Below are 141,420 nucleotides of genomic sequence, written 5' to 3'. Positions count from 1 at the left end.
CTGATTAGGGAGATGGGGATCACAAGAATGGCATAAACGTTTATTTGACTTCCAAGATCTTCCTGGAATGACCTTCCTGACTGCCGACATGCCTGACTGCAGTACTCCCCTCTTCTTCTGGCTGACCTGAGTCTTAGTCACCATGCGCAGGATCTTAGCGGTGGCATGCAGAATCTAGCTTCCTGACCAGGAATCGAACCCAGGGCCCTGCATTGGGAGTGCAGAGGCTTAACCCCTGGACCACCAGGAAAACCTCATACCTGATTGCAGATGCTCTGGATCTGCAAAGTTCATCCCACCCAAAGGCACTCAGGCAGAGTCTAGGTTTGCCCCCACGGAAATGGAACCTAGCGAAGCAGCACTTCAGGGGTATGTGATGGTTTTGTTTCCCTCACCTTCACTCCTCCCATCAACCAAGACCTGAGTCATTTTATCTGTAATGCAGTGTGGAGTGTGAAAAGCAGGTTCCAGAAGAGTATGTGGGGATATTCTCATTAGAGAAGGATGGGTGGGTGGGTGGATGGATTGGGGGGGGTGGGTGAATGGATGGATGGGGGGGTGGGTGGGGGGGTGGATGGATGGGGGGGGGGTGGGTGAGTGGGTGGGTGGGTGGGTGGGTGGATGGGTGGGTGGATGGGTGGGTGGGTGGGTGGATGGGTGGGTGGATGGTTGGGTGGGTGGGTGGGTGGATGGATGGGTGGATGGGTGGGTGGATGGGTGGGTGGATGGATGGGTGGGTGGGTGGATGGATGGGTGGGTGGGTGGGTGGGTGGATGGGTGGGTGGGTGGGTGGATGGATGGGTGGGTGGATGGGTGGGTGGGTGGGTGGGTGGATGGATGGATGGGTGGGTGGGTGGATGGGTGGGTGGGTGGGTGGATGGATGGGTGGGTGGGTGGGTGGGTGGGTGGATGGGTGGGTGGGTGGGTGGGTGGGTGGGTGGGGGGATGGGTGGGTGGGTGGGTGGGTGGATGGATGGATGGGTGGGTGGACAGAGGGGTGAGAAGGAGGAAGACAAGTTGGTGCATACGGAGCTACCTGCAAAGATGATGATAACAGGGGTGCTGATGGCAGTGACGACAATGGGGTGGTGGCAACGCTGATGATGTCAGACGACAGCAAGATGCTAGCCAGTGCATCCACAGCCCTCACCATGTGCCGGGCACTGTTCTAGGCCCTTCCATGGATCCACTTATCTAATCCTCACAACAATGCTAGGTGACAGGTTCTGATTAAGCCTGGATCCCAAGTTTAGACTACAGCCTGGGTGTGCAGGATGTGACTTTTACGGGTGGTGGGCAGGGCAGGGGCCAGTCAGGTCATGGTGTCCTAAACAGACATGTTCTCGGAGCTGGAGGAAAGAGAGGATAGTAGAAAGTGGGCCGAGAGGCTGAGATGAACACGAATATCCCCATTTTATGGGTGAATAAATCGAGGCACTGAGAAGTTAGGTCCCCCTCAAGATCTGCAGCTGGAAAGTGGTCAGTCTAGGAGCAGAGCCCAGGCCTTCTGACCCCAGGTGGACTCGTCCTGTAGACCAGGTCCTTGGGAGGTAGAATGCGTGTCCTTTTGACCTTCTTTCTCACGCTTCTGCACTGTGTTTGCACAGATTTTGTGAGCAAATATTTTTACTTTTGAAAAAAATAAATAAAGTCTCTTTTGGCAGAAAAATAAGGAGCGTTTCCTGCTCTCGGCCTCCCTGCCCACCCCCTTTCTTCTGGTTCTGAGAACACAAGATACCAAGACCCACCCGGGCCCCTGCCCTGCCCACAGCCCACAAAAGGCGCCTGGTGCACACCCAGGCTGTGGTCTGTTTGAGCTTGGGATTTCAGGCGTGACTGGTCAGATTTCAGAGGAGGGGTGTTGGGCGAGCCAAAGGGCACCAGGGCCCCCCACCCTCTGGCCGGCAGGACACAGCTGGGTTCGCCTCACACACAGCGCCCGGCAGGGGCGGAGGCCTGGGGACCGCTGGGTGACCCTGGGACAACAGCACGGCTCCAGGATGTCCCCGGAACAGCCCAGGGGAACTGAGGCAGGGAAGAGGTCTGGGGGTGGTGCTACCACGCCCAACAATTTTTTTTGGGGGGGACACTTAACATGTGCCCGGTATTACTCATCAGTGAATAAGACCAACCAAGTCCCTGTCCTCATGGGGCACAGACAGCAGCAAGAGGAATAAACCGGGGGGCTGGAGGCTGGGGTGTCAGGAGGAGCTGAGGACGAATAGAACAGGGTACCAGGCAGAGTGGACGGGGTGCTGCTTTGAGTAGTCTGATCAGGGAAGTCCTCTCGAAGAAATGACACTGGAGCAGAAATCTGAAAATGAGACCTTTGGGACCTCAAGGACTCTTCCAACCTGAGATCATCCAGGATTCCATTCTACCTGCACAGTCTCCCTGCTTACAAAGTGGGGTGGTTGAGCTCTGGGTTCCCAAACTCAAAAGCCTTCAGGCGTCAGGTAGATAACATGTGTGGAGCTATCAAGTGTGAAACGATAGGGGTGAGTGGCAACTGTGGAAGAGGGAAGAAAGCCTGCTTTGACCAGTGTATTGAAATTCAATATTTTCCAGAAACAGAACGCTTAGGTTCAAGCAAAATTACTAACTCACTGGCAAGTCAGAGCTGAGCCTTGGGTCTTTAGCTAGAGACCCACCATCGAGTGTTCATGAATTGGTAGGTGCTACGTGCTCAGTCACTTCAGCCGTCATTCTTTGTGACCCTATGGACTTCGGCCCACCAGGCTCCTCTGTCCTTGGGATTCTCCAGGAAAGAACACTGGAGTGGGTGGCAGTGCCCTCACCCCAGGGGGCCTTCCCCACCCTGGCATTGAACCCTCGTCTCCCGCACTGCAAGCGAATTCTTTACCCACTGAGCCACCTGGGAAGCTGATTGGGGGAAGTCATATGATGCCTGTGGGGATAAACTACCTGGGCCCAGGTGAGCCTTGGCACCTTCAGGGCGTGGAACCCGCCATTCTCAGCCCTTGTGACCAGTCAGCGTGGGCTCTGGACGGTTGCCATGGTTGCTGACACCAGCTGTGGGCTCTCCCCCTCTGGCGGGGTGCCCCTCAACACGCACACACACAGAGTCTGTGCCCGAGCTTACAGGGACAGCCTGAGAGGGCAGGAGGGCTGAGGAACGTGCAGAGCTTAGCTCCTATAGACCCCCACCATGCAGACCCCCACCCTGTGGCCTCTCTCCAAAGCCTGCTCTCCTGAGCCCCAAGGGGACAACCCCTCTGCTCTCCAGAATCCTCGCTGTCAAGCTGGAAAGGCTCCTGGAGACCATCAGAGCAGCCCCCTCCATTTTCCAGTTGGGTGAGCCACGATCCCAGGTTTTCTTCCCTATTCGTTCCTTCACTGGAAAACAAACAAACAAACAAACATCTAGTGGGTGCTTTTTGTACACAGGTGCTGTTCTAGAAATCAGAGCTCTCGCCACCCGTTGAGTCCTCCCAGGTCCTTGTACATGGATCACCCCTCTGGGTCTCCCAGGCCACCCCCAATCCCTCTCTGTGCCCGTGACACCCAGGCCAGGATCCTGGACCCCCAGGTGGGTGGGGGAGGCGCCCCAGGGACTCTGACTCAGCCAGTGAGAAGGCGGGAGACCCACCAATTCCCGCAGGGCCAGAGGGCTGGGAGCTAGTGGCTCTAATGGCAGGAAGTCGTGAGGGCCATGAGTCACCCAGTCCAGTCCACTCTGTCCGCTCAGAGCCCGAAACCCCAGCCCAGGTGCCAGGGACCTTCAGGAATCACCTGCTCTCTCCTGGGCTCTGGGACATCCATGGCTCCACATCGCAACATCAGCAGAGCTAATGACGCCACGTGGGCGGTTGGGCTGGTCAGGGTCCAGGCCTGGTGAGGGGTGCCTGTGGTTAGGCCAAATCAGCCCCGCCTCCATAGGTGGCTGCTCAAGCACTCAGCAGCCTCCCGAGCACTGGCTTTTTCACCGTCTCAGCAGACGGCCCTGTCTCCACCCCAGGTGAGCAAGACAGAGACCCAGGCAACTGCTTTGGCCTCCCTTCCCCACCTGGACAGCTGTAATTGTGGCCAAGAAAACAAGGATAGTACTTCACTTGCTCCTTTTTATGTTAAATGAAGATTATTTCTAAATATGTAATGATCATGTATAAATATTGTAGCGTTTAGAATTTTAAAAAGAAAAGTCACCCCACCTGACCTCTCAGCTCCGCTTCCCAAGTCTCTCTAGGCCCCACCCTCCCCTGTCCCCCACTTCACCCACGACCGCCCTGGTCCCAGCCTCCGTCGTCTCTCTGCAGAGACCTGAGCGCGCTCCTGGTCCCCCGGCTCCAGACTGACTGCACCCCACGCGGTGGGCAGCAACGACCCGTCTGAAACACGCACCTGACAACGTCATTCCCTGAAAGGCTTCCACAGCTCCCTGTGGGCCCAGGATAAGGGAAGGTGGGCAAAGCCTAGATTTGGGGCCCTATGGTTTGGGGTTCCAGTCTGGGCTCTGTCATTTCTTAGATTTCAGGAGCTTAGGCAAATGATTTAACTTTTCTGAGGCTCCATCTCCTAAGCTGTAAAACCTGGAATAATGCAGACGTTATCAATGGCATCTGTAAAGTGCCTGGGGTACAGCTGATCCACAAAACCCAGAGATTTTGCCTGGCATTCAAGACCCCTGAACCTGGCCCCTGATGACCCCTCCCTCACTCAAACCCAACCCCCGTCTGGATCATTTTCCCCTGGGCCACCCTCCCTCCCTCCCGGGGCCCTGTTCCCAAGAACCTCCCATCTGCAGCCTTCCTGGTCTCCCTCCCCCCGCCAACTTCCACTGCTATTTCTCCAGCGTCCACTCCACACAAAGACTCAGCACATCTAATTCTTTCATGGACTCATGGCCCACATCCTGATAAGATGGATCTGAGACAGCTTACAAAATACACCCTGGATATGACATATCTTTTAAGTGACAAAATGAAGTCAAAGTGTGTAGAAAGAAAGAGAAAGACAGAAAGAGGCATCCCATCTGGTGGGTAGATTTAGCTGTGAGCTTCCTGGTGGCCCAGGAAAAAAGGGAAATATAATCAATTCTGTGAATCATGGTGCTCAGAAGGTAAACCTAAAGCCATTGACGATGAGAGGGCTGGTTCTTCCAGGCCCTGAGAACCGAGGGAAATACCCCCACCTGGGGTGGAGTTTAATATTAACAAGTGGGGCAAGGGTGGGATATTAAACTAAGTGATTCACAGCATCCTTATGGTTGATTCACAGATGGACTGGGGCGGGGACTGTCTGCAGAAGTATACGCTTTGTGTTTTTCTGACTCTTCTCCATGAGCATGTTTATTTTCTCCAAACTTCTAATCAAACAGGAAGAGGCAGAGAGTTGAGGGCTATCGTCTTTGATACTGGATCTTCCTTGAGCTAAGAAAGCAGAGACCCAATATCTTTCAGGGCCAGCCAAGCTGGTTACTGCTGACACCCCACTGTAACACTAAGCCTGGGTCTGCGCTTTCTGCCGGCTTCCCCTAGGCTGGGGAATCATTCCTGGAGAGGGGGTTCGGGGCAGGAATGCCTGAGGGTGCACCCCTAGTGCAGAGCTCCACATTTCAGTGGGCTCTTCCAGAAAACTTGGTCCACCAGCCTCACAGAACACAGAGAGACAGAAAGCCCCAGGGAAGGTGAGTGGTTACCCCAAAGACACAGCCAGGGGGTGGCAACGTGGGTAAGGGACAGCGAATCATCCTCAGGACCAGAGACGCGATTCTCCGGTCATCCGACACGCCGTCTGCATCTGACCTGTCCAACTGCGGTTCTTTTTTACTGTAGTGTTTATTTATCTGTTTGTCATTTCTGTGCTTGGCCGTGTTGGGTCGTGATGCGGCTGCAGGATTTTAGCTGTGACATGTGGGCGCTAGGTCCCTCAGCCTCTTCCGTTGCTTCGCATGCACCCCCAGCTCTTGCTCTGGGAAAGGCGACACTGACCTGTGTCTGGCCTCCTGGACCCAGAGCAGCCCTGATGCGCACGCAGAGGCCTGACGGCAGGAGGACCCAAGAGACACCAGGTCCCAGCAGCTCACACTTAAGGTCCTTTGCACGCCAGCCACCCAGCTCCAGCTCCCTTCAAGCCCTGCAGCCTCCCAGGACGGGGGCCTGAGCCGTCCAGCCCCTGCTGGCTTTGGCGCAGCCATAGTCTTGGGGCTGGGGGCTGGCCTGGGGGCAGAGGGGGCCCTGATGGCTAGGCTGGGGGAGTGGGGGCACATACACTTCTAGAAATTCAGGAGAAGAGGGGCTGGAGCGGTAACCTGGAAACCCAGGAGGTCACGTTTAAAAGAGATTAAGACGCTGGTGACTGAGCAGGGCGGGGCTCAAAAGCCTGCCTGCTGCCCCCTCCCTGCTCCGACTGTGGGAGCCGGTGCTCCTCATCCTCTCAGAAAGCTGCCGGCTGGTTTGTCACGGATGACATGCCCAGAGAGGGCCAGCAACTGCTCCAAGGCCACCCAGCCCAGTCTTACCCCACATGCAGGAAGGAAAGAAGGGGCAATGGCAGTCCAGGGGGCGGGGGCAGCCGTTGCGAAGGCCCTACCAGCACTACAGAGAGCGCAGGTCCAGCCTTGGCTGCAGGGCCGAGGGCAGTCCCTCGACTGCTCTGGGGCCGCTTTGCTTCCTCTGCAGAAAGGGACTTAGGTGCACATCTGGCCGGGGTGCTGGGTTTTGTAACACATCCCCACTGACATCCTCCAGCTGGTGGCCGTGCTTGTCCCCACTCTGCAGAGGAAGAAACCGGTGAGATTTCTAAAGCGCCTGGCGCTAGCCAGCTTCCTGGGCTTCTGAGGCTCCCTCCTGGCCCCTCGTAGACGACCGCCTCCAGGAAGCCCTTCCACGTGGTTCTGGCTCCCAGAAGTGTTCTCTTCTCTAAGTAGCCCCTACAGGCTCTGCCCTGGGAAAGCACCTGCTTCAACCTCATTCTCCTCCTCACTCTGGCCTTTCAGAGGGACGGGGAGCTGCCGGGCCTTTGGCTCTGGGGAACAGGACGCTGGCTTAAACTCAAACGTCTAGACCCTCAGTGACATGAGAGTCCACGGTCCCCTGCCTCATAGCCGGTCAGCAGGCCCTGGGCTCCCCAGGCAGAGGTTCCAGGCATCCCTTGAAGAGCCCTGGGGCTTCTTGGCCCTGACAATGAACTGAGCGCCCCCAGGGGCCCCACTGCCCCTGTGGGCAGAGCTCCGACCTCTCCCCACCGCAGCCTGGCACCCCCGAGAGGAAAGAGACAGGGAAGGGGGCAGAGAAACAGCAGGAGGAGAGAGTTCCGGGGGCTCCAGGGCTCCTTCTGCTCTCTCCCCACTGTCTCTGTGCCTTTTTTTTTTTTTAATATAAATGAGATTTTATTGGTTGTTTTGAGGATCAGTACAGAGACATTTCAATTTGTACCCAATTCTTAATTCATGTACCAAAAAAATCTAAAGAAATCATGTAGCTGTGATTCTTCTCTGAACAATTATGCCAGTGACTTTCCAGCTTAAAATGTAGAGGCAAGTTTTCCTTAACAAGATATTAAGTACCAATATCTTCCAATATTGATACGCTGTTACATCAGAAGTCCCACGATTCACAATTTAAAATCATATACACTACACACCCAGACTGTCAACCGTTGACAGCACAGTGGGCTTTCCAGGTGGTGCGAATGGTAATGAAGCTGTCTACCAATGCAGGAGACGTAAGAGACGCAGGTTCGATCCCTGGGTCAGGAAAATGCCCTGGAGGAGGGCATGGCAACCCACTCCAGTATTCTTGCCTGGAGAATCCCAAGGACAGAGGAGCCTGGTGGGCTTCAGTCCAGAGGGTCGCAAAGGGTCAGACACAGCTGAAATGACTGAGAACGTACACATGCACACCACACCACATTAACAGAATTACTTAGGAAAACCGGACTACCAAGACCAAAGATGTTGCAGAGTGCACAGAATCTTGACCGGGAGAGCCAAGATCGAGTGAGCGATTCGCTATAGGAAACAATCGTACCAAACCCAGCATGGCTAGTGTTTAAGGTATTCCAGACATTAAACGCACAGCTGACTCCAACGGCCACTTAGTACGCTTTGTATTACAGTATCTAAAAGCTACCCCTTCATCTATGGGAATCTTAAGCTGATGCCAAAGACAATCAAAGCCTCCCATATTCAATATACCACTATTTTCTGGTTGTACCAAGAAGTAAACAATCGGCAAATGATTTCACTTCTAAACAAAATGCATTTACATTTTTAAAACGAGATGAGACGGGTTTACTTCCTTTTTAAAAAGGGATGTTTCTAGAGCTACCAAAAAAAAACCTGAGTTTACAAAAGAGTTGATAAAAGTATTCCTCCGGCTTGTACAGGAAGGCAACGGGGCCCGCGATGGGAGTTGGTGTGTGATATTAATCAGAATTAATCTCTCTCTCCCGCTTCATCGGAGGCGGGGCTGCTCTCTCTTTTGGGCTCTTCACTTGGGCACGTCGCCTCCTTCCATCTCCTGACAGCCACTTCCGCCTGTCTTCCCTTTGTTCCCCTTTCCCCTTTTGTTTGGACATTTTTGTCTGAAGATTTATCCTTTCCTGCTGCCCTTTTCGGTTCGTTTCCGCTTCTGTAGGAGCCGGTTTAGCTGCCGGCATCTCTGATCGCCTCTTGGGCCCCTCCCCTCACTGCAGCCCACCTTTTTCTTGGGCGTCCGGGCCGTGGGGGTGGGGGCGTGCTGAGGCCCAAGAAGCTGGGACCCTCGGCGGGGGTGGTGGGAGAAGCCCCCTGTGCCTACAGGGCCCCTGGGGACACCATGACCTCCCCGACACCTCCCAGGGGTCGCTGTGTTTATTCCCACTGTGCAGATGAGGAAATTGAGGCTGGGAGCCATCAGGTGACTCAGCCACATAAACTGGGTCCGCCAGTGCTGGGGTGCAGGCGGGAGGATCAGGGCCGGGGAGACTGAGGCCCAGAGATCACACAGCAGTGAGCCTCCAGCCGCAGTGAGGGGCCAGCTCGCCCGGCACCCTGCCTGGCTCCAGAGAAACCAGGTAAATCTAAAGAAGTCTTTGGCAAGGAGGCTGCAGGGCTTACCAGAGGGGCTGTGGCCAATGCCCCTGCCTCATCCTGCCTGTCCACTGGCCACCCACAGTGTTTTCTGGGGCTGACAGCCGGAACTCACCCTCTCTCCTCCAGAGACAGCCTGGGAGCTGGGAGCCGTTGCTGCATGCTTGCACCCGGAAAAACACCTCCTCATCTCCTGGAGCGACAACATACAAAAACGCCATAAGGGGCTTCCCTGGTGGCTCAGATGGTAAAAGCGTCTGCCTGCAATGCGGGAGACCCAGGTTCGATCCCTGCGTCAGGAAAATCCCCTGGAGAAAGAAATGGCAACCCACTCCAGTACTCTTGCCTGGAAAATTCCATGGATAGAAGAGCCCGGTGGGCTACAGTCCCTGGGGTCGAAAAGAGTTGGACACGACTGAGAGACTTCACTTTCATTTGCAGTTCAGTTCAGCTCAGTCGCTCAGTCATGTCCGACTCTTTGCGACCCCATGAATTGCAGCATGCCAGGCCTCCCTGTCCATCACCAACTCCCGGAGTTTACTCAAACTCATGTCCATCGAGTCAGTGATGCCATCCAGCCATCTCATCCTCTGTTGTCCCCTCCTCCTCCTGCCCCCAACCCCTCCCAGCATCAGGGTCTTTTCAAATGAGTCAACTCTTCGCATGATGGGGCCAAAGTATTGGAGTTTCAGCTTCAGCATCAGTCCCTCCAATGAACACCCAGGACTGATATCCTTTAGGATGGACTGGTTGGATCTCCTTGAAGTCCAAGGGACTCTCAAGAGTCTTCAACACCACAGTTGAAAAGCATCGATTTTTCGGCATTCAGCTTTCTTCACAGTCCAACTCTCACATCCATACATGACCACTGGAAAAGCCATAGCCTTGACCAGACGGACCTTTGTTGGCCAAGTAATGTCTCTGCTTTTTAATATGCTGTCTAGGTTGGTCATAACTTTCCTTCCAAGGAGTAAGCATCTTTTAATTTCATGGCTGCAATCACCATCTGCAGTAATTTTGGAGCCCCCCAAAATAAAGTCTGACACCGTTTCCACTGTTTCCCCGTCTATTTGCCATGAACTGATGGGACCAGATGCCATGATCTTAGTTTTCTGAATGTTGAGCTTTAAGCCAACTTTTTCACTCTCCTCTTTCACTTTCATCAAGAGGCTCTTTAGTTCTTCTTCACTTTCTGCCATAAGGGTGGTGTCATCTGCATATCTGAGGTTATTGATATTTCTTCTGGCAATCTTGATTCCAGCCTGTGCTTCTTCCAGCCCAGTGTTTCTCATGATGTACTCTGCATAGAAGTTAAATAAGGAGGGTGATGATATACAGCCTTGACATACTCCTTTTCCTATTTGGAACCAGTCTGTTGTTCCATGTCCAGTTCTAACTGTTGCTTCCTGACCTGCATACAGGTTTCTCAAGAGGCAGGTCAGGTGGTCTGGTATTCCCATCTCCTTCAGAATTTTCCACAGTTTATTGTGATCCACACAGTCGAAGGCTTTGGCATAGTCAATAAAGCAGAAATAGATGTTTTTCTGGAACTCTCTTGCTTTTTCAATGATCCAGCGGATATTGGCAATTTGATCTCTGGTTCCTCTGCCTTTTCTAAAACCAGCTTGGACATCTGGAAGTTCTCGGTTCACGTATTGCTGAAGCCTGGCTTGGAGAATTTTGACCATTACTTTACTAGCATGTGAGATGAGTGCAATTGTGCGATAGTTTGAGCATTCTTTGGGATTGCCTTTCTTAGGGATTGGAATGAAAACAGACCTTTTCAATCCTGTGGCCACTGCTGAGTTTTCCAGATTTGCTGGCATATTGAGTGCAGCACTTTCACAGCATCATCATTCAGGATTTGAAATAGCTCAACTGGAATGCCATCACCTCCACTAGCTTTGTTCGTAGTGATGCTTCCTAAGGCCCACTTGACTTCACATTCCAGGATGTCTGTCTCTAGGTGAGTGATCACACCATCATGATTATCTGGCTCGTGAAGATCTTTTTTGTTCAGTTCTGAGAATTCTTGTCACCTTTTCTTAATATCTTCTGCTTCTGTTAGGTCTGTACCATTTCTGTCCTTTATCGAGCCCATCTTTGCATGAAATGTTCCCTTGGTGTCTGTAATTTTCTTGAAGAGATCTCTAGTCTTTCCTATTCTATTGTTTTATTCTATTTCTTTGCATTGATCGCTGAGGAAGACCTTCTTATCTCTCCTTGCTATTCTTTGGAACTCTGCATTCAAATGGGAATATCTTTCCTTTTCTCCTTTGCTTTTTGCTTCTCTTCTTTTCACAGCTATTTGTAAGGCCTCCTCAGACAGCCATTTTGCTTTTTTGCATTTCTTTTCCATGGGGATGGTCTTAATCCCTGTCTCCTGTCCAATGTCACGAACCTCCATCCATAGTTCATCAGGCACTCTGTCTATCAGATCTAGTCCCTTAAATGTATTTCTCACTTCCGCTATATATTCATAAGGGATTTGATTTAGGTCACACCTGAATGGTCTAGTGGTTTTCCCCACTTTCTTCAATTTAAGCCTGAATTTGGCAATAAGGAATTCATGATCTGAGCCACAGTCAGCTCCTGGTCTTGTTTCTCTGACTGTATAGAGCTTCTCCATCTTTGGCTGCAAAGAATATAATCAATCTGTTTTCAGTGTTGACCATCTGGTGATGTCCACGTGTAGAGTCTTCTCTTGTGTTGTTGGAAGAGAGTGTTTGCTACGACCAGTGTGTTCTCTTGGCAGAACTCTGTTAGCCTTTGCCCTGCTTCATTCTGTACTGCAAGGCCAAATTTGCCTGTTACTCCAGGTGCTTCTTGGCTTCCTACCTTTGCATTCTAGTCCCCTATTAAGAAAAGGACATCTGTTTTGGGTGATAGTTCTAGAAGGTCTTATAGGTCTTCATAGAACCGTTCAGCTTCAGCTTCTTCAGCATTACTAGTTGGGGCATAGGCTTGGATTACCGTGATATTGAATGGTTTGCCTTGGAAATGAACAGAGATCATCCTGTCGTTTTTGAGATTGCATCCAAGTACTGCATTTTGGACACTTTTGTTGACCATGATGGCTATTCCATTTCCTCTAAGGGATTCCTGCCCACAGTAGTAGATACAATGGTCATCTGAGTTAAATTCACCCCTTCCAGTCCATTTTAGTTCGCTGATTCCAAGAATGTCGACGTTCACTCTTGCCATCTCCTGTTTGATCATTTCCAATTTGCCTTGATTCATGGACCTAACATTCCAGGTTCCTATGCTATATTGCTCATACAGCATCGGACCTTACTTCTATCACCAGTCACATCCACAACTGGGTGTTGTTTTTGCTTTGGCTCTGTCTCTTCATTCTTTCTGGAGTTATTTCTCCACCGATCTCCAGTAGCATATTGGGCACCTACCAACCTGGGGAGTTCCTCTTTCAGTATCCTATCATTTTGCCTTTTCGTACTGTTCATGGGGTTCTCAAGGCAAGAATACTGAAGTGGTTTGCCATTCCCTTCTCTAGTGGACAACATTCTGTCAGTCACTTTCACTTTATAAGGGACTAAAATTAACTTCATGTGCAGTTGGGGCAAGTTATGGACAAGATACAAAAAGACCTAAAAAAAACCCACTGCCACTTCTGAAGCACAAGCAGGTACTGTGCATGCCCTCCGCGCTCAGCACCACTGCAGGGGTGGGCAGACCAGCTAAGCCGCGCCTCCAGCCTGACCCCGGGACGCAGTCCTAGCCTCGCCCCATGTAAGGAACCAGACTGAGCAAGGGAACCTGTTCCTTCTTCTCAGGCCCCGCTGCGGCAGTGCGAGCCCGGGTAAAGCCTCGCCGGCATTTCTGGTCTGGCCTCACTGACCTCTTTTGATCGGGGAAGGCCAGGAGCCCTGGTGGGTGACGCCAGGGAGCAGCCCCAGCTCCCACCTCTGCCCTCCCTCCTGGCCTCACACACAGAACTGACGAGAGGCGGCGGTGGCTGTCCCTACAGCCCTCACTTGTGTGAAAATCGGCCGAGTGTGTCCCCAGGCTCCCCCAGTGTCCGGGCCCCCGGCGAGGGAGGGGAGGACGCACGCGGAGTCTCTGCTCTGAGCCCTCTCGCCGCTGCTCACCGGGTCCCTCAGACCCAGCAGGGCAAGCATGGGCGAAGAGAGCCTGGCCCAGAGAAGGGCAGAGGCCCAGGGTCACACAGCGTGGTCAGGACGGGCCCGTCTGCCATCCGCCCCCCACCTGGGGTCACAGCGCAGTCAGGATGGGCCCATCCGCCCCCCACCTGGGGTCACAGCGCAGTCAGGACGGGCCCATCCGCCCCCCACCTGGGGTCACACAGCGCGGTCAGGACGGGCCCGTCTGCCAGCCGCCCCCAACCTGGGGTCACACAGAGCGGTCAGGATGGGTCCATGCAGCCCCCCGGCCCCTCTGCTCTGAAGGTTGGCATCTATCCCTCATCGGCTCATAGCCTCCCGAGTCCCCGTCAGGGCTGTCCCTGAAGTCCCCGAGGGTGGCGGAGGATCTGGTTCTGCCTGACGTGGTGCACAGTGACCCCGGGACAGGTGAGGAGTTCTAAACCGACCCAACTTCACAGGACATTCATCAGGCCTGACCTCACCCCTAACCCCACCCTCCCAGGCCATGTGACTCACCTCCACCGAGCACCAAGAACCGGGTTACAGGGCTGAGAATCGGGCTATGTCCTGGTGAAGCCACCCAAAACCAGGGCAGAAGCCAGGGGGAGGTCAGGAGCTGAGCGCACACTCAGCCAACAGGGCTTGTAGCCAAGGAAGCATCTAGAAGCCATGCTCACTGTGAAGGATCACAGACCCAGCCCAGAAAGCAAACATGGGGAAACTTCTCATCCTGCCTGGGCTCTGAAGAAAGTTCTGATAAAGCTTTTGTAAAGAAAATCATGTTAGCTTGGTGAGAGAAACTAGCCTTTCTTCCCTCCTCATTCTGAACGTCTGTCCCCTCTTCCAGAGGGGCGCTCCCGTTGAGGCCACATCACAGGCATTGTGGAACCCCAGCACTCAGCACAAACAGGGCCCAGCGTCCTCATTCAGTTCAGTTCAGTTCAGTTCAGTTGCTCAGTCGTGTCTGACTCTGCGACCCCATGAACCGCAGCACGCCAGGCCTCCCTGTCCGTCTCCCCGTCCTTATGTTTCCTTACTTGTTGGTTTACAATGTTGTGCAGATTACTGTTGTACGGCTAAGTGATTCAGTAGCCCACCAGGCTCCTCGGTCCGTGGGACTGTCCAGGCAAGAACACCGGCATGGGTTGGCATGCCCTCCTCCAGGGATCTTCTCAACCTAAGGACCAAGCCCAGGTCTCCTGCATTGCAGGTGGACTCTTTACCGCTGAGTGACCGGGTCCCTCAGACCCAGCAGGGCAAGCGTGGGCGAACAGAGCCTGGCCCATACTCTTTTCCATCACGGTTTATCATCCAACACTGAGTATAGTCCCCTGGGCTACACAGAAGGATCTTGCTATCTCTCCGTTCTACATGTGAAAGCTTTCATCTGCCAACTTCAACCTCCCAGTCCATCCCTCCCCCAGCCTGCTCCCGCTGGGCAATCTCGTCTGTTCTCTGTCTGTGATCCTGTTGTTTCATAGGTAGGTTCATTAGTGTCATAATTTAGGTTTCATACATAAGTGACACCACACAGCATTTGTCTTCCTCTTTCTGACTTACTCCACTTACTATGATAATCTTTAGTTGCATCCATGTTACTGCAAACGGCATTACTTTGTTCTTTTTCATCGCTGAGTAGTAGTCCTTTGTATGAGCTTCCCAGGGGGCTCAGATGGTAAAGAATCTGCCTGCAATGCAGGAGATGTGGGTTTGATCCCTGGGTCGGGAAGGAGGAAATGGCAACCCACTCCAGTAATCTTGCCTGGAAAATCCCATGGACAGAGGAGATTGGCAGGCAACAGTCCATGGATCTCAAAGTCAGACACGACTGAGCGACTGAGCATGCAGTCCATTGGCTGCAGGGACCACATCTCTATCCACGCATCTGTCGGTGGACATTTGTTTTCATGTCCTGCTGGTCCGTCCATTATGATGCTCCAGGAATTAGCTGATGATTTAATTTTCCATGTAGAAGAGATAATCCATATCTCTGCCAAAGGACTCATGTCCAGAATGCATCAGGAATGTCTACAGATCGATGAAAAAAATAAAGCACCGGCCCTGCATGGTGGAGCCAGGCTCAGAACCCACGTGCCACGATGTCAAGGAGGAAACTTCCAGGAGCTTCTCAGCTCGCAGCGAGCTTCCCCACTGCGGCCCCAGAGCCCCCCTGCCGCCACCCCCCGCCAAGGCACGCATGCGGCTCCTCAGGGTAGACTTGGGGAAGTGTCAGGGGAGGTGTCCTTGGTAACAGAAGCCTTCCGGGCAGCGCCAGACTTGCCGCCAGGCGTCCGGGCTCAGTGATAACAGTGAGGAGGCCGCGGGGCTGCCGTCTGCCCTCAGGTGGGAGGAGAGGCCCTAAGAGCGTGAGCTGAGTCTCCCTGAGAAGCGCTGGCAGAGTGGAGGGGGCGCCGGGAAGGAGTCAGCGCCTTCGGCTCCAGGCTTCATGCCCTGCAGACCGGCTGGGTGACCTGGGCGCCCTCTCTACGACCTTGATCTTTATGTCTGTCCTAGGATAGGACGGAGTAGCTCCGGTGTGCAGAGCGCTGTCCAGCGCTGACCCTGTGAGGTGAGGCCAGGCCCACCCCTCCTGCTGCCCCGGCAACAGCACCCCAGCGCCCCCAGCCTCGGGGGCTCCCCGACTCCAAACAGCCCCACAGCTGGGGTGGGGCCGGGTCTGAGAGCCAGCCAGCCCCAGCCCAGGCCTGAATCACGCAGCCGACTCTGGCCCTCCGCCCTGAGCTGCGTGCCAGCTCCTCCTGGCAGGGCGGGCCGCTCGTTCCAAGCCACTGCTCCACTCGAGTGCCTGCTTCCTGCCCCATGTCCGCTGAGCCCACGCGTGGCCCCCTTCCTCCCGACGTTCACAGGGCTGGCCCCCAAAGCTGGCCCTACCCCCAGTGGCTGCCCGCAGCACAAGCCCCTGGGTGCTGGCTGGGAGGAGAGAGACGGGGGGGCACTGGGGACCCAGTCTGAAATGGGGGACAGCCCACCCTCGGAGGGACCCCGAGAACGAGAGGGGCGGCAAACTGCTCCCTCTCTGATGACGAGGCATGGCCCTGCCCTCTGGAAACTTCCCTGCTGATGGTAGGAGCAGCCCTGACTACACAGGCCCCCTCGTCCGATGGGGGAAACGCCGCTCCTGCCTACAGGAGGTGAGGGTTAGGCAATGCGCAACCCCCTCTGTTTCAAAGCTTCTGATTTCACAGGCAGGAGAGGGACAGCTCCTGTCCTGGGGGAATCTCCCGTCTGATGACGGAGGCGCCCTCAGGAAACGGTCTTCCCGCCTGGCCTGTCTGCAGGACCTGCTCTGCTATTAGGGTCACACACGCGCTCGGCCTGGCAGGGGGTTTTCACACACTCTTCCCTCGAGTCTCCTCAGTGTCCAGGAGCAAGGCCAGCCAAGGACTGACCCCCTCATTTGACGAATGGGGAAACTGAGGCCCAGAAGGGGAGGGAGCAGGGCCAAGGCCACACAGGAAGGCAGGGCTGGAGCCGAGTTCGCCCCCGGAGGCAAGGAGGCGGCAGGGACAGGACGGATGACTCAGCGAGCTGGTTCCTGTGCCCTCGGCCTGGGAGGCCGGGCCGCTGGACGCCCTCTGCCCCACCGGCCCTGCCACGGCCGGACTCGGGGCAGCCCAGAGCCAGCCTTTCTCAGCCCTGTTCGGAAAACACGTTTTATCTCAGGGAGGCCTGCTGCCTGCCAGGCCTTTACGAGCCCGGTTCTCGGGTCTGGTGCTGGGAGCCTGGGGTGCACGTTTTGTGTGAGCCAAGGACAAGGCCCTGTGGGGCCCAGCCCCAGCCCAGGCCACTTTTCTGAAAGTCACAGCTGGTGGAGGCTGGAAATCTCCAACAATCAGACCAGAGGGACCCCAGGGCTGAGCTGACCCAACCGCTGCCTGTTTCAGAAGGGAACAGTGAGGACCAGAGAAGGGCGGTGACTTTCCTCGGGTCACACAGCACACCCGGAGGAGAGCTTGGGCCTGCCGCTGACCCCTTGCCCTTGGCCATGCCCTTGCCTTGGGGCCGCTGGGGGGGCTCTTTGTCTCAAGCTGTCCTCGTGCAGACAACTCAGGGGCCAGAAAGAGGGTCGATACTGAGGGTTTTCAGGGATCACCTTGGGGCTGGACCCCCACTCCTGGCTTAGCCTCCGAGCCTCCCCTGAGGAGGCTGACCCAGGTCCTGGCCACGTAGGAATTCACCAAAGTGGGGGTCTCGGGGCTTGGGGGGTCACCTCACTCCTCCACCCACCCTGCGTGGTCAGCCGGCAGGAAGCCCTGAGCAGGGGAAAGGCTCGGCCGAGAGGACTGGGGGAGGAGAGAGACTTGCTGCTTATTGAGTGCCTCTTGTATGCCCAACCAGAGAAAAACACCTGAGCATGACGTCCTTCAAGCCTCCTGCCGTTGTGAGGTGGGCATCTTTATGAGAGGAAACGGGGGTTCGAGGATGTTGAGACACTTTGCCCAGGGGAGCTGGATTGCCAGCCTGGCTCCGTCTGCTTCTGAAGCCCGTGCTTTATTTCTCCATTGTACCGACGCCTCCGGAAGGGCCTCAGGGGACGCCTGCCTCCTCTGGTGAGTGTCCAGAGCCTCCCGAAAACCTCGTCTGCTCACTTGGTCCTGCGGGGGCTGGGCTCTCCCCGGGGCCCAGAGCTGGCCTTGCTGACCCCCACCCCCAGACTTAGCCTTGCCCATGGGGTTCCCCGGGCTTCCGGGGAAGGAACAGTGAGAGCAGCCAGACCTGGCCTTGGTGTGTGCGTGTCCCACTGGCATCACGGGCCAGCGCAGGCCAGCGTGAGATGCCCAGGGACCTGGCTGAAGAGGGTTCACGGACCAGACTCAAATTTGCACAGCTCCAAGGCTGAGAGGGGAGGCTTGGGTTCCAGCTGAACTCTGCCACAGGCGGCTGTGTGACCTTGGACGTGTTGCTGGCCCTCTCTGAGCAACTGCCGGGAGCTGGTCACTGACGTTCTGTGATGCAGGAGTCTAGTTACTTTCAAAGGTTCAGACCACTGGTCAGAAGGAGAGCCAGGCCAGGAGTGGGTCTGAGCTTCTGGGCTGTCCCTCTCTGCCAGCCCTCTGCCAAGGTCATTTCTCACTAGCAGCAACATCACTGCTTCCAGAGTGGAGGCGGGCTCAATGAGGCCTCATTTGCAGAATGACATGGCATGCTTCCATTTCTTGTGTTAGAAGAAGTGGTGTGATGGAGGCCGTCTCTGCACTCAGCGATCCATATGAGTTACTTGAATATGGCGTTACTTGAATATGGCAAATATGGCCGTAGTGGGAATATTTACACCATGGAAACTGGTAGTCTACAAATGAGTGGCTTTTGTTTGTTTGTATGTGTGTTTGGTTGTTTTTGAAAACCAACGGTTAAGCATTTGCTAGCATACCACAGGTTGTATGGATAAGTCACATTTTTCTAGAAATGTGTCCATTTCATCTTAGCTTTCACATTTGTAAGCATATTTTTCTTTTCATTTAAATTTATTAACTAAAGAAAAAATCAAGCAGACTTCATTTAAATTTTAAACTTTTGTGATTCAAAAGACAATATCAAGAGTGTGAAAAGACAATACTCAGAATGGGAGGAAATATTTGCAAATCATATTTCTAATAAAGGTCTGATAGGCAAACTATATGAAGAGTTTGCACAACTCAACATTAAAAAGAAACTCCAATTACAAGATGGACAAAGGATTTGAGTAGACAATTCTCCAAAGAAGAGACACAAATGGTCAACAGCACACAAAAGGATGCTCAACATCATTGGTCGTGTGTGTGTGTGTGTGCACGCACGCGAGCGTAGTCACTCAGTCGTGTCCAACTCATTGTGACCCCGTGGACTGCAGCCCACCAGGCTCCTCTGTCCCTGGGATTCTCCAGGCAAGAACACTGGAGCGGTTCTCCTGGAACCATGCCCTCCTCCAGGGGATCTTCCCAACCCAGAGATTGAATCCAGGTCTCCTGCATTGCAGGTGGCTTCTTTACCACCTAGCCCCCAGAGCAGCCCAAGAATACTAGTGTGGGGTGCCTATCCCTCCTCCAGGGAAACTTCCCGACCCAGGAATCAAACCGGGGTCTCCTGCATTGCAGCGGATCCCTTACCAGCTGAGCTACCTGGCAAGCCCCATTGGTTGTAGGGAAACAAATTAAAACCACAAGGAAATGTTACCCCACACCCATTAGGATGGCTACTATCAAACAACAGATGATGACAAGTGTTGGCGGGGATGTGGAGGGACTGGAACCCTTGGACATAGCTGGTGGGGTATGCCATAGCTGGTGGGCTGTGCCATAGCTGGTGGGGTGTGTACCATATACAATGGTGTAGCTGCTCGGAGATGCAGTCTGGGGCAGCCCTGTGACAGTCTGAGAGCTCCTTCACCTCTCAGGAAGAGGAGACTGAGGGAGGAGGTGTGAGCGGAGGGGACTGTGACCCTGGGGACTTTCACTGAAAAGGTGGCAGGTGCTTCTCTGGAGAACGGGGCTCTAGTGTGCTTGCGTGTAGGAGTGTGAAGGTCGGCTTCACAGGCGTGGCTCCCAGAAGCCCCGTAAGACACACATGCCCCCTCCAGGGGTGAGTCAAAGGCCGGCAGGTCTAAGAGGGTGGCCGTGTCCCTGCCCCAGGAACCAGGGTGCCTTCCTCGGGTTTCCTGGGCACATCTTCGTTCTCTCCTGGGCCTGCTCATTAGGTCCCTCTGTTTATGCCTTTCTCTTTTGTTCCGTGAGTCTTTTTAAATTATTTTTAATTTTTAAATTTTTTATTGGGTTTAGTTGCTTTACACTGTTGCGTTAGTCTCTGCTCTATGGCTAAGGGAATCAGCAATACACACACATGTATCCTCTCTGTCATCACAGAACATAAAGTTCCGTGTGCTATACAGTAAGATCTCATGAGTTATCTATTTTATACAGAGTGCAGTAAGTCAGAAAGAGAAAAATAAGTGCTATATATTAACTCATATATGTGGAATCTAGAAAAATGCCCCAATGAACCTTAACTGAAATTATCAATTAATTTTTTTCACACAGAGACTTTTTAAATTTTTTTAAGAATCCCGTTATGTGTTATTTTGTTTTTGTTTTTAACAATTCTCATTTTTACATTGATTTCTCTTTCCTTTGGGTCATTCTTATTTTTCTAATTTCTCAAACTGAGTTCTTAATTCACTGATTTCTTATCTTTCTGATTTTCTTCCACAAACATTTAAGACTACGTATTTTGTTCTAAGAACCATTTTTAGCTGAGTCCTGAGATTTTCATATGTTGTCTTTGTATTATTGCTCAGTTCATAATTTCCATCCAAGTCTCATTTGATCAATGAGTTCTTTAAAAGACTTTTAAAATTTTCAGACAAATGGAATTTTTTTATTGTCCTGACTGAATTCTAAGTTCATTGCATCAGAGTCAGACGACGTGGTCAGGATGATATAATTTATTTCAATTTTGTTGAGACTTGCTTCATGGCCAATATTCGTCATCAGTTTTCACAGATGTTCCCTGTGCTTGAGAAGAATGTGTTTCCGTAGCTGATGCGCAGTTGCATGTACGTTGATTCCATAGAGTTTGTTATATGTGCTTGTCAAATCTATTGGCTACTGACTTTTTTGTCTGCTTTATCAGTTAGTGAGACGTGTCAAAGTTTCCCACTCTAGAGGACATGTCCAGTTGTCGAAGTTCAATACACTTTGTGCATGCTAAGTCGCTTCAGTAGTGTTCAACTCTTTGTGACCCCATGGACTGTAGCCCACCAGGCTCTTCTGTCCTGGGATTCTCCAGGCAAGAATACTGGAGTGGGTTGCCATTCCCTTCTCCAGAGGAATTTCCCAACCCAGGGATCAAACCCGAGTCTCCTGCATTGCAGGCAGATTCTTTACCAACAGAGCTACCAGGGAAGCCCTGCTGCATTTATACATTAATGTATAATTATGTATTATTATGTACAATAGTACATATCTTGTAGCTCAGGTGGTAAAGAATCTGCCCACGATGCAGGAGACCCGGGTTTGATCCCTGGGTCAGGAAGATCCCCTGGAGAAGGAAATGGCAACCCGCTCCAGGATTCTTGCCTGGAGAATCCTGTGGATGAAGGAGCCTGGCGGGTTACAGTCCACCGGGTCACAAGAGTCGGACACAATTGAGCGACTAAACCACCACCCAAAGTATACATACATTATATATAACATTTGGATGAAATAAAAATTCATATTCTAAGGCAAGTCAAGGAAATATTAAACATAAACTCTTCTCTGCCCTCAGCCTCCTCTCTGCCCTCTGCTGCTCTTTGTATATCTGCATTATGCCTTGACCAAACCTCCTCACCAGCAGAAAGACCTGCTCAACCATGAAGAACAACATTCTCCCAGCACTAGCAAGCCTCCTTAAAAGACAGCATTCTTTCCTATTCTTGTGAGGGGTCATGATGACCCACCACATCTTACTTGTAGATCTGGGCTGTGTGAATTATCTACATCACTGAACAGTCCTCTGTCTCAAAAGCAAATGTAACAGAGCTCTGACCTCTCAGGGCAGACTAGCCCTTCAAAGTTTCCAGGCTGTAATCCTCGATTTGGCTTGAATAAAATTTTCCATTTCTCTCTTAGATGGATTGATTTTTTTACATTTGTTGATGGACAGCGTCCTGCTCACTTCTGCCGCACTGCAGAGGTGTTCAGCTGTGAGTGGGTCTGTGCCTGCTCGTTCATATTCTCTCCTGCTCTGGTCTAACACAGACCATTGAGTATCACTCCCTGTGCTACATGGACTGGTTTTTTCCTTTGATAGTATACATCCATGTATCATTTATAAACATAATTACATTTTTGTTTCCTAATAATGTTTTATCCACAATTAACAACACTACACCAGTTTCCTTTGGGTTGGCTTTCCTTCAGGTATGTCTTTTTCTAATTTACTTTTCAAACTTCCTGTGATTTAGTATCTTGGGAGTGTCTTTAATGCAAAGGTGTGGTCTTTTTTTACCCATTCTGACAGTGCATGTCTGTAAACTAGATAATGCAGTTCATTTCTAATTATTGTCATTGCTGACTCATTATTTTGTTCCTCAAATATTCAGGTACCTACAATGTGCCTAGGTGTTAGGTTCTAGGTGCTAGACTTTGACAGTGAACCAGCAAGCTGAAATTCATGGCCTCCAAAGTTAGAGTCTGATAGGGGGAAACAGACAATAAACAAATGACTAACACATGCATTGTCCATGGATGAGAAGTCCACGTAGTTTATACAGATACTCTCCCCTTGAGGAGGTGAGCTTCCTAGCTGGCTCAGTGGTAAAGAATCTACCTGCCAATGAAGGAGACGCAGGAAACATGGGTTCGATCCCTGGGTCAGGAAGATCCCCTGGAGTAGGAAATGGCAACCCCCTCCAGTATTCTTGCCTGGAAAATTCCATGGACAGAGGAGCCTGGCAGGTTACAGTCCATGGGGCCATAGAGAGTCAGACAGGACTGAGCGACCGCGCACACTCACGCAAGGAGGTGGAGCTTAAGCGTGAGCAGCACATAACGACTTCCTTCCGAGGTGCAGAAGATGGAAACGGGGAAAAGAGTGATTTCAGAGCAGTGTGTTGATTTCCTAGGGCCACCCTAACAAAATACCGCAAACCGAGTGGCTTGAACAGCAGAGATGTATTGTCTCAAGTTTGGGAAGCTGGAAGTCCACAGCTAAGATATCAGCAGCGTTGGTTGCTGCTGAGGGTTGTGAGAAAAAGATCTTTTCCAGGCTCTTCTGTGTGGCTTGCAAATGGCCTTCCTCACACTCAAGTGGTGGTCTTCCGGTGTAGATGTCTGTCTCCAAACTGCCCCTTTTATCATTAGGTCACTGTCATGTTGGATTAGGGCTCACCCTACTGAACACATTCTAACCAGACTGCCTCTGTAAAGACCCTATCTCTAGACAAGGTTGTTACTGAAAGGAATGAATGGGGGTGGGGTGGGGGGGGGTTGGCTCCTGGCCACTCAAAAGCCAGTAAACAGGTCAGGTTGGTGGAAAGGAAAGTTTGCTTTATTTCAGATGCCGGCAAAGGTGGGGGGAGGGTGGCGGACCTCTGTCCCAGGGCCGACTCCACGCGCTCCCCACCCCCGAGCAAGCGGGGGGTGAGAACTTTTACAAAGTGTTGGGGGGGTACCTGCAGAAACAGCACAGCCGTCTCTAACAGTCATCTTCAGATTGGTCCTCGGTGGTCTGACTGGCGTCACCTCGGTTGTTTGAGGCACAGTTAATCTTCAGTTTGGAGTGCGCTCGTTCCCACTTCTCTGCAGTCAGTTCTCAGAATCGTGGCAGCTCAGGTCCTGGGAACAGTCTGGTCATCTCGTAGTTTCCTTCTGCACCTGCTGTTTCAGTATCTATACGCCAGCTCACAGGATGTGGCTCAGAATACTACCTATAGCCCTTGACGAAGAACTAAAGGTCCTTGACTATGCTTAATGACTATGCTATTATTATTTAGCCTGTTTAGACTGTTTTCCTTTGTTTCAGCATTTCTCACTGCTCTGATTAAACATACTCTTTGACTAAAGTTTCCCACAGGCTAAAGGCAGGCAGGAGATGTGGCGGGGTCGGGGGCAAGGACCGTGGGGTCCTGCTCCGTCTGAAGACCACAGTATTAGGTCCCAAGGGCTGGGACTTCAACACGAGAATTTGGGTGGGGGAACAATTCAACCCATAACGGGGGTAGAAAGGAACCCACAGACAGAGGTCAGCCAGCTGATCAGGACGAGCATCAACAGTGATGAGACGTGCTGATCGATGCCGTAGAGCAGGGTGAGGCTCCTGCGTTATACAAGGGCCAGGAAGCCCCTCTAGCAGGGTGATACTCGAGCCAGGAACCAAAAGAAGTGAGTGAACAAGCACGGGGTGTACTGGGGCATCCAAGCGCCGGGAAGGGCGAGAGGATGTGCAGATCCCGAGACAGGGGCTTGGTCAGCACGTTCAAGGACCTGCCGGGAGACCCGCATGACGGGGAAGGAGGGGAAGGACGAGGAACTCGGAGACGAGGGCAGAAAGGTATACGGTAGAACTGTGTTGACCTTGAGGCCAAAGGAATGGTCTCAGATGAGGAATCACTGGAAGAATTTAAACAGAACCCCTCTGGAGGCTTTCCTGACCGAGGGGGAAAGCAGAGAGACCAGTCGGAGACGGTGTGAATAATCCCAGCCAGAAGCAAGCAGCGGAGCAGGGAGAAAGTGGGCAGATTGAAACCATGTTTTTGCAGGCAGATCAGACAGGGTTCGCTGATGAATCAAATGTAGGGTGTGAGAGAAAGAAGGAGCCAGAAACGACTCCCAGTCTGGGGTGTAAGTAACTGGAAGCATGGGTCTGGGGGAGGCGCAAATTTGCAGGGCTACAAAGCGGGAGGCTGGTCTTGCAGGTGTTAATACTGAGGCGCCTATTAGACCCTCAAGAGGTGATGCGTGGGAGGGGACGGGCCACCCCACTGCAGTTCAAAGGGGAGGGCTGCGTTGGAGATTTGAATATGAGAGTTGGTGGGCAGTTCTGAAGCCCAAAGACTGCGTGAGAGCTCCTAGGGAGTGTTGGGAAGAGACGGACAAGGCGCGGCTCAGAGAGTAAAGAGCCTGCCTGCCATGCAGGAGATGCTGGAGACGCGCATTTGATCCGCGGGTCAGGAAGATCCCCTGGAGGACGGCATGGCAACCCACTCTGGTATTCTTGCCTAGAGAATCCCATGGACAGAGGAGCCTGGCGGGCTGCCGTTCATGGGGTCGCACAAGGTCGGACACGACTGAAGTGACAGAGCAGGAGGCCCAAGGACCACATCCTGGAGCCCGTCGATGGTGAGAGGCCGTGGAGAGGAAGGGTTAGCCCTGAGACGGTGAGAGGCCGGGGAGAGGAAGGGTTAGCCCTGCGACAGTGAGAGGCCGTGCAGACGAAGGGTTAGCTCTGCGACGGTGAGAGGCCATGGAGACGAAGGGTTAGCCCTGCGACGGTGAGAGGCCGTGGAGAGGAAGGGTTAGCCCTGCGACAGTGAGAGGCCGTGAAGAGGAAGGGTTAGCCCTGCGACAGTGAGAGGCCGTGAAGAGGAAGGGTTAGCCCTGCGACGGTGAGAGGCCGTGAAGAGGAAGGGTTAGCTCTGCGACGGTGAGAGGCCATGGAGACGAAGGGTTAGCCCTGCGACGGTGAGAGGCCGTGGAGAGGAAGGGTTAGCCCTGCGACAGTGAGAGGCCGTGGAGAGGAAGGGTTAGCCCTGCGACGGTGAGAGGCCGTGGAGAGGAAGGGTTAGCCCTGAGACAGTGAGAGGCCGGGGAGAGGAAGGGTTAGCCCTGCGACAGTGAGAGGCCGTGAAGAGGAAGGGTTAGCCCTGCGACAGTGAGAGGCCGTGGAGAGGAAGGGTTAGCCCTGCGACAGTGAGAGGCCGTGGAGAGGAAGGGTTAGCCCTGCGACAGTGAGAGGCCGTGGAGAGGAAGGGTTAGCCCTGAGACGGCGAGAGGCCGGGGAGAGGAAGGGTTAGCCCTGTGACGGCGAGAGGCCAGGGAGAGGAAGGGGCTGAGAACCAGCAGCCAGGGAGGCGGCAGGAAAACCGAGGACGAGTGGGCACGTCTCAGAGGAGAAACGCCCTCCCGAGGGGCTCGGTCCGCTGTGGAGCGCGGCGGAGGAATCTCAGAGAGGGAGGAAAGGTGGACGCTGAGCAAGCCTCCCATCCTCTCTCAGGCCACGGCACACACAGAGAGCACCAATGCTTGTGCGACCCGCAGGGACACAGACACGCTTGTCACGGATGCAGGTGGTCAGCGTGGGTCCTCTGGCCGCCCAAGGGCCTACCCAGCGCCTCACGAGTGGAGAGGACCCGCATCTGCGCATCTGGGACCTTTCCACGCTCGGGACTCCAGTTGGAAAACTGGACAGCTGGGCTCAGCAATAGGGAAGTCGGGGGTACACTTGACCCCAGCTGGGATGGTGGGTCATGGGAACAAGCACCTGATCGCAGGGTTTTGGGAAGATGCGAGAGGCAAGGTATGGACACTGTGCGTGCAGCCACCTCTGCAGAGCTGTGCTGAAATGGAAACAGAAGTGGGCAGTGGCTAGAAGCATCTGATTTACTTTGGCCATCTCACTTTGGGCTATTTTCTTGATTTTTAAAAAATTTTTCTTCTTTCCTTTTGGAACGAGTGTTCTCCTCATGCTTCTGTCCCGCTGTCTTTAAATGTTATGTCCTCTATTTCTGTTCTTTCAGTAGTTAAAAGCTTAAACGCAGAGGTCAGCAAACATTTTATACAAAGTGCCTCGTAGTAAATACTTTAGGATTTGTGAGCCATACTATTTCTGTAGCAACCACTCATGAAAACAGCCATAGAGAGCATGTAAAGCAATGGGCATGGCCATATGTCAATAAAACTTTATTTGTAAAAGCAGGCACCAGTCCTAATTTGGCTAAAGTGTCATATTTTGCAGGCTTCTGTCTTAAAGCATATGTAATAAATCACTACATTTACTCTCCTCCAAAATCATACTTCAGCCGTCAGTTCAGTTCAGCTCAGTCGCGTCCAACTCTTTGTGACCCAATGAACCACAACACGCCAGGTCTTCCTGTCCATCACCAACTCCTGGAGTTTACTCAAACTCATGTCCATTGAGTCGGTGATGCCATCCAACCATCTCATCCTCTGTCGTCCCCTTCTCCTCCCACCTTCAATCTTTCCCAGTATCAGGGTCTTTTCAAATGAGTCAGCTCTTCGCATCAGGTGGACAAAGTATTGGAGCTTCAGCTTCAGCATCAGTCCCTCCAATGAACACCCAGGACTGATTTCCTTTAGGATGGACTGGTTGGATCTCCTTGCAGTCCAAGGGACTCTCAAGAGTCTTCTCCAACACCACAGTTCAAAAGCACCAATTCTTTGGCACTCAGCTTTCTTTATAGTCCAACTCTTACATCCATACATGAATGCTGGAAAAACCATAGCCTTGACTAGACGGACCTTTGTTGGCAAAGTAATGTCTCTACTTTTTAATATGCTGTCTAGGTTGGTCATAACTTTCCTTCCAAGAAGCAAGCATCTTTTTATTTCATGGTTGCAGTCACCATCTGTAGTGATTTTGGAGCCCCCAAAAATAAAGTCTGACACCGTTTCCACTGTTTTGCCATCTATGCGCCATGAAGTGATGGGACTGGATGCCATGATCTTAGTTTTCTGAATGTTGAGCTTTAAGCCAACTTTTTCACTCTCCTCTTTCACTTTCATCAAGAGGCTCTTTAGTTCTTCTTCACTTTCTGCCATAAGGGTGCTGTCATCTGCATATCTGAGGTTATTGATATTGCTCCCAGCAATCTTGATTCCAGCTTGTGCTTCATCCAGCCCAGCATTTCTCATGATGTACTCTGCATAGAAGTTAAATAAGCAGGGTGACAATATACAGCCTTGACATACTCCTTTTCCTATTTGGAACCAGTCTGTTGTTCCATGTCCAGTTCTAACTGTTGCTTCCTGACCTGCATACAGATTTCTCAAGAGGCAGGTCAGGTGGTCTGGTATTCCCATCTCTTGAAGAATTTTCCACAGTTTATTGTGATCCACACAGTCAAAGGCTTTGGCATAGTCAATAAAGCAGAAATAGATGTTTTTCTGGAACACTCTTGCTTTTTCGATGATCCAGTGGATGTTGGCAATTTGATCTCTGGCTCCTCTACCTTTTCTAAAACCAGCTTCAACTTCTGGAAGTTCATCGTTCACGTATTGCTGAAGCCTGTCTTGGAGAATTTTGACCATTACTTTGCTAGCATATGAGATGAGTACAATTGTGTGGCAGTTTGAACACTCTTTGGCATTGCCTTTCTTAGGGATTAGAATGAAAACTGACTTTTCTAGTTCTGTGGCCACTGCTGAGTTTTCCAAATTTGCTGACATATTGAGTGAAGCACTTTCACAGCATCATCTTTCAGGATTTGAAATAGCTCAACTGGAATTACATCACCTCCACTAGCTTTGTTTGTAGTGATGCATCCTAAGGCCCACTTGACTTCACATTCCAGGATGTCTGGCTCTAGGTGACTGATCACACCATCGTGATTATCTGGGTCATGAAGATCTTTTTTGTACAGTTCTTCTGTGTATTCTTGCCACCTCTTCTTTATATCTTCTGCTTCTGTTAGGTCCATAACATTTCTGTCCTTTATCGAGCCCATCTTTGCATGAAATGTTCCCTTGGTGTCTGTAATTTTCTTGAAGAGATCTCTAGTCTTTCCCATTCTATTGTTTTCCTCTATTTCTTTGCATTGATCACTGAGGAAGGCTTTCTTATCTCTCCTTGCTATTCTTTGGAACTCTGCACTCAAACGGGTATATCATTCTTTTTCTCCTTTGCTTTTCACTTTTCTCCTTTTCCCAGCTATTTGTAAGGCCTCCTCAAACAGCCATTTTGCCTTTTTGCATTTCTTTTCCATGGGGATGGTCTTAATCCCTGTCTCCTGTCCAATGTCACGAACCTCCATCCATAGTTCATCAGGCACTCTCTATCAGATCTCGTCCCTTGAATCTATTTCTCACTTCCACTGTATAGTCATAAGGGATTTGATTTAGGTCATACCTGAATGATCTAGTGGTTTTCCCCATTTTCTTCAATTTCAATTTGAATTTGGCAAAAGGAGTTCATGATCTGAGCCACAGTCAGCTCCCGGTCTTGTTTTTGCTGACTGTATAGAGCTTCTCCATCTTTGGCTGCAAAGAATATAATCAATCTGGTTTCGGTGTTGACCATCTGGTGATGTCCATGTGTAGAGTCTTCTGTTGTGTTGTTGGAAGAGGGTGTTTGCTATGACCAGTGCATTCTGTTGGCAGAACTCTATTAGCCTTTACCCTGCCTCATTCTGTACTCCAAGGCCAAATTTTCCTGTTATTCCAGGTGTTTCTAGACTTTCTACTTTTGCATTCCAGTTCCCTAGAGTGAAAAGGACATCTTTTTGGGGTGTTAGTTCTAAACGGTCTTGTAGGTCTTCATAGAACCGTTCAACTTCAGCTTCTTCAGCATTACTGGTTGGGGCATAGGCTTGGATTACCATGACTTTGAATGGTTTGCCTTGGAAATGAACAGAGATCATTCTGTCGTTTCTGAGATTGCATTCAAGTACTGCATTTTGGACTCTTTTGTTGACCATGATGGCTACTCCATTTCTTCTAAGGGATTCCTGCCCACAGTAGTAGATATAATGGTCATCTGAGTTAAATTTGCCCATTCCAGTACATTTTATTCGCTGATTCCTAAAATGTCGACATTCATTCTTGCCATCTCCTGTTTGATCACTTCCAATTTACCTCGATTCATGGACCTAACATTCCAGGTTCCGATGCAATATTGCTCTTTACAGCATCGGACCTTGCTTCCATCACCAGTCACACCCACAACTGGGTGTTGGTTTTGCTTTGGCTCTGTCTCTTCATTCTTTCTGGAGTTATTTCTCCACTGACCTCCAGTAGCATATTGGGCACCTACCGACCTGGGGAGTTCATCTTTCAGTGTCATATCTTTTTGCCTTTTCGTACTGTTCATGGGGTTCTCAAGGCAAGAATACTGAAGTGGTTTGCCATTCCCTTCTCCAGGGGACCACATTCTATCAGACCTCTCCACCATGACCGTCCGTCTTGGGGGCCCCACACGGCGTGGCTCATACACTGCAGCCTTAGAAAGCTTTAAATCTGATCACCCCTCCTCACTTACCATGCTTCTGGTATTTTTACTCTAGTGATTTTTTAATATATATACTTTCAAAAAAAGACATTACCCCCACTAAGTACAGATTTGGTATTTAGTTCAATTTAGCCACGTGTTTGGCGTGTATGTTATTCACATTTCCAACGGGTCTCAGGCTTTCCTGTTAAAATCATTTTCTCTGTTTTTGAAGCACATTGTTGACGATTCCCTCCCACGTGGTTCATTCAGAGCCAGTCTCTACTGTGTCTCATTCGGAGCTCATCTGCAGCTTTACTTTGTCAAGCTTTTCTTGCTCCCCCTCACGCCTCAGAAATAGTTTTACTAAGTATCTAGTTCTGATCAATAGCTATTTTTCTCAGCACTTTGAAGGTACCATTCTACTGCTTCTATCTGGTGAAAAGTCAGTTATCAGCCTAATTGGTACTCCTTTGTAGGTAATCTGACTTTTCTAATCACTTTTAAGGTCATCTCTTTACACTTGATATTCTGAAATTTCAACATAACTGTCAAGGTGTATTTGCACTTTGTTTTCCTGTTGAGTTTCTGAATTTGAGGATTCATCTCTCATTAATACTGGAAAATTCTCAGTCATTACCCTTTAAAAAACCGTTTCTCTTTTTCCTCTCTATTGTCCTTATCTAGAATTCGCAGTTTGTTTTAGATCTTTCCATGTCATTCTTTTGACCTCCCTTTCATAATTTCTTTTGTCTTTCTGTGCTGCAGTCTGGAGATTTATTCAGCAATCTTTCAGTTCACTAATTTTCTTTTCAACTGTGCCTGATCGACTCTCAACCACTGTATTTTCTATTTTGATTTTATATATTTCATCTCTACAAAGTTCAATGCAGGGAACATGGGTTCGAACCCTGGTCCAGGAAGATTCCACATGCCACGGAGCAACTAAGCCCAAGAGGTACAACTACAGAAGCCCCACCCCTGAGAACCCCAGCTTCACAACAGGAGAAGCCACCACAACGAGAAGCACCTGCCCCACAAAAAGAGTGGCCCCCGCTCACCGCTGCTAGAGAAAGCCCACGCAGAAGCCAAGACCCAGCACAGCCAAAATAAATAAATCAATCCTTAAAAAAAACACAAAAAACTGTGTTACATCGATACAAACTGCTGATACACACGACACGGAGGAATCTCAAATACACCATGCTAAGTAGAAAGAGGCAGACACAAAAGGTGACCCAGTATATGATTCCACGTATATGACATCCTGAAAAAGGCAAACCTAGAGGGAAGAAAACAGATCCATGCTCTGCAGGGGCTGAAGATGAGAAAAGAGGTTAAAGGAAGACACTGGGAGATTTGAGGGGAGATGAAATTCCTGTAAATCTTGATTATGATGGTGAGTATGCTTTGTCGAAACTCAAAGAACTTTATATTTAAAAAGGTGGATGCTACTGTATGTAAATCTGACCCGGACTTGAAGACCAGCAAAGCGCCAGTTTGCAGGACTCTTTCAGGGGAGCTGCCAGCTCCGGGCTCACAAACCTCTCCCGACTTCTGCACACTTTCTTTTCTATTTATTATTTTTTTATTTTTAAAACTTATTTATCTAGTTTTTGCTTTGGAGTGCTTCTAATTTCTTGCCAGCTCAGTCATGCATTTTAAAGCATTCTTTTAGGGGATCTCCCTGGTGGTCCAGTGGTTAAGACACCACACTCCCAAAGCAGGTGCCGGGTTTGAATGCTGGTCAGGGAACTAGACTCCACATGTTACAACTAAGAGCTCACGTGATGCCACAAAAGACTCTGAAGATCGAGGATCTCGAGTGCCGCAACGAAGACCAGCGGCAGCCAAATAAATGAATAAATCTTAAATCAAATATAATCCACATTCTTTTAGATCTTCTGCCCAGAGGACCAGCCCAGTGAGGGAGATGCCGCCTTTATCCTCAAAGGGCTGCTAGTCCAATGACGGAGGAGAGAGCCAGCCAACAAGGAAGAGCCTCCTCCCAAGCTCTGTCCACGGACAGCAGCTCCTCCAGACGATTCGGGGCATCCTGGACCTGTGAGATCACATAACTTTTTCGTGATGACAGTAATGGCTGTAATTAACTGGCAAAAAATAACCACAAAAAATGTGATGCATAGCAGGCAGCTGGCTCGGCTTATGGGCAGGAAGGTGGCACTGCGTGACTCAGGGCACCGCGCTGCGTGCCAGCAGGGCAGGCTGGAGGGGCAGGCAGCCCAACCCGGCTCCACAGAGAGGTCTGCAGGGGGCGGGCGGGCAGCGAGGCGGGGCACGCCGGGGAGGGGCCTGGCTCAGCGCGAGTCAGTGGCCAGTGCTCCTCCCACCAGGGGAAGAAACGCCCGCAGCATCCATCTCACTGGCAACTCCGGTGCCGAGTGCTCACAGGGCCAGACATGGAGCTCACCCACTCGCCAGCGTGGCTGCGTGGGATCCTCTGCCCCTGTTTCACAGCACCCGTCTTACGTGGTGGCTTGAAGGATCCAGTTAGCTGCACTTGTAAAGCACTCGGCACTGGGGCCGTGACTCAGTGAATGCTGGCCTTGTCGTCACCACCCCCATTAAGCAGATGAGGTAACTGAGGCCCAGTACTGATAAGGGACTAGCCCATGGCCACACAGCTACCAGGCTGCAGAACTGGGCGTGCCTGGCTCTAAAGCCTCACAGGACAGCCTTCCTGGAGCAAGTCATAGCTACACAGAATTCTCTTGGCATCAAAGGGGGGCTACCATTAAAATATCCAAAGACGGCAAAGTGGTTCCCCTGGACCTTCTCCACCAGCTCTTTGCATCTCTACCCTGTCCTCAGTGTCAAGCACCCGTCCCTGCATTTTGTTTCCCAGCTCTAAACACCTCCTCCAGGCAGCCTTCCTCGATTCCCCCACCTTCCTAGTCTCAAAGCACAGGATGGACTCCACGCCATGTGCTGCTATTGTCCAGTCGCTCAGTCGTGTCCAACTCTCTGCGACCCCACGGACTGCAGCACACGAGGCCTCCCTGTCCTTCATCTCCCGGAGCTTACTCAAACTCAAGTCCATCGAATCGGTGATGCCATCCAACCGTCTTATATTCTGTCGTCCCCTTCTCCTCCTGCCTTCTATCTTTCCCAGCATCAGGGTCTTTTCTGATGAGTTGGCTCTTCGCATCAGGTGGCCAAAGTATTGGAGCTTCAGCATCAGTCCTTCCAATGAATACCCAGGACTGATGTCCTTTAGGATGGACTGGTTGGATCTCCTTGCAGTCCAAGGGACTCTCAAGAATCTTCTCCAACACCATAGTTCAAAAGCATCAGTTCTTTGGGGTTCAGCCTCCTTTTAATGAGGGCCTATTTGATACCAGGCACTGCCTGAGGTTCTGGGGATGTCGCAATGAAAGAGCTAGTCAAGTCCCTGCCCTCGTGGGTCTGACATTCTAATGGAGAGAAGGAAAAATAAACAAGTTTTAGGACAGTCAAGGTAACTGCAGGCTGTGATTAGGTCTATGAAGGATTCAAATAGGAAATGTTTCCTTTTTCTAAATTTATTTATTTTAATTGGAGGCTAATTACTTTACAATATTGTAGTGGTTTTTGCCATACGTTGACATGAATCAGCCATGGATTTACATGTGTTCCCCATCCTGAACCCCCCTCCCACCTCCCTCCCCATCCCATCCCTCAGGGTCATCCCAGTGCACCAGCCCTGAGCACCCTGTCTCATGCATCCCACCTGGGCTGGTGATCTGTTTCACATGTGATAATATACATGTTTCAATGCTATTCTCTCAAATCATCCCACCCTCGCCCTCTCCCAGAGAGTCTAATAGACTGTCCTACACATCTGTGTCTCTTTCACTGTCCTGAACATAGGGTTATTGTTATCATCTTTCTAAATTCCATATATATGCGTTAATATACTGTATTGGTGTTTTTCTTTCTGACTTACTTCACTCTGTATAGTAAATGTCTCTTAGACAAGGAAACATTTAAGCTGAAGCCTCAGGGATAAGAAGGTCCAGATATTGTCAGGAACAGAGTGCTCCAGGCAGCAGGAAAGGCTTGTGCAAAGCCCTGGGGTAGGAAACAGCCCAGAAGGTTTAGGAGGCCACAGGGAGAGGCCTGTGGCTGGAAGATGGGGGGGGGGGGGGGTGCGTAGAAGATGGAAGTGATAGGCGGGGGCTGGGTCACGCCGGGGCCCCTGTGGCTTTGACTCTGAACGTGGTGGAAATCACTGTGGGGTTCTGAGTGGGGGATGCCAGGCTCCCCCCAGTGGGGGATCCCCCCTGGGGATCCCAGGGGGGTGGGTTCCAAAGAGGCAGGATAGGAAAAGGGAGGACGCAGAGGTCCAGGTGGGGCTGATGGGGCCTGGACCAGAGCAGGGGCAGGGAGGCGGTGGGAGGACCCAGGGCTCCCTCCTCTCTCTCTCTCTGCTGACCCCTCATGACACCCATCCCTCCTCTGGGTTTACTTCCCAACTGCAAACACTGCTTCCAGGAAGCCCTCCCTAATTCTCACAGCTCCTCTTGTATCTGAAACGGCCCTTCCCCGTCCACGTCACTGGCTGGATCACTGTCTTGGAGCTGCACGCCCCCTCCTCACCCAGGGTCACCCCCTACATCTATGGTGTCAACAGCTTTAGCTCAGGGTGGAGCCCAAGACTGGAGACAATTCCTAAGACCCAAGTTTAGAACCGACCATCTCCAGAGGACATCTGATTTCCCCAAATCCCTCTTAATACCCTCCACCTGCAGCTCTGGATCCGAAGGGCTTAGGAATGGACTTGCAGAGGACGGGGCCTCCCACATTGACGCCCACCTAGTCCCCTCCCCATCCACCCCCACCCCCAGCGCCGATCCTGGCAGCCCTCCCTCCAAACCCTCACTCTCATCTTTCCCTGCCTCCTTCATTCTCCCAGTAGACACTTAGCGAGCACCTACTGTGTGCTGGTTCTGAGCCCCTACTGGGTGCTGGTTCTGAGCCCCTACTGGGTGCCTGGTTCTGAGCCCCTACTGGGTGCTGGTTCTGAGCCCCTACTGTGTGCTGGTTCTGAGCACCTACTGGGTGCTGGTTCTGAGCCCCCACTGGGTGCTGGTTCTGAGCCCCTACTGGGTGCCTGGTTCTGAGCCCCTACTGTGTGCTGGTTCTGAGCACCTACTGTGTGCTGGTTCTGAGCACCTACTGGGTGCTGGTTCTGAGCCCCCACTGGGTGCTGGTTCTGAGCCCCTACTGGGTGCCTGGTTATGAGCACCTACTGGGTGCTGGTTCTGAGCCCCTACTGGGTGCTGGTTCTGAGCCCCTACTGGGTGCCTGGTTATGAGCACCTACTGGGTGCTGGTTCTGAGCCCCTACTGGGTGCTGGTTCTGAGCCCCTACTGGGTGCCTGGTTCTAAGCCGGCCCCCGGGATCAGCGGGAACCAGTGCACAGCCAGGCCGCACAGTCTGGGGGGGCAGATGATGACAAGGATGGTGGTGATGAGGTGACGACGGGGATGATTAGTCCAGCTTGCTGAGGGCTCACTGTGTACCCAGCACGGCGCTAACCACTTAGAGTGCATTAACTCATCTAATCCTCATAATAGCCCGGTGAGGTAACAGTAATTATTTTAATAAGGGCTAACACTTACTACTTATTAAGTGCCAGACACTGTTCTAAATGCTTTGCAGGTGTTAGCCCATTCAAGGTGGTACCATTACCCCCATTTTACAGGTGAGGAAACTGAGGCACAGAGACGTCTAATAACTTGCCAAGGTCACACGGCCAGTGTTTGGCATAGCCAAATGCATTTGCAACTGTGGCTGAAAGCAGGGTGTGCTGTGGGACACAGAGGAGAAAGGAGCCCGTTCCTCCTGGGCAGATCGAGGAAGAGTTCAAAGAGGAGGTGACTTTTAAATCTTACGGGATTAACAGGGTTTTGCCAGGTGGGTGGGAGGGAAAGGGCATTCCAGGCAGAAGGTCAGTGGAGCAAAGGCCAGAAGGATGATTAGGGCTGAGGCGTAGGTCAACTTGGCTAGAGGGTCAAGTGGGGATGCTTGGATTCGAGAGATGCGGAGAAGCCAGGTGGCAAAGGGCCCTGGGAGTCATGCTGAGAGGCTTTGACTGATCCTGGGGGCAACAGGAAGCTGCCGTTCCCTCCCCTCTCTCCATCCTGCTAACACTAACTTCCAACCCTTCTGGATGCAGAAGAGATAAACCTTCCTTAAATGAGGCCCACTCAGCACCCTCATCCGCCCCCACCCCAGTCTTATTACGCTCCAGAAGCGTCCACGGTGGCCTCAGACCACCACACTGCCACCTCCAACACGGTGTGGGTTTCACCCTTCCAGCCCGCTTCCCTGAGCCTCATCCCCCGCCAAATGCTGTCCTTCTCGCATCCATCTGTCCACAGCCTGTTCCTCCCCTGGGTTTGGCTGAGGAACCCCCTCCACCAGAAAGCCCTCCTGGATCACGCTAACCCATGTGAGTTTCCGTCTTAACTCTTCCCGCTTGCACATCGCTTGGCGTCCTCATCACGGCTGGAACAACGGACTCTCAGCCTGCTTCTTACCAGTCCTGTCTCTTCAGCTGGAATGTGAGATCCTGAAGGGTCGAGATCATATCCTATAGTGTGTGAAAGGTGGGCACTGCGTTCTGAACGCTGTGCCGGGCGGCATGACCGTGTGAGGCTGTGCTCCGAGCTCACGTATGCCTTCAGTCATCCTGCAGTTTGAGGAAGCCGAGGCTCAGGGAGATGAAGGGGCTCCCCTGCGCTGGCCCGAAGTCTGACTCCAAATCCCGGGTAAGGAGCGTTTTCTCACCTGCGTCCCACCCTCCCGGGTAGGGGCCAGCAAACGCTCAGTAGAGAATCAGAGAAGGACCCAGAGGCTGGTCCCCTTCCGCGCTGGGGCCTGCTTCAGCGCTGTTCCCGCTTCCTCCCCGCTTCAGAGGAGATGGGGTCCCGTAGGACTGCCGGCTGCGTTCCGAGTCACTGCCACGGACATTGGCTGACAACAGCGCTGCGGTCTGGGCGGCCCGCAAGTCCCCAGGAGCTGGAGGCTGAGACTCGGAGGTTCTGAGTTCCTCTATCAGACGCTGGCCTGGACTCATCCTGAAAGGCTGTGGACAGGAGCCTGAACTGAGTCCCCAAAGGACCCAGCGGGGTGACAGGCGAGAGCCCGCATCACTTGCAGCCTGGCGATCCTAATCGCACCACCAAGTCACAGCGGCCCCATGGGAAAGAGCCTGCCTACCAGTGCAGGAGACCCGGGTGTGATCCCTGGGGCTGGAGGACCCCCTGGAGGGGGAAATGGCTACCCACTCCAGTATTCTTGCCTGGACAATCCCACGGACACAGGAGCCTGTCCAGCTACAGTCCATGGGGATGCAATTAGTTGGACACGACTGAGCAATTGAGCCACAATCATAATCACCTTTGGCATGCATCGGGCACTTCCTGTGTGCCAGGCGCTGGCTGTGCTAAGCCCCTCACAGGAATTCCTCATTCCTCCTCCCAACAGCCTTGAGAAGTCAGTAACATGACCAAGCCCATTGCACAGATGAGGACGCTTTGTGTATTTATTCCACCATCCGGTCACCCACTGAACACCCACTGCACGCCAGGCATAGAACCCAGAACTGGGGTAAAAAACATGTGCAAGAGGCACCCAGCCCCACCCTGCAGAGCATACAGCCTGAAGGAGGCCTGTGTAAGGTCCCAGGCATAAACCCTCCTGGGGGCAGGAGGGGCAAAGGCCCCACTAATTGCTAAGGGTGAGGAAGGGGAAATGACTCCGCAGGTCAAAAACGGAGCATGGGGAACTGCCGTGAGCGGGAGCTCGTGCATCCTGTTGAGTGCATCCCAGAGGAGATGCCCCGTGAGCAAGTGGACACGCGCCCCGGGAGCTGCTATCACAGAGGGGCGCTGGGCCTTGCTGAGTGTCCCATCCCGGCACCCTGCGAGGGCGAGGAGAGGAGGTGCCAGCCGAAGCAGCAGGAAGGGGGCCAGGAAGCTGCCACGCTCCCCAGCCCGGGAAGGGCGCAGCGCAGTCAGAGCCGCCGTGCAGTCAAGAGCTTACCTCCGGCTTTGGCGGCAAGGACTTCCTCAGAAGGCGCTCTTCTGGGGGCACCAAGGGCTGACAGTGGGGATGGAGCTGGCCAGGACAGGAGCCAGAGTGGAGGGGGGCTGTGGGACCACGTTTCCCAAACTGAGGGCTCCCTGGTGGCTCAGCTGGTAAAGAATCCGCCTGCCATGCGGGAGACCCCGGTTTGATTCCTGGGTTGGGAAGATCCCCTGGAGGAGGGAACGGCTCAGTCCAGTCGCTCAGTTGTGTCCGACTCGGTGACCCCATGAACCGCAGCACGCCAGGCCTCCCTGTCCATCACCAACTCCCGGAGTTTGCTCAAACTCATGCCTATCGAGTCGGTGATGCCATCCAACCATCTCATCCTCTGTCACCCCCTTCTCCTTCCGCCTTCAATCTTTCCCAGCATCAGGCTAAAGGGAACAGCTGCCCCCTCCAGTATTCTGGCCTGGAGAATCCCATGGGAATCTGGACGCAAAGAGTCAGACACGACTAAGCAACTTTCACTCGCTAGTTGCTTGCTTCCCAAACTGAAGCTCCTCTGGGTCTGGAGGCCGAGGGGACTGAGTCACGGAGGGACAGAGACTGTCCAGGGCTCTGGCCTCCCCGGCGGATGGGGACACTGAGGCCCAGAGGCAAGGAGTGCGCCAAAGCCGCGCGGGGGGCCGTGAGCCACTGCAGAGCCGCTCCTGAGTCACGGGCCCCCGCGTGCGCTGCGGCTTCCTCCTGGGGCCCATCATGTCCTCGAGACAGGTCTCCTGGCTGCTGGGCAGGTACCCACGGGCTTGCTGCCGAGACCCCAGGAGGCAGGAGGAGATGAGGCGGGAGGGACCGGCCGTGGCCTTGGCCGCTGGCCAGTTCCCTGCTCCCTTCCCGGGGCCCGTGCTGGCATCTGAGCGCCCCTCCGGAGGAGCAAGGGTGCTGCTAAGCCCCCCTCACTGGGCTGGGGTCTGCTCCAAGGCCAGGCCTGTGTCTCTGCAGCCGCATCAGGAACGCCCCGGGACTCCCCCACTCAGACTGGCGACTCTGCCTGAACAGAAGCTTCTCCAGGATGGACCGTATGTCTCCCATGACTTAGGAACTCCTGGAGCCCCTGCTCTGGGAGACCAGTCAGCTCTGCTAAACGAACCCCGGTCTATTTGGGGTTGGGAACGAATTCAAGTGCGTCCCTGGTGACCCAGATAGTAAAGACTCCGCCTGCAATGCAGGAGACCGGGGTTCAATCCCTGGGTCAGGAAGATCCCCTGGAGAAGGGAGAGGCTACCCACGCCAGTATCCTTTCTTGGAGAATCCCATGGACAGAGGAGCCTGGTGGGCTGCAGTCCATGGGAACGCACAGAGTCGGACACGACTGAGAGTGAACTTGAATGCAAGTGGTGTCCTGGAGCCGCGTCCAGGGCCTCCTCCCGCTGCCGGCCCAGGGCTGAGAGTTAGCCAACCGCCAGGTCACCCTGGCCGGGGTGAGCCTGCGGCACGGCCACGCCTCACCCTGGACCTGAGGCAGCTTCCTTAACTCGCCAGCCGCCTGCCTCGTGGGGCTGGTGAGAATCGATGACATAATGCTTGTCAGGTGCTTAATGTGGGGCCGGCACAGGGTAAATGGTGCCATTATCATCACTATGAGGAGAGTCACGGGAGGTGACCGCGCCTCAGCGGTGCCCGGCGCTCCACAGTTTACAATGCACTTCCATCTGTGGTCGCCGGGAGCCTCGAGGGGCCAGTGCAGCGTCTCAGATGGAGGCTCCAAAGGTCCATGCTCCCTTCCTGGAGTCATGGAGCCCGACCGCCTGGCTCTGGCCTCATTATCCTGACCCACCAGCGGCTCGGCATCTGTACAGCATCTGAATATTACAGGCTGGGTGCCTGGAGCACGTTACTTCACCTCTCTGAGCCTCAGTTTCCTCATCTGTAAAATGGGGGCAGGAGTAGTACTTCTCTCACAGGCTTATTGTGAAGAGTAAATGACATGCGTCTTCAAAGGGCCCAGAACAGGGTCTGGCAGAGTCGGGGCTATTTCCTTTTTTCAGGGAGGGGGGCACACCATGCAGCTTATGAGATCTTAGCTCCCCAACCAGGGATCAAACCGGGGCCCCTGCAGAGGATGCAGAGTCCTACCCACTGGACCACCAGGGGTCCCCCCCCACCCCGGCCCCGGTGAATGCAAATTTGGGTTGTGCCCTTAAAAAAACAAAAGAAACGAAGGAAGGAAGGAACCTGCCCCCTCCTCCCCCTTGCTCCCTTCTCAGGAGAAGGAATACAGATATAACGGAGGGACACGGGGCAGCCAGATTCGACCAAGAGGGAGAAGACAAGTACTGGGGAAGCAGAGCAACAAGACAGAAGGACTCTGGGGCTCAGCCTGCCAGTCAGCTCCCGGCCACTCCTGTGCGTTCTGCCCCCTCCTCTGCTGTGAAGGCCTTTCGTCACGGGGTCACCAAGAGTCGGACACGACTGAGCGACCGAACCGATGTCACAAGCCTCTTCTGACGTTTGTTACTACTACAAATGGCAACTGATACAAGCCAGGGTAGCCCCACCAAAAGGGAACTTTGTGAACACTGATGTCTCTTTCATTTTTTTCCCTCTTACATCCATGTAGGTGAATATGCAACAGGTGCAGATTTCCCAGGCTAACAAATGCAGGTGTGCAAGAAATGCAGCTTTATTTTGCTCAACGAACACAATTTACGTCTCATGCTCCTTGTTTCCTGCTGGTAGAACCCCAAACCACCCAGTGCGTAAGGTTGGTCACCTCAGATCAATTCCAGCGAGGATGTGTCTGCCTTCAGCAAAGCGGGGTGAGCTCCTCCGGGCCAGGGCTCCTCCTCCCCCTTCCTCACCCCTCTGTCGTTTCCGGCAGCATTTCGGTTCTGCTTAATAACTGAAACAGCATCACAGTATCACTGACTGAAGCCAGGCCGCCTGGTATTTGGGTAGGATCGGAGCTGGATGTCACGCCGTGTGACTCATGAGAGATATGAGTGATCCGCATTCCTGCCTGGTTTCCAGCTGTGGAGTCTCAGGGGCCTGGGCCCAGCGTCACCTCATCGTGACCCCAGCACCACTACATACCTTCCTGGGAGGTTCCTGGGCTCCAGACCCCAGCTGAGGTTGGAGCAGGCAGACTGCTCCCAGGCAGCCCTCCCATCATCTCGGCTTCCTGGGTTCCAGGCGCATGTCTTCTCTGATCTCAAATTCCCAAGCTCCTGGGCCCCCTCCCCTGCCCTCGGAGCCCCTCTCCAGGGAACAAGGGTTGGAAGCGGTGCAGTCTCCTGACTCCCTGCTGCACACAGCGAGGCTGTTTCCATTGCTTTTGCCCTGGTCCCCAGGACCCGCTCCCCTGCCCTGGGTCAGGGAGGCCTCCTGTCTGGGCTCAAATGCAGGAGGGTCGGGGTTGGAAGGAAGTACAGGGCAGCACAAGCTCCCTTTCAAGAGATGCTGCTCACCCCTCCCTCTTTATTCCTGCCCACACGGAGGACACCATAGTGGGAAAATGTGGTCCCCAGCAAGTCTGAGTTGAAAAATGATTCTGAAAAGTCAGACTCTGAATGTGAAGATGTTGGAGGAATACCTTGACTAATACATTTCACTTATATCTTCCTTTAATGTATGTATAAGACCAACTGATAATAAAGAACATTGCCTGAAAGAGCTCTTTTGGTAAGAATAAAATAAAACCTAAGAGATACTGAAGCCTTGTGTCCTGGTTTGGTTGGTGGCCTTTTTTCTTTATTTATGGTATGAAAATATTGGTGTTGGACAATTGATGGAGACTTAGATTTGATGAGCTTTGGTTGCTTCTAATATTCTCCCCATTTTGCAGATGAGGAAACTGAGGCCCAGAGAGGTGCAGTCAAGGTCATGTAGCCAGCAACAGGGGGGATGGGACATGAAATTTAGCCACAAGGCCATTCTGCTTCTATGGGGCATCCTTCCCTTTCCCTGTCCAGTTTTATCCTCATAGTCTCCTTTGCTGTTCATGAACATCTCATAAGGAATACAAGAATCAAGATGGTGGACTTCCCTGCTGGTACAGTGGATAAGAATCCGTCTGCCAATGCAGGGGACATGGGTTCCATCCCTGGTCCAGGAAGATCCCACAAGTGTGGATGGAGCACCTAAGCCCGTGGCCACAACCACTGAGCCCCACTCTGCAACAAGAGACACCCACACACCGCAAGGAAGAGGAGCCCCTCCACTTGCTGCAACTGGAGAAAGTCTGAGCCCAGCAACAAAGAGCCAGCGCACCCCAAACTTAATTAATAATAAAAGAACCAAGGCAGGGATGACCTCTGTTTCAGAGCTAGGGAAACTGAGGTCCACTGGAGAAACGTGAATTGGCCCCAGGGATCCAGCTAAGGAAGAGTGAAACTGGCTCTAGACCCAGGTCTACGGGGAGGGCCCTGCCCATGTCCAGGGACACGCCCCACACTTGTGGACCGCCCTCTGCCACACACACACCACACCCCCAAATGCACATAGGCACCCAGACACAGATACACGCAGAGCAGGGCTGGCTTCATCTAGGGACACAAAACCATTACCCAGCCCCACATTCCGCAACGCTCCCTGGGAGGCAGCGCCAGGCTGCTGGCGGGGAAAGTGGAACCACACCGCTGCGGTTAATCCTCCTCCCCATTACAGCAATGGTTTGGGAAGGGCCTGTTGGCTCCTGGAACCAGGAAGAGCAACATCAAACGCGGCTCCTGAGTGTGCCAGAAGGAAGGGTGTTTCATTAGCCAGGAGGCGGCTACTGCCTGGGGAGGGGAGAGGCCACGGGTCTAAGCAGAAAGAAGTGGAGGCTTGGGCGTCAAGGCCCAGCGCCGCAAATCTGTGGCACTGAAGACGTCATTCCCCACCCCACGACTGGCCCCTCTGGCATCCGCATCTTTTAATAATCATAACGACAACCTGTATACGTCGGGACCTCTGGGCCTTTGGTCAGGGATCACCTCTGTCCTGCCCATCATCAGAGCTCCAGCGTGAGGCCTGGCACATGGTCGGTGCTTAATAAATGATGGCTGAACAACTGGATGGCCACCTCTTCCTATTCACACAGCTTGTAGAAAGCTCCTCGCATTTGATTTCATGATCCTGGAGTTAGTATGCCCATTTTAGAGGTGAGAAAACTAAGGCTCAGAGCAGCTGAGACAAAGCACAAGCTGGGTCATCAACCTGTGAGCTACTTCTCCCCAGCTTTACACTATTCGACCTTCATTTCCTCTTCCCCCAGCTTCTTTTTCATTTGAACACCCCTACACACACACACACACACACATATCATACTGTCCGTACGTACAAACATGCCTGTTGCTCAGATTGTCACAGCAAAGCTGTCTGTCTTTACAAGGAGGACATGAAGAGGAGGAGGGTGATGCCATCGACTCCTCAACATTCAACCTCCCTTCCTAATAGGACCCTGAATTTGCCAACTTGCTGCTTTGGGAGGAATTATTATCACTCCACCCTCAGCTTCAGAGGCAAGTGCTAATTAACCAAAGCCACTTAGCATGTCTTATTCTCCTGGCCACAGGTATTGATTGGGAGGTGGACAGATGACCCGAGGCAGGTTGATCAAGGCCAACAAGACCCCCTTCCAGTACTTTTTTGAGCCACTAGGTAACATTTTTTTTTTTTTGCTACTGCATTTGAATCTAGAAACAGAGTTCCAGAAACTACTTAAGCCATCTTAGGAATACAAGGGCAGAGTCTGACTGAGCATGGAGCTAATGCTGAGGCTGTATTGAGCACATATGAGCTGCTGGATCAAGCTGTACCTGAAGGTTAGCCTACCTCTGGCTTTTCAGTACCATGAGCCAATAAATTCCCTTTATTAGTGGAGTTGGGTTTTCTACAACTTGTAACTGCAGAAAAGTATCCGAACAACTATAAACAGTTTCAGTGAGATCTCCACAATAAATGCAATGACTGCTTCATGGGTCCGCAGAACTCCGCTTGTCATCAAGGCGGACGGCAGCAGAGCAGGAAGCGGGTGTGAGGACTCTTCCTCCGGCTCCTTCCACACTTCTCTCCACAGTTCTGTTATATAGTGACCTCGAGGCTTTACCTCCAATGCGGATCTAGGGTGAAGGCCCAGAAGCTGTTCTATAAGCATGGAGCTCAAGAAACCGCAGCAGAGGACCCCGGGCTAGTCTCCCCAGCCCCACCTGAAAGGAGCCACATGGACAAACAAGTCCCTGTCTCTCCCGCAACCTTGGTAGAAAGACCAGCTCTCCACGGGCAATGGCGATACTTACGGTCTCATCCTTCCATCTCATCTTCCACTGTCCTCCACTAATCGTATCCACTAACTACCTTCTGAGATGTCAAAGTTTCTCAAATGACTTATCAATTTAGAAGTTCCTGGGGCTTCCCTGGTGATTCAGTGGTTAAGCCTTTGCCTTCCAATGTAGAGGGTGCAAGTTTGATCCATGGTCAGGAGCTAAGATCTCACATGCCTCTTCAATAAAGACTTTAAAAGTGGTCCACATCAAAAAAAATAAAAAATAAAAAAAAATTAAATTAAAGAAAAAAAAGGTTCCCTGAAACCTTCAAACAAACCTCACTCAGTCAAGAGGAGTTAGAAGCAACGCAGCAGCAGAGGGTGGAGTGAGGCCACTGGGATGGGGGTTCGGGCTCAAGTCCTGGCACTGCGGCTCCTGGGCTGCGAGGCTTTGGGCAGATCACATCGCCCCCTTTGTGGGAGGAAAAAACAGTCCTTCAAACACACCTGCATCTCAATCCCCCGAACCTATGAAGACGGCGAAAACTAGAGATGATGAGATCACCCTGAATTATCTAAGTGGCTTTCCCTGGTGGCTCAGATGGTAAAAAATCTGCCTGCAGTACAGAAGACCTACGTTCAGTCCCCGGGTCGGGAAGATCCCCTGGAGAAGGAAATGGATACTGATGCCAGTATCCTTGCCTGGAAAATCCCATGGACACAGGAGCCTGGCGGGCTAGTCCACGGGGTCGCAAAGAGTCAGACACGACTGAACGACTCACACACACACACACAATCTAACCAAATGAGCAGTTAAAAGTGGAGAAGTCTCCCTGGCTGTGATCAGAAGGAGACGTGACTACAGAAGAAGGGCCGGAAAGACAGCGCTGCTGGGGCTTCCTGGTGGTCCAGTGGCCACGACTCCACACTCCCAAGGCAGGGGCCCAGGTTCCATCCCTGGTCAGGGCCGCAGCTACAAGACACACCATTGCTGACTTTGGAGCTGAAGGAAGGAGGCTGTAAGCCAACACAAGTTAGTGGCCTTGAGAAGCTGGACAAGGCAAGGAAACAGATGCTCCCCCGGAGCCTCCTGAAAAGAATGCAGCCCTATCGACAGTTTAAATTCAGCCCAACGAGACTCATGTCAGGACTCAGACCTCCAAAACCCCACGAGGATCCGTGGTGTTGCTCAGCCGCTGGGTTTGCGGCAATTCGCTGGAGCGCCCACAGGACCTAATGCAGACCCTGAGCCCCAGTTTGCTCATCTGGGACACAGGTAAGAGCCCCGAACTTCCGGGAGCCTGGGGGAGCTAGAGGCTGAGAGCTCAGCCCTGAAACCCCCAAGCCCAAGGTTCAGACCCAGACCGACGCAGGAGTCCAAACTCTCACCCCAAGTTGGACGGCCCTGGGAAAGCTGTCCCGCACCTCGTGAGGCACCGCCCCGACACTTCTGGACCTTGGATCTGGAGCTGCCTGGCCAGGTCAGGCCGGGGTGGCAGGGATTTAGGGAGAGTCTTGGGAGGGGCCGAAGTCCTGGGCAGGGCCCGGGTGCTGGCCCAGGAGTCAGGGGCCGTCTGGGAGTCGGCGGAGGGGAGCGACGCTCCGAGTCTCAGCCCCTCACGCCTTCTATCAGCCCTGGTGGACCCTCTCTCCAGGGAGCAAGCAAAGGAGAGTCTGTCCCCAACTCAACCGAGACCCAGGTTAGCCTCCCTTCTCCCCAGTTCTTTCACTAACCACTGTCCCCAGAGGCTTCATAAAGAGGGAATGGGGTCACACAGTGGGGCAGAAAGATAAAACCAAATGCCAGGTTGGCCCCCTACCGGCTGGAAGAACTCGAACCAACGATGTTGTCTCTATGAGCCTCCTCATTGTCTCTCCTCAGAAAAATGGGGACAAGGACGTCCCTGGTGGTCCCATGGTGAAGAATCTGCCTTCCCCAGCTGCCTGGTTGGAGATAGGCGAGTTAAGCTCATTACACTCAGGGCAGCGGGCTAATGATCTATCCACTAAACAGATTTCGGTAATGTTAAAAAAAAAAAAACAACAATCTGCCTTCCAGTGTAGGGGACCCAGGTTCGATCCCTGGTCGGATAGCTAAGGTCCCACACGCCATGGAGCAACAAAGCTCACGCCCCACAAATACTGAGACTTAGCACCCCAACGAAGAGCCCCCGCGCTGCAGCGACTGAGCCCCGAGCTCCAGAGCCGAGTGCCGTGACCAGAAGGAGGCCGTGCACAGCAATGAAGGCCCCGGGCAGCCAGAATTCAAAACAAAAGAAAAGAAAAATGGAGATCAGAAGAGTACCTAGACAACGTGTTAAAAACAACGTGGAGACATCACTTTGCTGATAAAGTTCCATCTAGTCAAAGCTACGATTTTTTTCCAGTGGTCATGTACAGATGTGAGAGTTGACCATAAAGAAGGCTGAGCACCGAAGAATTGATGCTTTTGAATTGTGGTGCTGGAGGAGATTCTTGAGAGTCCCTTGGACTGCAAGGAGATCCAACCAGTCAATTCTAAAGGAAAATCAGGTCTGAATGTTCATTGGGAGGACTGTTGCTGAAGCTGAAACTCCAATTCTTTGGCCACGTGATGCGAAGAGCTGACTCCTTGGAAAAGACCCTGATGCTGGGAAAGACTGAAGGCAGGAGGAGAAGAGGATGACAGAGGATGAGATGGTTGGGTAGCGTCCGCGCTCAATGGACATGGACTAGACGGAACTTCAGGAGAGAGTGGAGGACCAAGGAGCCTGGTGTGCTGCAGTCCACAGGGTCACAAACAGTCAGACACAACTCAGCGACTGAGCAACAGCATCAACCTTACTACTAAAGCTGTTAATTTAGCACTACATGAATAATCACGTCAAGTATTCAGCAAGGATTAGAAACATAGTAAGTGTTAAATAATGGTTATCATTAAGTACCCACCTTTAAGTACCCACCCCCTACACACACACAAAGGAGAAAGAGATAATTTCTAGGTCAGCACAGTCAGACCTGACAAGTGCTTATTAATGACCTATTCTGTTGTTGTTCAGTAGCCCAGTGGTGTCTGACTCTTTGTGACCCCATGGACTGCAGCATGCCAGGCCTCCCTGTCCTTCACCGTCTCCTGGAGTTTGCTCAAACTCATGTCCATTGAGTCGATGGTGCCATCCAACCATCTTGTCCTCCCTTCTCCTCCTACCCTCAATCTTTCCCAGCATCAGAGTCTTTTCCAATGAGTAGCCTCGTCTCTTCAAGTGGCCAAAGTACTGGAGCTTCAGCTTCAGCATCAGTCCTTCCAATGAGTATTCAGGATCAGTTTCCTTTAGGATTAACTGCTTTGATCTCCTTGCTGTCAAGGGACACTCAAGAGTCTTCTCCAGCCCCACAGTTCAAAAGCATCAATTCTTTAGCCTTCTTTATGGTCCAGCTCTCACATCTGTACATGACGGCAGGAAAAACCATAGCTTTGACCACACAGACCTTTGTTGGCAAAGTGATGCCTCTGCTTTTTCATATGCTGTCTAGGTTGGTCACAGCTTTTCTTCCAAGGAGCAAGCGTCTTTTAATTTCATGGCTGCAGTCACTGTCCGCAGTGACTGCGTGTAAGGCCCAATCAAACCCTAATAGAAACTGGAGGACACACATCCTTTCCCTTCCGGGGGACTCGGCCTCAGGGAAACAGGAGACCAGAATTCACAGCGAAGCGGACCAGGGCTCAGAGCGGAGCTTCCTGGGAAAAGACAGCAGACGGCAGCCAGCAGTCGCAGAGGGCAGCCAAGGTGGGATGAGAGAGGCCCTGGTGCCTGGCAGCCATTTATGGAGTCCATGCTCCATCCCAGACACGGGCCATTGCTTAAACATTTAGGTGCTATAATCCTCACAACAGCTCTTAGAAAGCACGCTATTATTATACCCGTTTCATAGGCAAGGAAACCGTGCCCAGAGTAACCTTCCCAATCTTGGGCGCTGGTAGGAGGCAGACAGGGTCTACGGGCAGGTCCTGGCACTCCAGCGCTCCTCAGACTTCAGCACGCACTGGAGTCTTCTGGGGATCTTGTTAAAATGCTCTCTGGCTCAACAGGGCTGGCCGGAGAGACAGCCACCTTATTTCTAACAAGCTCCACAGGCCATACTGGGAGCTTCTGGCTCTATACTGCCCCTTACTAAGTGATCACTGGAGACTCAAGAGTTGTGGGTTCGATCCCTGGATCAGGAAGACCCCCTGGAGTAGGAATGGCATGTCTGACTCTCAGTGACCCCATGGACTGCAGCCCACCAGCCTCCTCCGTCCACGGAACTCTCCAGGCCGGAGCACTGCAGTGGGCTGCCATTTCCTTCTCCAGGGGAATCTTCCTGACCCAGGGACCGAACCCGGGTCTCCTGCATTGCAGGCGGATTATTTACCATCTGAGCCACCGGGAAAGTCCCAGGAAATGGCAACCCGCTCCAATAGTCTTGCCTGGAAATTTCCATGGACAGAGGAGCCTGGCAGGCTGCAGTCCATGGGGTCAAACATGAGTTGAACATGACTGAGCACGGCACACACACATACGTTGTGATTATTAATAAGGAGTTTTGCTACGGTTCCTGTAAGGTAAGTAGGGCCTTGGAGAGCTTCATCTGCCAAGGTCATGGAGCCGGCAGACAACAGAGTTAGGACTTGAACCCAGGGCTCATGATCACATCAATACACCAGGTTGACGTAAAATGGAAGGATGCCCGGGAGGAAGGATGCCTGAAACCACTGGCAAAAAGGGACTCCTCTGGGGGCCCTGAGACTGTGCTTTGGCAATTTCAAATCTTGGTCCCAGGACTGGGACCAACCTTGGTCCCTTTGGTCCCGGGGGCTTTGTGGGGCTCCAGCAGGTCCAGAGAGGTGGGGGTGCCTAGTTTTCCAGACAGAGACGCGGCTGCCTTCAGCCAATCAGCTCTGGCTTTTCATCCCCATCCCGGGTGGTTGGAGGAGGGCACTCCCCACCCCACCCCTGATCACCCAGGGGCGCCTCCACCACCCACTGCCAGTCCTTAGGGGCTGGGACGCCCGGGACGGTGGCTCCTGTCAGGAATCTGAGCTTAGTCACTAAGGCCCTCGTCGCCTGCCCTAATCCCTGCTAATCTGCGCTAAACCCTCACTTCTGGGCGTCATGGATCCGGGCTTCACGGGGCGCGCCTCTCTCGCCCTACTCACATCCCATGGTTCATGCTTCCCCGACCCCAGCCCCCCAACAGCACCAGACGACCCCCGCAAGGAGCACCAGAGGAATGGCTCGGACAGTTCTTCTGGTCCAGGCCGACAAACCCATGTCACAGATGGGAAAACAGAGGCCCAGGAGGAAGAAACCTGCCTGGGGCCAGCAGAGCTGGACTCTGTGGAATTCTGTGGACTGCATCTCCTATTTCTGTCTAAACGCATGCTCTCACGCTTAGGCCAGGCCCTGGCAGGTAGGTGTTGAGTGAACCTCGGCCTTTGGGATCATCCCAAACTGCACACTGAACAAGTGAAAAAGACAAGACTGTGGTTGCAAAGTTAGTGAGAGAAATGAAGGGGTGGAATATTCTGGAAGGTGCAGGGGAAAACAGTAAAATGTGCCTTTTTATATGAAATGCACGCATGCTAAGTCACTTCTGTCGCGTGCATGCTAAGTCACTTCTGTCGTGTCCGACTCTGTGTGACCCTACGGACTGTAACCCTCCAGGCTCCTCTGTCCATGGAATTTTCTAGGTAAGAACACTGCAGTGGGTTGCCATGGCCTCCTCCAGGGGATCTTCCCAACCCAGGGACTGAACCTGAGTCTCTTATGTCTCCTGCTTCGGCAGGCAGGTTCTCTATCACTACTGCCGCCTGGGAAGTCCATTTTATATGAAAACCTGCTGGAAATACTGGTTGTTGAAGCCAGAATGTGCCTGCTTTTCTTTGCCTTTGCTTTCACTTTTAAAAGTGCAAACTCACGGGGTTTCCCTGGTGGCCCAGCCTGCAATGCAGGGGACATCAGCTCCATCCCTGGTTGGGGAAGACCCCACGCGCCACGGGGCAGTGAAGCCCGTGGGCCACACGCACTGAGCCCGCGCCCTAAAGCCCCTGCTCTGTAACAAGAGGAGCCCCCTCAGTGAGAAGCTAAGCACTGCAGCTGGAGACCAGTCCCCACTCTCCCCAACCAGAGAAAGCCCGCCCAGCAAGGAAGATCCAGCACAGTCATAACTAAATTTTAAATAAATAAAATATAAACTCATATTTTCCACGTCAAGCTGCTGGCAGTTTACTTGCATATTTCATTTAATCCTTTTAGCTGGAGATTATATTTCCCTTGTTTTACAGATGCAGAAACTAATTGGAATCAGGTATTAGGTCACTTGCCTGGTAGCTAGAGACAGATGTGAGACTTAAAACCAGGTCTGTGCTTTTTCTCTTTTCCCCCAACCGAAATGAACTAACAGTGTGTTGAGAGCTTTCAGACCTGAAGTTCTGAGGCTCTGTTGGAACAGTTTATATTTTTGAATTGATCTTTCTGAAAAGGGCACGTCTGCTCTTCTGCCACCTGAGTCTGTCCCCAGCCTCTGCCCAGGTCAGCCCACGGCTCCCAGGAGGCTGCTCCTTTGTGGGAAATCTCCCAGGAGACATGCAAGAGTCTGTGCACCGAGCAGCTGCGTGTCCAGTTAGAGCAGAGGGAGCGTGAAACGTGGGGCTCGGGAGAACCGGGCTATCAGTCTCATCTGAGTTAATCCCCTGGCGTTACAGGACAGATACTCTTCTGAGACCGGAGAGAGAAAAGCCATGAGACACTTCTGCTCTCTGCTCCTCAGTCTGCCCACCCGTAAGATGAGAGCGCTTGACTAGGTCAGAGATGGCAGGATGCACCGCACACCGGCCACTTCTCTCCATACCAGCTCTCGTGGCAGACATTGCTAATCGATCCTGGAGTGCTTTCCTGCTGAAACACGTCGGCCTCAGCTGCATAACTCCCAACAGTCACCAAACACGGAGCAAAGAGGTGCCAGAGGAGATGAGATATTTTGCCCTCCCAGGACCAAGGCAGCTCAGCTTCTTCTCAGCTCTGCCTTCAGTCAATATCTTCCACTCCCCCAGGGACCCCAGCTCTCAGGCTTGTCTGCTCTAGGAAAGTGGCCTGCACCATGATGAGTGAGACGGCTGGGCCAAACCTAACAGCTTCGGGGCAGCCTCCTTCTTTCTCTTTCCTTGTGCTGAGAGGAAAGACACTTAGCAAGCCCCCTGAAGACCCATCCCCGTGCCGCACGTCCTGGCAGGCCGGCTTCCCAGGCTTGCCCCAGGGAGGCTTAGCACTCCTGCAGTCAGACGTCATTCAGCTGCCCCTGAAGACCACACTGGCTCTGACCGAAGTTCACAAAGGAAAGAAGTAGGAAGTTGCGGTGAGCCAGGGAGGAATCCCACAGAGAGGTGGTTTTCCCCATCCATCAACTGCTGCATACCTCCAAGCCTTTGCACACACAGTTCCCCCTACTCTGACCACTCTGCCCCTCTGTCGGTCCGATGAGCTCCTGTTCATTCCTTGAAACCCTATTCAGATATCCTCTCCTTTGGAAAGCCTTCCTCGCCTCCCCTCCAGGCAGTCACCCACTTCTTGGGTATGCTGTCTGTGCATTGTGAACACACTTATTCTTTCTCGAGGTCACTGTAGTGGAATTGCTTACTTCTCTATTACCCTCTTTAGACTGTAAACTCCTTGAAGGTAGAACCACATCTCATTCAGTCAAGGACTTGTTACAGAGCACAAACTCACTAAATATTTGTGGACCTGTTGATCCAAGCCCAAGCCCTACCCCCTGAAAAGTTTAAACTATCTCCAGGTAATGAGCCAGGAACAAGTATCATTATCCCCAATTTGCAAGTGACTCACTCAGGTCAAGAGGCACGCCAAAAGGTCCCCCGCTCATGCCACCAGCTAAGTCAGGGCAGGGTCTGGAAGCCCAAGCTTGCCAGCACTCCGAGGAGAGGAAGTGCTCTCTCCCTGTGATGCTGCATAGAGTTGACCAACCCTGAGCGCCCATTCGTGTTTTTCCACCGTTTACATGCTAAGGCTGGAGCCGTCAATCCGAGTGGTAGGAGCTACATGTGCATGCTACCACTGTCGAAAGTTTGCAGCATTTGTTTCAGCAAATGCCTTTTAAGAAATCAAAAACACCTTTCCAACCCCGGCTGCAGGATGGCTCCTGCAAAGAAGGGCGGCGAGAAGGGCCAGTCCACCATCAACGAGGTGGTGACAAGAGAATACACCATCAACACTCACAAGCGCATCCATGGAGTGGGTTTCAAGAAGCGTGCCCCTAGGGCACTCAAAGAAATCCGGAAGTTTGCCATGAAGGATATGGGAACCCTGGACGTGCGCATCGACACCAGGCTCAACAAAGCCGTCTGGGCCAAAGGAATCAGGAATGTCCCACACCGGATCCGTGTGCGGTTGTCCAGAAAGTGTAATGAAGATGAAGACTCGCCAAAGAAGCTCTACATTTTGGGTACCTATGTGCCCGTCACCACCTTCAAAAATCTACAGACAGTCAATGTGGACGAGAACTAACTGCTGATGGTCCAATGAAGTTATCGAACTGCAAAAAAAAAAAAAAAAGAAAAGAAATAAAAAACAAAGTGCTAACATCCTTGATAAACAAAGAGCTCTCACAAGTAAATAAAAGTAAAAGCTCAGTAGAAAATAGATAAAAGTCACAGGCAAGCCACACAATTTTAAATAATTCAGTGAGCATTCACTGAGCAACTATTATGTGTCAGGCACTATTCGAGACATTGTAGGTGCAGAGCCAACAGCAGGAGGTCCCTGCTCTCCTGGAATAACCTAGTGAGAAGGAGACAGACACAAGGAAGGAACATCTATATCTCACACAGAGGCAGTGGTAAGTGCTGAGAGAGCCGATTTCTAGGCGTCCGGAGGTCCCGAGAAGAGAGGGGTCTGGAGCTCTTGAGGAGGAGGGGGTGGGGGGGAGGAGGAGGAGGAGGGGGAGGGAAGGACAAACATCCGGTTTTCTCTACGTTCCTTAGTCTTAGTCACTTAAAACGCTTTTTTCTTTAAGCCCCGAACTGATGATTATACAACAAACAACTCAGTGTAAACTCTGTTCTAAGGATTATATAATAACAATGTATCATGCTCGAGGACAGTTTCTCCTTGAAAACATTCAGGCTAATCCTGTTATCTTAAAATGTAAATTATGGGAGTGGATCTAGTAAGATCTTTACAACCTTGAGACATTCTTTTGATTTATTGTAATAATTAATTAAACAGTATATAACTCCCTTGCTAACACTAGTGAGGGAGACACTCTCCATCCCCCTTCTGAGTCTATGTCAAGCTTTCTCTGTCCCTTTTCTTACTTTAATGAAACTCTGCTACACAAAAGCTCTTAAGTGATCAAGCCTGGTCCCTGGTCCCGAAGCTAAATCGTCTTCTTTGGAGATCAGGAATCTGACATTGTTCAGTAGTATCAGTAATAATATTATAATCTTACAGTCTTTCAGAAACAGAAAGATTCAGTTGTGCCCGACTCTTTGTGACCCCATGGACTGCAGCCCACCAGGCTCCTCTGTCCATGGGATTTCCCAGGCAAGAATACTGGGGTGGGTTGCCATTTCCTTCTCCAGGGGATCTTCCCGACCCAGGGATCGAACCCGAGTCTCCTGCATTGCAGGCAGATTCTTTACTGACTGAGCTACAGGGGACAGTACTGTGTAGCAAAGTGAAACAGGGTGATACAATAGAAGTGACAGAGCTAGGGTAGGTAGGATGGTCAGGAAAGACGTCTCAAGAAGGCGCCGAACTATTTATAATGGTCAAGACATGGAAGTAACCACAGTGTCCATCAACAGAACAGATTAATGGATAAAGAAGATATAGTATATATATTGGGTTGGCCAAAAAGTTCATTCAGCTTTATACCATCTTAACGGAAAACCCGAATGAACTTTTTGGAAACCCAATACACACTGGAATACTACTTAGCCATAAAAAAGGATGAAATAATGCCATTTGCAGCAACATGGATGGGCCTAGAGATTATCAAGGTATTAAGTGGTGGTATTAAGTGAAGTAACACATATGATATAACTTACATGTGGAATCTAAAAAATGATACAGATAAACTTATTTACAAAACGGGAATAGACTGGGGATTCCCCGGTCCTTCAGTGGTTAGTACCCCATGCTTCCACTACAGGGGGCATAGGTTCAGTCTCTGGTCAGGGAACCAAGATCCCTCAAGTCATGCAGCACAGCCAAAAAAAAAAGACTAACAGACATAGAAAACAAACCACATATGGTTACCAAAGTGGATGGGGAGGAGTACATTAGGAGTTTGGGATTAACACTTACACACTATTGTATATAAAATGAACAGCAAGGACCTGCTGTGTAGGGAACCATATTCAATATCTTATAATAACCCACAATGGAAAATAATCTGAAAAAGAATATATGTATGTACACATATACATATGCATCCTAAGTCGCTTCAGTCATGTCCAGCTCTTTGAGACTCTATGGACTGTAGCCCACCAGGCTCCTCTGTCCATGGAATTCTCCAGGCAAGAATACTGGTGTGGGTTGCCATTCCCTTCTCCAGGGACCTTCATGACACAGGGTGAACCCCAGTCTTCTGCGGCTCCTACAACGCAGATATTTTACTACTGAACCACCAGGGAAGCCCACATATACATACATACATACATACATATATATATGTATAGCTGAATCACTTTGCTATATAACATGACATTGTAAATAAACTATAATTTTTTATGGTTAGAAAAAAAGGAACTGCTGATATCTGAATAACAAAAACATTCCTGAGTAGGGGCCAGTGAGGCAGGACAAGGTCTCTAAGTAGGAAGGAGCTCAGACAAGGGTGAGCGTGGCCAGAGAGGAGAGAGTGAGGAGGGGCATGTGGATAGAGAGGAGAGGAGGGGTGAGGAGGGGCGTGTGGACAGAGAGGAGGGGTGAGGAGGGGCGTGTGGACAGGGGGGCAGAGAGGAGGGGTGAGGAGGGGCTTGTGGAGGACAGGGGGCCCAGCACACAGGGCTCGGTGAGCTGGGAGAGAGTTCAGATGTGAGTGAGGCAGGAACACCAGAAGCAGGAGAAGGAGGTGATCTGGTTGCATTTTTTCATCACTTTGGCTGCTGAGTGGAGAGCTGACAGAAACAGAGGGAAGCAGAGAGTGCAATCAGGAGGCACCTCATCCATCCAGGGCAGACGTGATGAGGACTAGGAGTGAGGGAGTGCCTGGGGTGGGAGTGTAAAGATTCAGGATGTCTGGGGGAGTAAGTCACAGAATTTGCTGATGATGGACTGGATTTGGGGGTGAGGGGAAAGGGGAGTCGAGAATACTGTACATATTTTGCCTGGGGTAGACAGTAGTACTTTTTCTTGGATGGGAAAAATGGAAGAAAGTGGGAGGGAAGGAGCTGGTTAAGACAGAAGTTTGGATTTTAGTTTCCCAATCAGGGATCGAACTCCACGCCCATTGCAGTAGAAGCATGGAGTCTTAACCACTGGACAGCTAGGGAAGTCCCCAGAAGTTTAAAAAAAAATATATTAGCTAACATTAGCTGAGCTTTTCCTCTGTGCCTGGCACACTTTCCATCGGGGGTTTGAGGCCAGATAATTCTTTGTCACGGGGTGTCTTGAACACTGCAGGATGTTTAGCAACATCCCTGGCCTCTGCCCACTAGAGGCCAGTAGCACTTGTGTATACACACTCACACACAATCATACTCACACACACTCACACACACATCACCCACCCACACTATCACACACACACTCACACACACTCATACAATCACACACACACTCTCACACACAATCACACTCACAATCACACACACTCACCCTCACACACACACTCACACTCACAATCATACACACACACTCACCCACACACACACACACAATCACACACACACTCACACACACTCACCCACCCACACACAATCACCCACACACACTCACCCACATACTGGGACTGGCCTAGAGAGAGCAAGGCCATATTTAAATAATGACTCACAATGAAACTTTCTATTTCTGCTGGGTCAGGATTCCAGATGACCATTATTACAGGACTATGCTCTCTGGAAGTGGTTCTGAAGGCCTTCAGAACACACACACACACTCACACACACTCACCCACACACACACAATCACACACACAGTCTCACTCACACACACACTCACACAATCACACTCACACACACTCACATACACACACAATCACACTCACACACACTCACCCCCCACACACAATCACACACACACACACAATCACATGCACACAATCACACCCACACAGACACACACAATCAATCACACAATCACACACACACAATCACACACACACACCCATACACACACAATCACACACAATCACACTCACACACAATCACACTCACAATCACACACACAATCACACTCACACAGACACTCACACACACACACACACACACACACACACACACACTCAGCTGGACAATCAAACATGTCTCCAGACATTGCCTAATGACTCCCTGGGGTAAAATCACTCCTGGTTGCAAACACTGCTCTTCATAGATTCTCTCATCTAATCCTTGCAAGCACCCTACGAATTCAGCCATCATCCCCAATTTACAGATGAGGAAAACGGAGGCCCACACAAGCTAAGCTCTTTTTTGGCCAGGGAAGGATCAGTTGCCCACTGACCATCCATGGCGAGACACCCTAGGAGTCGGGTGTTCGGACGTGCCCGTGGTTTGCAGGAGCAGTTAGGGTGATGAGCGAGTTGCAGTCGGTCGTCACTGGTGTCTCAGTGGGGCTGACCCCATGGACCAAGGAGGCCGTCCCACTGTTGCTCGGCTTGCCGGGTCAGTTCTCCGACCAGGGACCGAGCCTGGGCTATGGCAGTGAAAGCCCGGAATCCTAACTGCTAGGCCACCAGGGAACCCCCTCTTTTCTTCTGCAGAACATCATTCCTCCTGGTATCGCTCCTGTCTCTGGAGTCACCCGTTCCTTTCTTTTCTGAATCATGCCCATAAGCAAACACAGGCAACATCACCCTCCCTGTATCTCACCCCCTCCAGCTCCCACCCCGTTTCTCCGCTTCCCTTCACAGCAGCATTCCTGAAATAGCCGGCACAGGCTGTCTCTTCCAAACCTCACCATTCTCCCCGCCACCCTCTGTAATTCCCGGGCTCCAGGCCGACCAAGCCCACCGGTCACTCCTCCGTCCCCGTCTCACTGGCCCTCTCAGCCGCCTTGGACACACTTGGCCTCCCTCCCTCTTAAAGCGCCTTCTTTCCTGGCCATCTTTTGTTGTTGTTGTTTTAAAAAGTTGCTAAGTTGTGCCCGACTCTTTGCGACCCCATGGATTGCAGCACACCAGGCTTCTCTGTCCTTTACCATCTCGTGGAACTTGCTCAAACTCTTGTCCATCAAGTTGGTGATGCCATCCAACCATCTCATCCTGTCACCACTTTCTCCTCCTGCCTTCAATCTTTCCCAGCATCAGGGTCTTTTCCAATGAGTTGGCTCTTCCCATCAGGTGGCCAAGGTATTAGAACTTCAGCATCAGTCCTTCCAATGAGTATTCAGGACTGATCTCCTTTAGGATGGACTGGTTGGATCTCCTTGCAGTCCAAGGGACTCTCAAGGGTCTTCTCCAACACCACAGTTCAAAAGCATCAATTCTTCGGCGCTCAGCTGTCTTTAGGGTCTAACTCTAACATCCATACATGATTAATGGAAAAATCATAGCTTTGACTACTTGGACCTTTGTTGGCATCTTGACTTTCCTCAACTCCTCTGTTCCTCCTCCAAGTGTTACAAGGGCCCAAAAGGGACTATCCTGATGGTCCAGTGGCTAAGACTCTGCACTCCCAGTGCAGGGGGCTCGGGTTCCCTCCCGGGTCAGGGAACTAAATCCCACATGCCGCAACTAAGAGTTCAAATGGTGCAACTAAAGATTCCACAAGCCCCAACTGAGACTTGGTATAGCCACATAAATAAACAAATAATTTTTAACAAGTAAAATACAACGGGCCAGGGTCTGGGTCTGGGTCCCCTTTGCTTCCTACTTACACAAAAGAAAAAAATATACACGGCCAGTACACAAAGAAAAATTCAACATCCATTTATGATAAAAACTCTCCAGAAAGCAGGCATAGAAGGAACATACCTCAACATAATAAAAGCTATATATGACAAACCCACAGCAAACATTATCCTCAATGGTGAAAAATTGAAAGCATTTCCCTTAAAGTCAGGAACAAGACAAGGGTGTCCACTCTCACCACTACTATTCAACATAGTTTTGGAAGTGTTGGCCACAGCAATCAGAGCAGAAGAAGAAGTAAAAGGAATCCAGATAGGAAAAGAAGAAGTAAAACTCTCACTGTTTGCAGACAACATGATCCTCTACATAGAAAACCCTAAAGACTCTACCAGAAAATTACTAGAGCTAATCAATGAATACAGTAATGTTGCAGGATATAAAATTAACACACAGAAATCCCTTGCATTCCTATACGCTAACAATGAGAAAACAGAAAGAGAAATTAAGAAAATAATACCATTCACCATTGCAACAAAAAGAATAAAATACTTAGGAGTATATCTACCTAAAGAAACAAAAGACCTATACATAGAAAACTATAAAACACTGATGAAAGAAATCAAAGAGGACACAAACAGATGGAGAAATATACCATGTTCATGGATTGGAAGAATCAATATTGTCAAAATGGCTATACTACCCAAAGCAATCTATAGATTCAATGCAATCCCTATCAAGCTACCAACGGTATTTTTCACAGAACTAGAACAAATAACTTCACAATTTGTATGGAAATACAAAAAACCTCAAATAGCCAAAGCAATCTTGAGAAAGAAGAATGGAACTGGAGGAATCAACCTGCCTGACTTTAGGCTCTACTACAAAGCCACAGTCATCAAGACAGTATGGTACTGGCACAAAGACAGAAATATAGATCAATGGAACAGAACTGAAAGCCCAGAGATAAATCCACGAACCTATGGACACCTTATCTTCGACAAAGGAGGCAAGGATATACAATGGAAAAACCTCTTTAACAAGTGGTGCTGAGAAAACTGGTCAACCACTTGTAAAAGAATGAAACTAGAACACCTTCTAACACCATACACAAAAATAAACTCAAAATGGATTAAAGATCTAAATGTAAGACCAGAAACTATAAAACTCCTAGAAGAGAACATAGGCAAAACACTCTCCGACATGAATCACAGCAGGATCCTCTATGACCCACCTCCCAGAATATTAGAAATAAAAGCAAAAATAAACAAATGGGACCTAATGAAACTTAAAAGCTTTTGCACAACAAAGGAAACTATAAGCAAAGTGAAAAGACAGCCCTCAGATTGGGAGAAAATAATAGCAAATGAAGCAACAAAGGATTAATCTCAAAAATATACAAGCAGCTCCTGCAGCTCAATTCAAGAAAAATAAATGACCCAATCAAAAAATGGGCCAAAGAACTAAACAGACATTTCTCCAAAGAAGACATACAGATGGCTAACAAACACATGAAAAGATGCTCAACATCACTCATTATCAGAGAAATGCAAATCAAAACCACAACGAGGTACCATTACACGCCAGTCAGGATGGCTGCTATCCAAAAGTCTACAAGCAATAAATGCTGGAGAGGGTGTGGAGAAAAGGGAACCCTCTTACACTGTTGGTGGGAATGCAAACTAGTACAGCCACTATGGAGAACAGTGTGGAGATTCCTTAAAAAACTGGAAATAGAACTGCCATATGCCCCAGCAATCCCACTTCTGGGCATACACACCGAGGAAACCAGATCTGAAAGAGACACGTGCACCCCAGTGTTCATTGCAGCACTGTTTATAATTGCCAGGACATGGAAGCAACCTAGATGCCCATCAGCAGATGAATGGATAAGGAAGCTGTGGTACATATACACAATGGAATATTACTCAGCCATTAAAAAGAATTCATTTGAATCAGTTCTAATGAGATGGATGAAACTGGAGCCCATCATACAGAGTGAAGTAAGCCAGAAAGATAAAGACCAATACAGTATACTAATGCATATATATGGAATTTTAAAAGATGGTAATGATAACCCTATATGCAAAACAGAAAAAGAGACACAGATGTACAGAACAGACTTTTGGACTCTGTGGGAGAAGGCGAGGGTGGGATGTTTAGAGAGAACAGCATCGAAACATGTATATTATCAAGAGTGAAACAGATCACCAGCCCAGGTTGGATGCATGAGACAAGTGCTCGGGGCTGGTGCACTGGGAAGACCCAGAGGGATCGGGTGGAGAGGGAGGTGGGAGGGGGGATCGGGATGGGGAACACATGTAAATCCATGGCTGATTCATGTCAATGTATGGCAAAAACCACTACAATATTGTAAAGTAATTAGCCTCCAACTAATAAAAATAAATGAAAAGAAAAAAGAAAAAAATATACACGGCCAGTACACAAAGAAAAATGTGCTCAGCCCCAATTATAACAAAAAGAAATGCCCAATAAAACAAATGAGATATATTTTCAATTTATCACAATGCCAAAGACTCAAAAGATGAATAATACTCACTGTCAGTGTCAGTGTGGATGTGGGGAAACAGGCATTTCCATTCACCGCCGGTGAGAAAGATAAATGGGAGCTTTTGTGGATGGCAGTTTTGCAATAGCTCTCTGTAGACACATAAAACAGAATAGAATGATCAGTCCTCTGCTTTTTCCTGAAATTGTTTTATTGACATAATTTAAGATTTACAGAAAAGCTGCAAGAATAAAACAAAGAAGGAATTTCCTGGTGGTCCAGTGGTTAGGACTCCACGCTTTCAGTGCTAAGGGCCCAGGTTCAATCCCTGGCCTGGGAAATGAGGTCCTGCAAGCCACACAGCATGGCCAAAAAGTGTAAAAAATTAAAAAGATAAATTAAAAAAGAGCAAAGAATTTGCAGATGCCCTGCTCTAGATCACCTAGAGTCCACAAATGACAACATCTTACTACGTCAGTGTTCTCTCTCCAACTGCATGCATTTATTTATATTTATATATATTTCTATACTGCGTATTTATAGTCCATGTATTACATGTTTGTTTCCCAAACCACTTAGTAGTAAGTTGCAGGCATGATGTTCTTTTTCTATAAATACTTAAGTATGCATCTCCTCAAAGTATGGAATTCCCTTCCATAACCACAATACAATTATCAAAATCAAGAAATTAACACACTGATACAACACTCTGCTCTAACCCATGGATCTCACTGGGATTTCACCAACTGTCAAAATAACATCCATTTCAGCAAAAGAAAACCCAAGATCATGTGTCACATCCAGCCATTGTATCTCTTTAGGGCCCTTAAATCTGGAGCAGTTCCTCAGACCTTCTTTGTATTTCATGAAAGGGACATTGTTGAAGAGTCCAGGCAGTTTTTTTCATAGAATGTCCCTTGGTTTAGGTTTGTCTGACACTCCCGGGGCTTGGCGAACCGCAGTTCACAGGCCAAATCTGGCCCACCTATCATTTTTCTACAACCTGTGAGCTAAGAATGGTTGTAATGTTTTTTAACCAGTGGGGATGGGAGCAAAAGACTAGTCCACAACACTTGAAAATTGAATGGAACTCAGTTTCCACGTCCACAGATGAAGGTTCACTGGAACACGACCTCACCTGTCCATTGCGTTCTGTGTGGCCCTTTCAGCCTGTAACTGAGCCGTTATGACACAGGCTCATCCTCTCACCCTTTGCCTGGCTGCTCAGAGCTCGACGGATCACTTGCCCAGCTACACCTTGACAACATGCGTATCACCGTCACGCGGCTTTTTACTATTACCAGCGCACATCCATCATGTCAAAACAAGAAAAGGGGACATTGACCATCATACTTTTTTTATTGTGGTAAAACACACAAAATATAAAATTTGCCATTGTAAGCACTCTTAAGTGAACAGATCGGGGCATTAAGCACAGCCTCACGCTGTGTAGCCATCGCCCCCACCCCCCTCCAGAACTCATCTTGCAGAACTGAAACTCTGCCCCCATTAAGCAATAACTCCCTGTTCCCCAGCTTCCAGCCCCTGGCAACCACCATTCTACTTTCAGTATCTATGAATTTGACTACTCTAAGGACTTTTAAAACAAATATTTATTTATGTATTTGGCAGTGCCAGGTCTTAGATGCGACATGTGGGACCTAGTTTCCTGACCAGGGATCAAAACCAGTCCCCTCTGCACTGGGAGCCCAGAGTCTCAGCCACTGGACCGCCAGAGAAGTCTCCTCTAAGTACTTTTCGTGACTGGCTTCTTTCACTTAATGGTCTCGAGATCCATCCATGTTGCACCATGTGTCAGAATCCCCTTACCTTTTTGAATATTTATTTACTTGTGGCTGCTCTGGGTCTTTATTGCTGTGCATGGGGGCCTTGAAGAAGAACTAAATAGCCTCTTGATGAAAGTGAAAGAGGAGAGTGAAAAAGTTGGCTTAAAGCTCAACATTCAGAAAACTTAAGATCATGGCATCCGGTCCCATCACTTCATGGCAAATAGGTGGGGAAACAGTGTAAACAGTGATTGACTTTATTTTTCTGGGCTCCAAAATCACTGCAGATGATGGTTGAAGCCATGAAATTAAAAGACGCTTACTCCTTGGAAAGAAATTTATGACCAACCTAGACAGCATGTTAAAAAGCAGAGACATTACTTTGTCAACAAAGGTCCACCTAGTCAAGGCTATGGTTTTTCCAGTGGTCATGTATGGATGTGAGAGTTGGACTATAAAAGCTGAACGCCAAAGAATTGATGCTTTTGAACTGTGGTGTTGGAGAAGACTCTTGAGAGTCCCTTGGACTGCAAGGAAATCCAACCAGTCCATCCGTCCTGGGTGTTCATTGGAAGAACTGAGTTGAAGCTGAAACGCCAATACTTTGGCCACCTGATGCGAAGAGCTGACTCACTGGAAAAGACCCTGAGGCTGGGAAAGATTGAGGGCAGGAAGAGAAGGGGATGACAGAGGATGAGATGGTTGGATGGCATCACAAACTCAATGGACATGGGTTTGGGTAAACTCCAGGAGTTGGTGATGGACAGGGAGGCCTGGCGTGCTACGGTTCATGGGGTAGCAAAGAGTCGGACACGACTGAGTGACTGAACTGAACTGAACTGATGGGGGCCTCTCTCTAGCTGCGGAGCATGGGGGCCGTCTCAGGTGGGTGAGCGGGCTTCTCGTCACAGTGCTATTTCCCCTCGTGTTACGGAGCACGGGCTCTAGGGCACACGGGCTTCAGTAGTTGCTGCAAGTGGGCTCAGGAGATGCGCCTCGTGGTGTCCAGAGCACAGACTTAGTAGCTGGGGCGCACGGGCTCAGCTGCCCCGCGGCATGTGGGCTCTTCCCTGATCAGGGATTGCACTGGCGTCCCTGGCACTGCGAGAGGGATTCATAACCCCTGGACCACCAGGGCCGCCCTCCTTCCTTTTAAGGCTGAATAACACTCTGTGGTATGAACGAAATCACGTTTAGCTCATCCATGCATCCATTGACGGGCAAGTGGTGCGCTTTTAAGGCCCAGTGGGCTGTGTATTTTTAGTCTAATGAGACGGCAAAGCATTGTGTTTACTGCGCAACGACACTGTATCTGTGCTAAAAGAATACAATGCATGTCCTGGTCCACTGTGCCTAAAATATTTACTATTGGTCATCTATACAGAGACTGGCTGACCCTTGTTTTGTTTATCCTGGCTTCACAGCAGACTTGGGGCTGTCCAGCAGGTAGGATTCCATTGCATGCCAATGTTGGCATCGTTCCCATTTCAAATACAGGCTCAGATGCTCAACCTTTTTGTCCACAACTCTGTACGGGTTTCCCACAAACGCACTTGACTCTTTCCTCTCAACTGTGCCAACACAAGCCCTGTACCCGGCCCAAAACCATCCCCAGCCCCACCCACCCCCACTCCCAGCCCCACCCCCCACCCCCCACCCAGCCCTGTCCTTTCTTACCCAGACGTCAATCATTTCTGTATTTCCTGATTCCTCCCTTGCACCCAGCCCTGGGGAAGTCGGCATTTGAGGAAGGGAGGGGTGGGGGTGGGGGGCAGTGCTGCTTATGGACCAGAACTGTTCCTGCCTTCCCCACCCACACACCCAGCATCTTCCTGAAATTAATCATAGAATCTGCAAATTACAGGATCTGAGACGGGAGGACTCCTCAGTATGTGTGAATTACAGAACTTCTGAGTTTTCTAGCTCTTGGGTTAATAGAAGTTGAGAATGGAAGAAATACAGGACCTTAGACCAGTAAAATGTTAGGGTTAAGTAATCTTAAGGTGCTAAATTGTTAAAAAAAAAAAAAAAATCAAAACACTGGGCTTCCACGGTGGCTCGGTGGTAAAGAATCCAACCTCGAGAAACGGGTCCGATCCCTGGTCCTGGAAGGTCTCACCTGCCGCAGAGGCACTGAGCCCGCTCGCCCCAAGCACTGAGCCTGTGCTCTGGAGCCCGGGAGCCGCTCCGACTCAGCCCGCGGGCCCAGAGCCCGTGGTCAGCAATCAGAGAAGCCACCACTACAAGGAGCCTGCCCGCCGCAACTGGAGAGGAGCCCCACCCGCCGCAACCAGACCCAGCAGAGCCAACAAATAAATAATTTTTAAAAGTAAAATAAAAACCCTGAAACGTCCAAGCCCTGACCACATGGCCTCCCCTGCTCAGCCTGCCCGTCTCCTCTCTCACGTCCCTAGCTCTCCCCACTGAAGACTAGCCACTCACGGGTCTCCCCAAACGTCACCCCCACCAGTGTACCCCGTCATTCCCCTGGGCAGAGGCCACAGCCCCCCGAGCACGTGCACGGGGTTCACTTCCAGACTACAGATCACTTTAATTCTCAGAGGTTCCGTTTCCCATCCGGAAAACGAGAAGAAAAAAGTGCCCCCTCTCAAAGGGCTGCTGTGGCGTGAAATCAGAGCACGCAGGAAACGCTGAACCCAACGCCAGACGTGTGAGCTGAGGCGCTCCGGGCGGCGGGGGCCGACGCTCCTGCTCCAGGGCCCTTGCTGAAGGCTCCGGGCACGTGGCCGCCGGGGACACGTGCAGAACCATTTGACCGTGGTGTTGAACCGGAGCCCAGGAAGAAGAGGGGTGTGCGCCTGGCAGGGAGGTGCGGCCAGCGGGTGCATTACCCTTAACTGGCCCCACTCAGATGATGGCGGAGGATGGGGGGCAAGGGAGGGGTGAGGTCAGCGTGTGATGTCAACCTGCGCTGAGCTGGCTGACTGGTCAAAGGGAGGGGCTGAGGGACGAAGCGGGGAGTCCAACATGAGCCTGCTGGGGAGGGGTTAAGGTTTTAGCCCTGAGAGGACTCACCCCGGCACGCAAGGCAAGGAGCAGCGCACTTACTGAGCACTTTGTGTCTGTCTGGGCTTCCCAGGTAGAGCTAGTGGTAAAGAACCCGCCTGCCAAGGCAGGAGACGTTAAAGACTTGAAATCGATCCCTGGCTGGGGAAGATCCCCTGGAGGAAGGCCTGGCAACCCACTCCAGCACTCTTGCCTCGAGAATCTCATGGACAGAGGAGCCTGGCGTGCCAGCCCATGGGGTCGCAAAGAGTCGGACACGACTGAATAACAACATGCAGTAGGTGAAAACACTGAGGCTCAGAGAAGTGAAGTGACTCGTCCGAGGTCACCCGGCTGGCAGGCAGCAGAAGGAAAACTCCAACCCAGAGGCGAGCCCTCTCCTCTCTGGAGCCGGCGGGGTAGACTCGATGCCAGAGACGGCGCTCGGCCTTCTTTCCAAGCTCAGGGGCAGGATCCTGCGGGCCCGAGCCCACCTTCCATTGACCGCCTCCTCCCACGCCCTCCGCTTGGGGCCTGAACCACAACCTCGGGAGAGACCGGCAGCCACTGCCGCCCTCCTGGGAGGGCAGCGGGGTCGGGAGACCCCCGCAAATGGCGGAGGCGGGGTCACAGTCAGAGCTACCTCAAGCTTCTCCTCGGACTCCCCTTCCCCTTCCTTTCTGCACAAAACAGTGTAACTCGCGGTGCCTGGCGCGCTGGGGGAGCGTGAGCGTGTGCACGGGGTGGGCGGGGCGAGGAAGTGCACAGGCACGTGCCCGTGGGTGGGCGGGGCGAGCACATGGGGTGGGCAGGGCAAGCACGTGCATGGGTTGGCGGGTTGAGCACGTGCAGTGGCACGTGCCCGTGGGTGGGCGGGGCGAGCACATGGGGTGGGCAGGGCAAGCACGTGCATGGGTTGGCGGGTTGAGCACGTGCACGGAGTGGGAGGGCGAGCAAATGGGGTGGGCGGGACAAGCAGGAGCCCGCGTTCACACCCGTATGAGCCTTGAGGCCAGGGGCGGGGCGAGGAGGGGGTCGGGGGATGTGTGTATGTGTAGACGGGTTAGTAGAGCTTCCGGGGCAGAAGGCCTGGGTCTCAGGCCTGGGTCTCAGCCCTTGCTCTGCCACTTGCTGACTTTGGGTAAGTTTTCTCCAGTAAAACCCAAGAAATCCAGACTAAGGAGAGCCTCCATAAAAGAGGACTGTCACAGGGCAGACGCCCCGTGGTGGGGCGCTATGGCGCCCGGGAGAATGCGCTGACTAAATGCTGCAAGCCTCTCGAGAACTGGGCAAAATGAGGTTTTCTTTTATAGCGAGGAGCAAGCAAGGCTGCAAGGATCAGGTGTGGGAAGATGGATGAAAGGTGGGGGGGCGGGAAGGAGGGTCTGAGACTGTTCTACACTGAGGCCGGTCTGTCCTCAGGAAGGGTGGGGGCCACAGGTCAGGGGTAAAAAGCATTTTGTTCTGATTGATCAGCAGACACAAGTTATTCAGCTCATCATTTATCCGGCAAAGAATGGGAGTTGAGAGGGTCTGAGTCTGGCCTTGTCACGGAGAAACCAGTGGGGCATTCGTGAGTCTTAGCCATATGGGTGAGAGGAGGGCTTCCCGAGTGGCCTAGTGGTGAAGAAACCGCCTGCCAATGCCGGTGACATAGGAGAGGCGGATGCCATCCCTGGGTCCGGGAAGATCCCCTGGAGGAGGGCCTGGCAACCCGCTCCAGTGTTCTTGCCTGGAGAATCCCATGGACAGAGGAGCCTGGCGGGCTGCAGTGCGTGGGGTCGCAAAGAGCCGGACACGACTGAAGTGACTTAGCACAGTGCGCGCGCACACACACACACACACATGCCTGAGAGGGGCTCTGCACAGCAAACCACTTTCTGAAAGAAGAGGCAAGGGGATTTCTTTCTTTTTGGGAACGAAGATCCTGCATGCTGCATGGCACCACCAAAAAAAGAGCAGTTAACTTCTTCCACTTGGTAGGGATTTCAGTATCTACAAAACAGCTCAAAGGACATGGCTCAGAATATTACATATATAGCCCATAAGGTGGAACTGAAGATCCTGAGTTTGTTTTATCTCCAAACTATTCTTTTTCCTTGTCTGGCTATTTTTCTTTGATTCTACTTTTTCTTTCTTTTTTTCTCATTTCTCTGGTTAAATTTGCTCTTTGGAACTCAGAGAAGGCCTAGGAGGCCAAAGCTTTTCTACAAACAAGAGGCAGGGGATACAGCAGGGTCCTGCTCAGTCACAATACCTCTCTCGACTCCTACATTCATTCATTCAGCACCTACCATGAGTTGCGTCCTGTCCTGGGACCAGTAGCCCAGCAGTGAACAAGACAGAGGGACTGAACCCTCCAGGATCCCAGTGTAGTTGGGGGAAGGGTGCAGGACAGACAGTTTTCAGCACAAATAAGCAGGGCTGCCAGATAAACTACAGGACACCCAGTTAAACTTGAACTTCAGATAAACAGTGAATAACTTTCCATGTCCCAAGCAATAATTCTGGGGTAATTATCCATTGTTGATCTGAAATTCAAATTTAACTGCGTGTCTTGGGTTTCTCCATCCCTACATACTTTCAGTAAGAAGCTGAGGAAACTAAGCCATTGTGACTGCTATGTTACAGAGTGATGGGGGCTGGGTCTACCTTAGCCTCGTTGTCAGGGGAGCTGAGGCCGGAATCGGAAGGGAGGCCCCCAGCCCAGACTCCACCTCTAACCCATTCACCTCCGATTTCTTCCTTTCTTCAGCTGCATCCTGGCTTCTTAAGGTTAGACTCATTATCACTATTAAAAGAAAAATCTTAGGGATTTCCCTGGTGGTCCAGTAGTTAAGAATTCACCTGCCAATGCAAGAGACAGGGTTTCGATCCCTGGTCCGGGATCTAGAGCCCGTGAACTGCAACAAGAGAAGCCAGTGCAATGACAATCCTCAGCACTGCAACTAGAGAAAGCCTGCACGCAGAAAAAATTTAAGAAAAAAAAAAAAAAAATCTTAGACTTCTTCCCAGAAGCCAGGCAAAAGTAGAGAGATTCAGTAACATCTGTAACAGGGTGGCCTCAAAAGAAAATCTTTGAACAAAGTTCAGAACAGAATCAAGCAGTAAATTCATCAGCTGAACGCAAACCCAGACACTGCAACTCAGACCTGACTTGAGAAACGGGGAGGACATAAACTGAACTCACAGGAGCCAGGCTACATAACCACTCACATTTTAGGTGATGGGAAGTCTTGTTCACGAGATTATAAGTGGACTCATGTCCCAGCAAGGTCACGGGCAAAAACCTATATCTAAGCCCAAGGTTTCTGTGGACATGAGAGAATCTTAGAGGAGATGATTACCCCAGAACAGCTTGGGAGGTCAACCCCAAAATTTGCTTGGGGTGGCAAAATCCTGGACATATGAGCCCACATCACTTAAGCATGATAAGAATTGAGTTTTTTTTAAAAAGATTCAAAAATATACTAGTTACATATTTGTGTTAAGAAATAACAGCTGCTGGCACTTCCCTGGTGGCCCAGTGGCTAAGGCTGTGCGCGCCCAGTGAAGGAGGCCCAGGTTCAAGTCCTGGTCAGGGAACTAGATCCCACATGCCGCAACTTGAAAGATCCCTCATGCCGCAGCTAAGACCCAGCTCAGCCAAGTAAGCAAATAAAAATAAAAAATTATATATTTTTTAAAAGGAAATAATGGGTGCCAAAGTATATTAGATGCAGCAAGAGCATCCAAACTCTCTTAGAAACTTCATTTAATCTCATGTTAAATTGCTCAAATTCCTAAGAAAACAAAAATCGTGGCCATATGTGAATTATAATGCTACATTGCTTTCCAATCTTAGAGGCAAAAAATTTTAAAAGACTCATAATGAAATCAAAGAGAGATAATGTCCAAGATTTAAAAAAAAAGAGGTGCATGCTTGAAATCTTAAATATTTGTAATATTCAAAAGAATATGCTCTATGGGAATAACAGATTTTTCTTAAATTTCTAATTTAACACGCATAAATGAATCATTGATTGATTTAGACTTCTGATTTTCCAGTCAAAATCTTACTAAATTTGTCAACAGTACTAGAATAGCTATGAGAATTTAAATTCACCATATTTATAAATGTAATTATTAGGTTTCTAAGATCTATTTAAGTGCTTGAGTGAGTTTTGTCATTAAAGCAAGTGAAGTATTTTAAAAAGAAATATTAAATTTACATGTAGTTTAAGATGTTTAAGCATATTTAATTGACCATTAATTATGTTTATAATTAATTATAAACATTCATCTAATGTCCCCTTAAAACTATTTTCAAAGTTGCTATATCCATAAAAGAAGCTTTCTAACCTAACTCAAAGGCCAAACGTGAGAGTGTTGGATTTATAAGTAGAATAAATTGAACATCATAAACTAATAATTTTTTAAAAGCAAAGGGGAGTCCGAAGACTTTTCTACTCAGAAAAGCTACCCTCAAGAGCACCAAAACTCACTGACATTCATGTAACAATAACTATGGAAATTAAAATCAGGCCACCCACTCGCACTGTCCGAGTGACTGTCGGAGGTCTCCGACTGTCCGGAGGGACTGGGCCCTCAGCAAGGCCCGGGTCTCCGGGCTGCTCGCCACCTCCTCCGGACGCCCGTCCTCCTGGCCTCAGCCCTCCTGGGTGAGTGCCGCCCACCAGTGGCAGCTGCAGCGACTCCGGGCGGGGGCTTTAGGTGGCTCCTCTCGGCTCATCCTTACAGCAATCGCGTGAAGGAGATGTTTTCAGTCGCCGGCGTGGGCACAGGCGGCCGACTCCAGGGTTCTCGCGGCTGCATCACGGCCAGCTCCCCCGAAGACAGCGGCCCCTCCGGTGACCGCCTCAGAACGAGCCTCCCTCTGAGCGCCGAGAGGCTGAGGGTTTCGTGTCCTTGGCGCCCCTGCCGGAAGCTGGGCATATGGCGCAGACGTTCACAGCCGCTCAGAAAGGCGATGGCCTGAGATTTCTACCCAGGAGAGGGGCAGAAAGATCCCCAAGCCCCACGGCTTCTAGAACCCACCCGGACAGTCTTTCGACCTCCAGCCTGCCCCCGAGGCCAGCTCACTGTGCCACCTGGACGCTCGTCCCCGCCACTCGGAGCGCAGCCTCCCCCCTGCTCTCGGGAGTCCCTCCCACCTACCGCCGCCTGCAGCGGAGAGTTCTACTTTGCGTGGCTCCCCGCCGCCCAGAGCATCCAGCCAGATTGCTCTCTGCTCTGGCACTCGAGGCCTCCGTAGCCTAGCCCCGGACGGTCTTCCTGGCCTCATCCCCGAAACGTCCCCCCACAGCTGACCCAGAGCTTCCACGTTCCCCTTCCTTGGCTGCGCTCTGCCCCCTGACAGAGAGGCCCCTCCCCACCTCTGCCTGTCAAACTCCTACCCAACCTTCACAGGTGAGCGCGAAGGCCACCTCTTCCAGGAAGCCTTCCCTTCTTTCCTTAGCTTGAACTAACTTTTCCTTTCTCTGTTGAAGCAGAGGCTGTACATACCAGTCAGACTCCTAACAGCACTTGTATCTCTGCCTGAAGATTTTCTTTGAGCAGACAACAGGCCAGGAGTCCTGGGAACTACCCCAGCCCCCACCCAGACACAGCCCTCTACCTGTGATTCAGTGGGAGGGTGGAGGATGAACACCCCAGCTCCCTCACCCCTCGCTGGAATAACTGAGTTGTTCAGCCGCTCAGTCGTGTCCGACTCTCTGCGACCCCATGGACTGCAGCATGCCAGGCCTCCCTGTCCTTCACCGGCTCCTGGGGTTGCTCAAACTCATGTCCACTCAGGGCTGCACAGGCTGCAGTAGCCCACCAAGGTAAACCAATTTATGCCACGCTCCTCATTAGCTCCTTAACGTTTATGCATTAATTTCTCCTTCTGCTGGTATTTTCTGGGCCTGCCTCTCAAACAAACAACTTGCGCTGAAGTCCTGCCCCAGGACGTGCTTCCCGGGGACCCCTCCCTAGGCCATCCGTGCAGCCTCACGCTGGTGCTTAGCTGATGCCTTTGCTGCAGCCCTATTCAGCAGAGGCCTTGTGTGACGACCATTAAAACCACAGGCAACGCATATAAATGGGATTTAGAAAGATGGTAACGATAACCCTATATGCAAGACAGAAAAAGAGACACGGATGTATAGAACAGACTTTTGGACTCTATGGGAGAAGGCGAGGGTGGGATGATCTAAGAGAACAGCATCAAAACATGTATATTATCAAGTGTGAAACAGATCGCCAGTGCAGGTTGGATGCATGAGACAAGTGCTCAGGGCTGATGCACTGGGATGACCCAGAGGGATGGGATGGGGAGGGAGGTGGGAGGGGGGTTCAGGATGGGGGAACACATGTAAATCCATGGCTGATTCATGTCAGTGTATGGCAAAAACCACTACAATATTGTAAAGTAATAAAACCACAGGCAAGTGACTTACTTCCCTGGTGGTCCAGTGGTTAAGACTCTGCACTCCCAATGCAGGGGGCCAGGGTTCCATCCCTGGTCAGAGAACTGGATCCCACGTGCCAACTAAGGAAGACCCAACACAGTCAAGTTAAACAAATAAATATATTCTAAAATTTTTTTTTAAATCACAGGCAAGATGAATGCAACACTTTCTACTTTTTGTTAGCCCTATATATGTATTATTTCATTTAAACCTCATGACAACCTGGGAAGTAGGATCATGGTTATACCATTTCACAAATGAGAAAATCAAGACTCGAGTAAAATGACTTGTCCAAGATCTCGAAAGTCAGCAAGTGTCGGACCTGGGGCTTAAATCCAAGAGAACTGCTTCTAGACATGGGGAATTTAACCATCTCATGGGGTGTAGCAGGAATAATTATATGTCCAGGTGGTCCAGGACATAGGTCCACCCATAGTCCATAGGTGTCCACCTGTGTCCAGGTAGTTACAAACGCGGAGGAAGGATTCTTAAAAAAGGGTGTGTGTGTGCGTGCACCTTCTCCTGGCCAGCCCACTGCGTGGAACATACTCAGTGACTGTTTATCTCAGTGATTATTTATTAAGTGCTCTATTAGTGACACAATTTATTAAGTGACACTTACTATTTATTGTCAGAGTGAATCAACAACCGAGGCCCATGGGGCCAAGGCATTATGACAAGACCAGCGAAAGGATGAAGAGCAGAGCCCTGCTCTGCTCTCAGTAGGCTGGGGCAGGTCACTGACGCTCTTTGGGCCTCTCTCCCCCTTCTCTGGGTTCCCAGGTGGCTCAGTGGGTAAAGACTCCGCCTGCAATGCAGGAGAGGCAGGCAGATGAGGGTTCCATCCTCAGTTGCCCCGCTGTCCAGGGAGAGGGCCCCCCTCTAAGGATTCACACTGAATCCCTGAACCCTGGCTCCACCCCGCTGTGGGAGATAGGGTCCCAAAAGCTAAAGAAGGGAGCCGAGTGAGGCTGGGCCGAGGCAGGAGGCGTCCTTGAGCGATCAGCTTCTTGCAGGTGAGGTGAGGTAGAAAAAACAAAAACAGAAAAAAGAAACCCTCCCTCCTTCCTGCTTCTAAAGTGGAGGTCTGGCGCCACCTCGTGGTCACCATCTCTTCCAACCTCCACCTTTTCTCGTCTGCATCTTCTTTCCCTAGACTCTGCTGTTGCCCTGAGGAACTCCAGAGCAATTCCACCCTCCTCACCAAATATGTACCTGCTGTGCCCAGGCCCCAGGGCTCAACCCAGGAGCAACGATCACAGACAACGTCCCGACAGTTCCTGCCTAACAGTTTAGAAGCGTCTGGACCAGCAATTCCAGTAGAAATAGAATGCAACTCACAAGTTCATGCCTCATGTGTACTTCTACTTCTAGATTTTCTAGTAGCCACATTTCAAAATTGATGGGTTAAATTAATTTGAATAATATTTTATCTAATCCAGTACATCCAAAATATTATCATTTCAACATGTAGTCAATATGTTTTCAATTACCATTTCTTACAAACTGTTTGAAATCTGTGTATGTTACATTCACAGAGCATCTCAGTTTGGACTAGCCAGATTTCAAGTGCTCAGTAACCCTGGATGTCAGCAGCTACCCTCCATGCTGGGCAGCACAGGTCTACACAGACCAGTCAGCCTCCTCTGGCCCTTGGCAGCTCTTCAGAGATTCGGCCCATCACATCTTCTTCAGGGTCTACATTTGCAGCTTGCTTTAGAGGCGTGGAAGGAGTGAGAGACCAGGTCCCTTCCTCCCCCTGAGCTGGGTCTGAATCTCAGCACTTCGGGACAGGACCACCTGCAAGCCATTTCACCCTTTGGAATGTAAAAGGAGGCTGCCTCGGGGGCTGTAGCAAGAACGCCTGGCAAGGACATGACCCGTAAATGCGGTGGTGACCCCGGCCTCAGAGCCTTAGCCCACTTTTTGGCGCGGTTGCATGCCTGTGTGCTCAGCCACTTCAGTCATGTCCAACTCTTTGCAACCACACGGACCGTAGCCCACCAGGCTCCTCTGTCCATGGGATTCTCTGGGCCAGAATCCTGGCATGGGTTGCCCTTTCCTTCTCCAGGGGATCTTCCTGACCCAGGGATCGAACCCATGTCTCTTATGTCTCCTGCATTGGCAGGCAGATTCTTTACCACTAGCGCCACCTGGGAAGCCCTCTGGCATGGTTAAGGATGGTTAGTTTTACATGTCGATGTGGCTCCCCAGTTGTCTACTCAGACACAGACTAGGTGTTGCTGTGAAGGTATTTTTTAGATATGGTTAACATTTAAAGCCATAGATTTCGTGCAAAGCAGGTTGCCCTCCCCACCACCACCACCTCATACTGTGGATGGGCCTCATCCAATCAGTTGAAGGACTTATGAGCAAAGACTGAGGTTTCTGGAAGAAGAAGAAATTCTGTCTCAAGAATACATCATACAGGGACTTCCCTGGTGGTCCAGTGGCTAAGACTCCATACCCCCAATGCAGGGCCCTGGGTACGACCCCTGGTCTGGGAACCAGATTCCACACACGACAATTGAAGATCCCGCATACTGCAACTAAGACCCAGTGAAGCCAAATAAATATCTTTAAAAGGGGGAGGTGGGAACTTCCTGGAGGTTCCATGATTCATCAGAGTCCGCCTCCCACTGCCGGGCACACGGGTCTGAACCCTGGTACGGCTCATACACTACGAGACTTCTAAGCCCTCACTCCACACGGCTGAGCCCAGGCCACAGCTCGAGAGAAGCATACAATGTGGATGAAAGCACCGCGTGCCGCAGCAACTCAGACCCAACGCAGCAAAAAAAAAAAAGAATACGTCACAGAAACCCTGCCTGAATGGCCAGCCTGCAGATTTCAGCCTCAAGGCTGCGGCATCAACTCTCCCCGAATTGCCAGCCAACCTGCCTGCTCGACAAACTTCAGAATGGCCAGCCCTAACCCACAACCGCATGAAGCAATTCCTTAAAATAAATGTCTGTAGGTGACAGTCGTCCCGGAAGGCTTTGAAGGGTGAGTATAGAGCAGGACACAGGCCCCTCATTCTGAATGCCTGTGGCATTAGCGGCTGAAGAACAGCCTCGCTCCAGCCGCTGGCATAAATATAATAGTGCAGCACCCCAGCCCGGCAACTGTAACTGTTAGTCGCTCAGTCCTGTCTGACTCTTTGTGACTCCATGGACTGTAGCCCTCCAGGCTCCTCTGTCCATGGCATTTTCCAGGCAAGAATAGTGGAGTGGGTAGCCATTCCCTTCTCCAGGGAAGCTTCCTAACTCAGGGATCGAACCTGGATTTCCTACATTGCAGGCAGATTCTTGACCATCTGAGCCACCAGGGAAGCCCCAGCCCTGCCCTCCCCATAAGTGAAATATCCAGCAGGACCAAGGGCTGGAACAGAAGGAGAATGAATCCCGCATCCCAGAGCCTGTCCTTCACTGGCCAGCCAGCGACCCCTTCCGAGGGGGTGGGATGAGAGGGTGGGCTTGGCTGGGGAAAGGGGCTACGAGGGCCCAAACAGAGACCCAGGATGTGGGGAGCTGCTCTTGAGGGCAGAGTTGGGGGTTGAGGAGGTCCCTGGGCCCAGAGAAGCTGCCTTGGGGACAATGACCCAGGCCCCATCACCTCAGCACTCTGGCCTCTTGTCAGAACTCCTGTTGAATTCAGCCCTGCGTGGCAGGCAGAGTGGTCTTCCTAAAGCATCCACCACATCACTGCCTCTCCTGTGCCGCCCCAGGCCCATCACCTCACTGCTCTGGCTGGCCTCGCATCAGAACCTGTGGACTTTGGCTCTCATGGCAGCCACAGCGATTTTCTAAAGCACGCATCAGGTCATTGCCATGTGTCAAGGTCCTTCCCCAGCTTTCCTGTGACCTTGAGATAATACCAAAAGTCCTTTATGGGACATAAGATAAGGCCTGGTGTGACATGGCCGTGGCAGCCAGCCTCTCCCCACCCCCAGCCTGGCCAGATGGAGCTCACAGGCCCTCCCGTGTGTACCTCCCTCTGTCAGCAACACCCTTTCCCGTCTTCCCCTCCGCATGGCCCGCCCGCCCCTCCAGGGCCACCCAAAGCCACGCCCTTGGTCTGCAAGGCAGCCTGCGTCCCCTCCCCTGGGCCCCTCAGGGCCCTGCTCAGCGGCCCCTCCAGAGCTTCCATATTTAAGGATTTTAGACAGAGCCGTCTGCTTGGGTGGCTCCAGGGGGGCCTGAAGATGATCACAGGGCCCCCCCGCTCCTGCCCTCCCCTCCCGCGAGGCCACGACTGTACCGGGGCTGCTATACCAGCTCTCGGACCACCTGGTGCCCGGAATGGCCTGGCAGCCAGGGCCTCACTGAACCATGTCCGCTGCTCCCTACCCTGGGGCGCTCCATCTGCAGTCTGGCTGGGACACCCTGCACCCATCCTTCGCTTCTCTGAGTCTCCTCAGCTTATTAGAACTCTGCTTTGATTTGCAAACTGTGAAGTCCTGGGCAATGTGAACGGGGACTGATGCCAAAATCTTGGTTCCCTGTTCACCAGCGCTGAGAAGACATAAGGAGACAGATTGGGGGGGAAATAAAAAAGGAAGCGTAGCTTTATTCTTTGCCAGGCAAAGGGGACACCAGCTTGCTAGCGCCTCAAGAAATGTGCCCTCTGCCCTGGGGAACAGGGGAGACTTCATATCCTCAGGAAGGTCTTGCTTTTTTTTTTCTTTTGCAGAACTTCAGACCAGCCACAGCTGGCATCAGGTAGCTCAGTTAACTGGGGTTGGTCTTTTCTGAAGTTATCAGCCCATGACCTTCTTTCTGAAATGGAGAATGCTACGAGGGACTGTAGGGGGTGAAGAATGCCAGGTGCAGAGTGTGATTCAGTGGAGTCGGAGGTGACCGGCTTTGTGAAGGGCAAGTCCAGCTACAAGTGTTTGTTAGCTGTTGTTGTTGTTGTTTAGTCACTAAGTTGTGTCCAGCTCTCTGTGACCCCGTGGGCTGTAGCCCGCCAGGTTTCTCTGTTCATGAGATTCCCCAGGCAAAAATACCGGGTGAGTTGCCAGTTCCTTCAGGGGATCTTCCCAACCAGGCATCGAACCCTACCTCCTGCGTTGGCAGGTGGTCCTTACTGCTGAGCCACCAGAGAAGCCCAAAGAATGACCAAGATTGCTCAGTGCTCTCAGGCCTGTTTATGTTGTTTGCCTAGCCTGTTCGTTATTTCCTTGTTTTCCTTGTTTGTTAGAAAAGAAGGGCTTCCCAGGGGGCTCAGTGGTAAAGAATCTGCCTGCAATGGCTCAGTGGTAAGGAATCTGCCTGCAAGGCAGGACATGCGGGCTTGATGCAATGCATTAGATCCCTGGGTCTGGAAAATTCTGTGATGAAGGAAATGGCAACCCACTCCAATATTCTTGCCTGGGAAATCCCATCGACCGAGGGAGCTGGGCAGACTACAGTCCATGGAGTTGAAAAAGAGTCGGACAACTTAGTGACTAAACAACAATCAGAAAAGTCTCATTTTTATTTAAGAAAAGTCTCACGTCTTTTTTGCTGCACCAGAATGAATGTGACACACTGCAGAGGTTTTTTAAAGTGTGTTATTAAATAACATGTACAGTTTGAGGCTGTTTTTCTAAAAACTGAACTATATACAGGCGTAGAAAATCATTGCTGTCCACTAGAACTTGAGTCTGTGGTCCTGGTGCGCTAAGCATTTTGCTCGGGATCAGCTGGTTATTCCTACAACCCTGTGGGCTGGGTACTGCTAGGATCTCCTGTACAGAAGAAGAAAGCGAGGCCCAGAGACGTCCCCTGCTTCTGAGGAGCTGAACTGGACTTGACCCCAGGTTTGCCAAGTCCAAAAGCCACGCATGCTTTCACCTCCAGGCTGATCGGTGCCTCTGTGCAAATTAGAGATATTATTAGCTCCCAGCTCATAGGGCTGTTAGGAGGATTAAATGAGCTAAGAGGTGTCAAGCCCTTAGAGAAGGTCCTGGCACAGCCCGAGGGCTCAGTAAGCGCAATCGCCTACAGCAGCATCTCACTGCCTCTGCGTGGGCCCTGTGAGATCACCCACCAAAATGTTCACAGTGGTCATCCCTGTCCTGGGGTCATGGGAGACCTTTTTTAAAACTTCTTCCAAAATGATCAGGTAGAAGTCCCTGGCAGTCCAGCGGTTAGGACTGCGAGCTTCCAGTGAAGGGTGGCACAAGTTCGATCCCTGGTTGGGAAACTAAGATCCTCGAAGTGGCAGGGCACAGTCAGAAAAACATTTGACTGTAGTGTGTTATAAGAAATACATACTACTTTTGTATTTCTTTTTAAATTCTTGCCTGTGTGATGCCCTAAGTGAACTTGAGGACAAGGCAGGCCTGTGAGATATCTGGGTCATCTCCCAGCTCCCCTCAAGGCCTGGCACAGATCGCCCCCCAATATAGGGTCCCAGTAGGGAGCAGCTCAGATGGGCTTCTCCCAGCCCAGCCTCTCCGGCCACTTGCTTGGCAGGCGCCTGAGTGAGTTGGGGGTGTGGGGTATGGGTCGGAGCCAAAACTGGCCCCAGCTAAGCCTGCCCTTTGCTGGCCTTCCCCAAAAGGCACAATGAGGTGCCCCGTGGCTCTTCCTGGCCCCAGGGGAGCAGTCATGATGGGTGAGACCTCCGGCCCTGAATCCACCAACAGCTGTGACCACTTCAGCTATTTTAAACCCTTGGGCACCCGGAGGCTCCTGTCCCACCAACCACGCGCTCTGACCCAGCATCACAGGCCCCAAGCCAGGGATGGGAGCCCTGAACGCGGGTCAACCAGGCCTGGGTGGGATTTTTTTTTTTTAAGAAGAGGGAATTTGATTTCTTGAGCACTCGCCTTGTACCAGAGATTGTGCTAGTATCTTCCATACATTGTCTCATATCAAATCATCCTTATATCTAGGCTGAGAGATCACCTTGTTCACTGATCAGGAAGATGAGGAAAATGAGGTCCCAGGTCCAACAGAGGCATGACTGGGGTTAGAACTTGGGCTTCCTCGTCCACCAAGCAAGGGACAGCATTCCTTCCTGCTCTTACCCGCCTTGCCCCTACCCCCACCTGGCCCGCACACCCCCCACACACCCATGCAAGTTCCTTTCCTGGCTCCGTGCTTGTAGGCGCTATGAGACCAACCAAGGGCACATTCTTGAATGTTTCTGTGGCTCAATTTCTTCATCTGTAAAGTGGCGGGGTGATTGGGAGCGTATAATGATCCAATTCTAATACATGAAAAGTGCCGCTGGAGCAGCGCCCAGCACACAGGAGGAATGCGTTCAGGGCCCGCTGTTCCTCCTTGTCTCCTGGCAGTCACCACCTTTGCCTGTTTCTCTCTCCCCTGCACCTGTGATGACCCGCCCAGACCTCAGTGGGGGTGCAGTACTTTCCCCCCATTCTGGGTCCCAGCAGGTGACGTGAGGGTGCTGGATTCTATGATCCCCAGGAATGTGGGTACCCTGGCATATGTCCCGTATCTGCCACATAGTAGGGGCTCAAAACTAATTTTGGTAAAGAGACGCCCAGACAACAGTCCACCCTGGGGGCCTCGGGGTTAGTTCTGAGCTGCACAAACACTTTACTGTTTTGGTAGGTGGCCACCCTGCCTTCTGACTGGATGGTGCACCCAGTGGCTGCAGAAACCTGTCAAAAGTCACCAGGTCTTCCTAGGTCTGAGCACCCTGGGGGCAGATGCACCGCCCCCCCAGCCTGACTCAGGCCTTCCCCCTTCCCCAGCTGTGTGCCCCCTAGATCTCAGCTGCCCCGGAGCAGTTGGGCTCTTAGCCATCTCCTAATGTGGGCCCCCTCAAGGAGGTCTCTGGGGTCAGGCGTCTGGGTGTGTCTCCGCTCTAAGCAGTTGTGAGCCTGAAGCCTCTTACTCAGATGCACCCCGTCCCACGGCTCCCATCCCCCAGCAGACCTGCCTCCTCCCCTCCAGCCTGCACGTCCTTCTTACAACCTCTGCCCTCTCAGAAACACCTCACTTCTGGCCCCTTCTACCAAGGGCCACTCAGTCCTTTGTGAATTATCTGGCTTGGCTTCAGAGCTGGAAGGGTCTGGGATGGGGATCCCGCCCAATGCCATTCTGCACCTCCAGCGGGCCCACAAGTCACAGGCTGACCTCTGCAGGGGCACCCTCTTTTGCCCAGGGCCCCAGTGATCCTTCACTGTCCCTGCACGGGAACATTAATATTTCAGTCCACAAACACTGGTCAGATAATCCCCTTCTCTCCAGAGCTCTCAGCAGCCCAGCAGGTGTCTTCATAGACCCTGCCCAGAACACCTCCTGGCACTCCGTCCAGGACAGCCAGAAGGGCCTCCTTCAATTCCGCCCCCACCACTCCTCACTGAGGACCCCGTGCCAGGGCTGTCATTGCCCACCCATCAATCAGCGCCTTGGCTTGACATTCCGGCCCCACTGCCACCCCCCTCCCCACATCCCCTCTGTAATATTGGCCTGATTGTTGCGGGGCTGGGGGCGCAGTCAGGCTGTATCTGGCTTCCCCAATTGGTCAGGAAGCTCCCTCTCTGCCCTTCCCCTCAGTCTGAAAACCCCTCTTTTTTTTTTAAGTTATTTATTTTAATTGGAGGATAATTACTTTAAATACTGTGATGGTTTTTGCCATACATAAGCATGAATCGGCCATAGGTGCACACGTGTCCCCTCCACCCTGAACCCCCCTCCCGCGTCCCTCCCCACCCTGTTCCTCCAGGTCGTCACGGAGCACTGGCTTTAGTGCCCTGCTCCGTACAGCAAACTTGCCCTGGTTTAGGCAGAAGACCTAAACAGACGTTTCTCCAAAGAAGACACACAGATGGCTAAGAAACACAAAGACGCTCAACATCACTCGTTATTCAAGAAATGCAAACCCCTCCTTTAAGAAGGCTCACTCCCCAGCCCTGGCTGGGTCAGCGCATCCACTCGCTCTGTCCCCGCCCCTTATGGCGTTTGCATTATCTGCCCGCGGGGCTGGGGGCGCCCAGAGGGGCGGCTGGCCCTGCGTCCTGGCGCCGGGCAGCTGGGGGCCAGCGGAAAGTGTTGAATGAAAGAAGGAGCAACTCAACAGTTGACGTCACCCAGACCAAGCGGGGGGCGTGGCCACGCTTGACGGACGGGCCCGCGGCCCACTGCGGGAGGAGGCCGCGGGCTGCCCCGCCCACCGGCGTCCCGATAAAGGCTGGGCGCGGACCGCCGGCGGGCGGCTGAGAGGGGCTCACCTGCGGCAGGTGCTACGCGGAGCGGCCGGGCGCTGCGCGAGGATGCTGCGCGAGCGGACGGTGCGGCTGCAGTACGGCAGCCGCGTCGAGGCGGTGTACGTGCTGGGCACGCACCTCTGGACCGACGTCTACAGGTGAGCCGGGCCGCCGCGCCCCTCCGCCTGCGGGCTGGGCCCGAAATCGGGGCCCAGAAAACCCAAGACCCTCGCCGGACTCGGGGACACGGACAGGCTGCCTCCAGCCCGAGTCGCCCCTCGTCCGAGGCCCCCGCGCGCAGAAATCCTGAGAACCAGCCCCCAAACCTTGTGTCAGACTCCCCCACATCCAGAGAGCCCCCAGATACTCAGACCCAGCATGGGCACCCGCACTACCCGTTCCCAGAACCCCCGCCGCTTCTCCCCAGCCTTCCCGCCCCCGACCCTCTCCAGCCCCTCCCCGGGGACGACCTGGGCACCCTTGGCTTCCCCAGCCTCTTCTCTTTCCCCTCGGCGCTCTGCCCTTAGCAGCTCCCTGAAGCCCCCAGACCCTCTGGCTCACCTCCCAGCTCAGCCCACACCCTCCCCTGACTCCCAGACCGGCTGAACTTCTTCCTGGATCGGCTTGGGGCATGGCCAGCAGGAATCTGGCCAAGGGGTAGCCTGGGCTCCAATTTCGCCCTGTGGGGGCTCGGGGTGATTGTCTGTCCCCAAGCACTGGCCAGGAGCGCCCTGTCCCCAAATGCCTTCCCCTGACTTCACCCTGGGATCAGGGAGGGGCCTTGTTCCACCAGAAGGAGGGTGCGGATGTGGGGGTCTTTGTCAGAAGAGCTCTGCTGATTCAGGACCCTGTTCTCACTGGCCCTGTCCTCCCATCCTCAAACTCTGGTGGGGTGCAGGATTTCTGAGACCGCAGGCCATGGTATGGGGGAATGGAAGTAAGCACCCCACCACTCCCGCACCTGCCAGGAAGCGACCAAGTCCCAGACTGGTGCGAAGGAAGTGGCGGAGAGTCCCTGGCGGGGCCCTGCAGCCCTCTGCTCCAGGCCCTCGAAGTGTCCCCGTTGCTGGCACGGGACGGGTCAGTGCTGAGAGGAGGGAGCATAGAGGACTCGGGTGGGGACCCCATGCTGATGCCTGCGGGCAAGTCCCCCGAACCACTCTGTGCCTTGAGTGGCTTACTGCTCCCAAATCACTCTGTCATCGGGCACCCTGCCTCTCCCAGCCCCTCCGACACCCCGTCCCTGTGTCTTCCCCTACACCTTCCCCAGCCCATTCCCTCTGTCACCTCCAGCGGCCCTGCCAGCCCTGCCAGGCCAGGCCCCTGCCCCCTTCCTCCTGAGCAGGCACTGGCCTACCCGAGGGCAGAGAGCCGGTCACCGTGCAGACCAGGGGCCCTGTCCACCCGCCAGCCCCTGCCTTCAGCTGTCCGTGTGTAAACCTCAGGGTCACAACTCAGAAGTGCGGTGTGGTCCAGGCCTCGGTGGCCCGGGGGCGCTCCCCTCCCTTCCCCACCCCCCGTCCTAACTGGGCACTGCCAGCAAGTGGGCCGGGAGCCAGGACACTCGGGCCTCTAAGCTTCAGCTGTCACCATACCTGCCTGTCCACTGGGGCACTTTTAGTGCAGCCCGAGAGACTGGCACAATGCCTCCGTTGGGGGGTGGAGAGTCAAGAAGGGGTCAGGCTCAGGCCCACCCTCTGTCCTGGCAGAGAACGGGGGAAGGGTGGACTCATCCCCCCTCTAGCAGGGCACGGAAGTGTGACAGTCCCCTCTGTCCCTTCTCAAGAAGCCAGTCACAGCCCCTGTGACCCTCACCTCCCTCCTGCATTTGACCTGAGACCCTCTCACACCCCCGGCAGAGACGCAGTACACTCTAGACCCCTGCTGTCCAGTGGAGATAGAATGCAAGCCACAAAGAGAGCCACGTGTGTAATCTTTAATATTCTAGTAACTGTATTTTTAAGGTTAAAATAAGCAGGTAAATTGATTATAATAATATATGCATGCGTGTTAAGTCACTTCAGTTGTGTCTGACCCTTTGCAACCCTATGACCTATAGCCCGCCAGGCTCCTCTGTCCATGGGATTCTCCAGGCAAGAACACTGGAGTGGGCTGCCATGCCCTCCTCCAGGGGATCTTCCTGACCCAGGGATGAAACCCATGAGTCTTAGTCTCTTGCACTGGCAGGTGGGTTCTGTACCACTAGTGCCAGCTGGGAAGCCCATAATAATAATAATATACACTTTAACCTAATATGTCCCAAATATTAGCATTTCAATATATAATCCATATAAAATTGTTCATGAGCTAGTTTGACGTTCTCTTTTTCATGCTAAGTGTTGGAAACTCAGTGTGTGTGTTGCATTGTTCAGCACACCTCCGTGCGGACTAACTACACTTCAGGCACTGACAGCCACAGGTGGCCGTGACCGCCGTGTGTCCTGCCCAGCACGGGTCTAGAGCGACACATCTCAGCCTCGGCACCACCGCGTTTGGGCCAGGACGATTCACTGTCCCCGGGGTGTCCTGGGCATTGTACAATGTTTAGCAGCGTCGCTGGCTTCTCACCCCTAGATGCCAGTGCGTGTTTAGGCGCTCAGTCGTGTCTGACTCTCTGTGACCCCATGGACTGTAGCCCGCCAGGCTGCTCTGTCCATTGGATTCTCCAGGCAAGAGTACTGGAGTGGGTTGCCGTGCCCTCCTCCACATGCCCTCTCCATAGGAGAACTCGAGTCTCCTACATTGGCAGGGGGGTTCTATACCACTAGTGCCACCTGGGAAGCCCATGGATGTCAGTAGCAACGCCCAACTGTGACACCTGGAAATGTCTCCAGATAACCCAGACGTCCCTGGTGGGCCAAGTGACCTCCAGCTGAGAACCACTGGTCTAGTGGAAGGAAGCCCCTCCCCATACTAGGGAGACTGAGCTGTTGTCACTTCTGATACTGTGATGATAAGAACAGCCGTCAGCATGGCAGAGGATAAGATAGCATCACCAACCCAAGGGACATGAATGTGAGCAAACTGTGGGAGAGAGTGGAGGACAGAGGAGTCTGGCGAGCTGCAGTCCATGGGGTCGCAAAGAGTCGGACACGACTGAGCGACTGCACAACTGCCCACAGACCTTGGAGGTTGTCCTTGGACCATCTCACTTTGTAGATGAGGAAAGTGAGGCTCAGAGAGGTGTAGCCATTTGCCTGATGTCACACGGGACTCAGGTCGAGTCCTGTCTGGCTGGGAACTCATGCTCTGAATCTGCTCTCTAACCGCTGTGTCCTCAGCCACTTCAGTTGTGTCCGACTCTTTGTGACCCCATGGAATGTAGCCTGCTGGGTTCCTCTGTCCGTGGAATTCTCCAGGCAAGAATACTGGAGTCCAGGGGATTTTCTCAACCCAGGGATCCAACTCGCATCTCTTGGGTCTCCTGCACTACAGGCAGATTCTTTATCACTGAGCCACTGGGGAAGCCCCTCTAACCTCCTGTTCAGATTGAATTAGATGACCGTCTGAGCCTGTGTCCCTCCCACCCCCCACCAGGGCCATGAGACACTCACTGCCCCCGGAGACGTCACCCACCCCCAACTGACCTTCCACTTCCCACTGAGCCCTTCCCCACCCAGACGCAAGTCCTGACTCAAAACCCATGTGATGCCCCCAGGGTCTCCAGTCTCCAAGGAGACCCTGAGGGACAAGGTGGTGGGCCTTAGGCCCTGTTAGTGAGGGAGTGGTGTCTTGACCCCTCAGTCCTGAATCACAAAGATGAGTGAACAGACCTCAACACCCACCCCCTTCCCCAAGGGCTCTGGGTCCCCTTTCCTGAAATGCACACAGACCTCCTTCACCTCCAGACGCAAGGCAGGGGCTTCGCCTGCCCCTTCCTCGGCTGGCCCCGAAGGTCACCCACCCTCTCCTGGCAAAACCAGTCCTCTGGGGATGATGACCTGACCCAGAGACATTCTGAGGGCTGGCCTGCAACAAGCTAAAAGCAGATGCGCAGAAAGAAGGAAGTAGGACATTTTTTTGTAGAGATTTACTCCAGGATCCTTGTTAAAGATACTTGCCATTTCCTCTCCCCTCCCCGCCCCCCACGCAGCGCGCTTATCTGAGGTCTGGCGCATGCCTGCACAGTCTCCCCCACAGTCCCTTCAGCCCGCAGCTGCTGCTTCAGCAGGCTGGCTTGGGTCCACATCTGGTTCTGACTTGTTGTTGGAGAGAAAGTGCTGACTGAGCAGCACCCCCATGTCTATTTCATCCTCCCTGCGCACCTCCGCCAGATCCCCAAGAGCGAGCAGCCTTGGAATAAGTTGACAGGGTAGTTGCACTCTGCCCTCTGACCCACAAGCCCTGTCCCACCCTGGGTTCACGCATCCAGCTGGAGGGGGAGTTCTTGACTGGGTTGTGAGCTCTCTCCATACCCGTTTCCAAGGTCTGCAGGAGCTTCAGGCCGTTTCTGAGGTCTGCAGGAGCTTCAGGGCAGGAATGAGGTTGTCAGCCATCTCTTGCCTCTGTAGGGCTTTCTCCTGGTTGCATCTGACCTCATGATGTGCCCCTGAGGTCGGAAGGAGAAGCGATCCTGTGCACCTCCTGAGATTCCCCAAGGCAGAGGCTGACCAGACATTTCTCCCAGCAGGGCCTGGCCCATCACCCTCTGACAGAAGACAGGAAAGGGGGTACCGGGGAAGGAGTCCCAGACATCAGTGCAGTAAAATACGGGGCACACCGCACAGGGCAGTTACGTATCCTGCCTTGGGGGAGCCTGTGTGCTCAGGCGCTCAGTCGGGTCCAACTCTTTGTGACCCCACGGACTGTAGCCCGCCAGGCCCCTCTGTCCTTGGGATTCTCCAAGGAGGGATACTGGAGTGGGTTGCCGTGCCCTCCTCCAGGGGATCTTCCCAGAGACAGAACCCGTGTCTCCTGCATTGGCAGGCAGATTCTTTACCGCCGAGCCACCTGGGAAGCCCCCAGCCTTGAAGGAGAGCCTGCCAAATCTAAATTCATCCCCACATCACTCCCTCAACTCAACTCAGGTCGCTGGTCTCTCTGACTCTGTTGGTGTGAGTGTTTTACAAAGTATCATTAGGATCCAGATCAAAGGGCTAGGACCTGCGGTGTCTGAGCGCCGCCCCCCCCACGGGGTGTCAGGCCCCTCCTCACTGGCTGATCCCACCTCCTGCTGACCCGCCTGCATCCACGCCAGCCTCGCTGGTTTCGTGGGCACCGCTTTTGGCCCCTGACCGCACCTCTTCCTCCCTGCTTCAGGGCCTCTGCAGGTGCTGTTCCCCTTGCCTGGCGCGTGGCCCCCAGACCTCTGCAAGCCTGGCAAGTCTCGGCTCCTCTCAGTTCCTCCAATCAGCTTCTGAACTCCTCCCCGCACACCCCGCGTTTCCTGGTGCCGATCCCAAGCCCCAGGTGCTCCCCACCTGAGGACTGTTGTTTTTCTTTGCAGATCTTGTTTACTTAATATTGCTAGCTGACTTATTCTATACCAGGCGGCCTTATGGGCACCTTGTACATTCGTGACATGTATTTAATAATTTGAGTTCAGTTGCTCAGTCGTGTCCGACTCTTTCAGCCTTGTGGACTGTAGCCCGCCAGGCTCCTCTGCCCGTGGAATTTTCCAGGCAAGAATACTGGAGTGGGGTGCCATTTCCTAGTCCAGGGATTTGATAATTTATTTGTGTTTAAACCTCACAGCGGGCTTCCCAGGTAGCTCAATGGTAAAGAATCCACCTGCCAATGCAGGAGACACAGATTGGATCCCTGGGTCAGGAAGATTCCCCTGGAGAAGGAAGTGGCCACCCACTCCAGTGTTCTTGCCCAGGGAGTCCCGGACAGAGGAGCCTGGTGGGCTCCAGTCCCTGGGGTCGCAGAGAGTCGGGCACGACTTAGTGACTAAACAGCAACAACAAAACTCACAACTTTGTGAGCTGGGTACTGTCATGGGGGAACATAAGGGATGCTTGTCCACGATGGCACGGCTGGCAGATGGAAGCGTAGCGGAGCCCACGCCTTTGACCGCCCTGCCAGGCCGTCTGCTGGGACGGGTGTCGTGGGCGTGTCCTCTCCCCGCCCAGCGCTTCGCTCATTCCCGTGAGCCTCCTGCCCTCGGGTTGCTGACGGCTCCCTGGTTGGCTGGATGGATGTGGCCGGGGCGCACATGGACTGGACTGTCACCAGGGTCCACCACAGCCTCAGGGGTGGGCGCCGCTGGGCAGAGCGGTGGAAGGCCAGGGCGTGTGGCCGAGCTTGGCCAGGGCAGCGTTGCCCCTGGGAGAATGACAGAGGTGGAATTCAGGCCAGGCCAGGCCAGGTGGCCCCATAAATTAGAACAACACCAGGGCCCTCAACTCCCAAAGGCAAGGAAAGCCTGGTGCCAGGCTAGTCCCTGGGCAGGGGCAGCTCCCTGCGGTCGAGCCCACTGCCCCCTGCACAGCCGGGGTCCCCCAGATCTTCAGTCCCCACCACAGGGCCTCAGTCGAGTGGGAGCACAGTGGCAAGGGCTCACCCTGATGCCCACCCCCAGCTGGACAGGCACGTGTCAGCCTCGGGGGAGGCCGGTTTTTGCCGGCAGTTCTGTCCTGCCCAGCCGTGCCCGGCCCCATGCCCAGGACACTGACGGCTTGTCTTGGTCACTTATCCGAAGACCCAGGGTACGATGGCAGCCTTTGGTGTCCACTCTCCGGACTGATGCCCACCTGCAAAATAAGTGGGGGGCTTCTTGTTTGATCCTTTCCTGACCTAGGCCTGGCACTCCCCCTCCCTCACCAGGTGTCCCTACCCAGAGGATTTTTAGGGAGGACTGGAACCTCTGGATCCTCCCCCAGGACGGGAGCAGCCAGGCATGGAGCTCAGAGGGCTTGAGTTTCCCCCACGTCCTGCCTGTCTCAGTCTGTCCCTGAGACTCAGAACAAATGCTTGCCCTCTGTGGGCCTCAGTGTGCTCATCTGTAAAACAGGATGACATTAACACGGGCCTCGTGGGGTTATCAAAAGGATAGACTGAGATTGCGTGGGCTTAGGACTTGAAACAGTATCTGGCACATAGTCAATAGTTATCGTGAATTAGTATTGGGTTTTGTGCGTGGTAAATCGCTTCAGTCGTGTCCGGCTCTTTGTGACCCCATGGACTGTAGCCCACCAGGCTCCTCTGTCCATGGGAGTCTTCAAACAAGAACACTAGGGTGGGTTGCTGTGTCCTCCTCCCGGGAATCTTCCCCACCCACGGATTGAACCTGTGTCTCCTGTGTCTCCTGCATTGGCAGGGAGGTTCTTTATCACTATTGCCTCCTGGGAAGCCCATTGGGCTTATTGTAATATTATTAAGACAGATAATAATGAACTGTGGCCTCAAAAAGTTTAGAATGTTCATGGGAGAGAAATGCTGGAGAAGTGTTAAGTGTTGTTTGAAGCGCCAACACAGGGAGGGAGAGGTGGGTCCTGGCTGATAGGATCACGGGAGACTTCCTGGAGGAGGTGGCAACCCAGCCGGAGGATAGACGGGTTCACACCCAGACAGGCCATGCAGGAGCAAAGGTACCTGGCAGGAAAGCAGGGACACTGGGAGGGGCAGAAAGGGCGTAGTTTCTGTAGCCTGGAGTGTAAGACTAGAGAGTGGATTTGTTCAAACCTGGGCTTTGAACGCTGGGATCAGGCATTAAAGTTTGTCCTGCAGGGAGTCGTTGCAGGTATCTGGGGAGGGAGTGACCATAGATTAGATTGTTTCTTCCCTAAGGAGAGGGTCCCTGGGCAGCTGGAGGCCCCAGTGCCTGGTGAGAGGCTGCTGAGCCTACCCAGCACAGAAGAGGGCTGGCTGAAAACAGAAGTCACGGTCTGTCTTCATGGATCCCTATCCGGACCGGCCGCCCGCTCCAGGGCTCCAGCTACCTCCACCCCAGGAGGCTCCGGGAGGGTGCTTGCCATGGCGCTGCCCGCCAGGCTGGCACCCACAAACCCCCTCAGATTCTGTAAAGACCTTGGGACAGGATGTCACACCCAGGCTGCCAGGAGCTGGGTTCACAGCGGAGTAAGCCCCGCTGGTGTTAACGAGGCCCAGGGCAGGTGGATAAGCCAGGAGAGCCAGACGCCAGCAAGCTGCAGGCACGTCCTGCCCTCGAGTCTGGGGCGGAGGCAGCGTCCCAGCCCTGCAAGGCCAAGCTGGCCTCCCCACTGACTAAGGGCGGACCAGAGAGGGTGAGGGCTCCCTAGAGGCCACACAACATTTGTGGGCTGAGCAGATGTTAGGTTGCAGTACCCAGAATCCCCTTGGGCCAGGCACAGTGAACACCCTTCTTCTACATCCGACACTGCTTTCCAGTCTGGCTCAGAGCTCCTTTGTTTGGTGCCGGCTGACTGGCCGTGTCCCTCCATTTCCCCGGCTGACGCCCCGCCCCACACCACCGCCACCGCTTCCTTGGACAGCTGCGGCCACCTTCCCACTGGTCCCCCCCACCCCCCCCCCCGCTCTCCTGACTGTCCCCTACCCTGCACCCTGGAGGAGCTGTCTGCAGGCAAAACGCTCACGTCTCCCTGCGCAGCGGCCTCGGGGCCTGCGGGGAGCGGCCGCCCTCGCCGTGGCCTGGGTCCTCTCCCCGCTGCTATCCCTCTGTCGTGCTCACAGACTCCAGCCACGTTAACCTCCTTCCAGTTTCTCGAACATGCTGGGCTCACGTCCGCCTCAGTCCAGCACCCACACTGTCCTTGCTGCTTGGAAACCTCTGCTCCTCTTCCTCTCGTCGCTTTGGGCAAATTCAGCGGTTCCCACGCTGGTCCCTGGACCAGCAGCTTCACCTGGGAGCTTGTTAGCAATGCAGTTGCCTTGCACAGTATATGTATATCACATCTTCCTTTTATACGATTTAAATATATGCAGTTCTATTTGTCAGTTCTCCAGTAAAGTTGTGGGGAAGAAATGGAGGTTCCCAGGCACATTCCCCAATCTGCTGAGTCAGAAACTCTGGGGGTAGCCTGACAATCTGTATTTTAACAGGCCTTTCAGGTGTGGCCAGTGCAACTCAAATTTAAGAACCACTGATCTAACTAACTCTAAGCTATAATTTAGAGTGTAAAATTAAAACTTCAACTCAAATGCCACGTCTTCCAGGAATCCTTTCTCGACCTCCAGACCAGGACCTCGTGGAGCCCCATACCTTTCCTTTAGAGCAGTTTTCAGAGCTGTCATCGAAACTGCAATCCATCAAGAGCCTTTCTCTTCCACTGGAGTATTTGCTCCATGGCCCTAGGAGCATATTTTCTATTTTGCGCTATCCCAGGACCTAGCACACGCCTGACACATAAAAAGTCCTCAATAAATATTGCCGCATGAATGACCACATACGCAAGTCCCCTCTTCCAGCCCTTCCTGGGGCGAGCATTCACTTACCGTGTGCCTGTGCTAACCAGGTGCTGAAAGAGGGAAAATACACTCTGCCTCCAAGAAGATGAGCTGCCACCAGGGAAAATAAACGTGGATGGAGCCAGATCAGTTGAGTTGAGTCATCCAGGAAGGATGAGCTGCCAGGCAGAGACCTCAGGGGGAAAGGATTACAGGTAGAAGGACCAGCACATGCAAGGCGCGTGGTGAGATGAGACGGAGCTGGGAGGGTGGGGGCGTTGCAGGCAGTGAGGCGGGGAGTCGGTTTGAGATGCGGTGGCTGAGTACCACCGGGTGAGTGTCAGGCCCCAGAGCTTGAATTTTACTGTTTGGTGGTCCCTAAAGAGCCACTGAGTATTTTCCAGCAGGCAAGTAACCTGATTTCTTTCCTTTTTTTTTTTAATCACTCTGATAATATAGTTTGGAAAGCCAAGAAGGGTGGGTCTGTTCATTCATTTATTCCTGAAATATATACATTGAGCGTGGCCATGTCCTGGGTGCTGGGATATGATGGGCAGTGCAGGTGTGGCCCCCGCCTGTCCTTCTGTCCACGTATCTTTAGCCTCTTTCCCGTAAGCCCAAGGTCATGGCCACCGCAACTCCTGCTCTGTCCCCTCCATAACCCCCTGAGCCCCTCCCTGCAGCCTCCAGGGGGAAGCAATAGGCCCACAGCCCCTGGCTCTCGGGTTTCTGCAGGGGATTCTAAAAGGTTCTTCCTGGGGAGGGAGGCAGCCAGCAGGCTCCACAGGGGACAATGGGTGCCTTTGTTGCTTCTGCCAGGGCCACTCCAAGAATAGCTGTTTGCTCAGCTCAGAGCAGGGCTGGGAGGGAGGTTGTGGGTCTAGAGCTGCAGTGTAGGTGGGGTATTAACCCCCAAGCCTCTGGGGCCTCCTCTAGTTTCTCACTGGCTGAGAGGGATGGAGGAGGTGGGAGCGTCACTTAGAGCAACCATTGTCAGATCTGAGGCCCTAAAAGATCATCCTGCCCTGTGAGTTTACAGAGCAATTTTTTTATAGAGCTATATGCAGAAACGCAATACATAAAACAAGATGAATAATAGTGGCTCTGGTTAAAGAGGGTGGGCATCTAGCAGAGAGATCCCCAGCTGGTCAGGACCTCTTCGCCACCCCTTTGTCCAGACCTGCCCCCCTCTGCGCTCCCCAGACTCCGGCCATCCTTGTCCTGGTCCCACCCTTTCACTTTACTCTTGGTTAAACAGAGAGGACAAGTGCTTCACCCAAAGCCGCCCAGCAGGTTTATGGTCAAACCCAGGGCTTGCATTAGAGTAATATTTCCTAGACCTGAGCCCATGGCTACCCAGACTCCCATGTTTTTACCAAAAGCATATTCTAACTCTAGTATCATTGACTTAAAATTTTTCTTTAAAGCATCTCTTATTTTTCTTATAAATTTAAGTGGAGATCTTATTACCATAAATGCCAAGCCTTTATCAATTTCCATAAAAGATAACACATTTAATAAATATATATTTTCTTTTAAATTATGCATCCATGTGCCACATAAAAGTATCTCATGGGTACCCACACCTCCTTTTGGGATTTCCTGAGTGGCACATCTAAAAGGTTCACTTCTGTCCCGCTCAGAACGTGTGAAAATGTCAGTCACGTCCAACTCTTTGTGACCCCATGGACTATAGCCCACCAGGTTCCTCTGTCCATGAAATTTTCCAGGTAAGGATATTGGAGTGGGTTGCCATTTCCTTCTCCAGGGGGTCTTCCTGACCCAGGGATTAAACCCAGGTCTCCTGCATTGCAGGTGAATTCTTTACCATCTGAGCGACCAGGAAAGTCCGTCCTGCTCAGCTCCACCCTCTGCTGAGTGGGTGTGATGTGCTCACCCCTGTGCTAGGCTCTGGAGGACAGCAGACCTTGCCCTCGGGGTCTTACAATCCAGAGGAGACAGACAAGCCGTGGCAACAGGAGACGCACCCCGCCCCGAGGTGTGAAAGACAAGGCCTGTGGGACGGGAGGGATGGGTGGTCATCTTTCATCTTATGGGTTGACAAGTGGACGCTCAGAAGGTGCAAGGGACACACTCAAGTCCCCCTCAGCACGTCAGTGGCAAAACTGGGATTGAACCCAGATTTTCTGCACATTTCCCCCCAAGCCAGGGTTTCTGCCTTCTGCCCAGACTCTGCCGCAGCAGACCATAGCCAAGTGTCCGCATGATGGGCTGAGTGGTTTGGAAGAAGACAGACAAGAAACAGAGTGATTCTGAAAGCGTTTTTTTACAATCTCCTTTTCCAGCCCTGGGCATGGGGCTGCCCAACCCTTATCCCAGTGCCTGGGACCAGCAGTAGTCTTTGCCAGTAACTCTCACAGTCCGTGGCCTGGGTCAGAGAGGCCCTGCCTGGCGGTCTCTGCAAACACAGTCAGGACCTTGGCCATCCTGTCCCAGGACTCTAAGCGCCAGAGTACGTCGCTCTGGTGGTTCTTGAACTGCTGTCTGTGGACCAGCAATCCCAACAGTTCCTAGATATATGATAGAAATGCAGATTCTCAGGCCCCACTTCAGGCCTTGTTGTTCAGTTCCTAAGTGGTGTTGCAGTCCTTGCGATCTCCTGGACTGCAGCACGCCCGGCTTCTCTGTCCTCCACTATCTCCCGGAATTTGCTGAAATCCCAATGAGTCAGTGATGCTATCTAAACATCTCATTCTCAGCTGCCCTCTTCTCCTTTTGCCTTCAGTCTTTCCCATCTTCTGGGTCTTTTCCAACTAGTCAGCCCTTCTCATCAGGTGGCCAGAGTACTGGACCTTCAGCCTCAGCATCAGTCCTTCCAATGAATATTCAGGGTTGATTTCCCTTAGGATGGACTGGTTTGATCTCCGTGCAGTCTAAGGGACTCTCAAGAGTCTTCTCCAACACCACAGTTCAAAAACATCAACCCTTCAGCACGCAAACTTCTTTATGGTCCAACTCTCACATCCATACATGACTACTGGAAAAACCATAACATTGACTAGACAGACCTTTGTCAACAAAGTGATATCTCTGCTTTTTAATATACTGTCTAGGTTCGTTAATAGCATTCCTTCCCAGAAGCAAGTGTCTTTGAATTTCATGGCTGCAGTCACTGTCCACAGTGATTTTGGGGCCCAAGAAAATAAAATCTGTCATGGCATCCACTTTCTCTTCTTCTATTTACCATGAAATGATGGAACAGGATGCCATGATCTTCGTTTTTTGAATGTTGAGTTTTAAGCCAGCCTTTTCACTCTCTTTCACCCTCATCAAGAAGCTCTTTAGTTTCTCTCCGCTTTTTGCAGTCAGAGTGGTATCACCTGCATATCTGGGGTTGTTGATGTTTCTCCCTAAAATCTTGACTCCAGCTTGTGCTTCATCCATTCTGACATTTTGCGTGATGTGCTCTGCATATAAGTTAAATATGCAGAGTGACAGCCTACAGCCTTCTTTTGCTGTTTTAAACCAGTCAGTTCAATGTCCAGTTCTAACTGTTCCTTCTTGACCTGCGTACAGGTTTCTCAGGAGACAGATAGGATGGGCTGGTATTCCCATCTCTTTAAGAATTTTCCAGTTTATTGTGATTCATGCAGTTAAAGGCTTTCATGTAGTCAGTGAGGCAGAAGTAGATGTTTTTCTGGAAATTCCTTACTTTCTCCATGACCTAGTGAATGTTGGCAATTTTATCTCTGGTTCCTCTGCCTCTTTGAAAACCAGAACCTGAAATGCTGAGAAGGGGCCAGACAATCCATGCTTTGAGAAGCCTTCCAGGTAATGGTTCTGCGGCCGCTGCTGCTCCTGAACTCTGAGAACCGCTGTTCTGAAGCTCTCCTTTATCCCTGGCCACTGCCCCAGGCGCACTTCCATCATGCCAGCCAGACTCTCTGAGAATGGCACCCACAAATCTGTAGAGGTTAAAAAAAAGAAAATGAAGGTTTAAACAGCACCCGTTGATGATTCTGATGCCCACAGTGGAGAACTCTTTGGGAGCCCAAGAGCACCAGGTCTTCGAGATAGCAGCTGTGCCTCTGAGGCAGACACTTGCACCTATATGTTAGTCCTAAACCCCACGAGAATCCGCTTAAATCCCTCTGAGCCCTCTTGAGCTTTTGGGAAACTTCAGACTGTGGGCTGGAGATTTAGCAAAACTGTCAGCCCTGGGTCCTTTCCTCCTCTTGTCTCCCGGTCCTTCCTGTTATCACCGTGTAAGTTGGAGTCTTAATCTCCTTGAGCTGCCGAAACAAAATACCACGGGCTCAGTGTCTTAAAAAAAACTATTTCTCCCAGTCTGAGATCAGAGCACCAGGCTGGTTGAGCTCTGGTGAAGGCTCTCACCCTGGTCCGCAGCCAGGGTCTTCCTCGGTGCCCACGGCGGGGAGACCGCACTCTCTCTGCCTTACGAGGAAACAAACCCTATCGCTTAGACCTTACTCTCGTGACTTCATCTAATGTTTGACGACAATCACATTGGGGGTCAGGGCCTCAATGTCTGAATTTGGGAAGACGCAAACGTCTAGTCCACAGCAGCCAGCTCAAACCAGTTCCTTTCCTGCCCTGAAATCTTGATGGCTTTTCAAGAATTCCAAGACTATTTCCCATTTAATAGAAAACTCCTCCAGAACCCCAAGGAATGACTCTCGAAGAGGAGAATTCCAAGCCATGAAAGCTGCAGCGGAAAGGAGGTGTCTTTGTGAAGAGCCTGCCCACCCCTGCCCGTCAAGCTCCTAGTTCACAGCTCAGTCTGTGTGCAAACCCAGCACCTGGATGCCTGCCTCCTCGCTGGCAGCCGAGCTCCCCTGGTCTTCAGCTCAGACACCGAACAGGGCTTGGGAGACAGAGTTCTAGGCCCAGCGCTGTCTTTGCTGCAAACTCAGTCCTCTGTCTGAGCCTCAGACCCCCGCACCCTTACAGTAGCAGGTGGCTTCCAAGCTGGTTGCCCACCAGAAATACAAGGAATCTTGTCAAGAATTCAGGTCCCCGGGAGGGGTGATTAGGTGCAGCACGGGGCATTTTTAAGGCAGTGAAACTGTCTTGTATGATACTGTAAGCGTGTGTGCTTGATACTGCGATTTGACAAAGCTCGTAAGAGTCCACTACAGAGTAAACCATGGACTCTAGTTAATATCAGTGTGTCAATATTGCTTCATTAATTATAACATGTATCACACAAATGCAAGATATCCATAACATGGGAAACTGCATAGAGGAGAACTCTCTATACCGTCTGATCAACTGTTCTGTAAACCTAATACTGCTTTAAAAACAAAGCCTACTAATTCAAAAAAAGAAAAAGCAGATTCCCCAGGCCCCAACCTGGAGTATTCTGAATCAGTGGGTACTAGATGAGCCCAGGGAACCTATTTTTCTTTTTATCTATTTACTCTTGGCTGTGACGGGCCCTCATCTCTGCTCGGGCTCTTCTCTAGCTGTGGCGAGTGGGGCCGCTCGTCAGCGCGGTGCGTGGGCTTCTCCTGTCGTGGAGCGCGGGCTCCCAGTTCTAGAGCTCAGGCTCCGCCGCGGTGCTGCTCAGCCGTGGTGGCCCCTTGGCACGCGGGATCTTCCCAGATCAGGGGCCGAACCCATGTGTCCCGCGTTGGAAGGCGGATTCTTTACCACTGGCACCACCAGGGAAGCCACATGCATGTGGATTCTCTTTCAGATGCTTTTCCACTAAAGGTTATTGAGGATATTGTTCCCTGTGCTCTCCATTAGGTCCTTGTTGTTTATCTATTTTATGTATAGTAGTCTGTATCAGTTCATCTCAACCTCCTAATTTGTCCCTCCCACACTGAAGGAATCTGTATTTTTAGCCAGTGCCCTCTTCACTACCGGGTGATTACCTACAGCTGAGTCCTCTGGGAGCCCCGGCAGCCTGGGGGAGCCCTGCAGCCTTGCCCCCCCAGGGGTCTCCTCCTGAAGGCCCTCACCCCGCCCGCCCAGGGGTCCCTGTGACGCAGCCTCCTCTCTCCCTACAGTGCGGCCCCTGCGGGCGCCCAGACCTTCAGCCTGAAGCACTCGGAGCGCGTGCGGGTGGAGGTGGTGCGCGACGGGCACGCCGAGGAGGTGGCCACCAACGGCAAGCAGCGCTGGCCCCTGTCGCCCAGCACCACACTGAGGCTCACCATGAGCCAGGCGAGCCCCGAAGCCAGCAGCGACAAGGTGCCGTGGGAGGGGAGGTGCTCCTGCACGGGCCTGGGGGCCAGGGGCCACGCCGGTATCCGGATGGCCGGATCCGCGCGGCCAGGGGAAGCCGAGCATGAGCCACACACGTCGGTTTCAGTTTTCTCACAACCACGTTAAAAGAGCAAAATGAGTGACCTCCCCAGCGGTCCAGTGGGTAGGACTCCACACGTTCTCTGCAGGGGGCATGGGTTCGATCCCTGGTCAGGGAACTGTTAATGAGACTCCCCTATGCTGGGCGGCGTGACCAATAAGTAAGTACATAAAAGAGCAAAAATAAACGGATGGACTTAATTTTGATGATAGTTTTTACTTAACTCCATACATCCAGATACTGTCATTTCAACGTGGTGTCAATATAAAAAACATGACCAAGAATTTTTCCACGCCAAGTCTAAATCTTCTGTGCATTTCACACCTGTCTCAGTTCAAACTAGCCACTTTTTAAGTGCTCAGTAAACCCTCAGCTCCCGAGAAGGCAATGGCACCCCACTCCAGTACTCTTGCCTGGAAAGTCCCATGGATGGAGGAGCCTGGTGGGCTACAGTCCATGGGGTCGCTAAGAGTTGGACACAACTGAGCAACTTCACTTTCACTTTTCACTTTCCTGCATTGGAGAAGGAAATGGCAACCCACTCCAGTGTTCTTGCCTGGAGAATCCCAGGGACGGGGGAGCCTGGTGGGCTGCCGTCTATGGGGTCGCATAGAGTCGGACACGACTGAAGTGACTTAGCAGCAGCTTAGCAGCAAACCCCCAGCTCATGGCTACAGCCACAGAAGGATGAATTCATGGCAGGTTAACATCACAGGACTCTTAGCACAGACTCTTAGACTACTGGAAGTGACAGCCACAAACGTCCTTGGGCTCATCGTGTATCAGACAGGATGCTGGGTGCCCACACCCAAGAGGTAGAGCCGAGACCAGACCCTTTCTTCCCTGGGTTCTCTTAATTATTAACATGAACGTCACATGTGGCCCATGTCAGTGATGGCACTGGGTGATCCAGTGAGAACAGCCTAAGCCCTATCGCTGCCGAGTGGGAGCTAGGTACACAGCCCGGCAGAAGTGGGGACCGACAGCAGAATGCGCCGGGGGGCAAGTAGCAGACGACACCCTGGATGCCGTCTGAGAGAGGGGAGCCCCCGGTCTAGTTGGATATTCTGAGAGAAACAGCCCACCAAGCCAGGAGCACTTCCTGGAGGAGAGGGTTCAGCTGGTTAGAGCGGATCGGCTTGACAGACTGTGAGGTGGTCCCTGCAGGTCTTCCTGCCTGTGACCTGTGACCTCTCTTCTCTCCCTCCCCATGTGCCCCCCCCCCAACCCCCATCAAGGTCACCGTCAGCTACTATGAGGAGGAGGGGATCACACCCGTCGACCAGGCTGGGCTCTTCCTCACGGCCATCGGTGAGTCAGCGTGGCTCCGTCCTGGGTGCCTTTGTTCCCCAGGGGCTGGCACTGCTGCCCTTCCCAGGCGCTTGGGCTGTTCTCAGTGCTGCCAGCCTGGCACTTGGAGCTTCCTCTAATAATGCAGGCCTGCGGAGCAATGCCGCCCGCGCCCAGGCCCTTCTGTCCAGGCATGGGGAGTGCTGCGGGGGTGAGGCGTGCCCTGGTCCTCCAGCAACTCAGCAGGCTGTCAGAGTCCCCGTCGCAGGCTATGTTGACCTTGGGGAGAAACAGCCAAGGCTGCTTCTCCCCCGCCTCTGCCCTGCAGCCTAGAGAAGAGCTCGCTTGCTGAGAGGAGAATGGCCTGTCTACAAAGCCTGCACTGTCCTTCCCAGTCCCAGCTACACCCCTGCCTTCCCCAGACCCAGCCCTCAGGACGCAAAGATGCAGCCTGGGTCCTTAACCCACCTCGTCCTAGCCCTTCATTTGATTCACAAGGACACTGAGGCCCAGAGAGGCTAGGGACCTGGTTCAAAGTCACACAGCGACATGGTGCTGCTTGGGTCCAGAGCTTAGGCTCATTCCTTTGCAGGTTCTTCCCGTTTGCACCGCACTCCCCTCCCCTGGATACCAGGGCACGTGGGATTCGAGGTTCTGGGGCTTCACTCCCTGGACTCTTCTGCAGTGAAGGTATCACTTGTCCTTTCAGTTTAGCTCCTATAATGTTCAAGCCAGGGGGACATTTCAGTGAGTCCTTAGTTTAACATTGACAAAGTGGGCACAGGTCAGGGGAAGGTAAGCTATCTGTTCCTGAGAGTCAGCTATGTCCTGAGGGCGTTAAAAATAACAGTGATGTCTATTTGCTGAACGCCTGCTGTGTCCGGGACTCTGGCGCAGAGGTGGCGTTTGCTGAGCACCTACAATGTGCCCGGCTCCAGCACCAGGGGGTTTAGCTAGCATGCGCTCAGCCTATTTTCACATCTATTCTCAGAGTACGTACTATTATAGTCCCCATTATACAGATGAGAAAACCAAGGTCTGCCTGGGGCCGCACACCAGAAAGTGGTCTATGGGACACCCAGCCGTTTCAGTTACCTCATATTCGCCCTGGGGGGTCTCAGAACCCTTCTCCTTCTCCAACCCTGTGCTTATAGCCCCAAATAGGCTCGATAGCGTTGCTCTCCCACTTCTGAGCTGATTCCCAAACGGGCTTGATTGCTGGTCACCTGCCCCTCTTTCCGCACTGAGGGAGTGAGTGCCGGGTCTCGGGGCGACGGTCCTCAGGACTCCTCGGCGGGGGAGGGGGAGCGCCTCGGGAGACGAAGCTGAAGCTCCCAGCGCTGCGGCCGAGGGCTGGCACGTGAGAGCCTCACGGGTACAGGGTGCCCCAGGCTGTCTCAGGTGACCGTCCCGAGGAAACCCAATCCCAAGAGGCAAGGACACTTGAGGACGCTAGCGGGAAAGGCAGCGGCCAGAAGCCTGGCAGAGGAGGGAGCTCCCAGGGGGCTGATGATGCCACTGACGAGGCTCCCACCAAACACAGCGGGCCCGCGACGGGCGGCGCAGTGACACCGTGAGGAGGCCGGCGTGGGCCCGGGACTGATGATGTAGTGACACTGTGAAGAGGTGGGCGTGCGCCCGGGTCTGATGGTGTAGTAACACTGTGAGGAGGCCGGCGTGCGCCTGGGACTGATGGTAGTAACACTGTGAGAGGCTGGCGCGGGCCCGGGACTGATGGTGTAGTGACACTGTGAAGAGGTGGGCGCGCGCCCGGGTCTGATGGTGTAGTAACACCGTGAGGAGGCTGCCACGGGCCCGGGACAGGCCGTGCAGTAACACACTGTGAGGAGGCCGCCGCGGGCCCGGGACTGATGGTGTAGTAACACCGTGAGGAGGCTGCCGCGGGCCCAGGACTGATGGTAGTAACACTGTGAGAGGCCGGTGCGGGCCCGGGACTGATGGTATAGTAACACCGTGAGGAGGCTGCCACGGGCCCGGGACAGGCGGTGCAGTAACACACTGTGAGGAGGCCGCCGCGGGCCCGGGACTGATGGTGTAGTAACAGTGTGAGGAGGCCGCCGCGGGCTCGGGACTGATGGTGTAGTAACACCGTGAGGAGGCTGCCGCGGGCCCAGGACTGATGGTAGTAACACTGTGAGAGGCCGGCGCGGGCCCGGGAGTGATGGTGTAGTAACACCGTGAGGAGGCGGGCATGGGCCCTGGACTGATGATGTAGTGACACGGTGAAGAGGTGGGCGCGCGCCCGGGTCTGATGGTGTAGTAACACCGTGAGGAGGCGGGCATGGGCCCTGGACAGGCGGCACAGTAACACACTGTGAGGAGGCTGCCAGCGGGCTCGGGACTGATGGTGTAGTAACACCGTGAGGAGGCTGCCGCGGGCCCAGGACTGATGGTAGTAACACTGTGAGGAGGCGGGCATGGGCCCTGGACTGATGATGTAGTGACACGGTGAAGAGGTGGGCGCGCGCCCGGGTCTGATGGTGTAGTAACAGTGTGAGGAGGCCGCCAGCGGGCTCGGGACTGATGGTGTAGTAACACCATGAGGAGGCTGCCGCGGGCCCAGGACTGATGGTAGTAACACTGTGAGAGGCCGGCGCGGGCCCGGGACTGATGGTATAGTAACACCGTGAGGAGGCGGGCATGGACCCTGGACAGGCGGCACAGTAACACACTGTGAGGAGGCTGGCGCGGGCTCGGGACTGATGGTGTAGTAACACCGTGAGGAGGCGGGCATGGGCCCTGGACAGGCGGCACAGTAACACACTGTGAGGAGGCCGCCGCGGGCTCGGGACTGATGGTGTAGTAACACCGTGAGGAGGCTGCTGCGGGCCCAGGACTAATGGTAGTAACACCGTGAGGAGGCGGGCATGGGCCCTGGACAGGCGGCACAATAACACACTGTGAGGAGGCCGGCGCGGGCTCGGGACTGATGGTGTAGTAACACCGTGAGGAGGCGGGCATGGGCCCTGGACAGGCGGCACAGTAACACACTGTGAGGAGGCCGGCGCGGGCCCGGGACTGATGGTGTAGTGACACTGTGAAGAGGTGGGCGCGCGCCCGGGTCTGATGGTGTAGTAACACCGTGAGGAGGCCGCCGCGGGCCCGGGGCTGACGGTAGTAACACCGTGAGGAGGCCGGCGCGGGCCCGGGACTGATGGTATAGTAACACCGTGAGGAGGCTGCCGCGGGCCCGGGACAGGCGGCGCAGTAACACACTGTGAGGAGGCCGGCGCGGGCCCGGGACTGATGGTGTAGTGACACTGTGAAGAGGTGGGCGCGCGCCCGGGTCTGATGGTGTAGTAACACCGTGAGGAGGCTGCCGCGGGCCCGGGACTGATGGTATAGTAACACCGTGAGGAGGCTGCCGCGGGCCCGGGACAGGCGGCGCAGTAACACACTGTGAGGAGGCCGGCGCGGGCCCGGGACTGATGGTGTAGTGACACTGTGAAGAGGTGGGCGCGCGCCCGGGTCTGATGGTGTAGTAACACCGTGAGGAGGCTGCCGCGGGCCCGGGACTGATGGTGTCGTAACACTGTGAGGAGGCCGGTGCGCGCCCGGGGCTAATGGTAGTAACAGTGTGAGGAGGCCGGCGTGCGCCTGGGACTGATGGTGTAGTAACCCCGTGAGGAGGCCGCCGCGGGCCCGGGACAGGCGGCGCAGTAACACACTGTGAGGAGGCCGGCGCGGGCCCGGGACTGATGGTAGTAACAGTGTGAGGAGGCCGGCGTGCGCCTGGGACTGATGGTGTAGTAACCCCGTGAGGAGGCCGCCGCGGGCCCGGGACAGGCGGCGCAGTAACACACTGTGAGGAGGCCGGCGCGGGCCCGGGACTGATGGTAGTAACAGTGTGAGGAGGCTGGCGTGGGCCCAGGACTGATGGTGTAGTGACAGTGTGAGGAGGCAGGCGCTGGCCCAGGACAGGCAGTGCAGTGACACTGTGAGGAGGCAGGCATGGCTTCCTTGGTCCTTCAGGGGCAGAGAATCTGCCTGCCAATGCAGGAGACGTGGGTTCGGTCCCTGGGTTTTGGGAAGATGTCCTGAAGGCAGACATGGCAACCCACTCCAGTATGCTTGCCTGGGAAACTCATGGACAGAGGAGCCTGGCGGGCTACCGTCCATGGGTCACAGAGTCAGACCTGACTTAGCGACTAAAGGACAAGTGAGTGTGCCATAGGGCCGAGACTGCAGAAGATACCGAATTCATGATGAATGACCAGGTTCGTCCTTCTGGTGTGCTGACGCTCTCACTGAAGAGTTATTTAACTGCCACAAGTTTCAGATATTTAGTTTCCATGGGTCAGTAAAATGTCCCCTCCCCACCAAATTAGTAAACCTAACGATTTTGAAGGTTGGCCCCAAAAAAAGACATTAATAAAGCAATTTCCCATCAATTATCACCATCGTGTTAACATGTTAGCACCTGAGAAGTAGGCAGGGCATAATGTCAGAGCAGAAGACAGTCGTTCACATTGCAGAAGTAAAGCTTTATGAAAAACTCACCCCACTGAACTTATGTTTCCCCGGGGAGCCTGGTGAAAACTAGGTTTCCCTTGGGACCCACCCACTGGTCTGTCTGACCCATCTGGGTCTTGTCTTCCCTCAGGGATCTGCCCCAGGAGCCCCACGGCCTGAGTGATCATTTGGGGGTGGCAGCTCAGAGGCAAGAATGCCTTGAATGACCCAGGATGGTGGGACTGTCCCCCAGGGATGTATTAGTGTCCATCTCACCCTACTTCTGTCCTGAGTCCACACTGGGTAGAAAGAGCCCTGGCCTCAGAGTGGACAGAAATACAGTAGGTCTAAGTTCTGGCTCTCTCCTCTCCAGCCACATTATGAACACCATTCTGCTGAACCTCAGGTTCATCATCTGTAAAATGGGTTTCCAGTGTACTCTTGCACAGTGCTTATAGGGGTTCAGTGAGATGGGGCATCCCCAGGCCTGGCAGGGGCTAGGTGCTCAGGTAATGCTCTTTGCTTTTGTCCCTTCCTCTTCGGGCATGGGGCAGCCCATTTTCTCTCTGCCTCTGTGACGCTGAAGAACCTTATTGTTCCTCAGTCTTCTTCCTGGTATCGAGAACAAAATCATGATGCCCTCGGTCAAATCAGGCTATGGTTCTTGGTCCCAGTCTCGCCAAAAACCTGTGATATGCCCTCCCCCTGTAGACCTCACTTGTGTGTGTGTGTGTGTGTGTGTGTGTGTTGGGGGGGATTGTGCCGCTTGCTTGTGGGGCTTTAGTTCCCCAACCAGGGATCAAACTCAGGCCCTTGGCCATGAAAGCACAGAATCCTAACCACCGGACCACCAGGGAGTTCCCTGGATCTCACTTCTTCCCAGCTATAAAGTGAGTTTTGAGCTCATTGATCCCGGAGAGCCTCCAATCCCCTGGATAGGGCTGATTCACAACATCCTCGCTGTTAAGGGTGTTTGAGGGGAGGATGGTGGAGAGGGGCGTAGCCTCACCCTCTTTGCCGAGGTCCTGCAAAGGGAGGAGCACATGGACGGGACCCTGGAGGATTTTTCACATCAACCTAAGGCCCTCGTTCCTTGCACCCCCTCCCAGACCCAGGATAACCGCCCCCGGCGACTGTCAGGGAGAGAGTCCTCTCCCTGCCACGCCCCAAGCTGCCCCGTCCAGCAGGAAGGCCAGGCGCCCCGACACCATCCAGGGGCTGGTGGCCGCCAGAGCGCTCGTGCGGAAGCTGAGGCCGGTGTCTTGATTCCAGGGCAGTCTGCCTTGAGTCCAGTCCTGGTGACATTTCCAGTTAATCTGCCCCACACCCTGGGTGCCATCTGACACCTTGGGGCTATTCTGGGGAGCTGAGGCAGGATTTGGAGCTTCCAGGAAATGTCTGGAGCCCAGAAGCCCTGAAACAGATGTCGCCTCCCCCTCCCTAGAGAAGATAGAGCCGCTCCGGGAGGCAGAGCCCTGGGTGGGCCGCAAGCCTGCTCCCATCTCCTCAGGAGCATCCCACTGGAATCCAGTTAAACTGGACCTTGAGGGAGGCTTTGAAGGGGAGAAATCCTCAAGGAATGGCTTGTGACTTGAGGGAATTTCTGATCGAGGGCGGCGGGGTGAGGAGGCCATTCCAACTGACCATGAAGTTTTGTCAAGAGTCACAAGAGAGAAGGTGTCAAAGCACTGTGGGAAGTTGGGAGGTGAGCGATAAGAGAGCCCGATTATGTGATTTCATAACAGGAAGTCAGTGAAATTTGTCCCAATTGAATAAACCGAGAAAAAAATAATAGGCCTATTATTCGGTATTATAGAGCTTGCCTCAGGCACGTGAGGGGACTGGCTAAACAAGGAACCCCTGGGTTTTTTATAAGCTGTTTGGTACTCCTTTTTATTTCTTTTTTTTTTTTTTTGCACTTGTGCAAATATTACATTGATAACAAAAATTTAATGTAAGAAATTCATCATGGGGAGGTCCCTGCCGCCCTGGTGGTTAGGACTTGGCATGCACCGCAGGTTCCGTCCCTTGTCAGGGAACTAAGAGCTGACAAGCCGCGTGGTGCGGCCCAGAATAACGAGAAGTTCATAGTGAAGTTCAGGGAAGTGCTCCTGGTTTCTCTCCTGTGACCACTGCTTTCATGGACCACAGGAGCCATGATGCGGTGGCGCCTTGCAGCCTAGAGACCAAAGCCACAGGCTCTCCAGGGTGGGGAGCCGGCCCCTCCTCTGGGCACGACCTCTAGAGGAGTGAGTCCTGCGTCTTGGAAGGCGGGCTTCGGTTTTGGAAACGAGGCAGGGTGGAGGTCAGCCTGAGACTGTGGAGGACGAAGCCCAGGGCGGGGCCTGGAGCCCGAGGCCCGAGAGCAGCCCCTGGCTCTGCACAGCCTGGGGTCTTCACGGTCACTGCCCTGCTGGCTGCCTCGCTTCCTCCTACTTATGGCAGGATGGCTGGGAGGGTGGTGACTGAAGGGAAAACACCTATGGGAAGTGCTCTACTGTCTGCAAAGAACTGCACACCCATGAGAGATTGTTATCCTGAAAAGCACAGAGTGATTCCTGGAGGAGGCTGGGTCTGCAGCAGGTCCCCTGGGAGAAGCTTCAGGAAGCCAGCCTCCCCGAACAGCAGCATTCCCCGGGGAGTGTCCTGCTGGCAAGTTCCTGGCTGTCTGGGAGCCAGTATCAATATCGGTCCTCCCTTTGAGCCATCTGCCTCTAACAGTAGCTGGTGGGGCCGCCTTTTCCGCTTTCTCCGTAGAATTCTTATCCCGCACCAGCCTCCCAGATCACCAGTTTGCTGACAGTGACATCTCCAAGTCTGAGTTTGCTCATCTGTAAAGTGGGAACAATAATATTTATCTCATAGGACTTCCCCTGGTCGCTCAGACGGTAAAGAATCCATCTGCCAATGCAGGAGATCCGGGTTTGATCCCTGGGTGGGGAACATCACCTGGAGAAGAGAATGGCAACCCCACTTCAGTATTCTTTTCTGGAGAATCCCATGGACAGAGGAGCCTGGAGGGCTACAGTCCATGGAGTGGCAGAGTCAGACATGACTGAGTGACTAAGCGCACACACATAAGACTGGGGCTCCTTGAGAGCAGGCACTGCGGCCCGATTGCCCGGCCCGATTGCCTGGCCTGATCAGTAGTGATTTGCTGTGTGAATGGGGTCAGTGGGAGGAGTTTATATAATCATTTCCTACAGCATCTAACGTGGGGCTGCAGAAGTGGGGATACTGCCTCCCTCTCCCAAGGACTCAGCGCCCTTAGAACCCCCCTCCACCTCCTTCCAGACCTGGAAAAGCCGCATTCAGGGTGAGGAGGGAGTCAGGCTGTGGGCAAAGGGAGGCCCTCAGTATAATCCCTGACTTAAGAGAGAGAGGAGGCATGCCGGCCCCCTCCCCGCCCCCTGCTCCAGGGACACAGCTCGGCTGCCAGCAGAACCGACCAGGAACCCATTTGTTCTCACCCAGCTCCGACCTCCGTCCAAGTCGTGCTCAGCCTGAGGCCGAGCCCACGGGCCATCCTCGACCTGGACCCAGCTCGCCTCACTCTGCCTGTCGCTCACCACCTTCCCAACTGCCTCACCCTCTTGGTCTCTAACTCAGGGGGACCGTGTTTCCCCCAGGGGAACTTTGGCAATATCTGGAGACCTTTTGGTTGTCTCAGCTGGGGGGATGTTATGGGCATCCAGGGGTAGAAGCCAGGGGTGCGGCTAAACACCCTACAATGCACAGAGTAGACCCACAACAACAACACAGCAACAATCTGGCTCACAACGTCAGCAGTGCCTACCATTACAATTAGGGCAGCTCACCCAACAGGAAAGTGCCTCATTTTACAGGTAGAGCGGCCGGGGCTCAGAAAAGCTGTCTAAGCTGCCCAGTGCCACACAGGTTATAAGCCAAGAACCACGGTTCAAGCTCAGTCCTGTCTGATGCTGAACTTTGGGCTCATTTCACTGCCCCACATAGCAGGCCTACGAACAGAGAAGGTCCCTCCCCCAGAGGAAGGACAGCGAGGACCCCACCCTGGGTCCTCTGGTGGCTTGGCCTCTTGGGCACAGTCAGATCAATAGGAGCTGAAGATCCAGTTTTCCACCCAAAGTAAAACCCTCAGTCCTTAGAGGTGGGGTCTAGACCCCCGGGAGTTCTGGAAGAGAAACACAAATGCACGTGTGTACACACACCCAGGACAGGCCAGGAAGGCAGGTAAGGAGTCCCGTGAAAGTTTCCAACATCTGAGCTTTGATTCACACCGATCGCAGTCTATGCTTCAGATCTCCTTGTGTGACTTTGTGACCTTGTGCCCCGCACGCGCCTTGACCTCTCTGAACTCCCAGATCCGTCTGGTGCGGCTCATCCCTCCCACCACCCAGAGCTTTAGAGGAGCAGCAAGGGGGCAGGAGACCCCAGACCCGCCTGGCAGCACCTCCCTGAGTTTCACGGTCTGCACGGTGTCCACTCATGTTCCCATCCAGCAGTGGGGTGTTGAGGCGGGGGGTTGGCTAAGGTGACCTCAGCACAGCTCTTCCCTCGGGTGAGCTGCACCCTAACCCCGTAGGCCCTCCTCCTGTCCCCACCCCACCCTCTCTGGCAGCCCAGCAGCTCACCCCTGTGTCTGTCTGCAGAAATCTCCCTGGATGTGGACGCAGACCGGGACGGAGTGGTGGAGAAGAACAACCCAAGAAAGGTACCTCACTCCCAGGGCAGGCAGCCCTGAATGGGGGCTTCTCGGGCTGGAGCCCCAGGCTGGGGCCTGCAGGCAGCCTCGGTCCTCCCAGGAAACTTCGACAACTCTCACTTTACAGATGAGAAGACAAGTTCCCAGACACACACACACCATTGACAGAGTTCACCGAGGAGCAAGCTCCTTAGAGGAACAGCCACGGAGCTGGTCCCCAAGTCTCAGTGGCCCATCCAGAGGGTGGGGACACCCAGTTCATGCAGTTGGTGTAAAGGATGAACGTCCTGCCACAGAGGAAGTGCCGCCAAAGCATTTGCTCTTATTGTTTTGCCTTTTTGGGGTTTTTTTGGCCATCAGGAGCAGAAGATTGCAATAATCATTCCCAATTCAAGGCATGTCATCTCTAATGATGCATGCACATCCTCTTCCTGGTTTTGTTTATTCATTTATTTGTTCTTCTGGACTTCCCTAGTGGCTCAGACCGTAAAGAAACTGCCTGCAGTGTGGGAGACCTGGGTTCGATCCCTGGGTCAGGAAGATCCCTTGGAGGAGGGCCTGACAACCCATTCCAGTATTCTTGCCTGGAGACTACCATGGACAGAGGAGCCTGGCAGGCCCCAGTCATGGGGTCACAAAGAGTCGGACACGACTGAGCACATTTGTTCATTCATCTATTCTCCTCTATCCTACATTCCTCACTCCCATTCTGCTCCCCTGCAAAGGACCACTTGAATGATTTTAACATGTCAGTTTCCGTTCTTGTGATTCTTGCGAAACATGCGGTGTGGTCAGGGTGTGTGTATTTTTAACTTGTGCAGACGGCATTGTGTTCTCCAAGTCGTTTTCCTCACCCCCGTTTTGTTTTGTTTTTAATTGAAGGAAATGGCTTTACAGTGTGTGTTGGCTTCTGCCGTACTTCAGCATGAGCCAGCCACAGGTATAGATGCCACCCCTGCCTCCTGAACCTCCCTCCCCCTCCCACGCCTTCCCACCTCTCCAGCCCTGGTTTGAGTTCCCTGAGTCGTGCAGCAACCCCCCACAGGCTGTCTAGTTCACGTGTGGTAGTGTGAATCTCACCCCAGTTTTAAGTTCCGCTGGTTTTGCTCTGTGCACATCTGGGCTTCTGTTTTCTATTTTCTGCTCTTCTAGAGCACTTAGATGTTTGCCATGGGCATACATTACTTTTATAATAACAACCTGTAGCCTGGTTTAAATTATATGGAGATGGATACTTTAAAGAGTAAGTAAATACAGCCCAGTGAGACGCCTGGGGCCAGGCAGCCAGCTCCAAACTCTCCAGGCGCCTCTGGGGGCTCCTTGGGGCTGTAGGGGAGCCCGCTCCCCGCGGTTCCTGGTTGGGAGGGGGCGTCCGCCCAGCCCCGCCTTCCTGAGGCCGAGTCAGCCCCACAGATCTGTGCCCAGTGTCTGCAGCCACACCACGGCAGGTCCCAGGGTGCCCCTGCTTCCCCCGAGGAGCTAGGGGGTTACCCAGCCCCTGTGGCCCTGGACTTACCCTGACTCCCTTCATCTGGGCCAGTGCAGTTTAATGTCTTCTTCATTCATCTCATAAATACCAACGTTATTGAAGTATGGTTGGTTTACAGTGTTGTGTTAGTTTCCGCTATACGGCAAAGTAACTTGGATCCACCTGTATGTTCTTTTTCATGTTCTTCTCCATCGCGGTTTCTCGCAGGATGTGAATACAGCGCCCTGTGCTAAGCAGTCAGACCTTGTGGTCTAGCCTCCCTGTACATACTAGTCTACGTGTGCAAATCCCAAATCCCCAGTCCTCCCGCCCACCACCTCGGCGACCACAAGCCTGCTCTCTGTATCTGGGAGTCTGTTTTTGTTTTGTAGATGTGTTCATTTGTGTCGTATTTTAGATTCCACATATAAATGGTATCACTGGTGTTTGCCTTTCTCTTTCTGACTTACTTCACTTCGTTTGATAATTTCTAAGTCATCCGTGTTACTGTAAATGGCATTGTTTTGTTCTTTTAGTGGCTGAGTAATATTCCATTGTGTGTGTGTTCCACACCCTCTTCATCCATTCGTCGCTGGTGGACGAGTAGTTGTTTTCAATGTCTTGGCGACTGTGACCAGTACTGCGGTGAACATGGTGGGCCTATATCTTTTCATATTACGGTTTTGTCTGGGAATATCTCCAGGTGTGGGACTGCTGGATCATGTGGCAACTCTATTTTTAGTTATTTGAGGAACCTCCGAACTTTTCTCCACAGTGGCTGCCTCAGTTTACATTCCCACCAACAGTTCCCTTTTATCCACACCCCCTCCAGCATTTGTTATTTGCAGACTTTTTAATGATGGCCATTCTAACCAGTGTGAGGTACCTCGTTGTTGTTTTGATTCATCCCATAAATATTTTTTCAACATCTCTTATGTTTCAGGACTGGGTCAGGCCTGGGGGATGCTGAGAGAAGGAGAGACAGGCAGCCCCTGCCGTCAGGGAGCCTGCAGCCCAGGAGGGATTGGGGGGGGGCATGTTAAATGAAGAGTGACTCTGGCGGCGGTTTCATCACAGTTGTCCTGAGTCCGCCCCAGAAGGAACATGTACAATGTCGTATATGTGAACCCAGGGAAAGCTGCTTTGGTCTAGAATATCAGAGAGGCTTCCAGGAGGAAGGAGTGGTTATGCTCTGTGACCAGAAGGAGGGGTGGAGTTCGCCAGGTGAAGCAAGACAGGACCACTTTCCAGGCAGAGGGACCAGCACGCGAACGCTTGAGCTTGGAGTCTTCTGGGAGCCGGGAGGCGGCCAGCGAAGGGGAGGCAGACAGAAAGAGAGTCCGAGGTGGGCAGGTCTCACAGGGGCCCACCTCCCATGGTGAGGGCCAGGAGCTTCATCCCGAGTCAACGGGAGGCCCCTGACAAGGCGTGAAGCAGGGAAGCAATGCGATCCGGTTGGAGTTTGTCCTAATATCACTCTGGCTGCAGTCTTGAAAAGGGATCACCTTACAGGTCCCACTGGGAGCACTCAGAGCAAGTTTGAAAATGGCCGGGAATCTGTTCACCCAAGAACCCTGAGCCCCTCTGGGTACGTCTCTTTTCCTTCCAGTGTTATTGAGATATAATTGATGTATATCACTGTGTATATTTAAGGTATACAGCAGGATGGCTTTATTTATTTATTCAGGCTGCCTTGGTTGCAGCACTCGGGATCTTTGTTACATGCGTGGGCTCCCTAGTTGTTACATGTGTGGACTCCCTGGTTGTGACGTGTGGTCTCCCTAGTTGTGGCGTGTGGGCTCTGTGGCTCACAGCCTAGTGATCTGACTCACAATCATCACAAGATGCTCACCGCACTCAGCTCCGCCATCATCTCACACAGATGCAGAGCTATTGTTGCTCAGTCACTCAGTCATGTCCGACCCTCTGCGACCCCATGGACCGCCGCATGCCAGGCTTCCCTGTCCTTCACCATCTCCTGGAGTTTCCTGAAACTCATGTCCATTGTTTGGGTGATGCCATCCAACCATCTCATCCTCTGTTGCCCCCTTCTCCTCCTGCCCTAAATCTTTAGAAGTAGAAAAAAAGTTTTCCTTCTGCTGGAAACACTTAAGGTTTCCTCTCTTCACAGCTTTGACTTGTAACATACAGCAGTGTTTGCCTCTCTCTGACTTATTTCACTTAGGGACATCCATGTTGCAGATGGCAAGATTTTATTTGTTTTTGTAGTTGAGTACTATTCCATTGTGTATATGTACTACGTCTTCACTATCCATTCATTATTGATGGGCACTTAAGTTCCTTCCATATCTTGGCTATTGTAAATAATAGTGCAATAACATAGGAGTACATATATCTTTTCTAATTTCTGTTTTTGTTTTCTTCAGATAAAGACCTAAGAGCGGAATTTCTGGATCATATGGAAGTTCTATTTTTAATTTTTTGGAGGAATCTCCACACTTTTTTCCATAGTGGCTGCACAAATTTACATTCCTACCAACAGTGCACAAGGGTTCCCTTTACTCCACATCCTCGCCAGCATCTATTATTTGTTGTCTTTTGTTGTGATAGCTGTGCTGACAGGTGTGAAGTATTTCACTGTGGTTTTTATCTGTATTTCCCTGATGACTAGAGATGTTGAGCATCTTTTCACATGCATGTTGGCCATTTGTATATCTCCTTTGGAAAAAATTCTACTCAGCTTCTCTGTCCATTTTTAAAATCAGGTTGTTTTTTGACCTTGAGTTCTGTGAGTTCTTTGTATATTTGGGTACTAACCCCTGATCAAGTATATCTGTTACAAATATCTTCTCCCATTCAGTAAGCAGCTCTTTTTGTTGTTGTTGATAGTTTCCTTTGTTCAGCACAAGCTTTTTAGTTTGACGTGGTCCTGTTTGTTGGTTTTGCTTCTGTTGCACGTGCCTGAGGAGCTATCCAAAAAACCCGTTACTAATACTGATGGCACAGAGCACTCCGCTTGTGTTTCCTTCCAGAAGTTTTCTGGTTTCCAAGCTTACATGTAAGCCTTTATTCTAAGTTTATTGTTGTGTATGGTATTTGTAAGAAAGAAGCCCAGTCTGATTGTTTTGCACGTAGCTGTCCAGGTTTGCCCAGCACTCTCTGTTGAAGACGCTGTCATTTCCCCGTGTAGTCTTGCCTCCCCTGTTGAGGACTGGTGACCCGTGTAAGTGTGACTTCACTTCCGGCTCTCTGTTCTGTCTGTTCATCTCTGTGTGTGTCTTTGTGCCCTCACCACACCACTTTGATCACCGTAGCTTTGTCGTATGGTCTGCAGTCAGGGCTTGTGTTGCCTTCCCTCTGGGTACCTTAGAGCCATCATAAAACGTCTGCCTGTCCATTTCTCTGGCTGTCTCACCGTGTCTCCCCCGCCCCACTCCAGGCAGGGGCACACCAGATGTGAGGCTCGTAATGCCTGAGTCAGCCTTCTGTATCTGTCTCTCGGTCACTGTCCATCCCCACCCTGAACCCGCCTTTGGTGCTAACCCTGACCCTCTCCAGGCATCAGACACAGGACTCGTGTTCGTCACAGTTGCCCCCGTGGCTGCTCCTGAGTCTCGCCCTGGGCTGCCTCCCCAGTGTCCTGTGGGGTCTGCACTGAGGCTGGGAACACCTGCTGAAGTAGAGGAAACAGTGCTGACCTCTCTCCTCACCAACTCAGGCATCCTGGACCTGGGGCCCTGAGGGCCAGGGGGCCATCCTGCTGGTGAACTGTGACCGAGACACACCCTGGCTGCCCAAGGAGGACTGCAGTGATGAGAAGGTCTACAGCAAGGAAGGTGCGCGGGTTCTGCACTCGGGGCTGGGAGGAGGGGCAGGGAGGGGCAGGGGGACACTCACGCCAAGTCCTGGGCAAAGGGGCAGGCAGGTGTGACCTTGGCTCTCCTGAGGATTGGACTCAGGTATCCACTCTTGCTAAGAACAGATGACAAAACTATCAATACCATTCGGTTGGACTGGAACCACACTTTCTACGAAGTCGCATGTATGTTACAAAATGGAGCAGAAGGATGTTCCAGATGTGTTATGGGAGGTCATCTGTGATATTGAAGATAGCAACTAGTTTTTATGCTTTTCTATAGTTTCCATAATATATACGTTTGGGGTTTTCTTTGTCCTGATTACAAAAGTAACAGGCCAGCATTCCAGCCACAATTCTCCTTTGTTTTGTTTTGTTTTAATTGAGATAGGGTTGACAGACAGCACTGTCTTAAGTCTAAGGCACACAGCGTAGTGATTTGATTCTCATACATCATGGGGTATCACAAGAAGTTTAGTAAACACCCATCATCTCATATAGGCACAAAATTAAAGAAATAGAAGAAAATTCTTGAGAGGAGACCTCTTAGGATTGACTCTCTTAACGACCTTCACGTGACACATGCAGCAGTGTCTGTGAGATTAGTCGTGTTGTTCCTCATGGCCCCGATGACTGATAACTGGAAGTTTCCACCTCCCGAGTACCTTCATCCAGTCCCCCCGCGCCCCAGAGCGGTTCTCTCAGTTCCAACCTCCTCTTGCCGCCCCCAGACCTGAAGGACATGTCCCAGATGATCCTGCGGACCAAAGGCCCCGAGCACCTCCCCGCCGGCTACGAGATCGTCCTCTACATCTCCATGTCGGACTCGGACAAAGTGGGCGTGTTCTATGTGGAGAGTGAGTGTCCCAGCCGCCCTCCAGCGGCTCCTGCCCCTCGGGGAGCGCGCTCCACCCTCTAAGGCTCCCCAGGGCCCCTTAGTCATCACGGGGGCAGGTGGCGGAGAGTTCCAGGACTGGCCTCTTGGTAATGGACCAACCATCCGCCAGGGTCACCGTGGTCCTGTGAAGTCTGGGCCCCAAGGGCACGGCCTCTCCGCCCTCAAGGAGTCAGCGGTGACAGAGTCACGGGGCCGGAGGAGCACCTCGTGAACCGGGGTAGGAAGGGCTTTGTGAGTCACCCTTCGCAGACTCACATCACCTTCATGACGCCTGAGGCAGGTGCCCACCCTCTCCCCTGGCCAGGTGTTTTCTGCTCATCTGGGACTTTCTGAAAATGAAAATCTGCCCCCAACTTTTTGTTTTTTTGGCACACCAGGTCTTCATTGCAGCGTGGGGGATCATTAGTTTCAGCACATGGGCTCTGGTTCCCTGACCAGAGATCAATCCCGGGGCCCCTGCAGTGGGAGCATGAAGTCTCAGCCACTGGACCACCCAGGGAAGTCGCCCCCCGCCCCGACTTTGAAAGAGCCCCTGATGGTGCTGTGGGCACCCTCGAGGAGCAGACCCCTTGCTCATCTTGCCAAGGACAGGGTCCGGACCCCCGGTGTGGGAAACATGCTTCTGCGAGGGTCTAGCGCCGAGGCTGCCCGCTCTGTCTCGTTCCTTCTGTGACTGGGTGTTGAGCCCCTCTGTGCCGGGTGCTGGGTCAGCAGCAGGATCCATGGGTCAGCTCCCTGCCCTCAGGGAGGGGACGGCCTGTGAGGGAGACGTCGCGGGGAGAATGACGAGGCAAGGACACAGAGTGAGTCGTAGGGGACAGCAGATGGAGGCGGGAGCCGCTGGCCTGGAGGGTCGGGGGGCCCCTCCAAGTGGGCGACGTCTGAGCCGAGACCCAGACCGGCCATGAGAAGTGCTGAGTGCTCAGTCGCTCAGTCGTGTCCAACCCTCTGCGACCCCATGGACTGCAGCCCGCCAGGCTCCTCCATCCATGGGGATTTCCCAGGCAAGAATGCTGGAGTGGTTTACCATGCCCTCCTCCAGGGGATCTTCCCAGCCCAGGGATCGAGCCGGGGTCTCCCGACAATGAGAAGGAACCAGCCATTCCTGAGCTGAGGGAAGAGTGTTGCAAGCAGAGGGAACCGTGCGTGCAAAGCCCAGAGGAGGGAACCGGTTTGGAGCACTAGGGGAGCAGACAGCAGACCACAGCTAGGGATGTGTTGGAGTCAAGGTCAGCGAACTGGGCAGGGGCCAGGGCAGAGAGACAGCTTGGATTGACTCTTAAGTGCAGCAGAAAGCCATTAGAGACTTTTAAGCAAGTGACTGTCAACCTCTGATTTATGTGTCAAAAAGCTCTCTCAGCAAAATAGTTCTCTTTGCGATTTGCCGTGGTGCGGGGTGGAGCTGCCCCGCGTGCCCATCCCTCCAGGAGCCTGGGGTCTCCTAGCTCTGGAATCCACCTCGGAACAGGCACACTCAGAACTGGGGCAGGTCCCAGTGGCCCCGGACCCTCACCTCCGGGAGGGGTTTTGCCAGAACTGCAGTGGACAGCTGCCACCTGAAGCCTGTCCTCTTGATCCGCCCCAGGATCGGGCAGTGACCTCCGCGGGCTGGAAGGTCCCCAGTCAGGCCGGCTCCACAGCCCCAGGGGGCCCGAGCCACTGCTGTTTACCCCATGCAGGCCGGGGTTGCCACAGCGGGTGGGGCTGCTGGCCGGGGCGGGAGGGGTGCGGGCAGCCCCCGAGGTCACATTGTGACACTCGGCCTGCTGCTTCCGGCTGCCCCTGGCCGCGACCTGGAGGCCTTTCCGAGGGAGGCGGTAGACTGAGGTCTGGCTCGTGATTACCTCTGTCCCCACGCTGTCTTCCGAGCTGGGCCCTGAGCAGACAGGAGCCACCGCTGGGAGCGCTGTGCCGCGCCCTCCCCAGGCTGTGTTATCAGGTTGCCATATCGTGGTGGGGGCACGCCTCATGGACACAACGATGAGCCCAGGAGAGTCCGTCTCCCCCAGAACCGAAGCCCTGGGTCGCAACAGCTTGAGGTCTCTGTCAAACTCCAAGTGCGCCGTGGGTGAGGCTGTGTGCTGTTACACGAATGTCACGTGTCCCTCATGTTCCTCAATGGCCGGGGGCTGGGCTGGGGGCTCAGGGACCCTGAGAGGGGTTCTGGAGCCAAGGCGTTCAGATCCTGGGTGTGGGCAAGTCTCCTCAGCAGGCCAGGCCTTGGGTACCTCATGTGGGATGTCACGCGGGGCTCAGGAGAGGCCTGACTGTCCCCCCTGGAGACAGAGATCAAATAAGAAATGTGTCAGCACTCAGTAGCCAGTCCGTGGAACGCTCCCCATAGATGACACTTGCTTCTTTCAGGGGGTTGTTATTGTGATCATTAATTACAGTCATTGACGTAGACAGGCGTCCCCACTGCTGTTAGGAAGACCCAGGAGTGTGTACCCCAGCCTCGGATTCTGCCCTCGGGTCTCAGAGGTCAGCACCTGACTTCTTTCTGCAAGGCTGCAGTGACTAGCTTGTCCCAGTTTGCCCAGGACTTTCCTGGTTTTTGCACTAAAAATCCCTCATTCTGAAAAACCCCCTCTATTTCGGGCAAACCAGGACAGTCGATCACACTATCAGAGAGTCTCCTTGGGAGGTGGAATGACTCCAGACTGACCGGAAGGGTGATGGCACGTGCCAGCCTGCGGGCCAACGCCTGGGGCTAAAGAGAGGTCAGGGTGCCCGGCGGGGCCAGCCCGAGGCGCGTGGGCCGTGCCATAGAGGGGCATTGTTGGTTCCTGCAGGGGGAGCTGGCCACGCGGAGGCAGGCCTGCGTCCAGCTGGAGATGGGAGACAGGGGAAGGAGGCTCCGGGGACAGTGGCTGATTGTTCCCACCGAGTGATCGATCTGCCCGGAGCTGGCCCGAGATACTGCGGGCCACAGACAGAAAAGACTACACGCAGATGGGCCAAAACACGTCCTTCTACCCCACCCAGCTCCCCTGCCAGAGCCCCACCCTCCCAGGCCAAGGGGGTGCCCACACGCACACACATCCCACCTAGCTGCCCCGAGCTGTGGGAAAGTTCCGGAGCTTTCTGAAAAGACAGGTCAGCTTCATGGCCTGAAATCACTTTCCCAGCATCAGTTCAAGTGCAGCCTGGGACACGTGGTTATGGGAGGCCCTGGGTCCCTGGGGGAGAATTGTTCTTCATGATGCAGAGCCATCTGGATCTCCTTGGTGGTTGGGACACAGGGTACGTGTCTTTTCTGCGTGAGAAGGATGTCACCTTTTGCACTGAGCTGTGAGGAAGCCCTTGGGACACGCAGTGTCTCGGTCTGTCTTCCTCATTTCTTGGGCCCACCCACAGAAAGGGAGGTGAGGTGTTTTTTCTTTGCCTTCTATTCCTGAACCATTCAACGAGAAGGTCATGAGTTTTTCAGTAAAGGGTCTGCCGACACATTCACAGGTTCTCATACAGTAATGCCGGTGGGCCCCAGCTGTGTAACCACTCATTACCCCTGGTTACCAAGCTTGCCTCAGTTCCTAATGCTGCGTCATTTTATCTTGCAAGGACCCTGTGGCAGAAGTGTTACTGTTCCCATTTAACAGATGAATAAACTGAGGCTCAGGAAGGTTAAGTGAATTCCCTGGGGTTTTGCAGCTTGAAAGCCAAAGAGGTACTTGAACCCGCATCTCTCTGACTCTGGAAGTCATAACCACTAAGGTAACCCGCCCTCAGAGAGATGTATGTATAACCAGGATCTAATTGAGCGCCTTGTCCTACATGAGGCGCCATCCTGAGCCCAGGCTTCACTGGTTCCTCTGTTCATTTTGCGTGTTTTAATCAAGCGCCCTATCCATGCTATTCTAGTCACCTGTTGTAGCCCTCGGGTGCCTGCTCATTAATCGTTCCCTTTGTTCTTGACGACAGTACTAAGCTGAGCCTGACTCTGCCCTTCCAGCTCTGCAGGGCATAAAGAAACTTCTCCTGGAGCTGCATAGGGTCCTACCTCCGTGTGTTTGGCAATGCAAGTATCCCGTCTCCTTGCTGTGCCACTTCTGCCGCCCCCAAGGGCATCTCAAAGGCTGCCTTTCTCCGCTCAAATGCCTCCCACCCCCCTCCCTTCCTCTGCCTCCCAGTAACCCCTCAGGCTCACTCACTGCAGAGCTCTACCATGATGCTTCCCTCATCTGTGCAATCTTATTATCAGCTGAGCCTTTCGGGGGTCCGCTTCTTGACTCTCTCTGTCTCCCCCAGAGGTCCTTGCCCATGTGGTCAGAGAGCAGTGACTCAGTATATACGCTCTGAATTGGCCTGAAGGCTCTCCCATACAGAGTGACGTGGGAGCATTGGTGCATTCAGTAGATGTTTATCAAACACAACCTGCGCTGGGCCCGGCCGGGCCTGTCTCGGCCATCGCGCAGGTGACAGGCTCTGGGGGACAACAGCTGAACACTGAGATCATGTCCGTTTAACGGCTGGGACAGGGAAGGCTGGGGGTACAGTCGCTGCAGACAGAGCCCCTGGCTTGGTCTCTGGGGGATCTGGGCGCAGTTCCCAGAAGCGACACATCAAGGCCTGAAAGGAGGGAGACAAGTGTTCTAAGCAGAGGGAACAGCGCTGCAAGGAGCCAGGAGATTTCAGTAGCCTAGGAGCGTGGGAGAAACCGGCCTTTCCTCCCAGCCACAAACGTGTGCAACCAGGAAAAAAAAGAATGCACCGCGAGAGACCCGCATGCTGATATGGCTTTCTCTATACGGAGGGGAATTGAGGGCACAAGTGGGTGTTTTCTTCATATAAACGGGAGGAGAGGGTGGGGATAGAATCAGGGATCTGAGTCCCAGCTCAGCTGTGCACTGGCTATAAGACTCCAGACAAGCCATTCTCCCTCTGGGACTCCGTTTCCTCCTGTGTGAAATGGGAACAGGAACTCCCTTCTTCGCCACCGCTGGCTGCCCAGTCCTCAGCTTCTCTCATTTCTTGTCTCCTTCCCGGGGCAAGCTCACTCACGTTATAGCCGAGGAGGCCGGACCCAGGGAGGGCGTCTGGTTCGGGGCCACAGGGCTAGGGTGCGGCAGGCACGACGACCAGGCCGCGGCCCTTCTGCCCGCTTGTGCTTCCTCTCTGCGTCTAGAGGACAAGGGGCTTTGCTGTCGCACCCCCATCAGTGATCCCGCCCCACGGTCGGCTGGGGGAGCTGGGCCTGACCTGGATCCTTCTTCCTCCAGACCCCTTTTTCGGCCAGCGTTACGTCCACATCCTGGGCCGGCGGAAGCTCTACCACACGGTCAAGTACACAGGCGGCTCCGCGGAGCTGCTGTTCTTCGTGGAAGGCCTGCGTTTCCCCGACGAGGGATTCTCAGGCCTGGTCTCCATCCACGTCAGCCTGCTGGAGTACATGGCCGAGGTGAGGGCCGCTGCCGGGAGGGGCTCCCGGGGGCTGGAGCGAGCTCCCCTTGGAGGAAGTCCAGGTTTGGAGATCTAAATGCTCCCACCACCCGCACACATCTGCCAGGGTCCTCCGCTCCGCCCCGGGGTCCTCCTCACTCTACCTCCTCCACAGGATGGTCTTCGGGTGTTTCTCTGACCTCACGCCTATCCCCAGGTCTGCCTGCTCCCTGAAGTGAGTGTGTGAGTGTGTGTGAGTGTGTGTGTGAGTGTATGTGTGTGTGTGAGAGTGTGTGTGAGAGTAAGTGTGAGTGTGTGAGGGGGTGTGTGTGTGTGTGAGAGTGTGTGTGAGAGTGAGTGTGTGTGTGTGAGAGTGTGTGTGTGAGTGTGTGTGTGTGAGAGTGTGTGTGAGTGTGAGTGTGTATGTGTGTGTGTGTGAGAGAGAGTGTGTGTGTGAGTGTGTGTGAGTGAGAGTGTGTGTGTGTATGAGTGTGTGAGTGTGTGTGTGTATGTGTGTGAGTGTGTGTGTGTGAGTGTGTGTGTGTGTGCTCAGTCACTCAGTCGTGTCTGGCTCTTTGCGACCCCGTGGACTGTAGCGAGGTGCCCAGAGCAGAAACAGGAAGGCCGAGTCTGGCTCGATTATCACGTGAGCTGACTTCAGGAAGAAAACTGGGATGCAACAAGATCCAAGATCAGACGTTAGTTGAGGAGCCAGGCTCCTCTATCCACGGGATCTCCCAGGCAAGACTATCTGGAGTGGGTTACCGTTTCCTTCTCCAGGGGATCTTCCTGACCCAGGGATCCAACTTGCGTCTCCTGCACTGGCAGGCAGATTCTTTACCGCTGAGCCACCCAGGAAGGCCACATCGCTGTCTAGGGTGGGCGTAGCTCTGGGCACAGGGGCCCAGCGGTTAGCACGAGGAGCCAACTAGGCCATGTGCGTGTGCCCTGTTCTTCCCTCCCTAACTGGCCCCGCACCCTCGCTGTGGGCGCTGCCGACTCTGACCACAGGCTGAACCCCAAACCCAGTCCCGAACCACGTGCCCTCCCTGCGGCCAGACGTCTCCCACACCCGCGCTCCTGGTTTGCAGGAACTGAGCAGGGAGGCGAGTACCCGCCCCCTCGGGGAGCGGTGCCCCCAGCCTAGGCTGCGTCCCACCCGTAAGGACCTCTCACCAAAACTGCAGCCCCGGAGCCCTGGCTCTCAGGCCCCCTCTGCTCAGATAGAGGGAGGCCCGGCTGCCCCTCAGACACGACCTTGCTCCTTTGCTTCGCCTCTAGACCACTTCGAGGCGAGATGCCGTGGGCTCCGCCGCAGGCGAAGCTGGGCCTCCGGGTTGTGAGAAGCGGCTCGAGTCAGGCTGCCCGGGTCTGAGCCCGCGAGACGCTGGGCAAGTGAGCTGACCCTGCGTGCCTCGCTGCCCCCACCTGGAAAATAGAAATGACAAATGCTTCTGTTTCCTGGGGTGACTGCAAGCATCCAAGCTTGTTCCTCATTCACAAAGTGCTCTCGAGTCGCTGGGAGGAGGGAAAGGCAGAGAAAATGGTGATAACGAGACGGGGTGGGGAGGGGCTGCTCCTACACCCCCAGTGCCTACAGCACCTGGTCCTCAGGGTCTCAGAGCGGCCCCTCCAACAGACACCAGCAAAAGGCAGACCCGTGCGGGAAAGGCCACCCCCATGCTTCCCGCCAAGGGCAAGACACGGTTTCCTGTAGCTTTCCAAAACCAGCTATGCAAAGAAATCTTATCTCATCTTCTCTAGGTTCCAGGCAAGCTTCCCGAACCTTTCCTTAAAGAGAAATCTGGACAGAGCAAAATTTCCCCCAGTAACGTTAAAATGCTCACATGTAGAAAAGACCAAGATACCTAGAGTAAACACAGAGGAAAGCCGGGTCTGACTCAGTCATCACATGAGCCAATTTCGGAAAAGAACTTTGATGCAACGAGATCAGATAGTGGTTGAAATTGGACTCAACGGCCAGACTGTTTGGGTTTAAATACAGGCTTGCCCCCTTCCTGATCACTTGACCTTGGACAGCTGTGTACAGTTTGTGAGTCAGAGGTCTGTGACTTGGTTTTCCCACCTACAAAACAAGGATTAAAATAGTATCTACCCTTTAGTATGGCAAAAGTGAAGTCTCACCTGTCAAAACAGGACCTGGCATACAGTAAGCGCTCAGTAATGTACTACTATTGGGAAGGATTGCGGGCAGGAGGAGAAGGAGGCAGCAGAGGATGAGACGGTTGGATGGCATCACTGCCTCAATGGATGTGAGCTTGAGTAAGCTCCAGGAGATAGTGGAGGACAGAGGAGCCTGGCGTGCCGCAGTCCATGGGGTTGCAGAGAGTGGGAGGCAACTGAGCTACTGAACAGCAATTACTGGTCTCCCTGTGTGGTTAGACAGCAGGGAAAAGCACCCTGACAAGACTGACCTCTGCTCTCCCACGCCCAGGCGATCCCTCTGACGCCCATCTTCACAGACACGGTGACGTTCCGCATCGCTCCGTGGATCATGACCCCCAACATCCTGCCTCCCGTGTCGGTGTTTGTGTGCTGGTAAGCGGTAGGCACAGTGCAGACGGGAAGGGCGGCCAGAGCTGAGGCTTCAGGAGCGGTCGTGCCTGTTACTTCTCAGCTGTGTGACCTCGAGAAACTCACTTGACCTCTCTGTGCCTCTGTTTCTCTGAGACAGTGACATCACAGAGCCCCTGCGAGGATTAAATGGGATGAAGCAGGCAGAGAATTTGTCAGGGTCCTGGCACAGAGTTCTTCTGTGCTCTAAAATGATAGCTCCCTTTTCTTTCCCGTATCTTTTGGGCCCTTGCCATATAGTAGGGAACCCTCCTCTGTGACGGATATCCAGCAGCTTTTCACTGAGCGTGTCATGTGCCAGAGGCCCCGTGAGACGAGGAGCAGGCGATGCTGGCCACACGCCCTGTGTGGTGAGCCCTCCCCTGCCTCTGGGTCAGCTCAGCTGTTCTTGGAAACCTGGGAGCCAGAGGTGGAAGGCTTTCGGGAAGCGGGGTGAGAGTTCCCCTCCTCGCTTTGTCTGTTCGTGACCCTGGCAGACACTGCAGGAAGGGCTGAGTTTGCGCGGCCCTTGACTCCAGCAGCCTCTGCACCGGTGAGCACAGAGGGGCTTCATCTGCCCCTCAAGGCCTCCCCCGTGGCGGGCCTGTGCCTCCTCACCCTCCCTCCTGCCTCTCCCTCTTGCCCACGCTCCTCAGCATGAAGGACAACTACCTGTTCCTGAAAGAGGTGAAGAACTTGGTGGAGAAAACCAACTGCGAACTGAAGGTCTGCTTCCAGTACATGAATCGGGGAGACCGCTGGATCCAGGTGAGGCCCCCCAGGCTGGGAAGGATGCAGCTCAGGACTCAGGCCAGAAGAGGCGGCTTAGTGTCAGCACCCTGGCACCCAGCTGCTCCGCACGTGTGAATTCTATGCCAGATCACACGTGTGCATGTGCACAGGGTCTAAACACGCCCGGCGACTCACTGCAGCTTCTTAGAGGAGCAGAAGGCCGTGAAACAAACGAAACGCCCGTCCTCGGGGGAAGGGGGCGGCCGTAGGACTGGATGGCCTCTCTGTGGAGTACTAGACGACAGAACGAAGCCAAACTGTAAATGCAGCAGGGCTCTCAGGTTAAAGTGTTCCTTGCAGGAAGATGTACACAGGATGCTTCCAGTTATGTTTTAAAGTGGGGTCAGTGAGTGCAGGCACACGGGGGTCGTGCAGAGACTGAGGGCTGTGTAAGAAACCACGGCCATCGTGTGCGTGGGGGGGACTGGGCAGGCCGGCTGGAGTTCCCCAGCGACCCCCTGGGCTCACGGGTGGCTCTTCCCGCTGTGCCCACAGGATGAAATCGAGTTTGGCTACATCGAGGCCCCGCACAAAGGCTTCCCCGTGGTGCTGGACTCCCCCAGAGATGGAAGCCTGAAGGATTTCCCAGTGAAGCAGCTCCTGGTGAGAGGCTGAGGGCCGCCTTGCAGGATGGGGTCGGGGCACAGCCCTGGGACTGTGCTACAGGGCAGAGCAGCAGGGAGGCCTCAGGCACCCCTCTGTCCCCGGGACTCTCCAGGCAAGAACCCTGGAGTGGGTTGCCGTTCCTTCTCCAGGGGAATCTTTCTGACCCAGGGATGGAACCTGGGTCTTCTGCATTACCGTCTGAGCCACCTGGGAAGCCCCTTGGCAAATTAGCCTGTTGCGTCCATCTTCTCATCTGCAGAATGGGTCATTGGGATAGTAACCTCTAACATCCGTTCCGGCTCTCATAACTGCTGCCTTTCCAAAACGGGGAAGTGCGAGCTGTGGCAGGCAGAGACCTGCCCCTGCCCCCACCTCCAACTTGCAGCAAAATACGTTTCAGGGAGGAAAATTATAAGCGATTGTTGAAAAGCATGGTTCCAACTTCAAAGCTCATTAAGGCTGTGATTTTTCAGTTCATGAGTTTTTTAAAAAAGGCAATCTAACCCCCACCCTTGATCCTAGAGGTCATTACCGCTCTCCTTTTATGCCTTCAACAACCAGCTGAATGAGGACAGAACCAGAATCAGTCTTCTCTGTCCTGACCTTCTGCCCTGGACAGGCAGGGGAGCTTGGATGGAGCATAACATGTAGGTTAGGGGTCTTTCCCAAGGTACCATGCAGGACAGCCTCCCATGAGACATCAGAGCTGCTCAGAGGCAGCCCTTCACCAAGTCCACACCTGCTGCTCGAGAACATTCACTAACATCGTCCCCTCATCACAGGGAGATGGCAGAGCCAGCGGTGTGAGCACACAGCTCTAGAACGCCACATGGAGCTGGCCTTGAGTCCCGTTTCCACCCCTTAGCAGCAGCATGACCTTGGGCAAGCAACAACCTCCTCAAGCCTCAGTTTGCTCATCTGTGAGATGGGGATCGAAACAGTACCCACCTCACAGACTTGCTGCGAAGACTGAAGGCGTGATCTAAGACGCCCGCGCTGCTCCCGACACAGTGACTATCATTAGCTGCTGTTCTGGCTCTCATTCCACGGCCCTGGACACTGTCCTCGGTGCGGACTGTCCACGTCCTCCAACACGAGGGGCAGTCAAACCGGTCAGCAGGTGCCACAGGCCTGAGGACCGGGGCCTCTCAGATCCTGTTCTCACCTTCTCCCCGGCTCACCACCTGCCTCCAGGCTGGCCTGGCACCAGTGCCCTGGGCTGCATTGTTCCTGGAGGCCCGGGCCAAGCCCGGCTCTGCGCTGCGTGCCTGCCCGCCTGTGTGAGGCTGTAAAACCCCAGCTGCCCCAGCCTCTGGCAGATCACACCTTGCCGTCTGGGGCTCCCAGGAGGGAAAGCGCTAAGCTGCAGCCGCTCGCCCCTCTGGGCACAGCTGTCCCTTGAGCCTCTAAGCTGGGCCAGGATAAGCCATGTCTTCTCACTCTAAGATTTTTATTAGCAAGGATGTTTGTCAGACAAGCTTCGTTCCAGCCCCCAGTGCAAGCTCTCAAGCAAGATCCATACCTTTTTACCAAAAAAAAAAAAAAATCATGAACGGAAACTTGAAATTCAGGGCGTGGCAGCGGCTTCACCATCCTGCAACTCCAGTCTGTTCGAGCTCTGTGCCGAGGAGTCTGAGGCTGCATCTGGGCTCAGTGAACAAATGTGGTTGGTTGGGGAGGGGTCGAAACTATATATGTTACTTATCTGACGTTCTTGCACGTATTGGTCAGCTTTCACTTGGTAAGACTGTAGTAACAAACAGCCCCCATCCCTCAATAGCGAACATCAGCAAAGGTCCGTTTTTTGCTCGCATTAATAGAGGAATAGGCATGTCAGTGGCACAAAACAAGGACCAGTCATGAAATCACCAGTGTCTTTCTGTGTCAATGGACAGGAGTTTGAGTAAACTCCAGGATTTGGTGATGGACAGGGAGGCCTGGCGTGCTGCAGTCCATGGGTCACAAAGAGTCAGACACGACTTAGCAACTGAAGTGACTCTCTGTGTTTAAGAAATCAAGACAGATGCAGAGGCTCAGATGTGTGCACGCACACACACACACTCATATTTACACTCATACCGACGTGCTCACAAACTGAGCCTCCGCGTGCCAGGCTGCTGCTCTTCAGCGGGAATAAGAAGCACATGGGTAACCCCCCGGAAGATGAGTGCTCACAGGGCCAGACCAAAGGTGGTGGAAAGTGGTCATCAGTGGGTGGCTGGGCTGGGACTAAGGGCTCCTGGCCACGGGGGACTAACCACGGGTGTGTGCCCCCTGCCCAGGGCCCAGATTTTGGCTATGTGACCCGGGAGCCGCTCTTTGAGCCTGTCACCAGCCTTGATTCCTTTGGGAACCTGGAAGTCAGTCCGCCAGTGACCGTGAATGGCAAGACATACCCCCTGGGCCGGATCCTCATCGGGAGCAGCTTTCCTCTGTAAGAGAAGGCAGGGAGGGGCTGGAGAAGTGGGGGGCGAGGTCAGGGGTTGGGGGGGAGGGGCTGGAGAAGTGGGGGGCGAGGTCAGGGGTTGGGGGGGAGGGGCTGGAGAAGTGGGGGGCGAGGTCAGGGGTTGGGGGGGAGGGGCTGGAGAAGTGGGGGGCGAGGTCAGGGGTTGGGGGGGGAGGGGCTGGAGAAGTGGGGGGCGAGGTCAGGGGTTGGGGGGAGGGGCTGGAGAAGTGGGGGGTGAGGTCAGGGGTTGGGGGGGAGGGGCTGGAGAAGTGGGGGGCGAGGTCAGGGGTTGGGGGGGAGGGGCTGGAGAAGTGGGGGGCGAGGTCAGGGGTTGGGGGGGAGGGGCTGGAGAAGTGGGGGGGCGAGGCCAGGGGTTGGGGGGGAGGGGCTGGAGAAGTGGGGGGCGAGGCCAGGGGTTGGGGGGGAGGGGCTGGAGAAGTGGGGGGCGAGGCCAGGGGTTGGGGGGGAGGGGCTGGAGAAGTGGGGGGCGAGGTCAGGGGTTGGGGGGGGAGGGGCTGGAGAAGTGGGGGGCGAGGTCAGGGGTTGGGGGGAGGGGCTGGAGAAGTGGGGGGCGAGGTCAGGGGTTGGGGGGGAGGGGCTGGAGAAGTGGGGGGCGAGGCCAGGGGTTGGGGGGGAGGGGCTGGAGAAGTGGGGGGCGAGGTCAGGGGTTGGGGGGGAGGGGCTGGAGAAGTGGGGGGCGAGGTCAGGGGTTGGGGGGGAGGGGCTGGAGAAGTGGGGGGCGAGGCCAGGGGTTGGGGGGGAGGGGCTGGAGAAGTGGGGGGCGAGGCCAGGGGTTGGGGGGGAGGGGCTGGAGAAGTGGGGGGCGAGGCCAGGGGTTGGGGGGGAGGGGCTGGAGAAGTGGGGGGCGAGGTCAGGGGTTGGGGGGGAGGGGCTGGAGAAGTGGGGGGCGAGGTCAGGGGTTGGGGGGGAGGGGCTGGAGAAGTGGGGGGCGAGGCCAGGGGTTGGGGGGGAGGGGCTGGAGAAGTGGGGGGCGAGGTCAGGGGTTGGGGGGGAGGGGCTGGAGAAGTGGGGGGCGAGGCCAGGGGTTGGGGGCAGGGAGGGGCTGGAGAAGTGGGGGGCGAGGTCAGGGGTTTGGGGGGGAGGGGCTGGAGAAGTGGGGGGCGAGGTCAGGGGTTGGGGGGGAGGGGCTGGAGAAGTGGGGGGCGAGGTCAGGGGTTGGGGGGGTGGTTCTGTTGGGGCAGACTGGGTTGCTCAGACATGCACTGATTGGCTGGGAGAATTAACCTCGCCCATGACGGACAAGATACAGACATTCTTGGAAAGAAAATCAAGTCAGCGTTTACATCTTAGTATGAGTTAGGATCTAACATAAAACTGAGTAAATGACCCTCTTCCCCAAATGGGAGGGTATATAATGAGGTTATAAATAAGGTGGGGAAGGGATGCAGGAGTTAGAGAAGGGACAGTACTGAGAGAAAATGAGTGGGGGACCGCCAGCAAACCCCCAGGAAGCCCACACACAAGACACGTGAGAAGCCATGGCCGGCCCTGAGGCCTGGGTCCCTGGCTCTCCGGCCTGTCCACACACCCCGTCCCTCCCCAGGTGGCCTACCAGCCAACGAAAAGGCAGGTTCGTCCTTAGTTAGGGCAGTCACTGGGGAGGACGTGAGTACCGTGGGTCCTCACTTCACCAAAGGGGCCGCCAGGAACCTGCACATATGGGGCCAGCTGGGATCTGCCTCCCTGTGGGCCACATGGATGCTTTGGCTTCTGAGAGGAGGCCACCGGCACAGACAGTGACCATTTGCCCCCTCTGCCCACTTCCCCCCTGCTCTCAGCCATCACCCACCCATTCAGCAGGTATTTCTGAAGCCTGTGACGGGCATGTGGTTTCAGACATGAAGCCCAGCCCCCACCTTCCCAGAGATGGTGGAGATGACTGGCATGGAGATAACCGGGGTGGAGATGGTGGAGATAACCGGGGGTGGGTGCATCCAGTGGCAGGATGACAGAGCCGGGGAAACCCAAGAGGAGCCCCCGAGGGAGCTCCCCCTCAGGGGAGCTCAGGGGGCTTCTTAGAGACGAACATCTATGGAGGGTCTTCTCTGTGCTAGGCATTGTTCTAGGCTCTGAGGAAGCAGCCATGAGCAAAACAAAGTCCCAGCTCTTGGGGAGTTTTCGATTAGGGATCGGGGCAACATAGAAAATAAACATGGAAGCCAGCAAATAAGTTAGACACTTCTGGGTGCTAATCAGCGCAGTGAGGAAGATAAAATAGGTACATGGTAAGCAGTGACAAGCCAGCGACACTCTGGCTCTTGTGGTTTTAAGGAAATGACTCTAGAATTGAGGCTTGAGTGATGAGAAGGAAGCAGCCATGGAAAGATCAAAGGGAAAGCACATTCCACATCAAAGAAACAGCCAGGGCAAAACCTTCAAGGTAACAGCCTTGGCACCTGGCTGGATCAGACACAACAAGGAAGAATGAGATGAAGTAGGAGAGATAGGCAGGGGACAGATCAAAAACGAATTTGCCAGCCACTGTGAAGATCTTGGGTTATAGTGTAAGGGTAATGGGGAGATTGAAGACCAGGGAGTGTAGAAGTCAAGAAGGGCTGCCTGGAAGAGGCATCACTTGGTTGAAGATTGAAACTGAGAAGTTACTAGCCAAGAGGGACATAGGCAGGGGCAGATTCTGGAACGCTGCCTGAGCCTTAGCCCCCTCCAGCAGGCCTGAGCACAGAAGCTGGCCTCCCTATGCCCACTGACACCCTCAGGGGCTAAAGGCCGGGCTCCCTGCCCTTCACACAGACCGTGGCTGCCGCTGGCACTTCCTTCTTCCCCCCAGACTCAAGTGCCTTTCTGCCTGTGCCAGTGTCTCTGCAGCTCAGGCTCCTTCTCATGACTTTTCTGCTGATGCCATGCTGGGTCCAGGCTGGCTTCCAGCGGCTGAACTCCTCCTGCAAGCCCTCTGGTGAGACAGGCACCACGGGCAACCTTCTGAAGAACTGCCCCCTCCCAACCCCACCCAGGTCTGGTGGTCGGAGGATGACCAAGGTGGTGCGGGACTTCCTGCAGGCCCAGCAGGTGCAGGCGCCCGTGGAGCTCTACTCAGACTGGCTGACCGTGGGCCACGTGGATGAATTCATGACCTTCGTCCCCATCCCAGGCACCAAGGTGAGCTGATGCTGAGGCTGGAGGGAGGAGGCTAGTGCGGAACCCCTGTGCTGCCAGCTCTTATCAGCAGCAGGGGCGATCTACTGGAAGCGGATTGTATAGAGGAAGAAGGAAGTAGGCTGAAGCTGGCTTGTATGCTGTTGCTGTGGCCAGTAAATGTTTAACCCAATAAATCTGAAGTTCTAGCATTTCAACATGTAACCATTATAAAAATTATTAATGAGAGGTTTTACATTCTTTTTTTGGTGTATGTTTTATTGTTCACACGTCTCCACTAAGACCAGCCACAGTTCAATTGTCCAGTAACCCCACAGGGCTAGTGGCCACTGTACTGGCCATAATGCCCTAGAGAGCAATGGGATATGGGCCTGGGGCCCTAGAGAGATTCTTTCGTTTTCTGAAGTGAAAAGAAATGTCTGCAACTTAATACCCTGGAAATCTGGAGCAAATGGCCGGGCCTCTTGGCCCCTTGGAGAAGCTCTTCATCTCTGCCCAAGGTCACCTTTTACTCTGAGCTTCAACTCAACTGCATTGCTGAGGCAGGAAAATTTCTGTAGCAGGAAGGGTGAGAAATAGTCCTCTGAAATATAGACAAGCTGCCAGGCAGCCTTTGCCACTCAGCGAGGGTGGCGTGAGATGATATGCAGGCAGGGCCCCGGGTCCACAGTGCAGGAGCCCCCCACGCGGCTGGGCCACCTGCCCCCTGCTGACCGGCCGGCTGGACCATCTCCCGCAGAAATTCCGGATGCTCATGGCCAGCACCTCAGCCTGCTACAAGCTCTTCCGAGAGAAGCAGAAGGAGGGCCACGGGGAGGCCATCATGTTCAAAGGTGAGTGCTCACGGGGCCCTGGCAGCGAGCCGGGCCCCCAGGGGGGCCTTTGGGAGGACGGGGCCGGTGAGCGCTTTGACCCCAACACCCAGCTCCACTTCCGGTCGTCAGCCCGCTCCGAGGCCATGGGGTCACCCTGGCGGGAGGCGGCCCTGGCCTCTGCGCTGTGGTCAGGCCCACCTCAAGCTGCCCACTGCCCCTTATGATCATCGACAGTGGCCCGAGGTTCTTCGGGACCCGGTGTGGGACGCTTCAAATGGCACCAGCCCCCGAGGAGAGTTAAATGGTTCACAACTGAAGTGCGATCTGCATTCTGGGACCTTGTGTTTGGAAGGAAGCTAGAGAAGAGCATGCACACTGCGGTTTAGGGGCAGGAGGGAGAGGGAGCTCGCAGACGCGATGCGGGGTCAGACGGCGTCACCGCTGGTCCCAGAGTGAGAAACCGTCCGCTTCATTCAGGCATCACTTAACTGAGGCAGACAAACTGGGGTGAGCTGTGCTCTTAAATTAATTGTGGAAGAAAGAAAGCTGATGAGGCAGAGACAGTGAGCCAGGTTAGAGACACCACGACCGGTTAAGTGTTTTTCGTGGGTTACTTTTTGTCACTTTTCAGGTTGGTGTCTCTAATCCACCTACTCCCAAAAGTCTGTATCCCTCAGGCTGGTTAATATATATATGACCGCCCTCCTGTGTTCCTGTTAGTGACTGGTGTCAGGGACGGACAAGATGAACTTAAGACCACTATCCTTTTTTAATTCCCACCAATAGGAAATTTTTTTTAGATTGGCAGGCATGAGTCTCAACTTTCTGGAAGCTTCCTTCTACATTAACCCCTCAAAGTTACCCATAGGGTACAGGAACTATTATCTTTGTACAAATAGGTCCAAGGGGTTGGAGACAGCTCAGCGACAGCCCCCATCTGCCACTGCCAAGCTGTAAGACTAGGAAACAGTGCACCCGCGTCAGACCGGGGAGAGGAGTTAATAGCTTAGGCTCTGGAATCAGACTTCCTGGTCTGCTTACTGGCTCAGCCACCAACTGTAAGACCTCGGAAGCGTCGTGGGACTTCTCTGTGCCTCCATGTCTACATCTTTAATGCTAGAAGCTACCTGATAGAAATGGGTGGGGGGAAGACTACTGAGTTAATCCGAGTGAACATCTAGAAGACTCCCTGCTACATAGCAGGTGCTCCCTAAGCATTGGGTATCACCAATCAGAAGCCACATGGGCCACCACAAGGGGACAGGAGGTAGATGCAGGCTCAGAACAGCAGGGGGGCCGGGCGTGAGGCAGGTCTGAAACCAGAGGGTGTCACCGCCTAGCACCCTGCTTCTGCCACCCGCCCCCTGGCCTGCTCATCCTTGGAAGCAGGCCTCTTGTGCCACCCCACCCTCCGGCCAGAGAGAGAGCGAGGCAGCAGCCCCCTGCTTCCCTGGTCCCAGTGACATGGCCAGCCCTGGGGAAAGCAGCGTCCACGGGGGCTGCCCTCCCACGCTCCTGCCTGTCCCCGGTCCGTCGCCCTCAGCCTGAGAGGTAGCCCAGAAGCTGAGAGTCCTGGCAAAGAGGAGCACCAGGCTGGACATAGACCGTGCCCTGTCCTCCGACCCACAGGCCTGGGCGGGATGAGCAGCAAGCGCATCACCATCAACAAGATTCTGTCCAATGAGAGCCTCGTGCAGGAGAACCAGTACTTCCAGGTGAGCGCAGGGCCAGGGCTTGTGGGAGGGAAGAGGCTGTGACCGCTGGCGCCTGTCATATCCTTGGGGCTGCCCTAGGGGATGGCGAGGAATCCAGGGCACACAACAGAGGGAAGGGCCTCAGCGAGCATGCGGTCCCGCCTTCCTGACTTGCTCCCGTACTGGAAGCTGAATGATGTGGCAGCGGGGGACGTGCAGGTCAGCAGAGGCTGGAAGCAGACAGGAGAGAGCCGAAGGTTCTGTAAGGCTGGAGCCCGCAACGTCTGGGGGAGACCCACAGACACCAAAATATGAAAACCACAGACCTGCTTTCCAGGAAAACTCTTATATGAAGATATGCCCTGAAGTTTTATTTTTTAGGGGTCACAGATTCCTGAAGTTTTCTATCTATGGATGAATTCTACTTTCTGAATCCCTCAATCTCAAAATTGCATCCAGAAGTAGAAACCAGTCAACAGGGTCCTATTTAGTTGAATTAGATCTCTCTTTATTTGCATGGGCATATTTAAAGCACCAAGTTAAAAAAAAAAACTCAGACATGTTTAAACAAAAGGGCATGGTTGGCTCATACAAGAGGAAAGTTCAACAGTGGCGTGGATTTCAGGCATAGGTCGATCCGGGCCCTGGCCCCATCTCTCTGCACTTCCTGGGTTCTGCAGGTGCCCTCACGGCAGGAGCTTGGCTGCAGCAGTTCAAGGTCTCCCATCCACCCCCCCTACCATCCAGAGAGAGAGGTCTTATATGCCCCCAACAATTAAACAAAAGCCTTGCATTTCACTCTGATTGTGCCAACCTGAACCAATTCTCGTAACCAGAGGAATTCCATATCCTGATTGCCTTAATCCTAGTTTATTACCCATCCTTGACCTGATCCCTGGAACAAAGAGGTAGGGGCACTAGCTGTGAAACCCAACCCAATAACTGGCTGCTACTTTTCAAGGGGAGGGGTGGAGTGGATGCTGGAGAAATTCCAGCATTTCCAAAATTCCAAAAGTTCCCCAAAGGCCTCACAGCTGTTTGAAAGTTAACTTTATCACGACTCCTCTCTGTTGTCATTTTTTGGCGTCATGTAGATCTGAGGTCATACTATGACCCCTCACTTTCGGCTAGGACTCTGGACCACTCACTATGGACTCTGCGTCTTAGGTTCCCTCATCTCTAACACTCAGGATGAGTGTGCTCAGGCTCTCTGTGACCCCATGAACTGTAGTCCTCCAGGCTTCTCTGTCCTTGGGATTTCCCAAGCAAGAGTGCTGGAATACGTTGCAATTTCCCCCTCCAGAGGATCTTCCCGACCTGGAGATTGAACCCGTGTCTCCTGCGTCACCTGCCTTGGCAGGCGGGTTCATCACTGAGCCACCTCATCTCTAGTAAGGGGATACTTGTCGGGGTCCAGCCCCGGCAGGATCCAGGGGAACCCTCAGGATGAACGGCGTCGGCGAGAGAGAGACACGTAGGACCGGCCTTGTAGGGCCAAGTCTGCTAGGGAGAGAAAGAGAGAGAGAGAAAGAAAGAGACCAGACCAGGAATATGCAGCAGAGTCTGGCAGTTGCTTTATTTTTCACCATCGCCTTTATACCCTAAGTTGGTACATTTCTAAGGGGCAGATAAGCACACAGACTTAGGTTAACACTATATCAGCTTGTCCTTCACGAAACCAGGTGTGCTCTGTATATTTTTGTTTATGAGAGTCTTTTCCCATAGATTTTTTGTACATTATCTTCTGGCCTTGAGGTTAGCAGAAAACAGAAAAATGGCAGTCTCATGGTACAGCAAGTTGTAACATAATAGACATACAATCCTGTTAACATAAAAGTCAGTCTTTTTGCAGAAATTCTCAGCTAAATTTATCTAAAAAGTTTAACACACAAAGACTCTGTGGCTCTGGTGAGGCAGCCCCTGTTTAGCACTCCTGGTTAAATTAACAGTTATCTTATTGTTTTTACACTAGGGCTAAACTCTTATTTTACTATATCTTTAACCATATTAACAATAGTGTCCACTGCATAACCTCAGCACATTAACATCAATCAAACATTGATCTAATAACCACTTTTAAAACAATATTTTTTGTATTTTTAAATAGGGCTTCCTCACCCCCCAAAGGGCTCTGTGCCTATTAGGCCCTTTTTAATGGTTAATCTCTATGTATAATATCTTTTGGCTTTCAGGCCTGTTGACAATTTATGGTTTGCACCTGGTGCAACTTTAAGCAACTTCAGTAGCCGACCCTGTCTTTCTTATAATTAATCTATTTTCTTTCTAATAAGCGTCATCTCTATGGGAACTAGATAGGATTACATTTTCACAGAACAGAAATGCAAAGGATTGCAAAAACAGCAGATATGGCACAAAATAGGCTCTTGGTCCAAAAGTTAATTACCTGCAAAAAGTCGCCAGCTAATCTCTATCTAAACTATTTTCTATTAGGCACATTTGTGGCTATAATATTTGTGGAGCTTTTTTCACCCCGCCTATGCTTAATAGTTTCTTTTGTTAGCGTACTATGTTTAGGATGTTTAGAACAATCATGAGCATTTTGTGCAATGAGAGCACACATTTATCAAACAAGCCAGAATGCCAGCAAAAGGGTTTGAACTGAAGCATTTCCTTCATCCCTGGCCCCTTCATAGGGTACCAGCGTCCAGGAGATTTATTAATTAGGGTTTTAATTTGGTCCTCACTCAGTGAAAGAGGAGCAGGAGAGCTCTCGGCAGGCAACACAAGAATCCGCAGCAGGGCAAACAAGAACAACAGCAGAAAAGGGGGGAGGATATAGGGTAGGGTAGAGGCCGAGGCCAACCTGGAGGGTCCCTTATCCTACACGGCCTTGCCTGTCAGGTATTTCCCTCATGACCTCGTCATGGATGGGGTCTCGGACAGCCTTGCCTGCCTGGTATTTTCTTCATGACCTCGTCACGGGCGGGACCTCCCATAACGGCTCCCGACAGATACTGATGGTGTCCACCTCATGAGATTGAGGCTGAAATAAGTGACGTATGTAAAGCACTTAGAACATACACTTAGGGAACTTGTACATATTAGTTTTTATTATTATTAATCTAAACCATTGTCGCTGTTATTCTTACCGCCTGGGGTGGCCTGAGGATTCAGCGGGGTACTGCATGGCATGCACTTGGGGTCCGACTCGCAGCTGGTGATCAGTGAAAGAGTACTGAGTGTCATTTCTGTGAGCGTCTGGTGTGAATTCTGTAGCTTTCTCTCTCGTTCTCTATCACTCGTACGGGTGGGAGGCGCACCAGAGAGGTGGCCCCGTGCTGGAGGAGCCCTGCAGGCTGCCTGGAGTGCGGGGGCCCCAGGTCTGATGCCTCAGGCAGGGGTGAGGTGGGCAGAGGTGTCGGGGTGCCCCTCACCCGCCCGCCGTCCCTTCTTCCCCGTCACCCAGCGCTGCCTGGACTGGAACCGGGACATCCTCAAGAAGGAGCTGGGACTGACGGAGCAGGACATCATCGACCTGCCCGCCCTGTTCAAGATGGACGAGAGCCGCCAGGCCAGGGCCTTCTTCCCAAACATGGTGAGGTGCTCCGGGCTCCAGACCTCACCCGAACCGTCAGTGGGGGCGGGCTGGACCCAGAGGGACCCCTCGGCTGAGGCTGGCCGATCGCGAGGTCCAGGCCCCAGGCCCCGGGCCCGGCTGAGCTGCTGTGTGGCCTCCCACCCCGGCACTCACCCTGCTGGGAGGATTGCTCATCCTGGTTGCCCCCTGGGGCCCTGGGGAGCCTTCACCTTAACACAGTGGAGAGTGCTTTGTAAATTTAAAAGGCTTTACAGACAAGAGAGATTCTTGTAATCATAGAGGAGAGTCTTCTATGAGCTAGAAAGAGGTTAAAACACACACACACAAACGTAGATGTGTATATACACACATGAAAACACATGTACACGCATGCCTGCAATGCACACACCGATGCATACATACATAGCTGCATGCACATGTGTGTCCGTACACGTACATGCAGGGGCGGGTTGCTAGGCTTTCCACTTAGCTCCTCTGTGTATGGGGTGCTTAGCCCCCTCTGAGCCTCAGTTTCCTCATCTGTAAAGTGGGGGCGACCACAGTCCCTAGATCACAGGGTTGTTGGAGGGTTCGGAACAGGGCGGGGCAGAGCAGGCGCTCACCAAATGTAACTGCGGCCCCGCCTCCCCGTCCCAGGTGAACATGATTGTGCTGGACAAGGACCTGGGCATCCCCAAGCCGTTCGGGCCCCAGGTGGAGGAGGTGTGCTGCCTGGAGACACATGTGCGCTCCCTGCTGGAGCCCCTGGGCCTCTGCTGCACTTTCGTGGACGACATCTCCGCCTACCACAAGTTTCTGGGCGAGGTGCACTGCGGCACCAACGTGCGCCGGAAGCCCTTCACCTTCAAGTGGTGGCACATGGAGCCCTGAGCCGCCCGGGGCTGCCGTGAGCGGGTCGCAGCCCGTCGGCCACCCGAGCTGGGGCCGGACCAGCCTCTGTGGTCTTCAGTGTGATTGCAGGATGCCCTTCAGCAATAGCCATCAGGGAACTTGGGGGAAAACGTTCCTACTTTCAATTTTACTTTTACTTACAGGACCTGGAAAGGGGCCACACAGCGAGGTCGTGGGAGGAGAGAACCCCCGAAACCGGCTTCTGCTCGTGCGGGGTTGAGGGTGGGGGTCTGGTTTTCCGAGGGCTTTCTCTGTCTTGGTGAGTTTTAAACGGAAGAGTGGAAATCTAAAGCGAGGGAAGAGGGGGGGAAGGTGGCCCCAGTTGTCAGTTACCAGAACCTACTAAGATCTCTAGAAGAAAGGGCCTCCGTGAGGGGAGGCGGCCTGGCTCCTCACCTAGTCGCGTGGCTGCGACGTGTTTACTCAAGGTCACCGTGTTTGGAGTGAGTACTCAGCAACCAAAGCTGAGTCAGGCGCTTGGATAACAAAAAGGAGGAAACCCAGTTGTCGGGCTGACACACAGGGGCCCGGGTGCCCCCTCCCTCCCTGACTTCTCCAGACTTCCCCAGAGCACCCCCTGCCTGAACTGGACTGCAGGCCACCACTGAGGGGCCTTCAAGCAGTGGGGAGGGGTTTGGGGTATCCGTGCCTTGCCCTCTCTCAGAAGGGCCTCAGCATCCACCATGTCACCTCCGCCTGTGAGCCTCCATTCTGACCTTCCTGAAAATAGCTGAACATTTGGCCAGAGTCTGTATAGCCCTGATGTGAAAAACAAACAAAAAAATCCCAGAACCCAAAACCTTCCCCCAGAATCTTTAGTCTGTTATCCAAAACTGGATGAGAGGAGAAGGGAAGGACGTTCTGGGATGACCAGTTTGCCCAGTAGCCAGACCCCGAGGGTCAAGGCAGCCAGCTTGGAAAAGGATTCTGGAATCCAGATGTACCTTGAACTGCCACATCCTTTGAAATTCACTGCCCTTGGGGTGTCCAGGGGGCCACCCCCATTTATTCATTCCTTTCCAGCCTGCCTCAGATGCCCCCGGCTTGCCCTCTGCAGTGTAGGTACCACTGGCAGCCCCCAATTCCCTGAGGGTCCAATCATCAAGCTCAGAACCTTTGCTGGAAGCAGATTTTATCAGCACAGCCTTCTCAGTTTCCAAGACGCTCCTTCTGCCTCATCTTTCTCATGGACCCAGGCTCTCCCAGATGTTTGGGAGTTCCTCCCCACACCAGCATCCCTGTGGCCCAAGAGTTCCTTGTACAAAGATGCCCCAGGGCGAGCTGTGTAATCCATCTTTTCTGCCAGGTTCTCAATTCTCTGGCCTCCCCAACCCCTCTCCTCTCGCGGCCTCTACTTCCTGCTCCCATGCTGTCTCTCCAGGCAGCTAGACAAGGACTTCATCCCCGCCAGCCAGGCTCAGACCTCCCCACCGCAGGACACAATTAGAGACCCACCTCTCCTCTCCAGATGTTAGGCGCAAGACATAAAGACCCTGCCCTAAGCTCCAGCCCGAACAGCCAGTTCTGGGCCAGCTACTGGCCTTAGAGATGGACCGATTACCCCCACTGAAGTTTCTTAGTACATTTGCTGAAAATCCTTTCATTTGGACATAATCAGATTCATTCCCTGGCTCCCACTGAAAAGACTTAGTTCCAGCTTTAAAATTTCCTTTTAAGGACAGCTGACTTTGGAGAATAAGTGAATTATAATTCCACTTTGAGGGTTAAAAAGGAGCTGATTTATAACCAACGAAAAGTTTGTAAATTTGGATTCCTGAAGAATTGAGATTTTCTTCTTGGATTATTCACTCATTCAACAAACCTGTATTGTGTGGCTGAGTACCAGGCACAGGGGTGGGCTCTGAAGGTACAGGGCCCAGTAGCAAACGGGGTCTGGCCCTGGCCTCCAGGAGGCAGCCACCCGCATTTAAATGGCCAGCATTTGCCCTTTCCGCGATGCACTCTTTAGAAATACCACTTCACTATATTCAGGAAATGAACAGGATGCAGCGCTTCCATAAGTCACTATCTCAGTGAAATGAGAGGGGCGGGTCTTCTTTAAACAAGCCTTCTGCCCGTCCAGCTGGGCCAGTACTCCCGCAGCAGATGGGACCCCAGCGCCTTCAGAAGCTGTTGTTCCTGCTTTGGGAACAGTGGCTTCTGCCTTTGGGGGCCCAAGCCCCAGGTTTCTCCAACCCCAGAGCTGAAGACATCAAGTGCCTATTTGTGAATGTTTATCTGGAGACTTAGAGTTTGCTGTGTGTTTTTGTGTTTGGTTAATGTGTGTTTTGGGGCTTTCTTTTTTTTTTAGTCTGCCTTACGGGGAAGTGGGCACTTCCCATGTGGAGACGGTGTGTATTTCTAGATTTTTCTAAGGCTCTCCCCATCATTAAGTCAGCAGTTTCTGATAATTCTGAAGCCCCTAGGCCTCAGACACCCTTCCCCATCTTGCTTGCCCACCTGTGTGACTACCCTTGCTGTGGATTTTCCCCCCAGCATCCCTGGACTCATCATTCTTCCCCACCCACCACTTTATCTATAAACATAGGCCTAGAATACACTTCTGTGTTTCAAAACTCAGCCAAGGTCCTGTTTCGATCTTTACTTTGAAATACTTTAAATAAGAGAGCAGAGGGTATCGTGAAGATGATGAGAAGTGGGACATGGTTTCAACTTTCTGGATGAGAGCCAATGCAGGAGATCACGACATGTTTGGGAAAGTGCCTGATTAAACAACAACAAAATAAATGGTCGGAGGGAAGTCATGTGGCTGTTGGTGTGATGTTCATGGTTGCTTCATGGCCATGGCCTGGAGTGAGGCAGGCCACACACGGGCCCTCTCCTGGCCCCTGCGGTCCCTGCCCTTCTGCACACACAACCAGGGCTCTCAGCAAGAGTATCCCAAGGGTTTGGAATCCCACACACAGTCAGTGGGTGTGTATCACCTGGCCACCACCCAAGGTCAAGACCACACCCACAATAAAGTCTGTTTTCTGGTGGGGTTCCCCAGAAGGAAAAGCAGAGGTGAGCTTTTGGGAACAAGTGACTTAAGGAAGTGCCTCCAGGAGAAACCAGAGGAGTGCGGGGAGCAGGACCAGAAAAGGGAAGAAGCCAAGAGTGTGATTTCAGATGTGGCCTCAGCCTGGTCACAGGGGGGCTCTGAGCAGAAGTGGCAGCCCAGTCATTCCATCTGGGGCCAAGTCTCATGACCTACACCAGTCAGTCGCTGGCTGTGGGGACTTCAACTCTCTGAACAGGCAAGGGGGTACCTGTAGCCCACAGGCAATCATCTAAAGGGGATCACAGCTGTAGTTTTGCCATGCCTCTCGGCTTACAGGATCTTAGTTCCCTGACCAGAGATTGAACCGCACCCCTGGTGGCTGTAAAAGCGTAGGGTCCCGACCCCTGGATGGCCAGGAAATTCCCCACAGCTGTGCTTATTAGCAGCAGAGTCCCAGGAGCTGGGGGATGGGTTCCCAGAACCAGAAAGGGATCTGGGCAAAGCAGCAGTGTGCCCACTGCTCTGAGTGACAGCATGTTCTCGTAATACGGAGTTGTTGCACAGGATTTATGATTTAACCCATGGGCTTCCCTGGTGGCTCAGGCGGTAAAGAATCTTCCTGCAATGTGGGAGGCTAGGCTCGATCCCTGGGTTGGGAAGATCCCCTGGAGGAGGGCACGGCAACCCACTCCAGTGTTCTTGCCTGAAGAATCCCATGGACAGAGGAACCTGGTGGGCTACAGTCTGTGGGGTCGCAAAGAGTCAGACACGACTGAGCGACTAAACACACATATGAAATCCATAGCCATGATCAACAAGGTCTTTGTGAATAAGCTCCTAAGGCCCTAGAATAGAATCACTTAGTTGGTTACTGAAACCGGAAGCCACTTTCAAGCTCTTTGGGGGTGCACCTCGGGGCTTCTTACCTCTCAGCCCCATCTTGGGTTTCTGGACAGAAATTCTGGTGCGAAATGAAAACCACCAGTTCTCTTATTCCTGGATGTCACCCACAGGTCCAGTCCTCTGAGGTCATTCTTCCCTTTTACACCCAAGTAACATGGCCTGAGCCCATCCTCAATGGGGGTTTCCTGACTCACCTATGTCTGGAACTTCCCAAGGGATGCTAGTGTGCTAAATCCATCCTGCTGGTGTTTTCACATCTTGGCCACTCACTCACCTCAGAATTGCTGAAAGTCATCCAGAGACTTCTGGAACAGCACCTTCCAATAGAAACACAGTGCAAGCCACATATGTAATTTTAAATTTTCTGGTAGCCACATTTTTAAAAGTGAAAAACAGGTGCAGTTAATTTAATAATGTCTTCTTTATTGCAGTATATCCAAATTATTATCATTTCAATAGGTAATCGAATTTTTAAAATATTAATGAAATATTTCACATTCTCTTTTTTGGTAGTAAGTTCTTGAAAGCTGATATATATTTTAAATTTAAATCACATGTCTCTTAGAAAAACCACATTTTAAGCGTTCAGTAGCCACAAGTGGCTACCATATTGAGCTTCCTTGGTAGCTGGGGGTAAAGAGTCTGCCTGTAATGCGAGAGATGTGGATTTGATTCCTAGGTGGGGAAGATCACCTGGAGAAGGGCATGGCAACCCACTCCACTTTTCTTGCCAGGAAAATCCCGTGGATAGAGGAGCATGGTGGGCTGCAGTCCATAGGCTGCCGGGGTCGTACATGACCAAAGTGACTGAGCGCAAGCTTGGGCACAGCTCCCACTGGACGGCAGAGTGATAGAGTCATCTCCACCAGGCTGAGTCCCAGCTATAGAAGTAGATACATTCCTTAAACCCTCAGAATCCAGCTAGACTGACTGCAGTGGCTAACAAAAGTTGCTTGTTATAAAGCCCAAAAGAGAGATGGAGGATAAATATCAGCCCTCCTTGGCCCTGATGTGCAGCATCTTGCCCGTCCAGAAGGTTCTCTTGCCTGAATTGTGGCTGCTGCCACATGACCAGGACTGGCCTCTTGGCAAACAGAGTGCCTTTAGCCAAGTCCCTTCTGCTCACTTCAGGAAGAGAATCCCATCAGCACCATGGAAAGGGAAAACATAACTCCCTCACCTCCAGCCTCCTTCCTATCACCATTCCCTGGGATACAGCTTGATTCTGCATTTTAATACGTCTTCTGTTCCCAAGTAAGGGTCATTGGGGTGCCCAGTATATCAGCCTCTTCCCTCCAGATGGGATCTGAGCCACACCCTGGCGTAGCCAGAAGCCTGTGGAAGTGGAACCCCTCCTACCCAAGCAAAGGAGCAGCCAGGGATGAACTCTGCCTGCCCAGGAGGATTTATCCAGGATCCTCGTCCAAGGGGCATCAGTTCAAGGGGCTGACGGCAATGTTACTGACAACTCAATACAGTGTGGTGATACCAAATGACAGTGTGTGGTATCCCTTCTCCAGCTGGACAACCAGAAAAAAGACACGTTCAGGCAGAAAGCCCAGCTCTGCAACCTTGTCCCAAGCCTGGATGATGTGAGCAATGTTATTTTCACCTGTGGCTCACTCCCCAACCAACTGGGTTCCTATTCAACCCTGATCTTGTGCGCACCAGGACCCAGAGACCCCACAGAGACTGGGACAGAGCTGTGTGTGTGTGTCTCCTGAGGAGGGCCGGGTCAGCAGGGGACTTCTGCAGAGGCAGGGGCTGTGGGTGCAGCAGACCTGGGGATGGCCCAAGCCCTCTTGGAGGAGGTCGCCATTAACCCCACCACAGAACTGTCAGAACTTACACAAGGCTGGGGACACAGACTCTTGGAGGCACAAACAGAACCTTGTGTGCACCAGGACCCAGAAGAAAGGAACAGTCACCCCACAGGAGACTGACCCAGACTTGCCTGTGAATGTCCAGGAGCCTCCGGCGGAGGCGTGGGTGATGGCGGCCTGCTGCAGGGTTGGGGGCACTGAGTGCAGCAGTGCATGCACGGGGCCTTTTGAAGGAATGGCCGTTATCTTCATCACCCCCACCATAGTTGGGACCCAGGTAAGTAACAGGGAAGGAACACAACCGCACCCATCAACAGAAAATTGGATTAAAGATTTACTGAGCATGGCCCCGCCCATCAGAACAAGACCCAGTTTCCCCCTCAGTCAGTCTCTCCCATCAGGAAGCTTCCATAAGCCTCTTATCCTTCTCCATCAGAAGGCAGACAGAATGAAAACCACAATCAAAGAAAACTAACCAATCTCATCACACGGACCACAGCC

At 53.0% G+C, this 141,420-nt stretch overlaps 3 protein-coding genes, 1 long non-coding RNA gene and 1 other non-coding gene across 6 annotated transcripts; 3 read left to right on the top strand and 2 right to left on the bottom strand.

Annotated features, from left to right (window-relative positions):
* Nucleotides 1-9,263: 9,263 nt before the first annotated feature.
* Nucleotides 9,264-9,337, top strand: TRNAC-GCA. The gene has a single exon. It is a non-coding gene; the product is annotated as a tRNA-Cys (tRNA).
* A 42,908-nt stretch (nt 9,338-52,245) lies between these two features.
* Nucleotides 52,246-52,648, top strand: LOC122698894 (60S ribosomal protein L31-like). Its single transcript, XM_043910566.1, has one exon. The coding sequence runs from the start codon at nt 52,246-52,248 to the stop codon at nt 52,615-52,617; it is 372 nt and encodes a 123-aa protein (XP_043766501.1). The 3' UTR covers nt 52,618-52,648.
* A 28,386-nt stretch (nt 52,649-81,034) lies between these two features.
* On the top strand, nt 81,035-137,957 carry PADI2 (peptidyl arginine deiminase 2). The gene is made up of 16 exons (XM_043908938.1): nt 81,035-81,204; nt 96,373-96,556; nt 97,910-97,982; nt 107,066-107,127; nt 112,266-112,383; nt 113,135-113,260; nt 118,521-118,699; nt 121,136-121,239; nt 121,911-122,022; nt 122,542-122,649; nt 124,935-125,086; nt 128,092-128,236; nt 128,973-129,066; nt 130,678-130,763; nt 134,170-134,298; nt 134,938-137,957. The coding sequence occupies exons 1-16, from the start codon at nt 81,113-81,115 to the stop codon at nt 135,169-135,171; spliced, it is 1,998 nt and encodes a 665-aa protein (XP_043764873.1). The 5' UTR covers nt 81,035-81,112; the 3' UTR covers nt 135,172-137,957.
* On the bottom strand, nt 86,882-89,915 carry LOC122698238. The gene is made up of 4 exons (XR_006342295.1): nt 89,526-89,915; nt 88,673-88,734; nt 87,552-87,741; nt 86,882-87,313 (listed from the first exon to the last, which is right to left on the bottom strand). It is a non-coding gene; the product is annotated as an uncharacterized LOC122698238 (long non-coding RNA).
* On the bottom strand, nt 114,402-118,600 carry LOC122698237. Of its 2 annotated transcripts, none has more exons than XM_043908939.1 (2): nt 118,501-118,600; nt 114,402-115,577 (listed from the first exon to the last, which is right to left on the bottom strand). In XM_043908939.1, exon 2 carries the CDS (start codon nt 115,269-115,271, stop codon nt 114,645-114,647), a length of 627 nt encoding a protein of 208 aa, XP_043764874.1. In that variant the 5' UTR covers nt 115,272-115,577; nt 118,501-118,600; the 3' UTR covers nt 114,402-114,644. The 2 variants fall into 2 exon arrangements, with proteins under 2 accessions (XP_043764874.1, XP_043764875.1); XM_043908940.1 differs by lacking the exon at nt 118,501-118,600 and adding an exon at nt 116,349-116,467.
* Nucleotides 137,958-141,420: the final 3,463 nt, after the last annotated feature.

This window comes from Cervus elaphus, chromosome 8 (assembly GCF_910594005.1).
Source record: "Cervus elaphus chromosome 8, mCerEla1.1, whole genome shotgun sequence".
Lineage (NCBI taxonomy): Eukaryota > Metazoa > Chordata > Mammalia > Artiodactyla > Cervidae > Cervus > Cervus elaphus.
This window is presented reverse-complemented; position numbering and strand designations above follow the sequence as displayed.

Excerpts from the sequence above, each read along its gene's own strand:
- LOC122698894 (XM_043910566.1), top strand. The coding sequence starts at position 52,246 with ATGGCTCCTGCAAAGAAGGGCGGCGAGAAGGGCCAGTCCACCATCAAC.
- LOC122698237 (XM_043908939.1), bottom strand. The coding sequence starts at position 115,271 with ATGAGGCGTGCCCCCACCACGATATGGCAACCTGATAACACAGCCTGG.
- PADI2 (XM_043908938.1), top strand. The coding sequence starts at position 81,113 with ATGCTGCGCGAGCGGACGGTGCGGCTGCAGTACGGCAGCCGCGTCGAG. Across the intron at positions 121,240-121,910 it reads GTGTCGGTGTTTGTGTGCTG|CATGAAGGACAACTACCTGT; the intron begins GTAAGCGGTAGG and ends CACGCTCCTCAG. Across the intron at positions 125,087-128,091 it reads ATCGGGAGCAGCTTTCCTCT|GTCTGGTGGTCGGAGGATGA; the intron begins GTAAGAGAAGGC and ends AACCCCACCCAG.